General features: G+C 38.0%; 1 protein-coding gene across 1 annotated transcript; it reads right to left on the minus strand.

The window, feature by feature from the left end:
• Nucleotides 1-22,420: 22,420 nt before the first annotated feature.
• On the minus strand, nucleotides 22,421-120,945 carry SLC6A11 (solute carrier family 6 member 11). The gene is made up of 14 exons (XM_085302582.1): nucleotides 120,726-120,945; nucleotides 116,839-116,973; nucleotides 116,491-116,631; nucleotides 115,222-115,312; nucleotides 88,844-88,976; nucleotides 69,305-69,439; nucleotides 38,724-38,827; nucleotides 33,745-33,869; nucleotides 32,055-32,167; nucleotides 30,791-30,928; nucleotides 26,305-26,407; nucleotides 25,062-25,162; nucleotides 23,515-23,685; nucleotides 22,421-22,573 (listed from the first exon to the last, which is right to left on the minus strand). The coding sequence occupies exons 1-14, from the start codon at nucleotides 120,943-120,945 to the stop codon at nucleotides 22,421-22,423; spliced, it is 1,863 nt and encodes a 620-aa protein (XP_085158708.1).
• Between the last annotated feature and the right edge of the window lie 1,123 nt (nucleotides 120,946-122,068).

Below are 122,068 nucleotides of genomic sequence, written 5' to 3' on the forward strand. Positions count from 1 at the left end.
TCAAATTGCACCTTCTCAGTCCTCCACTCATCATTTCCAGCAATGACTTTCAAGTTACAATTGAAGATCCTTTCAGAATTATCATGAGTTTAACTAACTGGTTTAATTTTGTTCTTGCACAAAGATCATTTGTTTTCATTTTGCTTCCTGTAATTTAGACTTGTTCTCATGGGAAGAGGCACCACAGATGTTAATAGATCATTCACATCTTCTTTTCCAATTATGATGTCTGCTATAAGGTTTGTTTTCTACTTCCCCTTTTTCTGGTTTTCATGACAATTATTATGCCAAAAGCAAAATATACTTATTTTTCTTGGCATTTTTAGATGACACTTTTGAAACTGTCCTGAAATTCAGATAGACAGAATGTTTATATGCAGAGAGAGGAGATTTAAGCTTGTTGAACATGTTAACCACATTAAATTCTCTTTATATGGAGAAAAAAAATATAGTGAAATAAGCAGTGAAGGTAAAGAGTAGGGAAGAAATCCAAAGCATCTTCTCAACTATTTCTTGACTATTAACAATAGATTTAGTAGTACATCCTAGTTCTCGAAAAGGTTGTCTAACATGAACAGGCAAGTTTACTTTGCAGATAAGAATATACAGCGTTCAGATGTGGGTGCATTACAGAAGTACTTCAGTTCAAGGGAATGGCCATGATTACACAGAAGAGAATTCCTGGGTAGGCTGTCATTTGGTGAAGAGGAGATCTGGAAAAGTACAGAGCCAATCCCAGTGACTTACATCGTTTTATTTTTTTCCTGATTTCATTTCTATTCCTGTAAAATTATTGCAACTAAAACTTTAGTTACATAGACAGGAAAGTTCTTCTGCCTTATCATTAGATGCTCATTTCCGGGGGGAAAAGCACTAGATTTAGTAGCCAGCTAAGTATGTAGGAGACTATATAGTTGCCCCGTGAAGGCTACTGCTATTGTTCATATTTTGTGGTTTCAAGATTTGGTGTATAGGTTACAGATGGAGATGGATCAATATACAAGAAAGAAGTGCAGAATAAAAGGCAAATATTATGTAAATGGCTTGCTTTGTTAGTCTTTGGAAATGAGTCTTTGAATTTTTTGAAAAATGAATCTTTCCAACTACAAATCCAGTGGAAACACTGAGGTGAATGAGAGGAAATACAGGATTAGAAAAATATTTCTCCTAGTTTTTCTGATGTCACCTTGAATCTTGCTGTATAAATCCTTAAAGCTTATCTAGCATGTAGACGAATTGGATAGATGATAGTTCACCATCAGTAATGCTTTTAAGTCTTCTAAACACATTATTAACAGTTAATGATTTCTAATTGTCGTTTCTGCAGCAATTAAATTACTGGCTTCTTTTCAAGTACTAAATCAGGATTTTTGCTACTCTTTTCCATGCAACTGACACACATTTGRCACATTATGTAGCTTGAATATTGCAGCAGCAGTAACAGTCATTTATACAGGCAGAATGGCTCTTGATGGATTCTGTAGTGGAGTTGGGATGTATGGATGAAATGAAAGTATTTGTTGCTGGAAAATGATCAGCGTTAGCTTTCTCTAAGGCTCAGCAGGTCCCTTAATATAAAGTCAATTGTAATTTGACATCTCAATGATTTGAAGAAAAAAAAAATCAATACTATAAATAGCAAAGAAATCATATTATTGGAAAATGACTTTAAAGTGCTATAAATGTTCTTTCCTATAATATAATTAGCTTGTGAAATATAGCCACAATCATATTACCTTATACGCTAAAGCTGCAACAGACTAATCAACTGTTGGAATAGCTTTGCAAGGGAAGAAATAAATACATTATCATTTGGGACCTTTAATCTGGCCTAGCCATCTTTCTGAAATAAATGCATAATATAAGTTATTGGAGTCATTGCAAAAATCACTGTATGAAATACCTGGTTTATGCCAGGTACAGGTCACACTGGATGATTTTATCAGTCTTTTTATGGGAAGCTACTAGATTTGCTATAAGGTGGAAAGAAACCCCTCAAGTATTGTCAGTGAAGACCAGGCAGGTCATTGTYTATACAGTAGAACCGTCCTGGTGCTACCCCAGGGTAACAGACCAAAGGTTTCTGCAAGAAGCTGTATATTGAGCATCAGTGTGAAGGAGAAGGTGTTAAAAGACAGAACTGGTGGCAACATAGGTCAATGTGCTGGGTGGTACCAACTCAAACTCCTAATTACTTGAGGTTGTGAGACAAATGAGCTCACACTGAACAAGTATCCTTTCACCTGAGCAAAACATTATCCCACAAGAATTACTCCCATCTTGGGAAGGGGATTGGCTAAGCATTTTTTGATATAAGTTCATGTTCAACAGCTRCCTAGTGTACTAAGAGAAGAGACATCAAAACACACCAGCATGAGAGCTTAAAGGCATGTTCCTCAGGTGGAACAGCTGGTCTCAGGGAATGATTGCCTTCAACAGCTTAAAGTTTATAGATTGGTCTAAATCCTGGGCTTCAAATGCACCTTCAGGGCACCTTATCTGTCACAGCAAAGAAGCTCCTACTGGGCAACTTGAAGGAGAAATAAACTAAGAATCTAGGTTTTACCATGATGAGTGGTAAATTAACTATTCCCCCCCCCAGGTTCTCACAATAGACTTCAAAAAAGCAAGAAGGGTGGCTACAATCTGCACCCTTATCAAGAGGAGCAGCTATAGTTTGAAATGTTAACAATGTGGAAACACTTTACCAAAAGAAGTATTTATACTCTGAAGCAGCACACACTATACTATCCGTGCTTGCCAACCTCTCACTAATAAGAGCTGTGTGAACTTTTTATCCAAAAATATAAGTAAATGGGAACATGCAATAAAAATTATAMTAAAGTCTTGCTCTCTGAATTGATTTCAGGCATTCAGGAACAGATCTGCAGGGAACAGTGCACAGATTCTTCCTACAATGCTGATCCTGGGATACTCAAGCATCCGCAGAGACATGAGTGGATGTAGAGCAGATGTTAACCCCAAATGGGGATCAGCAGTATCAAACCTGAGGAAAGAGGTATTAAACTTTTATTTTATTAGAAAAGGAGAAGAGAGGTTTCAGTCCTAGTGCCATTAAAGGGAAAGAAAATGAATGCATGGTAGGAAATGACTGCATTTCTATCCAGACAATATATGTCTGTCTGTCTATTATTTTTAATATATGCCCATACATATACACACATATATATATTTTTAAAGTTATATATATGTGTGTGTATACACACACACACACACACACACACACACGTATGATCTCCTCTTGACCAAAAGATACTGCAGTTTACAGTCCCCAGCCTTTTCTAGAGCTCTGGTCCAAGCAGAGAAAGCCCCCAAGCCCAGTGCAAACCTGGAAGAGTTTTGTTCTGTTTGTATAGCATTATCCACAAAAGGTTCTTGGTCTATGGCTGTGACTGGACTCCTGACCTTATCACAATACAAAGTGTAACAATAATCACAACCAACATCTCGGTCCACATGAAATTTCTCACAAAAAATTGCAAACGTCTGCAGTGGTCTGAGGCCGGCATTTGTAGTTTAACCTGCATTCAGGAGAGCTCTCAGTTGCAAACATTTCACAATTCACTGCAGATATAAAATGATACTTAGCCCAGAAGCATGATCTCACCATTCTGCTTTAAGAATACTGCTAGATTAAGAAGGAAGATTTTCACAAAATCTCTTAAGTAGATTTTCATGAATCACAGGAATAAATTTATCCCAGAAATTTCCTGTGGAAAGCCTTTCTTGACTGCTCATCACCCGTATTTCCTTTTAGGAGATTCGTACATCAGGATTTATGAGAGTTATCCAAATGCATGCATGTATGAGGACAGACACCGCTAGCACAGTGAGCAAATCCATTGCTTAAAGAACAAAGTAGCATTATCCCCCTGGATAGAGACCATGGATCCTACCTGGGTACATCTGGACTCCCAACTTAGGGCAGGTTTATACTTATTGAAAATAACCTAGAGGGAGTTGAGGTGGCATGCAGAGGCTCAAGAATCAGGTAAGGTTACAAAACTTGTACAAGAAGCTATATAAAATCTTGGCTTGTGTCTTAAACACCCCAAACTTGCAACTGAGCTACCTCCTTTAAAAGCAGATGAGTGACAACCACTGCCCAGTTGCATCAAGCCCTTTAAGAAGGATCTAGAGTAAAGATGATCTAGAAAAAGCCAAGAAAGAAATCTTGTAAACTAACAAGTACTGATTTAAGGAGTATGTCAGGTTGGACCTTGGCATAGACCTGATTTACTGTTCTACAGAATGAAGGTTGGGATGTGCATTGGGGGGGGGGGGAAGGTTCCACTGTAACAGATGCAGCAAATCAGCCATCTGTCATGTGCGTGGACTTGACCTGAGGAGACCAAACCTCAGACAAGCTGTCTCTCACGTTTGTCCTGGGTCTTTAAGACTTCATGCAGAGCTATGTCCCACAGTGAGCATCCTCTGCCCCTTAAATTTCTGCATGGCGAGTGCGATGCAATAATCTAAAACAGTTGACCCATGCTCTAGAAGGATTGCTAGCAAGAGCTTTCATTACTGCTTTCAGCAGATAACTTGGTAACAGCATTATTTGTGACCGTTAGTTTGAGCTACCCGTGGTTTTTAACACTTGTGGTTAAATGCACTGAACCGTCAGCCAGTATAATCAAGCTTCAAGAGATAATCAAGAATAGTCAAGAAAGCGACCAAAGTATCTTGAAATAGACCACAACCACCTGCTACAAACTCTTTTCTGTTAGAGAAATTCTTCTACTGTTTTAATCAAACTATGGTGAGATGCAGTGAAAGGAGGAAAGAATCTTTCTAATACCTATAGCCAGCAAAGTGAGGCAAGGTATTTCTAATAGATTTATGGCTAAATGAGGCTAACATTATTTTCTGAATAAAACAGGACACCTCTGTGGTGTCTAGGTTTTCTAAGATTATAAAATACCGAGACAGACGAGGATCCACTGCAAAAAGATACACTTTGTATCTCCACTGCATCACCAGAACTTGTATTTATCACTACTGATGGTTTTTTTCTAGCAATTAAATGTTCAGAAGAGAGTACTATGACACCCTGAAAAAAGTGCCATTGACATTTGAACAAAAGGACAGTTCCATATTGCTTTTTGATGCACTTGTCAGTGTACTGACAACTCACTCTGCAAGCTTATTTACTCTAGATGATGCTCTAGATTTGCAAAAAGCAAATTCTCTTCAGGCAACTGCAGCCTTAAAGAAGCACTGTGGTGCTGTAAGAAAACAAGGAAACAGTCCAGTTTCTGAAAGTCCCCAAGGCATCAGCCTGTCACATGGAAAGGAGAAAAGGGGACTAGCTTGCATGAACTTTCCTTTTCTCTATATACAGTGTGACAAGAAGCTGTTGCACAGAGAASAGAGCAAGATCTTTATCTCTAAATCAGCATTCTCCTTGGGAGTGATGAAGAGAAGCTTGTCAAAGCATGCCTTAATAGACAGTGTATGGGAAGTGGTGGTGTTGGGTGTGGTAAGGCTTAGCAGCCCTCTTGAGCAAACAGCTGTAGAAATAGCAAAGGCTGTGCACTTCTCTGTTCAGAGGGAAGGAAGGTGAAGCCTGTTTCTGTCACAGGAGGAGTTTTGCCAACAGCCTTTTATTCTTTCCAAGTTAAATTTTTGTACTTCTCCCCACCTTGGGCTGAAAGTAATTTCACATAAAAGTTACAAGTCACAAAGCACGTTTCTGCTGTGGTTCGTAAGAAGGCTATGTGCACATCTTGACTGTTCTCAGAGAAATTCCTTTCTTGCCATGTTCACACCTAAACTCAAACCTCTGAATCTAACATATCCAGTTCTCCTAAATGGGCATAAATGGCGTTTTTGCAGGAACTACCACATGGAATCAGATACCTATTCTCAGTGGCATCTCATGGCCATGAACTGACAAGGTCTCAGTGATGAGAAATGATATTAAATATCTCAGCTGGAATATTTTCAGAATAGCATGCAAGTCCCAGTTTCAATGACAGTTTGTACCATGCAGTAGGGGAGAGATATGAGGTGGGAGTTTTGCCTAGCTGGAGAGGGAATCTATCTTTGTCTTGCGTTTTGTATTAATGAGGTTTTTAAAACCTAGAAATGCCTAAAGAGGACTATTTTTCTGCCCATATAAATGAATAATATAGAGTCGTATGGGGAAAATGGAGTGTGCTTTCTGACACTTATTAAAAGAGCTGAGCTATTTATGTGTCATCAGGGAAACATTCATTGATTTCACAGAGATGAGCTGGGTAATGGAATTCAGACCTTTTCAGTCGTAGCCACTAAGTCAACTGCAGGTCGTTAATGGCATCCCTCCCTCCCTGACAAAAATCCCTTCCAATTGCTCTTTGGCAGTACATGTGAAACAAGCTTACATTACTTAAGAATCACTAATACAAATCTTGCCATGCCTTCATTTTTTATCACTGCTTTAAAAAACAAAAACAAACTCCACCAGACTACAAGTTCCAGGATGATCTCTCTGAGATTTTTACTTAAGAAAAAAAAAAAAAAAAAAAAAAAAAGAAGAAGAAGAAAGAAAGAAAGAAAAAAAAGAAGCTCATGAAGAACAGCCACCCAAATAAAGCTATACCAGGCAAGCTGTACCAGGACATAACTTGCTACATGCTAAAACTATCTACAGTAGGGCTCACGTTAAAGGAGAAAAAGTTGTATGACTCAGTCAATTATGTGGGTAGAATTTTAGACAGTGCCTTGACATTCTGTTCTATAGTATGACGTGTGAAAATTATCCACCTTGCTATGTAGCTCATATTTCCTTAGTATCTGCTGGATTTTTTAAAATCTTTGTATTTGGTACCAGATATAGTTTAGGAGAAAGTAATCAGTAAGCCCGTTTAAATTTTAAGGAATGGCTGCAGCCTCTGTGAACATTTCAGGACTCCTTTCTCCCATACTGAGTAAGAGGGTGATAGAAGATGTCTCTCTTGTCTCTGCTGGGGTGAGGAGAGGTAGGGAGAACTAGCAGAATCTTTGTGAGAGTGAGCATGGGCAGCATTTTTTGCAAGTTAGCCACAATGAGAAGCCTGGCAGCATCACAACAAATGAGGACAGTAGAGATCAAGGTGTCACTGTGTCCCAAGGAAGGATCAACTGTACCTGGATCATTTCAAACAGATACATTTAAGTTGTTCTTACACTCTTTCAGTGATGGAAAGTCTCTGCTGGTATACTTCTGTGCTCCTCTGTCTCCTCTAAAGACAGGATGCTTGTCTATCTCTRTTAGTAGCAATCAGTCCCAATTTATAGTTCTTGCTGATTTGTGACTCAAGTTCTCCTTGCAGCAACTTAACTCCATTGCTTCTTGTTCTTTCCTCAGATGAGTCCCTCCTTCATAGCAATGTTTTGTATTTGAAGCCCATCACTGCAGCTTTCTTGCTCCCTGAGCTAAATTACCTTTTGGCAGATTACTTATCTGCAACTTTCTATTGCTCTTTCAAAACCATAAAGTTGAGGACAGGGTTAGATCTTCRTGACTTCTAGTGGGACTTGAACACTCAGCTTTCCTGGGCTCTGGTGAAGTTCTTGACCAAACAGGCACAGATGTATGGACTCATGACGAAAATAGACAGTATGATATTTGCTTTGCTTCTTTGCTCAAAATAACCCTGCATTTTTACAAAGCAAAGATCTGGAAAAATATCCTGAAAAAGTCAAAATGATGGCAGCAGTGCTGATTTGGCCTCTCATTTGTTTCCCAAAAGGAAATGAAGTTTAGTTGTCTTTTGCCAAATGTAACTCTGCAGTGGTCAATGGCTTCCTCATGGAACAGCCAATATTGCAACATGTTTTACTCTCCTTTTCCTAAGAGTCCAGAGTTTAATATGATTTTCACTATATTTTGTCATGGAAGTGTGGAGATTTGTACTACTGAAATACTACTCTGAGCTCAGTTAGAGTGACATCCAGTGGCACAAAGTTCTCTTGCCTGTGGCAGTATATGGCAGATAAATCTCAATATTTGTGCACTTTCAGCTTTAAAAAATACTGCCTTTCATGATCCTATAAGTAACTTAGTTAGGGATTAGAAAGAAATTCAGTAGCTGAAATCTTCAAACTGGGATGCCTGAAGTGGTATACTTAAATTGATTTTTAAGTACCTATATAAATGGCCTGTGGGTGATGAGAAGACCAGAACCCTGCAATTTATGATGGATTTTGTAGATGCGTAAGACTTCAGAAGAATATGGATCTAGCATCCCAGTCTGAAAGTCCTAGCATATTTGTTTCAAACTCTGCTTTGGGATAGTCATCTCACAAAATTTCTGAATGGATGCATTTGTGGAAAAAAACAGCTGGACCCGCTGCTGGAAGTTACAACATCTCTAAGCAGACCTCTACACCGATCAGGCACCTATTACTTCAGGCCCTCTAAATAATAATTGTTTTACATAGTACTTTTCCTTCTCTTGCTTTTGTAAGGGTCAGCGTATAGAATGGAGGCCTGTTTCCTATTATTTCACACAAATTAACGTATTACTAAATCAAAGGAGAAGGATTTTTCTGCAGTGTAATTTGCTCTGAATGACTGATGGATTGGTGGGAGTATGAACTGCAGCCATAAAAATATACAAGCTCATTAATGTTTATGTTGTATTACCCAGAATGGGCTAAAATAGTTTTTCCATAATCATAACACAGAAGAGATAAAAAGACATCAAACAACGCAGGCCATGCTGCATTCCTGTAGCGTACATCATCATCATTTGGCACAGTGYGGCGGATGGCTAGACCCCCAAAAGCTCAGCTTGCACAAATTGTGACATCCATTGCCCAGCCACAAGTCAGAAAGCCCAAACAGTTCGTCCCTCCTCGGTCCAGTTTCTTTTTTAGTTAGAGCCTGAACTATTGCCTGCTCTTCTGCTTGCTTATATTTCTAAGATATATAAGAGATATATATGGAATATAGGACAAACATTCCCAATTTCTCAGCTCATTTCACTCTCTTTAATACAGCAGGATAGCTCTGTCCAGCATACGTGTTGTTTGGGGAACAAATATTACTTTGATATGGGGAACATCCATCTGAGTCCAGATCCTCAACAGTGTAAACTGGTGGTCCACAGAACGGCATAAAAAGCCAGGAGAGGATCTGACTCAGTATATGAGATAGGCAGAAGTGATCCTGTGTTTTTACTTCATATGTTGTTAGTTACAAAGGTCAGAAAAACTGGTATTTTCTCTTGAGAAGATACAGAGAATACTACTTTCTTCCTAAACTTACGGGTTCCATTTTTCCTCTTARCTTGACCTGCAATTGCTTTGAAAATGCTGGTGCCAAACAGCTAGAGAAACCAAAATGTGTCCTAAACTTAGAGCAAGGGCCCAACTTTAAGGTCATGATACAAAATGAGATGAAACAAATCCAATTGCACCTTGGCAGCAGCTGGAGACTCAGTCTACCATACCAGAGGACTGATAGGTCTGCTGAGCTGTGCAGTGCTCCTGAGAGCAAGGTCACTGAGGAGCTGATTCTTAATGCAATTTCTTTTTTAGGGGGAGGAGAGGAACAGTGTGCATATGAGATGAGCCCTGGGCCAGATGAGTGTGCATCAGGCGGGCGGAAAGCTGCATGTGTTGAGCCTCAACTYTTCCAAGTAGGAAACCACTGGAGTGGAAAAACAGAGCTTTTATCAGCACTGGTGGGAGAAGACCCTGAAAAGCAACTGCAAAATAGGCCAAGGTATTCTGTCTTTGTTTCAAATTTAATTCATGTTTTAAGACTCTCAGCATAGGATCCATCAGTATAGGAGGAGTTTAAACACCCCATATGTGCAGTGACTTGAGTGAAACTAAGAAAATAGAAAGAAGGTAGGATACAGGACTCACTCCAGTTGTTCCATTGCATAATCGTCTCCTTTATGCCTGCATTTCCTTTAATTAAATTAAACCACAAGAATGGCAATACAAATCTGCTGAACATAGCCTCAGTTGTTATTATGGGGGCAGAGGTGTATCCTGGTTTGTTTGAATGCTTTTCTCCCCCTCCCACACTGTTCTTCGCAAAATGGAATGCAGACTGGACATTGGGGGTGGGTAAAACTAGCTTGCACTGAGATAAGGTCTCAAAGGCAGCAGAAGCTTTGCAGAAGTGATCTGCTAGAGTGCACTACTCTGTCCTTCCTCCTGGTGAACATAGCAGAGAGTGGAGAAGAGGAAAGGGAACCAAACAGCAAGAAGCTGCTTGATTTTAAAGCACTTGTATCTGCAAATGGTTGTATATCCAGCAGGTACTTCCACTTGTGGCTGCATATCAGGTATTCTCTAAGTATTTGTCCATTGTTTAAACATTTATGTAAATATTCATGATAAGCATGCACTCTTCAAGGCCTCTGCACGTGATTTTGAAGACAAGCCACTAACCAAGCAATAGGGTGTCCAAATCCAAGTGAAGTCTTAAACTTGGCTCCAGTCTAAAAAGCATATTTCAAGGCTAGTCTTTACGAAACAGAGTGCCTCAACATGCTGCTACCAAAATTTCCCTCTGAAATATCTATGCTGTCTCAGTGAAAGGAAGAAGCTTTAACAGATGCAAGCAATACCAGCCATATAGCTTTTCTTTTTTAACACTGAATACTTAAGTTTGGGAAATGGAGAAAGGTCACTTTCTGTAACGACCAATACCATATTCAGAGAATAGCATGGATTAGTATTACTGGGTTGTAGGCACTTAACCTCTATAGCCAGTAGAAAGATGCCCACACCTTCCTAAGGTTTCAGATTGCTCTTAGGAGGTACCTGCCTCTCCCCATTAACTGTGGCAATTCAGTTTTTGGTCTGATGTCAGCTTAAAAATTCCCCCCTCTTCTTCTCAGAACTTTTCCTGATTTTGGGAGCAGTAACTAATTTCTGCAGCATCTGTTTGTGGGCAGAAGATGCAGTAAAAATACTGCTCATTTCTTTTATAGTTGGTCAAATAAAGACACGGGCAGATTTACACATCTAATACAGGAAGCTACCATTTTAACCACGTATTAGTGGGTTTCACTTGGAAGCTCCTGAATGATATTCTAAGCCTTAGACGGGAGGTCAGACCATTGGTTCCTTCTGACCATAAAATTGATGCATTTAGAATAATTAAAAAAAAATTGCATGTTAACAGGTAGCAAACAGACTCCAGCTATGGATGAATGTCTTACCAAAAAGTCATAAATCCAACACAAACCAAGCTTTTGTGCCAGAGCATGACCCGATGGGCAGACCCTTACCCCAGCATTGACTTCTGTGGAAAACACTGTGGCTTTCAGCACATTTGCAGCTAGCACCATGCATTCAGCATCCAGACTTAAGGCCCACAAAACCCTTCTTATATGAATTAAAAGAGGCCCGAGTGTATCCTAAATAAAGAACTGTGCAATATCCAGCAATTTCAGGATAGTTATGGGGTTCTGTGTGAATTTTCTTACTGCGGCAGAAGAAGGCTGCTGTTTTGTGTCAGGGTCACCCAGGGAATCTGTAGCAGAAGTGTTCTCCCTATATATACAAAAATATAGACACATAATAGCCTTGYTTTTTAGTATATATTTTTGTCTCATAGGAGTACAAGAGACTGTACTTGTCTCTCTCCCTGTTTCTCTATATACGCTTGCATGAATAGAACCAACCCAGTCTGTCTACAAGTGGCAGCAGAACTTACGTTCAGCTTCCATCAGTCTGCACTAATGTTGTGTTGTGTAAGCAGAAAGAAAATGTATCTGGTAAAACAGACACAGGATAATGTCATACAGCTGGTGCTTTATACACTGTCCTTTGTCACCTGCTTTTCCTGTGCAAGTCAGTTTAATAGCATTAGAGATTTGAATTTACAACATAAACATAGCTTAACATACAATACAAAATGTGCTTTAGGAGATACAAAATTGCTGCAGCAATTTTTGTACTTTTCAAAAGCAAATGCTGCTCAGACTTAGACAAATCTAGTTTTGACATAGGCCCCAAAAATAACCATGTCAGACTCGGAATTTACATCTACATAAAGAAGGTTAATGAACCAGGCAAATTGTACTGCACAGGAAACAAATGCCAAATATTGCTCTTAGCTCTTTCTTGTGAGTCAGTGGCTGCTGTGGGATTGGGGGTACTAAAATAAATAGTGCCACATACTTAGTGCAGTTGAAACTCTCCAAAATGCCATAAAGCTGTCAGTCTGCATGTCAGAGTCAATGTGCAGGCTTGTCAAGAGAAAGGCAGGGTAAATTTGGAGCCATAAATAGTCACGATCTTTTACAGTTGTTTATTAGCAGTAATGGAAGGAAGGCCTCCTTATGATTGCAAATCAGGCTTTTTATTCAAAACTGCACTGTAATTACCTTTTCATGTGAAATTTGTAAGGAATACATGTTTATTTATGTCTGAAAAAGAAAAATCCTCATCAGAAGTGACAAAAGAATTCAGATTATTTGAAGATGCTCCAACCCGAGATTACATTTGGAAACATTATCAAGGAATTATTTTARGGAGGGGAAAAGTTGAAGAGCAGTTTCAGCTGATACTGACAGGAACTTAAGTTATGCAGCGCAGCTAATCTGAGGAACCGCAGAATCCCAAGGACAAAGCCCAGGCTCAGTTTTTAACCAGCTGTTTCAAAGAGGACTCGGATAAATTAAAGCTGAAGCATCTCGGGAGGCCACCAAAGGTCTAGTTGCCTAGCTGCTTTAATGAGGGACCTTACACTGACTTCTGTGGTCTTTCAGCTAAAGGCCCAAGAGTCGCTCCTAGCTGTAAATTTCCTAGGGCAGTCCCCAGTGCTGTACTGGGCTGTGCTGATCTTTTCTTTTCTTTTGGCCAGCTGCTTTACATGTCTGTTTACAAAGAATATGTGGAGATACTGAAGGCTCTGCTTTATATACTTACACAGGCACACACACACACACAGTTAAATACATGTACATACCCTGTCCCCATTTTCCTTTGACTGCTGCTTATCCAGTACATCCTGTATTTTTACATTTATATACAAAACTTTGTTAATAAGTATTAATGATTACCCTATATTAATCAAGTAGGAGTTTCTAGAGGTTTGTTTCAACTAGCAATTCTCTCTGAGTCCCAGACACTCAATGAAGCACCGAGGAACCAGTTCATTGGTGAGACCAGCTGACAGTGGAGACTTTCACCTGTGTTCTTGGGAGATTGTATCTTACAAGATGTCCTTCAGGAAGATTTGCCAGGAATCAGACAGCACAAATAATGTGAGTTAAAGAAAAAAAAAAGCATAAAATTGTATTGTTTCAACTACTAACCAGAAAGCTGTGGTCCTGCAATGCTGGGGAACTTCTGTAGAGAGAGATTATCAGTATGCACGAGGGCCCACATGGATACATGCAACCCTGAACCCAGAAAATGCTTTGAGGTAAAACCACATACACATAGGATGCAATGAATTCCTTCTGTTTTATATTCAGTACAAAGATGAGAATTTTTGAGCACTACAAATAGTTACGTCATCTCTACACATAATATTTTTGACTTTTTGGCAGCAAAGGTTTTGAGGAAGTAAAGAAATACTCTGCAGGAGCTAACACTGGTTAACATTGCCAGCTGACACCTGCATTTCAGGTATGAACAGACGTACAAGCTAGTAACCTTTGGCAGTATTCTTTGAAAAAGGTACCTTCAGTGAAGGCCAGTAAGGAAATACCAGATATCTCACTGCTTCTGCAATAACGACTGCAGCTTTTTGCAGTACCTGTCACATCACGAGCAGTTACAAATGCCTCCTCATTGATCTAGAACATGATACAACCACTGTGGTTTCACAAGGTAAATGGTGAGAGTTACACACCGAAAACAAAGATGAGGGTGAGCTTTATTTTTATCTAGACTATCTCTCAGATACAGGTAAGAGCAGAAACACTTGAGAGTAATCATATTGGTAATATTTCCTCACATGAAAAAAACAGTGCTGCTTTCCGCTGACTAATTTCTGCTTGATATTTGGTCTGTTGGGTGCAGAGCGTGAAACACCTGTATTTTCTTTTCTTGCCTTCTTTATTTAGAGAAGAAATTACTTTTTTTGATTTTTTTTTTTACTGCTCCAGAGAAATCCTGATGAAAGAATCTTTTTGGGAGAAAATCACAGCACCAGTTTAAGAGAAGACATAGCAGTACTGCCTCTCTTGGGCGCTGACAAAAATTCATTATTGTGCACATCCACCTTCTCTTTTCCACAGATACGGGTTGTGGGTTGTTTTTTTTTGTTTGGTTGGGTTTTTTTTTGTCCTTATGCCACACATTATTTTCCATTATTTTAAATGCACATATCATTGCTGTTGCGCTGAAAACAACTCTTTAACACAGCAGTGGCAGCTTCAGCCTGAACCTTTCGGGGATGCTTGATTTTAAAAAAAAAGGAGAGAGAGAGAGAGAGAGAATTTCTTACGCTCTTTAAAGAATGTAAGTGCAGTCTTGCATGCAATTTAGCATCTACGGAAAGATCTCTGGCTCCATGTCCACTAGTTTAGTTGCTGAGCTACGGAGTGACCTTGTGCTGGCATGTGCTGCCACCTAATGATAYAGCAACCATGTCTTTTGAGAGAAAGACTCAGAACTGTGCATCAAAACAAGGTGGAACTGGAGAAAGGACTTGCAAATCTATTCAGCTCAAACTGCATTTTGCTCAGGGCCAATATACCATGTGCAAAGAATGTGTAAAGAACTAGGAGGAGCTGGTGACAGAGTTGACCTCCGCTTGATTGCTGCAGATGATGGATAAGGAGATGTTTACTATATATGATTACRTAGTCATCAGGATTAGACCAACTCCAACCAAAAGATGTCCCCACTCTACCATGGAAGCGCTGTTAAAAGCTATCTGGAGCATCTTGCAGCCAAGGCTGCAGTTACTGATATATGAACTGCCTTGACACATCAAACCTTTCCAGCAGGACTTCTCTACATCTGCATCATTACATAGTGCAGTGAAGAGGCTGCAAGCAGCATAAGCTGCTTTCCCAATTTCCATTCTAATGAAACTTTCAGCTGAGAGAAGCACAATTTTATGCCCAGGATTTCCTTCATTACTTCCGTGCTAAGAGGTTATAAGTCCAGATCTATTTGCTTTCTTTCAGCCGGCTGCTTTTAAATGAGGAATTGGTAGCTGCTGCAAGAAAGCCACGTTCCAGTATGCAAAACACTAGCTTCACTGAGTTTAAGTATTGCCCAGAAAGTTTTGTTAGTTCATGAACACAGCACACTAGCTTCACGTTAATCAATCCTGAGGTGTAGTTTGGCAAGTCTGCTACCCTCAAAACTACACTTCCACTCTAGTTTTTATTCCATTCTACTTGCATATTATTTCCTGAAAAAGAATTAATAGTTTCCAGTACAGAACTGTCCATTACAGCATTTTTTTTTAAATACTCAAGCCACAAACTCTGCAAAACCACAAGAAAATTAAACTCCTTTTGCTAAAAAGAGAAAAGCTTGGCTTCACCAGACCTTGACTTTAAAGAATTTTAGGTCAGCTTACCAGAATGACTGAATAATTAAGAGTTTTTTAACTGGCAACAGGTGAGGTCCTTGTAATACACAGAGCTTGCTTACAATTTGAACTGCATGTGGGAAGGATGGATAATGCAAGAACTGGTGGAACTTGGGTTTGATGGAGGAAAAAATAAGGAGGAATGACCTGAATATCCTGTTAGTATAAGTCCCCCAACAGTTTTTTCCATCAGATCACTGGTATACAAAAACCTCCAACACAACAACCCCTAACCCTAACCATTCAGACCTACAGAAAAATATTACAAACTCCAGAAATTACAATGCTGGAAAACTAGTTCAAATGAAGCTCTCTTACCTACCCCACACCTCCTACGCATTGTGTCCTGGAGGAAGGAGTCTAGTGGTAGATGAGGCCACATTTTTGGCATCAGCTTCTGAGACAAAAGAGGTGTAGAGACCAACAGCCAGCTTTAGGAACATTTTCATGATACTCCTTTTCATCTGCTTCCCAAAATGTCTCCTCCTTCTTCTCCTATATCACYTTCCTTCCCCAAACATGACTTTCATCTGCTATTACTTATAGTTAATTAATTCAAGTAGCTGGTAGCCCCCAACACCACCACTTCCTCCTCCTGCTGCAGAGGCTGGGACCATACTCTCAATTGCATTGAAGTACAGATATACACAAGCAGAAGGAGAAAAGTGGTGGCCACACTAGAGTAGCAAGTCATAAAACTTGGGGAAGAGAAGGAGTCTGGGCTAAAAGGACCCAGGAAGTTTTCCAGAAAGCCCAAGGAAGAAGCTTGACAAACAAGTTTTCTGGATAAAGTCTGTAGAACTGTTAAAATTAAAAGCTGATTTAAATATCTTTTTTTAATGCAGTGTGCTTTCCTCACTGCAAACAACACAAAGAGATTGCCTGTCCTTTGTTTCCCTTGACAGCTTATTTTTCCTCTCGATTTCCATTTACTGACCTGATAATTCATTATTTGGCTTGCAGTATTTACCGGTCTTTTAACACAAACAAAACTGATTCTACAGGAAAATGAAAAAGACAAAAAAACCCCAAGAATTCCTGGGTGTGTTTTTGTTGAAGTTTATACACGTATTCCTCCAAATTAAAGTGGGGGCAAGGAACTGTAAGTAGAGTTTGATTAGAAAGAACCACTRTGCTTTGCCAAGCCTGCCTGAACAGGCACAAAGCGGGGCACTGCAGCAGCAGCCACCAGTCACCCAGCTGAGCAGGTTCCTGCTGACAAGACCAATTGCGCTGATTCACAGGTGGAAGGATGTAAATACAAAACTAGCCCTGACAACTCCTGCCACTTACAAATAAACCACATCATTCATTTTCCAAGTGGRCACAGCTTTTGATGGTACAAGCACTACAGGTTCTTGACTGTGTCCATTTTAACATGTTTTGTGTTGTCTTGACCAATTCTACCCTCGCTTACACCTGTGCGTGATTCAGAGGGTGCCAGGTTTGGCAACAGTGGGTGCTGATTAGAGCAGAGCTGAACTGCGTGGCAGTGGTGGAACCCAGCTGAGAACTGGCCCTGGACCATCTGCCTGAATAGCTCTAGCTTGCTGTTCTGAGCACAGTGTGTGCCTTGATGGCAGACAGTTTTTGGCCTTTTGGGAAGAAGAGCAGAATGATTCATCTGTGTATGGTATGAGAAATAAGTGGGTGTCTTTATTTGAATAAAAATAGAACAGCTGGAGCTCTCAGCATTTCTTACAAGACATTTTGCAGTAACATTAAGAAAAGCTGCTGTGCCAAAGTCCTGGGAATAGATTATGCTGTTGGCTGGCTGACTACATCAGTAGCAAGCTACAGTTCAGAGAACGTATATCTTGATATATTGTCACCAACCTTTTATAGCAAGGAAGTCCTGACTGTCTTTACACTTGCCTTCTTGATTAACTGAAATACCAGATCAGCAAGCACCTTTTGAAAAGCGGTGGGTCTCATCATCCTGCAGAAGGATCCTCTCCATCAGCTGTGACAGTAACAACTTGTGAGAAACAGGGGCCTGGTTCAGGTTTCTAGCATGTGTTGTAACAGCACTAGCAAGTATTATTGGCAAGAACATTTCTAGGATCATTCAAAGATTATTTTTCTTTCCCCTTTTGGCAATATATGTGTGACATTTGGGGTTCTGTTTTTTGGCAGTAACAATCACTCAAAGCCATGCTTTTTGCWGGCTAGACAAACACAGGTGATAATCAAGGCAACCAAGGAGGGCAGGTGTAGAAAACTAGCTTGAAAGCCCCAAAAGAGCTTGCTGCAGTCAGTGGCCACTCAGCAAGGAAGTGGATATGACTGGAGTTCAGGATAAGTTGATGGAGTGTAGGACAGGGCTGAGGATGGTTGCACTTCCTAGAGACCAAAAGTAAAAAAAAAAATAAATCTGATCTTTTTAAAATTAAAATATTTAAGAAAAGGAGGTCTCTAAGTCTTTCCTCAAATTCTTGCTTCAAATCAGCACCCAAATCTCAGCCAACTTTCTCTATTTGTCTTTTTATGTGTGAATTTTCACATTGTCCTCCAACCAAGCATGCAAGTGGAAGCTTCCGTAATCCACCAGGAGTGATCCAGTCAGAAATTGTTTTTAGAAGTCTTCACAAGATTTGCTGTTGCACTGCAGCTGACCATGAAGTACAGGTATGCCTCTGAATGGGGAATCGTCATCTTAAAACAAATTTCCCAGTGTGTTCAGATTTACTCAATATTTAGTTGCAAGATGGGGCTGAGAACCTAACTTCTTGCCACGCTGCCTGGCTGGATCCCAGGGCTGCCAGGGGCTGCAGTTCCAAGGACATCAACCCTCGGAAAAGGGTTGGAAGGCTCTGTCAAAATCCATAGCGCATTTTCCTTATTACGACTATGCTTCATTAATCAAGAGGAGAAACAGTCTTTAAAAAAAGAAAAGCTTCATTTCCTGTGTGTCAGGCTACGTATAATAGGGTGCCTCAGGGTAGAGTATCAGAATTTGTCATCGGTATGGCACATCATACTAAAACAAGCATTTTTCCCTGCACAAAGGCCAGTGACATAAGAAAGAAGAGTATAAAAGCACAGAATCATAGTACCGAGGMTGATCAAAGGGACGGAGCACTGGCCTGTGACTGAGGCGGTGGATACAAGGTTATTTTAATCCAGGATAAAGTATGCAGCAGCTGGAGATGTAATTCTGTCTTCCTGCAATGCCTCCCTTCAGCAAGAGCATTTGTATGGCCAGGTTGTAGACTGGGATTACTGGAAACCAACCACGTTTTTGTCGGGCTGGGTTTCAGCCAGACCAGTTCCTGAGCTGGCTGGCTGCAGAGCTCTACTAATGCTTGTGGCAACACAAACCAGGCCCAGAAGAGGGGAAGGAGGGGAGGGGCAGAAGAAGGTCTCCCCTTTCCCATGGCAACATGGATTTATGTTAGGAACCAGCAACCATTCTGCCCTAAGCTCAGGAGTCTTTACGTTGTTTCRGCCACAGATGTACTGGACGTCCTCAAACAAGTTGCTTAATCTCTTCTTGTTTCTCAATGCCCCATTTATAAAGTGAGGGACATGCATCTGCCCTAAGAGGGAAGCTGTGATGATTAGGTGAGGCCATGTAAAATACACTGACAAACTAAAATACACGGAACAAGTTTTGCCCATTTCCTTTAATTTTTAAAAATGAGTAAGCAGACAAAATCTTGTGCCCTTAAAAACTAAACAGAATCTTTCTTTGTGCAAAATGTTACATAAACCTTTGTGGTTGTTCATCTTTATTGTTTTACTTTTTAATAGTGCTGGAGATACTTCAGAAAAGGGCAATATTGTTTCTACAGTGTAAAAAAAAATCATGATATAATTGTTTTTCACATTTTATCCTTCACATTGTTTCAAAAAAAAAAAATACTATTAGGAAATTTGCCCTCCCACCACATCCCTCCCCCCCCCACACACACACACACAAATATTTTTAAAAAATCAGTAAAGTGTTAAAGGCATATATTAAATGCACACATTTACAAGCACAGCACATCAGTAATGCGTTACAATGCTTTAGACCATGCCAAAGTTATGTATGTGTATAAAGCTACTGGTGAAATGGTTCATAGCAGCAGAATAGGAAGCATGTTCCATACAAAGTACATCGTTCCTGTGGAGATACCTGGATGAGTACAGCAGTCCAAAGCACATTGACAAGCTAAAATGCACAACTCCTTTTTTTTTTTTTTTTTTTTTAATGCTACAGCAATGAGTGTCAGGATTGTCAGGGCAATCTTGACTTGTCTGGTATTTTCATTTTGTTTCTAATGGGTGGCTCGGGGAGGTATGGGTTGCACCTACTGGTACATTTTACTATGAACATTCACGAGGACATTCCTGAAGATAACTTCATTGTAATGAAGGCTAAGGTGAAGCGTAACCTAATAGTAGATCTACATTTGCGCACCCTTCATTGACTAGAAAACGTGTAGAGGGAGGAGGAGGAAAGAGACTCCATCCCAAGGTCCATACGAGATCTGTAGGCTTTGGGGCCGTGGTTCTGCAACTTTGCTGGGCCGAGAGAAAGACTGAAAAGGGGCACTGGATTGGAAATATTTATGACTCACGGGAAATTCCAAAAACGTTGATTTCTGAATTTTGGAGAGGGCCTTTTATCAATGTCAGTATGTAGATTGCAGCTGCTTCATTGTATTTTCTGTAGGTATGTTAACTCAATCTGCAGTCYCAATTCTGGCAATATTTCTTTTCCAAATGCATGGTGTTCCAGTGTGACTGTGATTTTCAGCAGTAACCTCCAGTTCTGGATGCCAAGCTGGAGACCTCTTTGGAGGGACCCAGCACTGACCAGAAAGTGACTCTGCCCTCTGTAAAGCCAGGCTTTATATTTACATTTTCAAAATGTCCTTTTCTAAGTACATAATGATCGAGACATTAAAAATCAAGCTGCACTTAAAACATTTGAAACAGAGGTGTGGTAGAGAAGTTTTCTCTCTCAGACTTCCACTCTACCACACCAAAAATAAAAGATCAGGTAAAATGAAATAATTAGATTGAAGAATCTGTCTTGAGACGAAGTGATTCTACCGAAGATGCTTTCATAGGAGGTAATTCTGATACCATAAAATCACAATGAAATGCTCGCTACATAAACAGTTCTGTGTGATACTAAGATACACTTTGTGACTTCTGGCGAGCTTTACTCCTCCGGCCGGAAGGCCAGCAGGGTATGTACCACTTGTGTTTCTCCTAACTCCAGATGCTGAGATCTAGGCTCAGGTGATGTGGAATTCATCCTTGCAGGTAGGGGAGGATGTTATGATACTGCTTCTGAGCTCTCTTATGCTGCTGTTTCTGTCTCATCAAACAATGTGTAATACAGTACATTGCTCCTCCACAGGTTTCTCACACAACTATTACATAAAAAACATACCATTACAGTTTGAGGAGGGGATGGGAAGTGGAGGACAAAAAAATACTGATTGCTCAGAACAGATAACACAGTACTTGCAGTATTTACAAAAGAAAAGACAACAAGTAATAGGCTAGAGATTTTGATCCTGGAACCAGCATTTGGATACCTCATAGTTCTGACCTTCCAACAGATTTAAATTCTGTTTGAAATCGGAGTCAGTTTATACAACTAATGGAATGAACAATGTTGATATCAAAAACCAATACTGCTCCCTTTGTAGAAACAGTAAAGTCATAACATCTGTCTCAATTCCTTCATCTGCACAATACATAGTTTACTTCCTGGAAACCTTGTAGAGCCTAAGGAGCTACTCCTCCGGGCTTCCACCAAATAAACTCCTGTTCTGACTTCAGTGCAAGTCTGTTTACCATTCAAGGTAGAAGAATTAGTGCCTCATCTGAGCATTTCTAGAAAGTACCTTGGGGATGAAAAAAGCCACATCATTAATGCTACATATTGTCATTACAAGATCCTTGATTGCTTTTGAAGGGAATAAAATAAGTAGATAGACTGGCAACAGGCAGAGGAAGAGACAGACAGGCGAGGGTATTTGCAGAGCTCTGTATCTGTTCTTCTCTTCCTCAAAACATCTCCACATCCATAAAGTAACCTCAGTCTCCTCCTGTTGTATAACCGTAGAMAAACAGATTTTACTTGAGGGGATAGGAAAAAAACAAAATGAAGCACTGGCCACCCAGAGATCAAAGAAAATGCTTCAGAGGTCTCTTGAAGCAGTATTAGAGACCATTAACTTAACAAGAACTGTAAAATTCATAGCTCTTAAAAAAATTCCCTATCCCATCTCCAGAAAAACAGTGACTCAGAAGTGGGCCCATTCCACCACATTTTTAGAGCTGCTGGAAGCAGATGGCAGGAAGGTGATAGTATCAGCTGAGGTGATACTTTCTGTCAGCTTCACAGAACTTGCCCTGAAAAAAGAGCTTTGCTAGATGTAAAAGTCTTGCAGCTGCCCTAGCCCAGGTGAAAGGCCGAATCACTCACAGCCTGATGCAAAAGCCAGTGATATTTAGCAGCAGCTACAAGTGATCCCCTCTCTCCCCTCCATGATTTCATCCAATATAAACAAAAGGACATTCTGGTCCCCTTTATATACATACATTAAAAGCTGAAATGGTCCAAAATGCTTACAGGTTAGAATGCATATATCTATATAACATCACACCTGCCAAAAATCTCAGTAGAAAAGTTTTACAACACATTATACAGGTCCCTCTAACTTCTAAAAAAACACTTACTGAAATCACCATATTACAAGAAGTCTTCACTAACATACCATACAATACTTTTTGTTTTACATAATCATTATTTGTATAGTTATTTAAAAAATCACTTTTAAACAAGTATACAATGTTCACTTCAAAATTAACTGGTTAATAAAATTTTGTGCAAAACAAGCCAGCCTCTATAATTAAGTGAATTTATTTATTTATACAAAAAAAAAAATAGTTCTTTCAGAAATGTGTCTCCTTTTCTGTAATGGCTGAAATGGTGCCATCTCCTTTCAGTTTGGCATCGCAGTCGTTTATTGCCGCAATGTAGRCTCCTCCTCCAAGTTTCCCTCTCATTTTCAGATCTGAGCTAGGTGTAATCAACTTCCTGAATTTCTAGAAAATTCGAGAAAGTGGAAATCATTATCTTTTTCTTGCTCACAGACAGACATTTCTTACACAGATTGACTGCAAAATTGTCTTCTCCTTCATTCCGTCTGTCCCATTTCCCTGTTATTTCCATCAATAAAACCGCAGGTCACACTGTTTGTTTCACATCACACCAGACCAAAGGCTAGAGAATGAAGAGGAAGACAAAGTCAAAGTGTATTTTTTATACTGATTTAGAGTAGCATCTACTTCCATGAAGTAACTCTGCACAATGCTCCAGTTAAGTCCTGGTATATGGGTTTCTCATCATACAGTCAAAGTATATGCACTGAAGAAAAGAAATACACTGGAGTCTGCCAAGGCGTGTTAAGCTACAATAAAGAATAAAATAAAAATATGTGTATGTTCAACTGAGAACTTTCTTTTCTCTAGAAATAACATCAGTATCAGTGTTGCCGCTTACAGCTCGGGGAGCAGTGATGTTGCAGAAAGTTGGCTGCCTGGGAAGCTCCCTACTGCCTAGAACAGAGAGTGAGATGTCTGCAGTGCTTCAGTCAACAAGGCAGTGTAAAACAAGGTTCTTCAAACAAGTGCTGTTTCCTTGTAGAGATGGATTAAGATTGAGGGGAACATTAAGGGAATACTGAATGTTGGGATTTGTAGAAAACTGTATTATGGACACTTCATTTTGCCTTTTTCCATCTACTTCTCTCTCAGATAACTGTAATCATGAAAATCGTATCCAGCTCATGGCAGAAAATCCACCAGTAACTGAAAGGCCTGCGCCCAGGTGTGATTCAAATACCACTGGAACAGGTATGTGGATCCTACCTTAGAAGAGGAGCTTTGCTTTTTTTTGATTAAACTGTGCTTAATCTCCTGTAGGTGGATTCATACTGCCTTCCCACTTCTTTTTTCAGTATCCTGAATCTGAAAATATATCTCACCTCTATAAAAGTGCCTTCTGCCTTCCACAGCTTAATGCAGATCCACAAGGGGATACAGATCATGGAAGAGAGAGCCATCATCCACCCTATGCCATAGCCCCAGTCAGGGTACGTATATATATTATTATATTTCAAAGGCTTGTATTTCACCAGGAAAAAGATGAAGATTCCCTGAAATAAACAGAGAAATGCATTAGCAGTATTTGAAACAACACTGTCTATGTAATAGGAGAATGATTAATTAGCATAGGCCAGTCTCCCTAAAGATGGAAAGTAGTGGTAAGCTTTGAAGTCAGAGAAAAAAAAACACAATATCCTCTTTTATGTCCAGCTGAAATAACATGTCACAGTACAGTTCCTGCCACAGAAATGAACCATCTTTCAAGTTTAAATCCTGTTTACCTCTCAATGACAACAGAACCTGCACTTTGATGGCAAACTGTACCTGGGTGGCAAGGATTAAGTTTTGTTATGGAGTCAGCTGTGATGAGGTGACACAAGCTGGGTACTCTCCAACCTGTCACTATGAGAAAGGAAAGACAAAATTTTCAAAGCTGCCTTAATCCACTGTCTGTATCTGCAGTTCTGCATGCCAAATCTTTCATCCTAACAAAAGCTAAAATATATCTGTCTAAATTTGACAAGTGTCTAATTAAGCAGTTTGTATCATTTAAATTTATGTAGTATAGAAAAGGTTACAGCTTACTACACTTACTCAAAAGTGATGAAAACACTGTACAACAACAAGTGATATTAATTTCATTTCAGTGTTGGGGAAAGTAGAAGTCACAAATTTTTCCCAAGTTTTCAAACACATCAGTGGCAGAGCTCAAGGGTGCCTGGATCTCCAGGTGCCCCAGTATCTCTGCTTTTGTACCTTGCTATCATTTACACATTGGACAACTGGAAGTTTTAGTATCTAATCCTTGAGGACTTGTGGGTAAAATTTATGGGCTACAATTTACTTGTGCACTTCTTGTAATTTTGTCTCTGTAACACAGCCACAACTGATTGCTGGAGCGTGCACTGCTCACTCTGTACTGCTACTAGTACTGCCAGCTTCTGGTAAGGCAAATTCAGATCTCTCCTTCTTGCATACGAGATGTGCCTTTGACCTCTTCCACTACTGCAGCTGGAAAAAACAATGTCCAGTCTCCTCTGAGAAACATCTAGTCACCCAAAGAGAGAGCAGAAAATAGGAGGCTAGACTGCAAGGAAATCAACAGAAGTCTGGAGGAACTTGAGTTATGCTGTGTAGATACTAGTGGTGCTGGCAATACAGTGAAGAAGAGCCTCCATTGTATTGGCAAATGTTCATTTAAGTCCCCAAATTTATTTTTTCCCATTACTGTATATACTAGGATTTCTCATAGTTCACAGAACACATACATTCCACAAAGTTTTAAAGATCCTACAAAGGTTTTGAATTAAAACATATGCTACAAATCAATAGGCTTTTTTCTCAACTGTTGTTGTGAACTTCTAAAAATCTGTGCAGAAAACCTTATGTATGTCTAAGACAAGTTACTCAGATATTCTATACTTACTGCACAAATACCTGGAGTTAAGACCATCCAGCACCATTTAATCAATGACAGTGGTTTGTACCCAATCATATCTTCAATGTTATCATAAAAGCGACTGCTACCTGTACCACAAAAAAAAAAAAAAAAAAAAAAAAAAAAAAAAAAAAAAAAAAAAAAAAAAAAAAAAAAAAAGCAGATGTAGAATGTGTGTGCAAGAGGTTATACAGGTTAGTATTTAAAATGGTAAGAGAAAAATGAAGCTCTGACAGAGCTGCAAACACTGAAGCTATCATCCCTTTCCCTCACACAACTGCTCATACCTGCAGCAGAGATTGCTGCTCTTGCAGCAAGGATGTCTTATTCATTTGTAAACTGGTTCTTGATTCACTGAAGTTTTAAACCTTGTGCATTAGGGATTGGCTTAGGTTCAGGATTGGTTTATCAGTAGAATGTGTGTGGGAACAGTTTCAGCCATCGGTTATTAATCTGAGCCCAGGTTAGACAAGTGCAGGACCACRGAACCCAGAGACGGGGAACATATTTCGTGTGTTTCCTAATACTGGGAGACTGAGGCCAGAGAACGTCATACTGGAAGTTGTGGCTATATCCATATCCACCCAATATGAATGAGAAGAGAGTAGGAACAGGTAAGCTGTCAAACAGAAATGCCTCCTGGTCAGTAACGGTCTGAGCAGGCCCAGGTAAAGAGCAAATGTGCTTCAAGCTCATGGGTGAATCCCTAGCTAGCTGGGGACACGTGCGTTTTACAAAGCAAAATTTTCATTCTTTTCGATGGAAACAGGTGCTTGTGTATGTACTGTGAACATACCCAGCAGTGCAGCGCTTTTCTTCTGACTGGTGGAACAGCAGAGCTGGGACCACTAGTATATCCTATTTTTTTTGTTAATGAGGTATTAATTCCAAATCTCCTGGATTTACTTGTGAGTATCAGGACTGGAAGGGAACCAGCCCTACACAGACACTTACAGGAGAAGGAAAACTTCTTGCCAATCCTGCATGCTGAGGCAGCTAGCTGTCTAACGACTACTCTGATGCAGAAGGGTGGGGGTCGGTCCTGGGAGGAGTTAAAAAAGAACCAATTCTATTGTTCTTGTTCAGTGGAGTGGGAAAATGGCCTTCCTGGCCTTTAGTAGGGTTTGCAAGGGAGGAAAGCACAGTGGGTCCATTCAACGAGGATGCAATTTGCTTTTGCACAAATAGAAAACTCACGTAAAAACTCGAAACTACATTTTCAGCAACTCACCATAAACCCAGCCTATGCAGACACATTCAAATATGGCAACAAAGAGAAGGCACATGCCACTAGCTGCATAAGAGTCAAATAACTGAAAGACGTACATCCCGCCCTGAAAGACAAGAACAGAAAAAAGAAGAAAAAAAAGTGTTTGAACTGGTGGCAGTATTTCACAGAAATACGGATTTAATAAAACAGTCGATCTACTAGTTCTCTGACAACCTTCCCACCAGAATCAGTTCCTTCTGGAACAAAGGATTCTCATTTTTCAGTGATTTCTTCCTGTGAAGGATCTTTTTTTCCATACTACCTAAGATTATCCTCTGTGCCAGTTGACTCCAGCTGAACCTGAAATGATGGGGCCCTACATTTGACTTGTTTGCAAAATGCTCTCCCATTTCTGTATGTTTTTCAACTTTGTTACCTCATCAGGCAAGTGCTTCTGATCCACACATGAATACGCAGAGTTTTTTTCATGTCTGTTCCATTAATATGTAAAAGTATTAGTTACACTATAGCACACTGTACTACTATCAATGATCCTGTGATTTTCTGCATCTAATGACCCCACAGGTCAAACCAGTATGATAAAAGGTAAATATGCTAAACCCATACATAATTTTACTTCCTCACTTACTTACTGTTTGATTACAACTCAATTATTAATTCAATTGCCACATCTACYGAAGACGTAATTCTTTTCTTCTTCTTCTGTAATTTTTCTCTTGCTTACAACAGTCTGAACTGTTCTGAAAACTGGCTCGCTTTTTCTAGCTCCTCTGCCTCTAGGCAAGATGAGAAGACAAACTATAACAATCTGATTAATAACATTTTGGAAAACCTTACTAATAGCATTATACTAATATTACACCAATCTCCATGCAAGATACTTGATCTCTTATCACATATGCATTTATTATTCAAATAAGGAGAAGATTCACAGAAGAAGATCATTTCAATAAATACAAACCCTAAGACTTCCCTCTTTGCAGGATGTTATGTAAAGGACACGGGGACTTGAGAAMCTCTCTCCAATTGAAATGTAGTACTATTTCAGTAATACATACAATCCATTACATCTGAGATAGTTTTCTGCAAATGGAAGAAAGCCTTAAACTGTAAAGAAAACTGATCCAAAAAGCCAGCCCCTAGGATTTCCTTTTTRTTTCTCTGCATTAACTGAGTGAAAATAAATTAAGATGGACTCTGGAAACTCAAAATCTTTTCTAAATCTTGTTCCACGTAAGAATGTTCTAAAGTAGTTGTATACAGAACTGCATCAGTGCCCAGGCAGCCATGGGCTATGCTGAGGGTTGGACTAGATGATCTCCAGAGGTCCCTTCCAACCTTACCATTCTATGATTCTATGTGACAGAACTTCTGCTGTAAAATTATGAAATGACAGTATGTTTGAATGAGAACGTTTTTCTAGAAGGAAGAAACATGTTTTATGAATAAAAAAAAAGCCTGACAAAATTCCAAGAATATATATTTAGAAAKTTAAGAGAGGATTAAGGCAGACCTGGGTATCTGGGCAGGTATTTACGCTTGGAAATCTAACTCACACGTAAGGCCTTGATATGTTACAGAAGTACCACAAAATGGGGCACTAATGTCATCTCGCAATGGGATCACAGCTCTTTAGATTGCCTAGCTGATGATGTGAATAAGCCACTTTGCTCATTAACAACTTATGATTCTGCAGCAAACCTAAGAAAGATGTTGTTTCCCTTGGATTTGGTTGCCATTCAAACAAACAGTTACAGCAAAAGAATTGTGGCATGGCAGCCTTCCCAGGCCAGAATGCAAATGGTAAAATCAAAGATTTTGAATTAAAAGAGATTCTTTTTGCTCCTAATGCAGACACTTCGTTGATTATTAGGTATATTACTTTTAGTTTGTGATGCTGCCTCTGCCAGTTGACTACTTCCCAGAGTCTTGCAAGCAATAATCTTTGCTACAAAGAATTCACTGTGAGATGCAGCAAATATCTGAGAGAAATGGCAGCTTAGAGATCAACCAATTAACATGATACAAGATAAGGAAAGTACTTTGCAAAATTCCTGCAAAAACACTCCTGTTGTCTGGGAGAATTTGCTTCCTTTTATTTTTTTCATGCTTATATTCCTTTCAGCTTGTACATCTGGATAATATATCTCTCACTGCACTGTTTAACACCTGCACTGGGGGAGGAATTATTCCAAAGTTTCCCCATTTTACATAGCAAAGTAATCTATCTTATTAAGAGTAAGAACGGCTGTAGCTAAATTCGTCTGTGTAAGGCTGCTATATTCCAATCCCAGCTTATAAAACACACACCTGGAAGAAATTCTTAATCAACTAGCATCAACAACTCTGTTCTGAAAGGGAATTGTGACACATAATACCTTCCATTAACTCACTGACTCAGTTCCAATTATTGTTCTTGGAAAAAATTCTAGAAATTCCTTCTCGATTTTCAGCCTGTAGTTATTCATGTCCAGCTTATATCCGCTGGATGGGGTATGACAGAGAAGGAGCCTTTCTTTTTGCAAAAATACCCCAAGTTACCTTGATGAAGTGCTTATAAAAAGCAATCATACGCCTTTGCTAGTATTTTCATCATTTTGCTAGTTTCTGGTAAAACAAGCTCTGTGCTCCTAAGATCATCCTCTTTGCACTTGTTTTGCATCTTAYTCCCGTCTGTCAGAATCACTTCTGACATTGCACAGGGATTCTCACTGGTCCAGTCATGGGACTATTCCCATCTTTCAACTGAAAATAACTTCTCCTGAAACATCACATTGTGTCTACATCACATTGGTAGTGCATAGTTTCACATYCAAATACTTCTCTTTCCTAATTGTTTTCACTGCCTGTCAGGAATGTTTACTATGCCCATATGGATGGCCTTATACCTTGTGCAGTTACAGTCTAGCCATCCTCAGCACTCCACTCACACAAKCCTCCCCTGCCAATATGCTTTCTTCTGTAACCCAGAAGCATCAGAATTAATGAAGCCTGAGTTAGACTTTTGTTTTATAGATCACTGTGAGCCCTTATACCTCATGCAGTCATTAGGCCACTTTTTTTTNTTTACTGACTTTTAACAAAACAAGTATGTTTAATGAACATATTTCATTCTACCAGTTAGGACACTTCTAGGACTTCTGTATCTGGCTGCCAACTTTCATGAAAAGTGTAAGAACTTTCCATCTTTATTTTTTTTTTTAATGCTAAATTGATTGAAAGCTGCCAACAGGTTCAAAAACTAAGATGAAAGAATGCACATACACAGATACAGCTGCATGTAGCTTGTGATTACATATGCCTTATTTCCATAGCAAGTCAATTACAAATACTAGTTGAAATTGCTATTGTGATTGCTTTCTGCATAACTTCACTAAGAATCTCATTCCAGCCACTGCTTCTTTTAGCACTGTAAGTTATCATCTTCTCTATGTCCAATTATTTATACTAATCCTCTTCTTTTGAATATAGCTAATAATTTTTTTCACTGAAATCTATAAAATTCTTAACTGAAGTCTATAAAACTTCTACAGAACTGCATTTGTTTTCTACTGAATGTCCGATCGCCTATCAAGGAAAGATGTCTGATTAGTCTGACAATAACTGTCATGGAGAAAAATCCATGTTTCATTTTATCCTGGCCTCCATTTTCCTCCTCGTTTTTAGTTAYTCTTTCCTTCAAAGGATATCCAAAGTCTTCTAATTAGCTGATTTATTCAAATTTGTTCAAAAAAACCCTGCATACTGAGGAAAGAATAACAGGCTTACAACTACCTGTTGCCTTTCTTTTTTAAGCAAAATTTGCTCATTTCCAGTAACAAAGCAATTAGAAAAGCACACAGTCTAAAGGCCCTGGATCTTAAGGAGGTGGTGGAAGTGACTCCAAATTAGTTGATGAAGCCCTGGCAGGCTGCTTCAATTGCAAACTCTGCCTGAGGTTGCTGCACAGCAGAGACACATAGTGGCCCTTCACAGTTAGTACAGCAAGGCTTCCTCAGATATACATTCCTTGGACATTTAATGCCACGGATTCTCAGAAATGCAACTCTTTCTTCACCTCTTCCCCTGATACAGGCAGGCTCTAATGGCCCAACAAGCAAAGTGAAAAAAAAAAAGTATGTGTTTGCTGATTTCATTTTACTTATGTTCTTTACTGATCCAAAACATAGTTGTTTTCAAACTGGTGTGCTCAGAGTGAGTGAATAGAAACCATGATCAGCATAGCTGGTTAGATGGTGCAAAGAAGATGGAATTTCCTTGGCTATGTAGCTTTGATTAAAATATCTCTTAAGCTCATCTGAAAATCCAAGGATGTATTTCGAATGTTACACAATAGGTGAGAACAGTTGTTCAAATACTTTGTACTGATATACCTGACAGTGAAGTTTGTCTATGCCAAACATACGTCTATGGCTTGAATTTGTCATGATTAGAATAGACACCCATTTCCTTTTTTTCTACAGTAATACAACAAAGAACATCTTACCTCAGTTAACATTATTAGGCCAATGAAGTATGACACAATAGAAAGGCCGAGAATCAACAGTTCTCTTCTATAGCCCCTTCGGAAAATCTTTGGGTACATATCTACAACAGCTGTCACAAGGCTTTCGACACACACAAACTAGAACAAATTATAAGAAAGTACAAATAAAATATGTGTCTCATTTGCTCTCTGGATTTGGATCTGCTACAAATTACTTCAAATACACTTCTGTGATCACATCACAGAGATAGACTGAATGATCCCTGAGGATACTTTTTAAGGAGAAGCTCAAATTTGGAGGAACATCATTTCGGAATTAAAAAAAGCTCAGAACTATACATTTCCAGCCTACCATCAAATTCAAATAGTTGGATCAGCTAATAATATCTCAGAATGCCTTGTAGCAGATAGCTAACATAACAGTTAATTCTTTCAAATGTGTCTTGAATGGGATTTAAATGATGAACAAACCTTTTCACAGAACTGCAGCAGAATTTCACTTTAAGCATCCTGCACTTCTGTCACTCAAAGGAATGATATGCAGTGTTCTGCACGGTAACAGTGTGTAATGAACTCTGGTTTCTTCGAGAAGCTGACTGAGTTCTCTGCATTTACAGAAGCTCAGCAAAGACAGTAGGCGTCCAGCCTTCGTACATGTAATGGGTAAGAGAAGGAATATTCTCACTAACTTTAAAGATCACTAGAAWACAGGAGACTTGAGCCTCTGAAGTTTTCCCCGGTAGACAATATAAGGACAGCTTCACTGAAACAGTCACAAGTAGAATTCAGGAACTGCTAATTTTCACACTTTTTTTTTCAATGTATTAGATTAAGTTGCCTTCCATGAAAACATGGATATTTCTACTTGAAATATGAAGATACTTACATACTTACAAAGGAACTTACATATATCTGATATTCAGTTTCAAAATTATTTGCAAATTGCTTTAAAAACAGGAAAAGGGGAAAAACTGGTGTTTTCTGAATTGTGAATTTTAACTACTCATATTTAAGTTCATATTGATTTCCATGTTAATAATGCAAGCTATATTCAAGCTGAATCAGTGTTTGCTGTACATGATAAAGGACTCTCCAATATCACATAGTTAAGATTTAAAAGAAAGAATTTGAATGAATGTTTTTAGGCAAGGAATTCAGTTAGAGTTCATTTTTTTCATCAGGTTAAATACCATTAACATCACGGATGTTCATATGTAAATGCTAGAGGATCTGACAAAATATTTAAATTGTGTTTGTTTCATACCTGACTATCTAACCCAAGGAATATGAGCATCATGAAGAACAGAGCTGCCCACAAAGGAGAAAGAGGCATCATGGTAACAGCTTTAGGGTAAGCAATGAATGCAAGTCCTGGTCCTGAAAAGGAAGAAAACAAAGGAAATAATTTATACTTGATTGTTCTTGTATTAAAGATGAGAAGARCTGAATACAAGATTGAAAAACCTTGACAAACTGCACATTTCTGTAATAGTCTAAATATTTGGGGATAAGGCTAAYCAGTACTGAGTCTTGCTTGGCACATCAACTCTGCCTACATCCTCTCTTAATGTTTGAAGGTCAAGACTTCTGGTAAGGTATCACGGTGCCTTATGGTCTCCTGTTTCTTTGTGTGGATGTACAGCAAGACTCATATACCTGAATAAAAAATAATGTGTGGGTTCTATGACTGCCTTGTTAACATATTCTCAAATTTTCTTCTTACTTTACCCCCGAAACAGTAATGTATCTATATTTTGTGCAAGAATCACAATCAGAATGCAGCTAATGGTAAGAGCTTCATAGCAAAAGCTGCATCTTGGAAGCCATACATGGTGCAAGCCAAAATGTTGGCTGGTTTGTTCAAAACCTGTGCTCTGCATTTTTCAGTTCTGCTTGCTGCTGGCACGTTTTTTATTAATTCATTGRTTGAGTATTTATAGAAATCTTTTTAATAGAACATTCATGCAACAGCATTGATAACTTTTCAAATCCACTAAAATACCATTTCTCTCAGCTCATGTTTTCCTGTCTTGGGTGCTTTAGGGGAAGAAAAGCCTTTTCCATGACAGTATCAGTGAAGCTCTACTTGCTTTGCAGGTTTCTTGTTAACCTTGACAAACTTCATGAGAGTCATTTCTCCTTCTCAACAGTTCAGCATTATACTGCTTTTCTTTCTGGGCAGCCCTCTTGTTCTTTCTGTGCTTCAAGATGTTATATCCACAAARGTATTAAAGAGTAGTTAACTTTCCTAAGGTGCCTAACTCCAAGTGATGGTAAGTTAGATGCTTAATTTCTTGTAGCCTTTGGCCTTTGTGCCATTCTGGCCTTTAAAAATGAGCTATTATACTTAACCCAACTGTATCAATGCATGTCCCTGGGAGAAAAACTTAATAGCATTAGGAGATGGCATTAGCAGTCTGACTGTTAACAATCTTTAGTTAGACAGTATAAATCRAACAAAATTTCAGTGGATTTTCAAAGATTTCTCCTGAAGAGCTGGTTTGTCATTACTTTAATAGCTAGTCTTTTTTTCAGAAGGAACGAATATTTGTTTGGATTTTGGTGTGTCTCATTTAAARGAAACTGAATGCTGTTTCCATGAGGATATAACCCACCATGGGCATAACTGAGCAATGTATCTCTGCTAAATAAGCTGCTGGATGCCCAGTTAAAAGTAAGATGGTATTACAATAGACACTCAACTTTTTGAGTTTTGCTACTTTCCACAAGCATATTGTTATTCACCCATAAATGCATGACTATAAAATTAGTTAAGAACTCTTCTTATAGTAGTTACTCTGATGAGTCAGGTAACATACATAAGAGGAATTTTCTAAAAGTGTTTGCARAATAGTCTGAATGAATGTCAACTTATCTATAAGAGGTGGCACAGACTACATATTCTGACAACCACCTCTTTTTGTTAACTCAGAAAATTTGTTTTTGGAACTTACCTGATTCCGCGACTTCTGCAATGGGCACTCCTTGTTCATAAGCCATAAATCCAAGAACTGAAAAGATAGCAAAACCAGCAACAAAGCTTGTGCCACTGTTCAAGCAGCAGAGCATGATGCAGTCTCTGAAAATATAAATAAAACCACAGTTGATGTCCTGAGAGTTTCTTTCACATGCTGAACCACAAAGCTAACAGAATCCCAATCTACAGGAACAGATATTAAGCTCTGAATAAGCTCGCAAATAATCTTAGAGAGATCAGTCAGTCGTCACTTGCAAGAAGACAGCTTCTTTCTTGTTTCTTGACTTGTCAAATTGGAAACCTGTTGCTCACTATTTTTCAATAGCATCTTTTAAAAACACAGTCAAACAGAGGCAATAAATATAAGAATGATTTTAAGAAGTATTTTACTATGGTAGTTGTAATAATGTACTCCAGAGCATGTAAACTCATTTATAAATTGCATAAAAACACTCATAAATTGCTGGAAAAAAATCTTATGGTCAGATTTTGGCTAACTCTATTTCAGTTACAATATAATGGCAATTTAATGCGTACAGAGTATGATCCTAGTTTGTTTTAGAAACAAACTTCTCATAGAAGCCACRGTAACAAAAAACATTGTCTCTTGAATTCTCCACGTAAATTTGTAAATTGTGAATTTGTAATCCAGCCTAATAGAAGTTATTTCTGAAAGAATGCTATTAACCACAGAATCACAGAATGGTTGAGGTTGGAAGGGAGCTCTGGAGATCATCTAGTCCAACCCYCCTGCTCAAGCAGGGTCACTTACAGCATGTTGCACAGGACTGTATCCAGGCAGATTTTGAGTATCTCCAGAGAAGGAGATTCCACAACCTCTCAGATCAACCTGTTCTAGTGCTCTTTCAATCCCTCAACTCCTCCTTGTTTCTCTCTCAAACAGACAGAAGTGTGTTACCTGTAGTTCAGTCTTTTTTCTGCTGTGAGAAAGGAAACTAAGAGGAGGGAGGACCTGGATTTATAGGTTGTGAAGCCAGTGAATTTGAAACACAAGTGCCCAGGAACCATTGAAAAGAGAATACAAAGTTTATCTAGTTTTCCTTTAATTTTTTATAAGCATCCTTGGTAGGAAGGCATCAGGGCCTGACTGAAGTCTAAAGTGATTTCAAATGAAGGGAAACCTTCAAATTTTTATGAAAACTTCACATTATTTCAAATGAATGTCTTGCCTCTCATCTGAATAATTCAAGGCATACACTCCTTATGCTCTCTGTGSCTGGCTGCCTGGATACAGCTGAAAATTCATTCTACTGTCCTTAAGGAGCTTTTCTGATTACCACAGAGTCCTTAGCATCCCTCCAGTCACTTCCTTGCTTCTATGGATCACCAACACCCAATTTCCATTCCTCTTTCACTCTCAGACTCGAAGCTTGATCTTGCACCACAGTAGTAACACTACAGCCAACTCGTAATTTGTATATACGGCACAAATGTAAGAATTGGCTCACCRAGGTGTAGCCTCCAGTACAAAGGAGTAGTGCTAGGGAGGCTGGAGTATCAAATGGTTTCGCCTGGAGGGAAACTGCTAAGTATTGAGTAGGGAGCTGGTTCTGCAGGTACAGAACATGTGAAGTAGGAACAAGAGCATTTTCTGTCTACTAAGAATGGCTGACATTAATTCTAACTTTAAGAAGGTCTGAATGGATTAGGATTGCTTAGCTTGCTAAAACGTTAAGAGGAAACATCAATACACCTCAATTTATTTAGAGAAAACATTTCATACTAATGTTACTGCCATTACTTTCATGTCTTCATAAAAGTCACTTGCGATATAAACTGTTGTAAATCCAGGGAGGACCTGGCCTCAAGTAATTTTCTCACTGTATTAGTGTATTACAATGAAAATGAGGAAAGACATTAAAAATTCATTTCCTATTCAAAGATATGAAGTGATTTGTTTGCAATTCATTTACAATGTTAATGAATTAGATCAGCTTGCTAATAAGAAAAACCTTTGTGCAGTTTAGTTTTCTACTCCCTTTTCACACTAAAATACATCACATTGTTATTTTCCACTGCAACTTCCCTTTAGATTTTTTTTTTTTTTTTTTTTTTTTTTTGGAAAACAGAATGCAGAAAGACCAGAAGTATTTGTTACATTTTGAAAATATCAGACATAGTGGGTATTTCAAGAGATTAATCCATAGCTTGTTTTTCATATTTTAACATGCAAGTTAGAATATGTTTAATTCTGCTTTCTACTATATGGCAAAGGCTGCTTAGTTACTTTGTATGTCTTCCACTGTTCACACTCATTTAACTCAACTGCTTTCTGCAGCATAAGGTTACAATTTCTGTCCAACTTATCTCCTCAAATTTCTTAAGAATCATACTTTGGGGCACAATAAAATCTGTCATAATCAGAAAATTTGTTCAAGTATTTTGTTAAAGGAATTGTGGTGCCTGGATTCAGTAGAAAGTATTCCTGCTCTGGGATCTTGTTCAAGACCTTGGAATGCGAGCTACTGATTTCTTTTTAGACAGTGACCAAACTATGCTGTTGGAGAAAAAGATGGAGAACTACATAAGCTTTCTGATCACACATCAAAACTCCTGCTTTTTGTAATAAGTTACAAAACTATAGTGGAAGATTACTGCAGTGCTTGAGGCTGTGAAAGAGGAGTTTCTAGATGGGATGCTACAGGAGAGAAATAAAAGTTTAAAAAGAGGGAAAAGAAGTAGCTTTGCTTAAAGCATCAGTTACACTGATCAGGGGAAAATTTCATTACACCCTGTTCTGTTGGGACATTCCTTACTACTCTGTTGGGGCATTTTTATTCTGAAGATAATGTAGATCAACATTGTGTGCAGGATCTACACTATATTTTATACAGAAAAAAGTTTGGAATTTTGGCTCTCATAACCAAACAACAGAGTAACTTGTATTGCCTCTGAGCTACTTTACATGTTGAGAGGGCAGAACACCCATAACTGCTGCTAGTTTTGCAGACACTAAGTTGGTGGACACATTCGCATTTCTGTTTTTGCCAGTCTCCTGGTTTGCACTGTCTCTGGAGGGTCCTACTATTTGGTGTTTCTCTGACAGAAGAGCAAACTGTTGCTAAAACATCAAAAGAGGAATACGTTTGCTAAAACTGTCTCCTGAACTCTCCATGTAAAACTGTAATTTTGAATTTAAAACCTTACACTTTGGGGTTTTTCAATTTTGCACTGTGTAGGGATTTGTTTCCTTTATAGAAAAATAAAATTTTAATTCTCTATCTGCAGATCATAAGGAGTCAGTATACTCAAACTGTCATTTACTGCCTGGTATTAAAGGCTGTTGAACACTACTTCCAGATTTGTTAGAATGTGACCTAAAATCCTTGGTGTGTTCAGCTGCAAAAAATTGTTGAGTATAAAACAGGCAGATACCTGTTTATCACATGAATGCAAATTCATTAATTATGAGATTTTTATTTTAACAGCTCCAGGTCAACCAACAGATGGGGAAAAAGTCAAGCTAACAGTAAGCTGAGCTAATGACATTTCATGGTTAAACAGTCATGTGGAGTTAAGTTTACATTGTCATTCTTTGCTGTATTTGTTTGCTGTGCTTCTGAGATTGATGATCCAGGAATTAACTATACAGTAGTGCACAGATGTTTCATTTTTATCATGGAGAAAATAGTGGAAATATCCAGATCAAAAATATGATATAGATACACCATTAGCTGACTGTGTTTGATGGGTATTTGAAAAGTGCCTGGCAAACCGTGGTTATTTGTTTCAGATGGATATGCATATCTAGCACTGGCTGAATAATATCTACTGAATAATTTGATTATGCCTTAATTTTCTAACACCATATTTTCTATTCCACACACTGCTTGCTTTCTCTCAAGCTTCCACTTAATTTACTTAATTCTACACATATCTAGAATATATATTTACTCATAGTAAGATTTGCCTTATCTAACCATATCTGCCCAAATAGTTGGGCATCTAGTCTAAACTACTTTTGCATAACCAGTAGAGAAAGAAGGATGCCCCTAGGCAGCAGTTCATTTAATCCTATAATGCTTTTCTGGAAGTTCCTGTTTAAGGTTTCCTTTTGAATGGCTGTAGTTAGATGAATAACGGGAGCCTCATTCTCATAACTTAAAAAAAATTATTTGTTTATTATTTATACAAGCCTATGTGTAAAATTCAGTAACATTTAAGGGTTTGGTTCAAGAAACTATTCCTAGGCAAGACTGGCTGTCACCATGTGGCTAATTTCATACATGTGTTTAAGTTAAATCAGCTAATTCTTCTTCAATTATACTATACATTTAGTAATATATGCAAGAGATTTAATGTAACACTAATAATTCAGCTTTTACTGATAACAGAAGAAAAAAGCAATGCTTATTTTCCTGCCAATGCCAGTAAAATGGGTTGTTGTGCAAGAGTCACCTCCTTCTAACATTAATTCAGAAAAGATTTCAACCTACTGAAGCCAAAGGCAAAATCCTTACTGATTTCTATAAAAACTAACAATGAAATGCTATCCTTTTCTAGCTTTAGCTAGGAGCCAGTAAACTATGGGAAAAAAGTRACATTCAAAACAGAAGTCGCTCAGGTAAGTTTTAATAACAATTTTTGTAAGTTTTTTTTTTAAAGCTGACATGTTACACAATAAAACATGGTGCACACATACAAATATATAGGCCAATATGTATATGTGTGTGTACTAAGTGAGCATCTGTGGCTCTGCAAGACTCAGAGATGACAAAAAGGGAAAAAGATTCCAAACCTTTGAAAATGATTCCTCTGAAACAATTAGAAAAAACATTATAGGTCTATATTCTGCACACACATGCGCATGTGCTGATGAGTATTCAAGTAAGTACCTCCACCAAAGGAAAAGGGAAGCCCTTCCAAATAAAGCTAAACAGGTGGACAGTTCCACCACTGAAACTAAACGTAAAAGTAAAGTGTGGACAATATTACCTGTAGCAGTTATTATTATAGTTGTTGTAACTTCCCAAAGCCGTCAAGCACCCCAAGCAGATCGCGTAAGAAAAAAATATCTGTGTACCAGCATCCACCCATACCTAAAGACAAAAAAAAAGAGGTTATAAAAGGCCAAGAAGGAACCATCTTTATAAATTCATTAAGGGCAAATTTGCAGAGGCAACAGGGCAACACCAAAAAAAAAAAAAAAAGGCTGAGATTATATTCTCCTCCCTTTCCCAGTGGTATAAACAAGGAACAACTCAGCTGGTCTTTACAAATTTAACTAATCTAAGAAGAAAGGGACACAGAGAAAAATCTTATCCCATATAAACTACTTAATGACTTTATTACCACTATAAGGCATAATAATTGCAAGCTAAATAGCAACTTCTGCATATATCTCAAAATCACTTGATAATTATTTACTCAAATTTAAAAGCTCAGGGTGAGAAAACACTCTGAAGACAAAAAATTTTGCCATTCAAAGATAATGTACAAATGAAGATGAGCCAGGAAGGAGAAGAGACAAATTAACCAGGGATTCCCCCCCCCCCCCGGCAGCACCTAATGGCCCCAACTAAGCAGCAGGACATGGTTGTTCTGGTCACTGTATGAAGAAAGAATAACAGTTCTTATCAAGTAAGTAGCATTATAATGTTACTGTGGCAATATTTATATTCCAAACTGATCCTAATACCACATTCTAAATCAGAAAGCGAAAAAACAAAAGCATGCACTGACACAACACGATTATTCTCTTCCCAGCAATCTGAAAACACGAACGTAACACACAACTTTTTTGGCTCTATAAAAAATACTCCAGCAAAACAGCTTGTTTCATTAAGCTCGTTTCACTAGTATCTTGGTGGGTTATTGCTGATAGCAGAAAGGAGTATGTTCTTTTAAAACCTGGTCTTGCTGTGAGACTGATGCAAACAGCCTACCTACACAGCTGGACTATTATTTCCAGTCCAATAAACTCTAACTCCTGGCTTCCTCAGATAAATGAGGTCTATGAGTTTTTTTTTTTAAAGCACAGCAACCAAAGTGCTTTTCAGAGAAGTAACAAACACTGCAGGGCTGATAACCAGAGGCAATAGCTGTAGCCATTAGCTACTGTAAATGTGGGACAGGTAAGAGATCAAATTTTACTCAAGTAATGACTTCATGACTATACTAATTGTAATCAATTACATATAAATACATGAAGAGGATATATTTGTTTTACATGTGCTCAAGTGAGGCTTCATCTATGGAGCTGCAGAGAGTGTTAGTGTTTAGGAATAATGTTAAGATCACATTTTATTTGCATCAGTGGTTTAAATGGTTTCACTGCTGTCATACTGAATAAGATACAGCTGATTACATCTCAAAGTTTCACTACTTGGTAGGGAAAAAACAGCACAGAGAAAGCCTTTTGACAGACAGGCTCTTTAACAAGATTGGAAGCTCCCAAAAAGCTGCAAACAGCATAGGTCAACTGAAAATGCACGGTCTTCTTAAGCCTGTAGAAAAGCCAGGAAACTGGATCAGCAGATGTAGAATCTGCTATTTCCTTCCGTTTCAGTTTTTGCACAATGTATTGTTGCAGAGCATTGTATGGCACTTAGATGAGCAATAGCCCTTCCTGTTGGCATATGCCAGCTCCACAGAAGTCTGATTATTCCTGGGACAGCAAGTCCTAGAGGAAATGGGGGCAAAGAGGAATTGTACTCTGAAGTGAGAAACTCCAGAGCTGCTTGAGAAGTGGAGCAGAGAGAACATCCCTCTGGAGGTCCTGTGTACCTTGTTCAGAACACAGATAAAAATCTGGTCTTAAGTGATACAATTTCCTTCAAAGAAAACAAGTCTCCTCTGAAGGCAGTGACATCTAACAGGGAATCGACATAAAAATAATGCTGAATACTTTCAGTGGAACATATTCTGTAAGCAAGTGTTCACACAGTCTATAAAAGTTGAACCAGACTGAAGAATCCTGTGTTTTTGTTGTACTATATTACATCAAACTAGAAATTCTACTAGAACTTATGGCTAGTGCTTAAAAAGGGAGGAGGAGGTAATTTTAAATACTGAATAGAATAACAGAATCAGAGTAAGTTCTTTCGGACTGTAGGGTCAGAGAACCAATGACATTTAACTTGTTATGATCATTCATTTTTCACTTTCAGGTTTGAAATATTTCTGAAATGGCAAAAACACTTGCACCTGATCAAGGAAGTGGCAAATAGTGAAATGAATTTAGAAATCACGGGTAGTCTTTTGATAGGTGGGTAAATATGAGGGATGGACTAACCCTGTCATGTTTTGTCACAAGCCTGGATATGTTAACCTTTTAAGGACAAGCGCTCGATATCACAGCTTACTTCTTCAAACTCTTGCCTCAACAGCTAGTGACCATTGGACACATTCGATATCACACTGCAGTGCTCATTAATAATGGRAGAGTTTGTTGAGGCAAATCAATTGTTAGGTAGTCTTAGTCCTACCCAGCTGTCGTCATTCATAAACAGGATCTCAGAGGAATTTCTCCCCCTAAAAATATACTTTTGGGGGCTCCTTGTASATACCACTCAAAAATTCAGGCTCCATCCATCTGGCTTACAACAACAAAAGCATTATAAATTATTTCTGAAGGTGCTGAATCACTGCACTGCAATATGTAGGTAACTGTGCAATGTCTGGCTTAAATTAAAAGTTTTAACATTTTCCAAGTACATGGAATGAATGTAGCAGGATTCCACAGAACGATGAAATTCTGAAGGACAGAGACAAAAAAAACACTGCCAATAAACTGAAAACCAAGGAATCTGGAGCCAGGAGTTGGTGAAAGGCCTGAACAAAAGCAGTAAGCTTTTTCTGGGCTTGATGTATTTCTGGCATGAGTAAATTTCAGAGGAAAAGATCAGCACCAGAGAACATCCTGTTCATACTTTGTATGCTTTATACCTTGAAAATCCTTGGTTAATGATATTTAAGTCAGTTCAGTAATATGCATTTATGCATTCATGCATTTGAGGGTGGAAAATGTTACACAGTCTTCCACTAACTMCCACTTTAATAGATGGAATTAACTGTTTCTTCTTATTTTTCTTCACCTCATATTTAAAATGTTTCCATACCAGAACAAGATGAAAATTCAAGCTCAAACTGTATTATCTCGATATCTAAAAAATCCAAATGCCAAAGAACAGAACCTTTATATCTACTGTGCTCACATTCTGCACCTGAGTTACAGCCATTTTCTGGACACATTAGGCTTAGCGCCATGTTAGCAACAGTATGGGCAAACCAGAAGAATGCAAAAGCCAGCTCAGAATACAGCAGCAAGGCTATTGCTGTGATTCCTATACAGAATTAATTCTTGTTGGCTGATGGATGAGAAGAAAGAACTGTTCAGTGAGTCCATGCAATGAAGGTCTATTTCCAGAAGGAGGAGGCAAAGCCAAGAAGCCTCAGCTGTATGGCACAGATCGCTTTCTCCAGGTAGAAATGAGACACGGCAGTGAGAAGTAGTAAGCCTCTTCACCTTCCATTCTCTGATTGGGAAGGGGAACAGAAGAGCTCTGTCTGTGCCCTGCTTCCCAGTCTGAGGCTCTCCCAAGCTTCATGTTATTCTACAGCTTTTCTGATTCACAGCTAGGCTCACAAGCAGTGGTCTCAGCTGTGCCCTGCTGGTAACTAACTCCTACAGGAACAAACAYGATTCCACAAAACAGAACGGACAAGAATATTTTACTGAAAATAGATTGCAAAGTTCAGCTCTCAGAAGCTAGGAATACCTGAAAATTAAGTCTGCCTGCATAACCTTAATTTGACCTTCTTGTGCGTAGGTCTAGGACACAGTCTTCATTTACATGATTATAACACTACCCTAGTCTCTGCCCGAAGAGATGAATCAAGCTAATGAAAAAGAGGATAATGTTGTCTGGAGGATCCCTTGCCTCTTTTGTTGGCATAACTCTAGTGCATGTAATGAAAGAACAAGGATGAAAAAAGGAAGAAGGATGTGCTGTAGTTAAGACAACAAAATACAGCTCTGGAGAATTAAGATTCGTTTTGTGTCTCTGCCATAAAGTTCCTATGTGACATTATGTCCTTAAATCATTTAAACCAACCTTTTCACAGCTGTTCGTTAACTGGATAGTCCTCATTTAACGAGTGTCCAAACCGAAGTACAAAATTACTGAGAATTCAGTGTTGCAACTAAGGTGAATGAAATCAACATCTCAAATAAGTAAAGAACCACAGAGTTTAAAAGGCCAAGTTCTACCAATTTCAAATTGAAAGTCACAAACTGAGTGGCAACTTCTCATTTTAATCTTACTTTTGTATCTCCTTACATCAGTAAGGTGTGGTCATGCCATACACTGAAAATAAAGTAATTAAAGTTTATGAAGCACATACACAGTACAGAAATAAATCATATATAAAGAAAGGCTGAGCCATTTCTTGTGATTATCAAGGTCTGAAAGATATGCATTATATTTATACAGACAAGCAATGAACAAGAAGGATAGAACAGAATATTCCATAACTCTCCTGAAAGGAGTTTAGTCAATGTTGTACTCAAATAAAGCGGAGACCCTAGGGAAAACCTGTTAAGTGATCATGTTATTTAATTCCATAATTCATGGACTAAGAATGAACATTGCTCATCTTAAGGTCTACCACTAGACTCCAGGCCTTTCTCTAGCTTTGTGCCTTCCCTTTACTTTTCATAGTCTCTGTATATACTTTCCGTAATTCTGTACTTATATCTAAGTACACCGTTTTGACAGCTGGTCATGCAATACCTCTGTATATAGAATCACTGCTGCCACTTCTCAGTACATACCACTGCTTTAAAAGAAACATGCAGTACATACTGTGACAGCATCACGTGTACATATTCATAAATATGCGCAATTTTTTTCATTCTTAACAGTGAGACTGAAAACCCACTTCAGCTGCAATACTCAAAGCATCTTTAATTGTAGAGTGTTTAACGATGATTCCAAAATAAGGTACTCTGAGAATACGGAAAATCTTATACACTGGTTAAATGCTGAACCCATTCTACAAAACATGGTGTCCAAATGCTGAAAGTCATTTATTTCCCATTATGTAAAAAAGAAAATGAACAATCATTATAGTTTTCTTTCAATTTAAATTATTTATTTCTTTTGATGAATCTCAGTAGTATTTGTATTTTAAAGAGCAATTTTCCTTTGGTTTCAAAAAAATTCTAAGTATACAGCCTTTTCTGTCAGTTTATAATAAAGAAAAGTTAAAGGCATGAAATAGTTGCAAATTTTTGTAACTGTAAGAATGCCTGAGTAAAACAGTTTATTTCAAAATAAATAGTAACACAGCAAAAKTGTAAGTCTCACACACCTTGAGAGGTTTAACGTCCATGTGCCAATGACTCATATCACATATAGAAAATGTGGAAATATATAGAGGTGTGGAAAMTGTGAAAAAAAATCACTTCAGCTATAGAACCTCTCTACCTCAAGGCTCAGCATTTTCAGACTGCCTTCTAAAGCACATGCCCTGAGAACCTATGGTCAGTGGTTTACACCTGAGCCACCTGGGAATCAGTGAAGCCATCTTCATATTTGGTGCGCTATAGAAGTTAAGAAAATTCCATGAGAAAATAGAGGCAGCAACAAGAAGACGAAACCAAGATCAGAAAAAAAAATACATGCAAGGTAGAAAAAGAGATCCCAAAATTATGGTCTCCGGCCCATAAATAGTCTGATGTAGCAAACAGCAGGGCTCCAGGACCACTGGGCTCTGCTTCTCAAAGTRCTGTTTTGATGTTAGGAAAATGGAGAACACATACGTTGTGCTTCCACAGAAAAGCACCACATAACTTGATGTTTCCTACGCAGTCATCTTGACGTTTTCTATGTATGAGGTTTTTTCCCAGTCTTACAACTCGTGTAACTTAAATAAATGGCAATGTTACTACTTAGATGAACTTTCCACAATACTAGGAAACTAAGGAGTCTGCAGCTAACGGAAGTGTGCCCACTCAATTTAGGCTAACATGCAACTATAGGAATCATTCCCAAAGCTTTCCTGAAATTGCCATTTATTACATTCCCCTGCTATCTTTTACAGTATGTAAAGTATGTACGCTAGGACACATACATATATGTATATATCCTCTTAGACAAAATTTAAAAATAGGCAGCAGTGAATGAGCATTTTACCACTGATTTTATTCAAATTAAAGCAGTTTTTATGTCTTTTTCRTTATGAAGTACCTTCATCTAAATTACAAACTATCACCTGGCATGGTGTAGCGTAATTGGCAATAGCGGGAGAGAGCACCAGGATGTGGAAGGAATACACTGCAAGGAATGCAACAACTCAAACACTTAGAGGGCATTAGAAGTGAATCAATCCATTCCTTGTATACATTCTCCCCTTCTTCTGACTATGAGTACACTGATAATATATCTTACTATAATATATCTTACTCCCATGAGTCTGGCAGATCAAATCTAGTAGGGAAGAATAAACTTCATTATTTTCCTATATAATCAATATGGTTATTGTAACTTCACAGGTCCTCATGGCTGACTATCTAAGAATAAAAAAGACTGATTTTCTGATTCTGGTATATGGTCATKTTTTAGTAATTCGCAAACCTTTTCAACAGAGTTAATTAAAAATACATATTTCTTTTAATTAGAAATTAAATAAAAAGATATTGCAGAGTATTAAACTACTTAAAACCAGGGATCACAATGGAAAGCATTTTGCTGGCCAGGAAAATAAGAATCTCCTGCTTGAAATGGAGATCTTGGAGCCACCAAGGAGCAAAACAGGCTGCTGCAACTCAATTTTAAAGCCACTTTACTGAGTAGAATATTACTTCATTTAAAGGCATTGGTTGAAGCCTCTGAGAATGTATATGACAACCTTCATGATAAACCATTTTGAATGCCACAATGCCACTGCCTCAACAAACAAGAGACATCGAATTACTTTTCATAGTAGTTCAATATATTTTTGATGTATTCCATTAAGTCTAGTCCTTTAAGAGCAAACTTGCAATATGCCTAAGTTTATCAAAACAAAATTTATTGAACCTAAGGCAGAAGTAACACAAAGACTACCAGACATAGCCCAAAGACTACTGAAAATAAGTCTGATTCCATGCTACATGGAAGTGGCAACTGTTCATTCAGGCACTCAGTAATGGAAAAGAAAGTTCAGCATGGTATTTTATAGGTGAAACACAAATCCCCAGGCTTACCCAGATGCCAGAAATGGTACTAAAACAGACCTCAGTCACATCCATGCAACCTCAGTCAACTCAAAAGAATTGTGGTTAGGGCAAAGCTGGGGTCTCCATGTTCAGAAAAATAAAGGAACTGCTGGATCCAAGCACCCTGGCACCAGTTGTGTTACTTAAAGTAAATAGGCTCTTTAGCCCCTGTCCCCAAATGCCCCCTTGGAGGGGAAAAAAAAAAGAGAGAAAGAAAGAAAAAGAACAAGTCTTGTTAGTCTTTTAACTTAATGGGAAATGTCATTAAATGGAAAACCAAAGCAAAATATGAACTGTGTATTGTGGCRAAACAGCAGCAAAAATGTTGAGTCTTGGATACAGGACTTAGTTTGTTTCTGAAGTTTACTACCCAGGGTTTTTTAAACAACAGAGCTTCTGAAAGCCCAGCCTTCATTAGAGCAGGAAAACACAACTTAAACGGCCAGGCAGAAAATGGCTGAATTAAGCTCTTTTTCCCCCCTCTTTTTAGTGGTAGTGATTCTCAAAAGATTGGAAGTAGGTTAGGAAAATAATTAAACAGCTATGTTTCTAGTGTCTACCTGACAACAGCTTTTGTAGAAGTGAATAATTACATGAAAATCACTTCCTTTCCACCTCTCTTTGGGATTTCTGTGGGTTGCTAGGCAGTCTCCCTCACACCTTCTGCTAATGTTACTTACAGACACGATGAATACAGTATATTCATTATGAGAATGGTGAGCTGAGGGGGAGAAGGACCTAAATACTTGAAGTTTTGTTTATTCATTACTGCCTTTGGAGACCAACACTATAGCTCAGATTACTTTACACATATTTAAATGCTAATTTGCCCAGGCATGACTGTTGGCCAAGTACCACCCTATTAAAATAGAACAGAATCTTTCTCAATAGAGAAGCCACACTAGTAGTATGTTTCTGTGTTGCCAACCAATGTTGAAAGTCAGGTGCTGGAGCGAGAGATACCGAGGTCCTTTATAGGACTTACAGGAAGACCTCTTTCCCTCCCTCCGACTGCCTTTGGTGACTGAAATAATGCTTGTTGTAAGACTGCTTTACTTTCCTGAACTCCTTAAACCAAGACTTAGGAGATGTCTTGATTGTCTTGGCATGATCCCAAATCTAGCACTACCAAAATTCTATCATATTTTTCTGTTTGTATAATCTTGAGTGCATGCATACAGATTGGGGTGTATGCTACTAAAAAACCTCCGAACATTATTTAAAATCACTCTCCTCTGGAAACTGCTAGCTGAGATAACTAGAGTCTTGAATGTTTGTTTTAGATAGAAAGGGTGTTTGTGGCTGTAGGAAGGGCAATGGACCAAATCTGGATCTACTAACATCAAGTGCAAGATTTTGTGGGTTTTCGAAAAGGGTCTCTAGGTCTAAACTCTGATTTCAGGCTTCTGAGCTTGCAATTCACTTTGATTATGGATTCGCCAGTTGATGTCCTCCATGTCACCTCACTCAGTGGGATACAGGAGAAAGGAGGCTTTGGATTCTCTTCCTAGAATCAGCACACCTTGAGGATAAAATTCAAATACACAAGCTAGCATCCCAGTAAAAAGAAATCCCAGCCTGGCAATAGCTGAAATGCTAAACAGAATGCAAATGTTTTACCTCAAGTCATTCACTAATTGTCTCCTTAACTTGGATAATTACTGAGGACAGTTAGCAGCACAGACCATATCCCCCTACATCAGTACACAATTCTTCCAAATTTAACACCATTACAAAACCAAGTAACAATCCCTAACTGTAAATCTGTTGTCTCATTATATTACAGTACAATAAACTAATTTCTCAAAGTTTAGATTTTTTAAAATGTTACCCATGCCCCAAAAGGTACAAGGCTCAAATGTGTGCAACGCTGGGATGCTTGTTTGTCTACTTCCATTTTCAATCTTTGTATTATCTGCTTTTAATTAGCATCTCAGGCATCAAGGTGGGTCTAAATTCCAGGACATTCAGTACATATGTGACTTGAGTTTTTGGCAGGGGTAGACTTGAAAGCTTGCCTGTTCTGCAAGCATTGTCAGCAAAAAGACACCTTGCAGAGCTGGAGGCTCAGAAGACCACCTGGGCCGTTACAGAGAAGTGGCAAAGCATGTGAGAGAATGCACCGAGGTCTGGATGGGCACGGTGTCTTGGTGCCCTCAGCTTCACTCAGAAACAGCAGTGCCTAAGGGCAGTTTTGCCTGTGATGTATGACTGTGCATTTTGGCTAAAAAAGTGCCCTTTTGCATTCCTTTTTTTTTTTTTTAGAGATTTAAACAGTCACCAAGTTACATCATAATAAACTATGAAAGGCATATTAAATAGTGTTGTTAAAGCAGAACACCTTGGAGCTGCTTTCTCCAGTCAGTGTTTCAATGAATGAATGCTAGCTGATATTACTTGTTAAAGAAATTACTGTGATTCAGTAGTATYAACCTATCCTCTGCCTTGTTTGATTTCTTCTGTGCCAATAAACAAAATCACAGGAATAACTTTCATACAACTTTGCCCATATTTAATTAACATTTCAGCTTTGTCCAATGCAAAAATCCTATCCAAGAATTCCTCTGAAGCWTCTTTATGATAAGATTTCCCTGTTTTCATTTACAGCCAATAGTCTTAACAGCTGCCTAGAACACATGTAAGGAGTTATAATACAGAATTTTCTCTCCAAATGTGTAACAACTTTTCAGTATTTTGGGGACATAATGTAGAAAATCTACAGGAACCTTCGTAAGATATTATTTGGATAAAAGCATTTATATCCTTTTGATGAACAAGATTTCCGGGAAAAAAAAAGCCACTAGGTAGCTGTAACAATATTTGTGTGTCTGTATGAAATGAAACCTGTTTTTTCATAGATTAGTAGCTTAAATTCAAGAATCTGGCAAACTGAAAAACTTTAAAGAAAAAGGTGTTGATCAGATTTAATGATATTTTTGCCTCTTAACACCCRAGCACTATCTTTTCACTGAGATTCATCACTTACAACTGCATACCAAATGTTTATAGAGTTCAGATCAGCAGGAATGGTCKGAAGCATTCTTCTGTGACAAAGCTGAGTTAAGTACTTATCTATATTCATTTACGACCAAGTATTCAACTGATCTATTTGACAGGCAGTTGACCTTAGTGAGACATTCTTCCCTGTCAGGCCTAAGTAACTTTAAAAAAATAGAGCATTTTCTTTCATTTAGGCCTTTGTTACAGATTTTTATTTTTTTGCTCATTTTTTTTTATTTTGGAAGTATATTAGCTGGGCTGGCAAAGGTTAAAGGGACCAAGGGAAGGGTCATATGCAGTTGAAAACCATTATATATTTATACCCAAAGTACACTCTGAGCARCCACTTTGTTTTGCTTTCTTTCTTCCACCAACCATTTTCAAAATGGACAAGTTGCACAGATAGCAACAATGCCCAGGGCCTCCCTCCWCTCCAGCCTTCTCTGCAGAAGCTCTTCAGGAAAACTCCCTTTGTCAAATGRTATCTCAGTGCCTTCAGGATAACCAGAGGGCCACCTTTCTATTGAAAGCTATAGTTTATTGAAAACTGTTCAGCAATCTGGAATTGTAAAGTCATAGACTGCAAGAGAGCCCATATATTCCAGCTGTGCTGCAGCTATACACTTCTTTTGTAGCAAACCATAGAAACATAGAAATTTTGCCTTCTCATATAGTTGTACTATCTGTACAGTTATAATGCTGCAGCCATCTGACAGTAGAAGTTGTTATTTTTTTTTTCATTCTGTGCATGATACAAAAAAGCACAGAAATAGCAACAGACTTTCTCTTTTCACATACCGAGTTACTTTCAGTGTCCTGAAGGCACCAGACTTTACCAGGTATTTTTGGGCAAGTTCAAATCAGTTATTAATACAGGTATGATGCCAAAGTTGGTTAGATTAGGGGCCTAATGGGGTATTAATTTTAAAATAAGGATGTATTGTCCTGAGCTTTGTTACAGCTAATGGAGACTGACCAACCTCCCCAGAAAGTGATTCAATCTGTACTTTGGATAAATTACCCTCTAGAGAAACCTATTTTCCCCCTATTGCTTATATTTGGGTCTTAAGGCACTGCATTAAGGTTCCTCAGTAGGGTACCTAAAATCAAATGACATGAATACTCTCCTCATCAGAACTCCCTACTTATTTTCAACAGGACCTGCGCATAATAGTGCTGAAGATCCTAAGCCACTTAGACCCTCGAAGAGTCTGCTCTAATTGTGTATTTCACCTGTAATATCTTTTAATATCCATTTTGCAATGTGAAAATTTCCTTTTTAAGGAAACCTTACAGTTAGTGCTAAAAAAGACAAATGATCTGAAATTCAGAGGAAAAGAAAAGCACTTTACCTCAGTAGCGCATGCTTTCAAAATTTACAGCTTATTTTAAACAGGTAAAACTTCTGCAATGTTAGGACACAAAATCTAATAGAAAATTTCCCATTGACTTTCATGGGCCAAGATTTTGCCCTGCTGATTTTTATAGAATTAGTATTTGTAAAAAAGGAAATGCAACTAAATGCTTATCTGTTTTTTCTTTGTTTGGGGCTTTTTTTTTAATTGCAGAAATACTTGTCAAGACAAAATTCAAAATATGTGAAGTTAATGTATATTCTATTATTTTAACGTAGCATTTGGCAAACAGTGATTGAAGACATTAAGCAAAGTAAAATGAAAAGAAGTTAGTCACTCCTCAGAATATAAAGAATTTGAAATTGGGCTAGGTTGGAAAAATCAAATTTAGCATGGCATTGATTCTCATCCAAATAGAAAAATACCTCTCAGGAACATCTTCAGAAATTTCAAGCAATAAATGGAAGTCTGCACCAGAAGAGCTTATCTATGTTCAGTGTCACTGTTCACTTCAGAAATGCCTTTCACAATCCAAAAATTTTTCCTGTCTGCAAATATCTTGCAKGAGGCACACTAACAGTGGTGTTTGGACATTAGGACAATTCTAGTGAATATTAAAATCTGTGCTGTGATAAGTAAGTGTACACAGAGATAGAGATTCTACCCTTGTATGCATTAGTGCAAAGAGAAGTTCCATGTTTACATCATTGAAATGCTTGATCAAGTCTGATCTGAGAGACATAGTATTTAATGCATACCCCAGATCTTTATTCTTTCTTTGCATATACACATAAAGATCCCACTAGCTCCTCAGGAAAGAAAGGCTGTCTTTGACTGGAAAGTCTGTGTCAGTGGACACACGAAAGTGTTTTGGCTGTATGTGCCAATACTGTTTCTTTTCTTTTTTCTTTCTTTCTTCCTTTTTTTTTTTTACAAGATTTACTAGAGTCTAATAACCCTACATCCTTACTTAGGGTAGGATGCGCAGAGATTGTCAAGCACTGATGTGCAAACACAGCAAAAGAGTAGACAGACTGGAAACAGCTCTGTTTAAAAATGTGCTCTTTGTTTTTTATTTTTTCTTGACTGTTTGTTCTTGCTTTTGCTACAGTAGGGTAACTCTGTGAAAATAGGAAGTAACAGCACCAGCCTTACAGGCTGATTGGGGCCATCAATGCACTAAAGGCTTGATTCACACTTTCTCAGATTACATCAAATGAGATTACTGCCTTCCTTCTCCTGTGTGGGGGAAGATGACAGTGGGTCTCAGAAATCTTTTTTATGTTTGTAGCTTCTACTCACAGGACTTCTTTTTTCAGTTACTGCAGTCAGTAAGTGATTGTAAGGAACRATCTGCCTCTATTGACTCTGCATGGAAAGCAGAGAGGGTGGCAGTCATAAGAGCTTAGCTTTGTAACCCACAGCATTGCCTTTCTCCAGCCACTGCCAAAAGCATAAAAGCCCAAAGGCAAGGCAAGCAAAAGCCTACAGTGTTGATTTGCCCAGAGATAAAGAACATATTTCCCCTTTTAGACTACACTGGCATACTGCCGAGGGTGGGCACCTCACCACTGGCTTCTGGCCCAGCTGCTGGAATTGTGCCACTGGCAGCTGCATTTCAAAAATTAAGAAACTTCTCAAGTTTCCAAAGCATTACCAGTGTAAAATTCATCTTGCTCTTCTTCCAGAGCCAGTTTCTTTTCTATATTTGGCATTGAAATGTAACAGAAAGTACTGGAAAAGCTTAGAAAATGCAAAAATGATAAAACCAACCAAGACAGACCATAAAACCTAGAATATTTGGAAGAAGAAACCAGCATATGGACGAAAGTGATCCAAGTCGTAAGTCTACTTTGATCTTCAAAAGCATTTTGGAAAAAATCTGTCACCAAAAACTCTTTAGGAAACTAAGCATCTATGATATACGAAAGAAAGTGCATGCTGGATAAATAATTTGATTAAAAGATAGGAAACTCAGGACAAGAAATAAACACACACTTTTTACAATGGAAGGAGGCCAGCCACAGAATACTACAGTGACCTCTGTTGTTCAGTGAGGAAGAGAGGTGACACTAAGTTACTCAAACTAGTAAGAATGATGGCCAACTGTTATGATGGCTCTTGTGAAAGGCAGTGACTGCAAAATTAAATGGCAGAAAAATTCAATGTCAAAACCTTAAAGTATTATACATGAGAAAAAGCAATTCTGATTTGACCTACAAAATGGGCTTTTAGCTGAGAATTATGATTTGGAAACAGCATCTTGATGTCTTGTTAGATAGTTCCAAAAGTGCTAAGCAATGGTCAAAAAAACAAAGTGAATTACAGGCATTACTCAGGAAGGAAGAGAAAAGAAAACAGAGAACAGCCTTATGCCATCCACAGTTTGCCTACACATCGAATACTTTATATAGTTCTCATTGTAGTCACATAACAAATACACAATAGCATTGGAAAGGCTTAAGAGAAAGGCAACACAGATAACCAAAAACAACTTTGTGTTTTAGGGGAGGAATAACTCCATGTACTAGCACAAGCTGGGGGACAACCAGGTTTGAAGCAGCTTTGCGGATAACAACCTAGTGGACAACTGTTTGATCATGAGCCAGCACCACACTCTTGTGGCAAAGAAGGCCAACAGAATCCTCGGCTGCACTGGAAGAGCATTGCCAGCAGCCGAGGCAGGTGATCCTTCCTCTCTGCTCAGCACTGGTGAGACCATACCTGGAATGCCGTGTCCAGTGCTGGGCTCCCTAGTACAAGAGAGACACAGAGATACTGGAGTGAGTCCAGTGAAAGGCCATGAACATAGCTAAATGACTGGGGCCTCTGATATGCAAGGAAAGGCTGAAAGGAAATAAAGAAGACAGAGCCAGACTCTTGTCAGTGGTGCCCAGTGACAGGACAAGAAGCAATGGGCACAAACTGAAATAGATGTAAATGCCGTTTACACATAGGAAGAAAGGTTGTCCAGAGAAGTTGTGGAGTCTCCATCCTTGCAGACAGTCAAAACCCAACTGGATATGGTCCTGGTCAATCTGCTCTAGGTGACCCTGCTTGAACTACTTGGGAGAGGGGGGAGAGGGACTGGACCAGAGGTCCCTTCCAACTCCAACTGTTCTGTGATATCCAAAAAAAAAAAAAATGTACTAGTCAGTTGTACATTATTTTTTGTTCAAATAAACATGTTCTGACTATCTGGCATATACTTTATCTTATTTTACAATAGGGACACAAGGAGACTGCACCTGCAGGAAGGAAATCCCAGGACAGAAAAGCTTAATAGAAATTCTCCAGCAGAACCATGCTGGAACTGGAAGTTGCATGTTGCACGTTTAACAGCCCACAATTTATCTATCTATAATGAATGTATTTAATCCCTATTGACTAAACTTGTATTTTAGGCCTCTACAACATCTCCGAGCACTGAGTTYCAGCATTTAATTATTGTCTGAAATAGCACATTCTTTTGTATACTTTTTTAAAACCCACTATATCTCCATTTTGACAGATTTTTGCCAAATCCAAGGCGGGGTTCCAGTAGGACCTTCTGAGTTAATGGCTGACTGCCACACAACTAGGGCATAGTGCCTGGGCTACAGAACTAGGAGGGCCAGGCTCCAGTTTTAGATCTGACAGCATGCAATGCTATTTTTGTGCTTTCGCACAGAAGTAATAGTGACTATTTGCTGTATGCTGCCATGCAGAACTACCATTGTTATCTAATGAACAGACGARTCTTCTAAGGAACACCACAAATGTGACCTAGTCCCCGAAAATCCAAAACTGTGGTCCAGATTCCAGTGAATTATTTATTGAGCATTTCTACTATGATTTAATTTTTAATTTATTTATTGCCTAAAGACCAAAAGGAAAAGTGAAGAATGTTGAAAAAAATAATTGAAAACAGATCAGGAGTGTCTCTAGAAAACCCCCCAGCTAAAATAGTTTTAAAAAGAACTAATTAAGGTAGCTTATTACCTCTCAACTCTGTTACATAAACAAATAAATGGCTAATTAAAAACAGCATTAATTTCACACTGCCCACATAATAAACCAATCATTGCCCTTCACAAGTATAATAAAACTTGAATGTGAAGCAGAGCAAATAATGACACAATTAAGTGATAATTATATTTTTAAATAGTAATCTCAAAATAAAGAATACTAAAATCTTGTTCAATTTCAGATATGTAACTGACACTGACAATATAGGTCAATTATCCAAAATGCAAACAAGAAAGTACACTAATTTCATTACAACTTAATCATACTTTAGTCACCTACCCTTTGACAAAGCAATGAATCTGGATAATCACATTCTAACTCAGCAAAAATTGCCCCAGAGAACTAAAGAAAACTGTACAGTTAATCTAGAGCATAAGTCACTTCAGTAAAACATCTTAAATCTTCTTTTCATTTGAGAACTGTCATTTTCTGTTTAATATGATGTAATTAAGGCAATAAGATGGAAAGGATTCAAATTAACATCTAGGCAGTCTAACAGAAACACTTTATCACTATGACTACATATGTATAAAGGATAAATACTTGGCTATAAATACTAACACAAGTATAACTACATTCAGTCAGTGCAAAGGTAGCCCAGTATTTTCTTTCAATTGTTGCCAAAAACAGATGCCCAGGGAAATATTACAGCAAGCATGTAACAAATTGATGTATCCCAATTTTATTCTTGTTAGTTAAGCTTCATSAAAATATTTTAAAGCATTACATTGTCAAATGAGTTGAGTATAACACACTGTAATTGCTCTCCCAAGGTTGCCATTTCTTTCAACTGTCTGTACAGAAAGCCTAGGAATCCTGCCATGTGCTCTTACCCTGTTATATATATTTTCTGGCAACTGCTACTGCTAGTGCTTGCTCAGCCTTCTGGTTGAGGATCAACAGTAACCAGTAAGTCTTAACTGCTATTACTCTGTCCCATGGGTTCTTCTCAGAGGAACTTTCAGAGCCAAAGCATCTCACCCTTGCCCTTGCTAAACAGCTTTGGAGGGTGGTGCCCCTCCTTTTTGTCATTTGCACAGTCATACCAGATACAAGTATTTGTTTGCCATACAGATGTAGAAGACAAGTAATAGGAACAAGATCTGCATGAGCGCCAAAGGAAGCACATAAAAATGAAGGATCAATAAAGGTCTTTAAGGAACACGGATATACCTTCACGGTACAGAGCTTACCTAAGTGAGTTAAAATACCCCATATTAGTTCTGCTTCCAGTACTGAATTTGGTGAAAAGGTTGCATATTACTAATCTTTCTCGGTCAAAATAGAGTGACAACTCTAGGAAGCAAAAGTAAGAAACCTTCAGAACATCCACTCTGTGGCAGTACCACTCAGTACTGAGTAGGGAGCTTTACAGGTGCCTCCTCAGTGAGCGTGTATTCCACAAAACCCTGCCTGCTTCTTCACTGCAGTCTTGAAGACTCCATATTCACAGTCAACGGAACCCCTATGTCTTTGTCCCTTAGCCTCTTTTGCCTTGCATTTCATCAGTGATTGAGTGACTAAGAAGTCACTAACTTATACTTTTCATAGAATAATTAATTTAAGCTTCAAATTAATCCCTCCCCACACTTCTAAATTATACTCAAATTACAAGCCTCCAATCATAAATGTAATTCCTAGCCAGAGATGGGAAGTCACATGGCATCYGCAAGTAGACAGGAAGCACTGCTACCAAAGGTGTGTGAAGGAGGCTGGTCTGGCACCTCGGTAGCAGAGATAGAGCAGCCACTGTTCTGTGGCAGAACCAAGTCTGCTCCTGCAGACGAATGAGTACAGCCTTAGCTCTGCCACACTGGCAGGGCACCACTGCGAGGATGCAGAGATGTTAACTCGGTATATACGATCTGACTAAGCATCTCAAAGTTTTATCACTGATGAATGGTAGCTGGAATCAACTTGGAAAWATATTCCCTAACCACAGTTATATGCCAAGAATCTGCTCTAGCAAGCGTAGAGCAACAACTTACCCAATCTATCCCAGATCTTGAGTGATATTAAAAAAGATATAAGAATCAGTTCCCGAGATAATTTTCACAAAAAAATGCAAGGAGGGAGGAGGAAAGTAAAGTAATGAAGCAAATTASTTCTAGAGTTGCAGGCAGAAGCTTGCCATTTCTTCCCTGTGATAGATTTGCCTCTCCATTTCCCACTTACTGCCAACACACTTAGTCCTGCATGTTTGGACCATGTATTCTGGTAATACGCACCCAGTTCTTACTTCTGCTTGCAGCTGTCAGAGACTATATAGTAAAAGTTAAAATTGTTAAAAATTGTACGAAAGTTAAAATCCTGTTTGTAGAATAAAAAATGGACAACTCTTGGGCCAAAAGAGAATGCAGCATTGATATTTTACTTCTTAGAATTGCATTTGACAGACTGTCTTTAACAACCGACTTATTCAGCRACTATGTGCATATCATTTTAATCTCTATGTGACCTAAACTATCTGCAGGCAGCTAGAGTTGTACAAACACAAAAACAAAACTATTAGTGTTATACCAGTACTGAAAATCCTAACCTGGTCAGTCTCAAAATACTCAGGAAAGTAAATACAGCTCCTATGTTACTTGGCCTCCAMCTCATTCACTCAAGATTAAGCATTTGCTTAAGCACTGACTGTAAGACTACAGTTACTCCAAACTCTCTACCTAGTTAGTGGGATAAGGAACTTTCRAAGTTTGATTCAGGTGACAGGTGACTGAATTTCACTTCTGGTATGCCTTCGCTCTGAGGAAAGAGGCAACTATCTGCAAAGTAGGAASCTTACTTAGACATGCCAGTTACATGCCCAGTGTTAGCTAGGTAACTCTGGACTACCTTATTTACTTTGCTGTGAAGACCAAGATATAGGACAAATCATTTTAGTTTGTAATCCCTAATCATACTCTACAATWCCTGCCTTCCTCTATAGCATAGCAACTCGCTGAAGGCCAGTGCCCCACTATACCTTGTTCRGGCAAAGCCAATGCTTTACCTGCTACAATCATTTAGACTTTAACTTCCAGGCCTGGAATCAAGTGCCCCTTCTCACTGTACCATTTCATGAACATCCCTCAGAGTCACCATGCTGTTKTAATATTTTACACAGAGGGATTTACAATTTTTTAAAAGCATGCATTGTTACAGTGACAAAAATTGCACTGTGCAAATTTTAGTAAACAAGTCATTTTGTGTTCACTAAAAGGCTGCTGTGAGCATAGTTCCTTTTAAAGAGAGCCGGGCAATTAAAAATCTTTCATCTGTGCCACAGAGCTGGCAGAAACTTAAGGCAATCTCATGTTCAAGATAAAAAAAGAAAAAACACTAGAATAAAAAAAATGTAATTTAGGATTTTTATTTTGGCCTGGACTTCTTAATGCTAAGGTAGCTCTCAAAAGTACTGACACTGTTTGAGCAAATGTYCAATTTAGCAGAAAATCTAATTTAATTTACATAATTTGTGAATTTGTTAAACTTTAAAAACATTTGATCAAAACCTGAAAGTTTRAGAAGTCAAATATTATTTTCCAAAATTTTAACTGGACATTAGATTTTTAATTCCTAAAACAGATTTCTTCTCAAAACACTGTAATAATAACAATAATAAAATGAAAAAGCACCACTTTAAAATAAAAATACTTAAAACAGTCTGCGCAAAATGTTTTGTGATTTATTCTCGGCAGAAAGYTAATATATCACTATGAGAACACAGAACTTAACTGCAAACAAAATCACGAGGAACCAGTTTATGCCTCCCATTCTCTAGAAGTTCAGCTGTGTCTTCTTGATGTTTTCTTAGCAACACTAGAAGGTTTAAATGGATTGAAAATAAATACATAAAAGATCAGTGAACTTGTACCTCGAACTGCATCAACATCTGGTGATTCCCTGCCAAGTTTGTAACGAATTTACAGAGTACTTTTTATTCCCTCCATCTCTGTGACAGTCAAATGTTTTCTTGATCTTATTTACAGTCCTAAATTGTAGCAGTAGTGTTTAGCTAGCGCTAGAATGACAGAACACATATTATTGCCTCTGTTCTTTGAWGGCATAAAAGTATTATCGCAACCAGGATGCTAGTGCAAATGGGCACAGAATGCACAGTTTATCTAAGCCTGAGAGTTTAAAGTAATTGTCTGTAAACATCCATACGGGAGAGTATGGTAACATATGGAAATCTAAGACTGTGAACACAGTTCAGAAAATTTGTTTAAAAATACTAATGATCTTTGCAGGAATTCCTGTATTATAAAATTTACTGAACACCAACACAAGAAYAAATATATGTCTAAAAGACTTTTTCAAAGAAAAGAATACGTACTAAAGCAGATTTCCTCTGATGTCAAAAAGACACACTGACTATCCCATCCTGTCATTTATGTTCTGGGGCAACTTTGATTATATAACTTTAGTATGTTGAAACATATAAAATAAGATTTTATAAAATATAGGGAAGAAGAAACTATGCAATGCTAAGTAAAATAGCTGACAAGCAATCCAGTTTCAATGGTCTAAACAAAAGAATATACTAATAAAAAGTCAAACTGCTTTATCTGTGAGGAAGGAATAGTCAACTTTTCAGCACCAACATTCAGAGTAGAGAACATCAGAAAGTCACAATTTTCAGTACACTTCTCATCTTTCCAGTTTGCTTTCCAGGATCTGGATGCTTGCTACGAGCTGCCTGGAAGCTGGTGTTACTCATGATGATGGAGAGGCAGTTTGTTTTCCCACATACACCGGGGCAGTATGCCAGCAACTATCATCAATCACTTCCCACCTTCTCCTCCCAGTTTCTCTCTCCTTTCTCTCTTTCCCACACTGCCTTGCAAATAATTCACACATATATGCACAAGTGTCACAGAGAAACTATATGCTCGTACACTTAAAAAAAAAATAGTAGAGAGAAGGAATTGCAGTAGTAAGATACATCTAGTTGCAAGATGTGTATATAATCATGACCATGCAGAGTACACAGCTTACTGCAGTCCCAACCATCTCATACTGCTCTAGAGAAAGGCACTTTTTCCTGCTTCTGCCTTCTTTCTCTTTCTGTATTTCCATTAATTCAGAGAATAGTAACTGTGGAGGAGAACTTCAAGTACCAATCTTCTCTAGGCAATTTCTTGGGGGAAAAAAACACATGTGCAAACCAATTCCACTTTCAGTAAGGCCTTAGCTACAGATCTTTCCAGGATCATAGTCAACCTCTACAGCACAGAGTCTCTGCAATGCTAATTTGTGGGGTGTACACAATAAGCTTTATCCATCACTCCTTCTCTGCTCTGCAGATGTTTGCCCAACCTTCTCTCTAAATTCTGCTCTCTAAATTCATTCTGCTAAAATGTTTTGAGAATTCAACTATTATTCCAGTTCAAGGATCAAAATAAAGAAAATCTCAGAAATGTTTTGGGGAAGAGAAAGCATTTCTTCTGCGTCTTTAAAGAGTTATGTTTAGGAGCACTGCATTTTGTAAAAGATACGTAACAGATTTTTTGCTTGCTGTAAGCCATTCCACTAGTGCCATAATCTTCCCTTTTTCTTTTTTCCTACCACTGCTCTGGTGTCTCTTAGGCTTTATTCCAATCTTGTTATCTATTTTTACATTAGATAAATATTTCTAGTGCCTGCTTTTATATGGGATCATGAACCCACTTGTAATTGTCTTAGCAATAGTATAGAATCTTTATTTGCTTTCCTTACTAACTATCCTGTCCATGTACAAAGTCTTATTCCCTTATTAAGATCTGCATCTCATTTAGTACTTTTTATATTTTTGTACAACTTTTACATTCATCCGAAATAAACTGCATTTTATCAGTAGTTTTTCTCTTGCTAGAAGGAGACTTCTAGAGCAGCTGATAGGCTGGACTCATTATTAGCAATTCTTTAAATGCTCCTGAGAAAGTTTATTAATTTGAGCACAAAACGTCTCTTCCAGTTTATCTGGTGCTTCTTTTCAGGTACCATTACCGTAAACCCTGATAATCTCTCCCTGTTATGTCAATTCGCTGAGCTAAAGTGTGGATCCTGTCTCCCTCCAGTGGCGTATTCCTCTGGCCACGATGTCTAATATTTAAGTGCAAAAAGACTTTTACTGTAATTCAAATGACAGTCTCTCAACTGCCAAGTTGCTAAGGGATTGCAGGGCAGTTGGAGGAGATTTCATGTGGCCTAAAAAGCCCTGAAGACATTAAGAAATGACCCCATAAAGAATGTTTTTCTTTTAACGAATCTCTTCTAACTGCCAAAATATGCTGCTATTAGCTCAGCTTGCTGTTGCTTGTGCAGCAACAGCAAGAATCAAGGAAGACTGAAACTGTCTGCTCAAGGCTCGAAATAGCTCTCCAAACTATGACCAGTCTCCTGCAACTATGTTTGCGACAAAAAAAAGTCATAGTCTGCAATATTATGCTGTTGTAAACCAGATTTGTACATTGAGACATAAAGCTAYGTCCCTTTTGTTCATACAGAGCAATGGTTTAGTATCGATGTACTCCATTCAGACTCTGCCRTCTGCACAGTATGCCTAAACATGCCTAGGATCCCCGCACAGTGCAATGACTTATGTGGTGAACGTGCTCTTACCTGTTCTGTACATTACAGAGGGTAATGTACATARCAAGAGGAGACCCTAGGTGTATCTTCTCCCCATGAGACGTACATGCCAAATCCCTGTACTGCAGATTCACTGGCAAGGAGCAGTAATAAATTCCACTGAACAAGTSGAATGAAGCATTCTCCCAGGCTTGCCGTTAGTCCTTCTTTTGGGCTATTGGGAACAGTCTCGCTCCCAAGTGATTTATGTATGTTTTAAACTCCTCTGTACTTTTGGTAGGAATACTTTCCACTACAGTACTTTGTAGCTGTTGCTATTCTTTCAAATCACACGAGTAATTTGTAACACAAAGTCATAAAATGTAATAGTATGAAACAGTTCCTTACAGCACAGATCAAACTGCACTGTAGGGCAAACTGTTTATAAACATCATGCCAAGCTATAACCTGTGTTTATCAATTTAAAATCTCAGTTATCTGTACTCATGGTGCAACAAATAGCAGAATTTGATTCAGAAGAATCAATCTTCCACAAGTTTAAATTTAAAAAGTTGGTGTGTATTAATATTTAATAGCAATGTAAGAACCTCATAATCTGTAGCAATACATTTTTCCTTTCATAGAAGGAATGATTTGATATTTAGTTTCCCTATCATATGAAAAAAGATTATTTGTTCAAAAATACATGTGTAAAGTGGGAGATGGAGGTATGTATTTAAGAAATTCAGACAAGGATTTTCAGTGCCTACTGCCTTTGTATGAATTGCTGGCATTTCACTCCTCTTTTTCTTCTTAACACAGCTCACAGCTGTGTACATTGCAATTGCCTGGTTCAAAAAAGGGAAATCCCTGATGAAGCGAACAATACAGAGAATGTGAAGAAACTGGCAGGAAAAAAGAGAGAGTAAGTTCTGTAGTTAGTAGAATTGCACAGGCGTGATAGCAACTGGATATCCTCCTTCTACTACTATTTTTCTCCAGTTAATTCTTTGAAAAAATGAAYGTATGAAGTCCTGTAACAGTGAAAAATGCATTTAACTGCTTAAGATGTTTACTGGCCTTAGTGGTGTTAAAAGGCTRCTAAAATTTAAGATGGATAACCTGTCTCTGAACTCTTTTTCCAAGTACAATGCTTAAAAAGTAGGCTTACTTCAAAGAAGTGTTCAGTAAGGGATAGTAAGTCTCATTATACTGAGAATTTCTCACTCATCACATTTCAAACAAATAAATGCATCAAAACCTTTGCAATCAGCTATCATTTCACTGCCAACATACAGAAATTTCTAGCCTTCAATTCTAAGGATCAGAATGCTTAGATAGGTTGATACAATAACACTTCTAAAATCCACTGYTCATGAGTCCATATAGCTCCCTTGATTTTCTGAGCATGAAACTAAGTAAAAATTGGGCACCACAATTTCTTCTACAACTTTTTTTCAAACAAAACAGAGACTTAAGACGTATTCAACAGCTACGTTTTCTTTCAGAGCTAGAAAGGAGCGTTCTTCTTCTGCCTTTTAAAACAGCTCTCRCAGTCAGCCTCAAGATGGCGATAAAATTGTTACAGTTGCTTTCTTCCAAGGATGCATATACTAAAGAATCAATCTTTCTTTTYTTCCTTTTCTTTCTTTTTTCCTCCCCACTGCTAGAGAGTTCATGGTAGAATCAGAATGACATTACTGCTGAGGCCATCACAGCTGCATTTTTAAATATTTGCTGCGTTTTTAAATATTGGAAATTAAATGTTACAGGAAGATTCGTTCTCAAATTTTCACTTTGTATAGACTATGATTTAGCAAAATATCTCTACCTCTATGCACTATCCCCAACTCTCTCACACACATGCATGTATGCACATTATCATTACAGCCTAACTGGGAAGTATTGTTAACGCTGCCTTATTTTTTTAAAAAATACAGTTTTAYATATGTGCTCAAAAATACTAATAAAATGTTAAAGAAAGTTGTAAGAACACTAATAAGATGTTAAGGAAGGTACAAGAATAACAAGCATAATAAACTCATGATAGCTGGAAAATTAAGGGGTTTCTAACAAATAACTAAAAATTTCAGGTAAAAATGGTATTTTAATATGTATGTATTCTACATGCATTTCTACCAAAAAGTATGTTTTCTCTAARCTATATATTGAATGTACTAAAATGTTCCTTTTCTCTACAAACACAGAGCACAGAAAGAAAGAAAAGTTTGAAGTAGACAGCAATGCAAGAAAAGGAGTCATCTTTGTGCTGTCAGACTTATTGAGTCTTAACGGGTTTTTTAAAGTTAAGTTTGTGCTCATTGCTGTGCATTCATGTTTTAGTCCACTAGCATTTTTTAGGACATTTTGGATTCATATGAACATGGATTTAAAAATGTAAGCATAACAGGGTCAGATATTTGCTCTGATAAGAGTTACAGATACTCTCTTAAAAACTCCTTCTTGGCTGCTGTATGCATTTATCCTAAAATGAGAGAGCGAACATACAAAGTCCATTGGATCAGATGAGATGCATCTGAGGATGCTGAGGGAGTGACCAGCATCACTATAAGGCCATTTTCTCCCATTTTTGGAAGGTCATAGCAACTGAAGGAATGAATTAGGAAATTAGGAATTTCCTAATGACTGGAAAAGCACAAACATTACACTCATCTTCAAGAAGGGCAAAAAAGGAGGATTCAGCATACTACAAGCCCGTCAATCCACCTTTAGTGCCATGGAAATTTACAGATCAAGTCCTCCTGGAAGCCATTTTCAAGCATACAAAGGACGAAAAGATATCTGGAAAATGCCAGCAYGGATTTACCAAGGGCAATTATGCTTGACCAAGCTGACTGTTGTCTGAGATGAAACAATCATTCACCTCCTCTTTAGCRAGGTCTTTGTCACAGTCTCTAGGAAGAACTTATAATCCAATAGGTGAGCTACGGAATGGAAGGATAATGACAATCATAAAGTGGCTGGAAAATTGGCTGGACTGCTAGCTCAAAGGGTCATGATACAAAGTCTAACTGGTTGGCTGTTATTAGTTACATCCCTCAGGAATCAATGCACAAACCAATACTGTTTCTTTTATTAATGCCCATGGTGACGGGATGCAGGGCATACTCACATTTGTGGATGATAATAAAATGGGAAGAGTGGTCTATATGCTGGAAGGTAGCACTGCTGTTCAGCCTAACAGGAAGCTCAACAAAAACAAATGTCAAGTCCTGCACCTGGAACAGCATCACCTCATGCTACAGTAAAGGCTAGGCACAAATTGGCTTGAAAGCAGAAAAGGACCCGGGGCTCCCCGGGGACAACAAACTGGAAATGATTCAGCAGTGTGCTCTTGAATCAAAAAACACAATTCCATCCTGGCCTGTATTAGCAAAAGTGTATCCAGCAAGTTTAGGAAGTGATTCTTCCCCTCAATTCAGCACTTGTGAGACCTTATCTGGACTGATGCAGTAACTTCCAAGTACAGGAGCAAGTCTAGGAAAGGGCCAACAAAATAATTACAGAGTTGGCAGTTATGACAGACGAGGAAAACTGGATTTGTTCAGCCTTAAAAAGAGAAGACTTAAAGACTTGATTGTTATCTTCAGGTACTACATGGAAGAGAAAGAAGAAATAGCCAGACTCTTCTGAGAATCAGAACAGGATCACAGTTACACGATAGGAGGCAACAGAAATAAGCTGCAACATGGGAAATTCTATTAGATTTAAGGGAAAAAAAAATCATCAAGACTGTTGTCAAATACTGGAACAGATTGCCTCTAAAGGATAAGCCTCCGTCTTTGGAGGCATTCAGAACAACTGAACACTGCCCTGAGCAACCTGATCCAGTTGGCCTTGCTTTGAGCAGGAGGCTGCATTAGCTGGAGGTCTCTTTCAGCCTAAATTTTTCTATGATTCTACTCTATGGTAAGAATTTATTTCTCACTATTGATGTGTGTAATAACACAGTGTAGCTCTTCAGTGCATATGACCATTATGTGAAAAAAATATGGTATCTATAAACCTATTCATAGGTCTATGATCATGGTGAACGCTTTCGTTATTTTTGTTGCTACTTTTTTTTTTAAAACTGTGAATGCATTTTTATTGTAGCCATATATTTTAAAAACTATTCATTTTATTCTTTCTAAAATAAGTTACTATCCTCTCCCTTTCCTTCTAATTCTGCTTCTGATCTGGATTTCTCAGGCAACTTGGTCTCCTGTTGTAACAACGTTCAGCATGACTGGAACCATGCCACAACTGGAATATTAGATATCCTCTCTATAAACATTCACCTTTGTCTTCTGTTGGTTTTCCATCTGTACTTTGCCTTTCAGGTTTTCTTATTCTCAAGAAGATAAAGACCCACCCTCGCAGACGGCCATGCAAGAATACCAGCAGAAAACACCTGGAAGACATACATAGTCTTCACCTAGACATGACTGTCTAATAGTTGAATTCACATAACTGAAATCCTGGTAGCGAATGGTAGAAATGATACTTTCATCAGAAATTTTATTGCAACATTCACAGTTTTCCRCTGCTAAAATACCAGAGAAATTCAAAACCAATTCTAACTGTGATGTCTCAGATTTTTCTGTGCTTTATAATTAATTTGCCCTGACATTCATTTATCTCCCCATGAGTAACGTTTACATGAGATCATATCAGAGATAAAATACAATCTGCATGTCTTCTACACAGAAATGCATTCTAGCATGCAACTTGGTTTTGAAAACCAGGTTAATTACATTTGTTCCAGATTTTGGTAAGCACCAGCTAGAGAAGGCATTGCCACTCTGGATATGTCAACATCCTCATCCCTATAGATGCCATAATTTTTTTTATTGAAACAGTAATAGTATTTTTTGTTTAAAAAAGGAGTAGCTCAGTCAGTTATTAGCATACAAGTTCACAATAAGCAAGAAAGCTTTATTTTTATTTTAGGAAGGCAATGCCAGAGCAGGTTTTGAATTTATACGTTTGTGTTCAGAATCATTGACCACAGTGTACATCATTGATCCAACAGATTGTTATGTACGCAGGTCTGTAAGTCAGAGATTTAAGTCCTTCAGTACACACATTTGGAAAATTCCATTTTAGAGAGCCAAGCCTCTTCTGTGATATCAGCATTGCTTTCCAAAAAGGAGCTGTGAATGCCACATGCAAACACAACTACACACTAAGTGACTTAAATTTGTTGATGGACAGCCAGAACAATAATCTGAGTCGGACTTGCACACAAAAAGCGTAAGAATCCTGTTAACTTTGTAGAATACTTTTTTTTTTTTTTTTTGGGGGGGGGGGGAGTTATAGCTCAGGAAAGAGCTGTATTTGTGCTACATATGGCAACTTTATCTTCCAGATTGGAGTAGACACACATATATCAGGACAATTTGAGCATGAAAGGTACAGAAACCTTACWGCTGCTGATACAGAAAACATTTCTGAAGTTTAAATATAGTACTCCACTACTATAATGAGAAGTGATTGGTATGAGCTGTACAGATGCACAGTACAAAAGATGGCATTTTCAGACCCAGAGGATCCAGTTTGCTGAAAAGATAGAATATAAAAATGAAATAGAGAACACAGCACTTGAAAGCTAAGAGGAACTGAAAAGATAGATGAATAGCTGCTTAGAAAGCTATAACAGACCATGGAATGCAAATTACACAAAGACAAAAGCTTCAAGAACTTCAAACTAAACTGAGCCTCGAAGAGAAACTTAATTTATTTAATTCGCAGTAAACATAATTGGCATGGTGGTTCAAATACTGCTCTCCTAATACAGACACACAGTAGTCTCCTTGGAGCATTACTTAAACAGACCTCCAGCTGAAGAGTGAAAACAACTTCYGCCAGTATACATGCATTATGCTTTGATATTATGGAGCAAATCCAAATAAACAAAAGACAAGACGAAAACTGGAAGCACAAGTAACAAGGTTAGTTCAGATGTCCTCTACTTGCTTCTTTGCAAAGGCCTCTAGAAAGAACTCAGAAGATGCTTATGGAATGTATTTAATGATGTAATCTTTTTAAATTTTTTTGAACATTATTAAATTCTACATTTCCATAAAACTGAAAATGTCAGCATCTCTATTCTGTTAGCAATAGAAGATGCAATAGAGCTGAAACAATTCCATTTTACCTTGCTTTTTGTAAAGTGAGTTGTGTCAAGTTCTAGTTTTAAGATTGAGACGTGAAACTTTTGTTACTTGAGAAATGACTGCAGTCCACTGCATAACGCAGAAGTATTTCTTCAAAAATTCTGCCCCAATTGATCTGGGGCAATAAAATATTTCAACAAAATAGCATTTTTCAGTGGAAAAATGCATCTCCAAAACCATCTCACCACCCATACTGCAGTTAAATAGTTCCTATTTAGTTTCCCATACTATTTCAGCTTTTTTCCTACAGAAACGAGCTTGAAAATATTGAAGGATGACATACAGAAAATAGATCAGCTAAAGCCATACTGAAATAGAATGATATGTTTACTTGTTAAAGTGCAACATTCAGCCTTCCCCAAAAGACATCCTAATATCAAATGAACTATGTGTGTGCGACAGATGCATGCACACATGGCTTTTAAGTGCTCTGTACTTTAAAGACTACTTTGAATAATACCATGTGGCTTTGGAAATTGTCATGGCAACAATGTATTTCTTTACAAAYGGAAACAGTAGAGTAAATAAGCATATAAAAACCCCTTGTAACCTGACAATGTTGCTTAAACTTGCATGCCCTCCCTCAATAACAAACAGAAATAAGGGTGGCAGTGGCATGTAAAAAATCCACATACAGGCCCAAATCCTTTTAAAAGGCCTCTCACACATCACTGGACAAATGAAGGAGGCAACATTTAAGCAGGAAGCCCACCTACTGTTCACATAGGTCAGGAGAAATTGCAAGTGGAGAAATTCTATGTTATGAGGAATTGGCATAATGCAATACGAGAAAAGAGCACTCAGTGGGCTCTTTTATTAAGGTTGTGGATAACTGTCAGAAACATGAAGCAAAATAAAACACTAGTCAAAGCTGGAGAACATAAACAATGTCATCCATGTTTCTGGGAACATATATGGTGGTCAAATTTCTTCTCTCTGCTACAATGAGTTAAGACATGCATGGTTCCCTTGAAATTTGGCTAGTTACTTGGCTTACTACAGTCTGAATCTATTATACTCTGCAAAGAAAAAGAAAGAAAAAGAAAAGAAGAAAAATTGGTTGGGAGACTGTCAGTGAATCCTACTAGTTTCCCCTGCTACCTTGCTAATTTCTTAAGTGACCTGAGGATGCCTCTAAGCAAGCTTAATCCTAGCAGTTAGAAAGTCATACTTATCTCTGAAGTTGTAACTCCACTTCCACAGGTCTTTCTACCACCCATCACCAGAGTCAGGCTAACAGCAGCAAGTGGAAAGAGGCTGACATTGAACACTGGATATGTCATCAAGTTTGAAGATAGCAATATGATCCAATTTTCATCTAAAATTTCCTACATTTTAAATGAGATTTTTCCTTTTAGTTTTTTTTTGTAGTTACTTTTTTCCTGTTCTGAAGGAAACTTTTTGTTTCAGAAGCTTCAGGGAAGTGACCTGAAGGGTCTCTGTACTATTGTCTTAGGCAAAAAAAGTATTTCTGCTGACACATTTTACAATTCAGTAGGTGTATTAAGAATTAATTTACACAGGCATTCCCAAACTTCTTATCTCCATCTTATGATCCATTTAATCATCGCAGACTTAAAAGTAATGCCATGTAGTGTGTTTTACGCTGCCAAATCAGGTAAGTAAAATGCTGTATGTAAACTTACAGAGTTCATGTCATTTTCCCTCTTTGATATCAGACAAATGATGTATCATAACTGTTTTATTGCACTCGTCTGTCACTCAAAAATCAACTTAAACCAGTATTTACATATTCAGCTCTACTTCTGAAGTAACTGAAAAGACACAGTTCCTAATTTTACTACTTCATTGCTGCTTTCATGTTTAGAAATTTTTGCTTCAAGGATAACAAATATCTGAATGACTAATTTCTCTTCTACTCTTGACTGAGACTTAGATTTGGAATGTGCTCAGAATGGAACAATTTGAAAATGGCTGAAACCAGTGATGGCGCACTTGTTCCTCAATGGCAGCAGAGCAGATACAACTCAACACTTCTGAAAACTCTGGTTTATAACCCAGGACACTTCTCTTCTAAAAGATGCTCCAGCAACTGTAAGCAGTGATGGTTTTAAAACACTAGCCACAATTCCAAATGCCTAACAATGAACAAATATCCAGCAATTGTATGTATTCAAATTTTAAAAGGGGGGGGGAGGGAGAGAGAGAGAACTGTGGAACTGTGCAATTTCTCCCAATCAGGGATAAAAATAAACATATGGAGTACGAGCCTACCTGTGGGTCAGACAGTCGAGAAATGTCAGGGTACAAGTAGAATTTTATCCCCTCAGAAGCACCTGGTAATGTTACTCCACGAATTAGAAGAATCATCAGCATGATATAGGGAAACGTGGCTGTTACRTATACAACCTAGCAAGAAGAAACAAACATCAGAAAATGATTTTCTTCCAACTRCAACAAAGAAGCTCACTTCCACATTCATTTTTCTATTGGTTAGTAACATAAAAACCTTCCCTGGAGCTTTAAAGAGGATCTAACTGCTTTCCACGTCCCTTTGCCTATACTTAAATTTTGTCCTCCAAGTGTATTGCCTTCTAAACCATTTAGGTATTACAGGACAGGCCAACACTATTATGGAGAGACTGGGAAGTTCTCTTCAGGTATTATTTACCCTCTTAGGTTACAGCAAATACTATAGTAATTACTACACTAAAAATATATGGTGGAATTGACTCATAATAGCAAGTAATTCATTGTATTATATAACTTCATATGTATTCTACAACAACATATGCGCAAAAAATGATAATGATCACATTCACTTAGAAATTATAGCACTGTCATCTCTTAAGACTGCCTGCATGCCCATGTTTGAAGAATAAACATTTCATCAAGCCTAACAACTAAATGCAACATATAACCCCTTGCAACTTAGTGTATTACTAGCAATTAGGTGCAGAGCACCTTCAAACAAGATTTCTGAATGCTCAAAACTAGCAGTTTCTGTTTCCATATATAGAGTCAGATTTTTCAGAAATCAATAACTTTTGTGAATGGGGAACAGTTATTCTTTTCTGCAAGAGATCTCATTTTTCATGGAAAAAAGTAAGCAGAATTGCTTCTGATACACAAACACATACCACACAGCAGTATCTAGCTATTCAAAGTTTGAGATAGATAAAATGACAGATTCCATTTCACTGTATCTCCTTTAAATAGCATAATAACTTCAACCTGTTTCTCCATTATCCTCTGTAACCAATTTCACCTGTGCAGAGTAGCTACAAAAGATTCTAAAATGAGAGGGTACTATTACATATCTGCCTTGCAAAAGTCAAAATGACTTAACAAGCAGCAAAACTGGGGAAAATCCTTATACCACTTGTATAAGCATCAAAAATAAATATTTTGATACGAAAATTTCATTGACTGGTCCATTCTTATATAAAAGACAAGAGATGTATCAGAGCATGTACAATGACAGACATGATTCTCAAGCACATTTTCATGACATGTAAGAMCTGAACTTTGATTTTTCAGACAGTGCTGGATTTTTTACTCCAAATATAATCCTTCTTACGGGTGTCTCATCTGGCACATACAGAAAATGGAGGCACTAAAACCATACAGCAGATATTCAAATGTGTCCAACTGCCCCAAACACATTAAGAAACCTCACTGTTACTGACTTTAATGGGAGGTAAGCATCATATACATTATTCTGGGTGCCTTATCTCTTGAAAGAATAAGTCGTAATTTTCCCAGGAAATGAAAATGACCACAATATTCCTACGGGCCTCAGAAGCCTGAATTGGTTAATTCATAGGTCAATAAAAATGCGAAATGGAAACCTTGATCCCTGTGCTTATATTTATTATTACTCACTACTAATGGCAATGCACACTGTAGCCTGATGTTCAAGTAGACTATGTCCAGTCTGACCACTCCCCACATGAAGGCTCCATATAAAAATGGACTGTCATTTTAATAAGAAGAGGAAATGCCTGGAATGGACATGGTCCTGCTCTGAGTCTTATGCCCCATGTTATGTGGAGATGGAGAGGTGCCAGTGACTGGTTTTCACATTTCTACATTTAATACTTTGCAAGCTATTTTTCCCCACTTCTTTTAAATCAACAGTTGTTTTTGATGAAGACAATTAGTAGTCCTATACATTTCATGACACACAAGGTATTGCATTTGAGCATCTGAACGTTGTTGCATCATGCTTCCTTAACTACATTGGTTTTCAGTCTGCCACCCTTTGTATCCTGCCACTGCCCTGAATCATTTTAAATGAGCATATAAGTTATTATTTTGTAGAAGCAGATATTACTCCCAAGTTCTTTTGGGTGCATTTCCTCATTCAGCTCCATCAAGGAAGAAGAAATGCTGAAACCACCTACCTCTACCCACAAGAGATCAGGTAAAAGTGCTCTTGCATAACAATCTGTACTGCCACAGCAGTCATCCAGACTTGTAGAGTTACAAGTCCTCTTAATTTTGTATCTTCTTTCTCAGGATGTCTTCTGCAGCCCATCCACACCTTATCGCAAGCATTAGAACCACAAACCCTAGCATTTTTATCATGAGGAAACTACTATGGTTAGTATTTGTGCCACAGCTTTGCAGGAAGACGACTCTCCCTCTCTGGCTGCCAGGTACAAAGCAAAAGTAAATAGGAAGAGAAATTGGCTCAGTATTTCTGGCAACAACTACTAATACTGTTATCTAGAACAACAAAAAAGGGAAGCATGTGTGGGAAAGATATGCTGTTCCTGTGAGCCAATTAACATTGCTGTTAATGATTTGCCACTGATAGCATTTATAAAGCCAACAAGGCTGCTAGAATTACAAGCATCTCATGTGCAGCAGGTGCCAACATATACTGCGTTCAGAGCAAGGAGAGAAGGCCACCACTTTTAGATGTTCAAGTCTCCCAGTATGCTAAGCAACTTAATTCCATCGCGCCCCGTACATCAATTGTCATGCTCATTTCATCATGTTTCTCAAGAGCTCATGAGGTGAGGAAGGATGAGATGCTTTAGAAATCAAATGCCATTATTATTATTATCACATGTGTAGGCATTAAAAGTTTCCTGAATTGTTTTCTTATCTTTCAATGCATCAAAGACCCCTGAATATAAATGCAAACACAACTGCTTCTAATTACACTGTATCCTGTTTTAATTGACATTAATTGCTTGGTATGTTAATTTGCATTCCAATGCTCAAAATGCTTTTTTTAAACTCTTGTCAGAGCAAAGCTAGTGTTTAAGCAGTTGGAAGCAAAATAAAAATTTCTGCTATTATGCAACTTTCTCCTATTGTAATGTAAGAGAGAGACAAATTTACAAAGTTATTTATATGGGYAAGAGTGCAGAAGGGCACCTACTGGGACATCGATAGATCTTACACAGACTTAGGTGCTTCGCTGGAGGTACATTATGCCCAATGCTCCTGAGGACAGATCTTCAAAAGCTTGTTGGTGCTCTTAAGTGCCATATACTTCAGTACTGCAATTCTAAGTACCAAAACTGTAAGAGACTTAGATGTTATGTCACTCAAGGTCAGCGGTAAAGATATCTAGGTATCAAACTATGCAATGATTTTCTAAATAAAGAACCCTGAAGGTCTTGAGAATTAAACTAGCTGCACTGCAAGTTTGCATTTTTACATACCTGAATATCTTTAGAAGCCTGAATCTGGTACTTAGGCACAAATTTGGCCCCTGGGACAGCTGAACCTTTTGGCCTAAATGAAAAACTGCTCTTCTGAACACAGTGCCAAATCATACTGCAGAGGTTGCAGATCGTACAGCAGAGGTTGAAGTTAATGTGGCTTGGCTTGTGAGAGAATGTAGAAAAAATACATCACACATCTGTTAAGAATGAGAAAGCAGCCCTCCATGCAATGAATTGAGCCACACAGCTACATAAATCTAAAAGACTAAAAATAAATTTCTGAGGCTACAGCTACTACAGAACATGCCAGCTTGATGTTTACAGAGTACATCACAACAGCATCTTAGCAGGATTAGTCATGAATAGGACATAGTGAACTTCAATCCTTTGCTCTGCGCTTTCAGAGACCATAAGAAAATTAGCACTGAATGGACAGAACTATTTTCCTAGGCTGGTAAGATTTGACACTCATCTGCCAACATAGGGGAGTAACATTGCATCTATGTGATACCAAAGAAGTTAAACCTTTAAATGGTGGCAACTACGTAGACTGGGCCGTTGCAATAGGCTACTCCAGGGAATAGACAACATCCAATATTAAAAGCTTTTAACTGATCCTCACACAAACAAGGGAATTTAATGGTTTTATTTAACATCCAGCCACTGACCAGATCTCATCTTGTAACAGATCTCAGATCTTAAACAATATGAAAATTATTCTATTCTTTTCTGCATGTTGTGAAGCTTGGGTTTATTTACAGCATAATGAAAAGTTCATATATTTTTATATGGAGTAAATATGTTTTACTAAACTTAATGCCTGAGAAACTTACTGGCTTGCCAACTCCCCTCCCCTGAAGTCCCCTTTTGCTCCACTAGGCTATATCACAGGCAGCAGCAATGCAAAAAATTGCCACCAATTTTCCTCAACTCGGTATTTGAAGAGGTGCAAGACCAGACTCCATACCCTGTACATCCTTAACTTTCATTTAGAGTTTTTAGCTTTGCGGCTGTTCACTTAGCCTACTTACTTTGTGAATGTTGAGACCTCCGATAATGACTAAACCCACTAACCTCCTTTGTCAGGAGAAAACTGCTGAGGAGTCTTCAGATCTCAGTGACATACAAGGCTTGCCTACACAGGGCAGGGGAGGGCAAAACTATGCCTACCTTGCAGTATACTCATGTGGCTAAAAAGCTTGGGAATAAAAATTTTACTGCATGATAGATGTGACAAGAAATAGTAATTTTTATCCTGCTTTTCAATGTTGATGCAGAAGAGCATATTAACATAACTACAGAAATATAATTATCCTACTAGTGTCCAACAGCTCTGGTATCTCTGTAGACGTGCTCAAGTCATTACCAATACGGGAGTGATTTCCACTAAGAAGTTTTGCATGCCACACTTAGTCCAGCCTTCCTGCTCCTCTAGTAACTTTTCAGTTTCACAAATTCAGACTTCTTAGTGTTGCAGATGGTAATACTATGAAAGATACTGTTTTTCAACTACCATGGTCTTCGGTGAAATTTCTCATATAGGTAGTGTTTGAAAATGTCTTTTGCTAATGTGCTGCTATTGCGTCCATGGATACACAAATCATAGCTCAAAATAGGCATTTTCAATATCAGTTGAAATTATAAGTGAAGGAACAACAGGTGATTCATCAGTTTTTTAAAATGGTGTGCCAAAAGGGAAAAATATATTTATTTTCCACATCTGCCTATACTTTAAAATTAAATTTCAATTCAGAAACAAGAAACTAAACCAAAAACCCAGTGACATACCCAAGCTGATGTGCATTGTAGATGACTTCATGGGGGGGAGGGAGGAGGAAAAATAGTCAGCAAAATGGTTGATTTCTCTATTTTTTCTTACATATCTTGCAGATTTATTCAGCATCATCTGCTGTTTGCCTGGTTTGTTTATACACAGAGAGAAATTTGCTCCCGAAAAGTCTGGTGAAATATCCTTAACCAGATTGCTTACAAAATGTAGAATTTCTCCTAAGCTACTGATGAACCATGTGCGAGTGCAAAGTTTCATTTGGAGCAGACAGAAGTACAAAATCCGACAGGAAAGAAAATTTGATGAGATCTGAGAGATGAGAAGTAAGTATCAAAGTGAAAAATTCAGTAGGAAGATGAGCTAGAAAACAGGAGCGAGGAGAGGACACTTTACAAAGTTATGTAAGAACCTTGTTAAATGTGCAGTGATCACAGGAAACAGATGATTCTACATGTGACACAGTAACAACAGAAAGGGAAAAAAAATTTCTAATACCACAACACACTTGTGTTACTAGCTGGCACACAACAAAATCTCTATCTACTAGAGTTGTGCAAATCTTTACTTTTTCTCTATGAGATGATTAGATTAAAAAAAAAATCCCTGAAATGGCTTGAAACAGTTTCATTTACAATGAAATAAAAATTCAGGTCCAAAATTCATTTTGAGGCAATACAGCAAGTTTCATTTCCTTTTGTTTTGTCATGCTTTTTACGAAAAGGGAGGGGGAAAGAGAGACCAATCTTAAATGAAAAATGGTTTTAACAAACCATTTCTAAGCTTCATTTCAAATTTTTTTAAAAAAATTAAAAGCTGAAAAAAGTTTTTTACTGTTTTTTTCCCCCAAGAATTATTCCTTAAATTCAGAAAGATATCTTGCTATGTCAGCAGAAGGAAGCTTCATTGATTCTGTAAAGGTTGCCTATTYCAGACAACTGGAAAACAGACTAAGCAGCGCTTCCTGGAAAACAATYTTCCCGTTGTGTAGACATAGTCAGTGAAGTCCAATCACATGTAACAGAATTTGCAAAAAAGAAAACATATATAAAGTGTAAATGGAATTCATTTTATCATGTGATTTAGATCAATGATGAAAACACCTGCATTTAAGCACGAAATGCCAGTAACTGTGCAGATAACCAAGTTCTTTCTTGAATTGACCATATGCATACATAGCTTAATGATGACTTGATTACTTACAAAAAATGCGCCAGTAGCTCCTAAAGAAGTAGGACTTGTTATACCAGGTGGTTTGGACCCTGAAAGAATGGCTCTAAATCACAATAATTCCATGTATTTTCCTACATCTAGCCCCATGTGAATAGGCCTTGGCCAAGTTCATTCAGTGCATCAAGGGAAGACACTCACTTTACCTGGATTAATGTTCATAGGAAACTATTGCATAGTTACTCTAAATTTAGACAGTCTAGAAGTTAACACAGGTCTGTAGTAGAGTTTGGAGAACCTACTCAGGGGCTTACAGAGTGATTCCCTGTTGAATCCATACAGTGCTGACCTTGCTAACCTGAATAGGGACATAGCCTGAATTAAGAACCTGTGAGACTTAGTGCTGACTCCACATACTATTTTGCCAATGTTTCCGGATTTTTCTCGTCAGAAGTGCCAGTGCAGAAGAAAGGCAGACTTATGTCCCAGCTGATTACCTAACTTGGAGAAATCTCAGGAACTCAACATAATGTCCTTCATCATTCCATTACTGCTGGCCTCCAATTTCCAAAATCATATCGTCCGAACTCAGTATTTAGCAAAGGCCTGAGTATCCTCAAAGGACGTTTGCTGATAAAGAGTGTAACAATTTCAAACATCAAGGTGCCTAAGAGTGTTATCCATTTGTYAGAAAACTGTGCTGCTACACTGTTATTATACTGTAAATGCACTGTCAATGTCAACATCCTAACAATTAAAAACTCTCTGCCAAATCGGTTCTGTGGTGAAAGAGGAGGTCTGTGGTATATTTCTAATTTTCAAGAACAGAAAGTTGCAGAAAAGCTTCAGCAAAAATGAGCACTGAAATCTGGCAAGCAGATACAAATCCGCCATGTAAATTCAAAAGAAATAACCCAAAGGAAAGACAAGGTATTAACGTCACTAGTACTTATACACTTTTTTTTTCTTTTTCTTCTTCTTTTTTTTTTTCTATTGAGGCGGCTGCTTATTTAAATTCATTATTTTATCTCCATCATAAACAGGACAGTGTGGAAGTAGAAAAATGAATGAAATACTGTTCCCTGATGTCCTAGAACTGTGAATATCTAGAAGAAGTATGCTTTTGCCAACAATATAGTGTACAAACAGGAAGACCTGTTCTAACAGTTGTGAGCAGGGAGAGGAGTACTGATAGAGAAGATGCAAACTTCAGCATCTTGGCTAAGCTCATTATTTCAAGCAAAAGTGTTTATGTAGAGCTGCCATCAAGTAGGTCATTATCAGAGCCACAAATACTCAAAATCAAAGACTGCTATTTAATCAAGTAAAAGTCAACTTTAAAAATCAATCAGGAAGAATTTTAAATCTAAATTAGGACTAATTAATCAGCTAAGGTTTTTTTTTTTTTTTTTTTTTTTTTTTTTTTTTTTTTTTGAAAAGGTCTTTAAAAAGTTCAAGCTTTTTATAAATGACAGCTTTATCTTTCAAAACCTTCCAGGATTTTCAGACTTCTAAATGCCAGCTTGTTTCCCACTATACACAATAAGCCAGATACTGGTATTAGTTACACATATGTATAAAACCTTATAGGCTGAGTTTCAGACTACTCCTGATAAAGCACAATTCCATTTCTATGAAGAATTTACAGTGGCCCAAACTTATCCTTTATAGATTTCCAATTTTGTTACTGCATTTATGTAGGCAGAAATGAGAAATTTGTAAGGTACTAAATGAATTTGATTTCTCAGGTTCTCTAGACATGCCTGCTAAGCTCTTACCGAATGCTCCAGAGAGTAGGTTCTGACATATTCTGAAACTGTTTAATCTGTAAAGTAGATAAAGATGTGAAGGCCAGAATACGGCAGGAAATCATTTTCTTGTCCAGCAACAATTTTTTAAGATTTCAGTCTGCACCGGAATGAACCCCAAATCTCTGACCAGATCATTCCAAGGACTTAAATCTCTGTCACTTCTGCTCTGATCCAGAAGACAGCAGAGATTGGTTTGCTCTCTGACTCTGTGGTGCAGAACATGAAGCTAGGTTTTCCAGGTGCATGTCATCCTCATGTAATTATCAGCTGCTCTGGAGAATGTTTCAATGAAGCAGTATTTTCCAGAGAACTAGACTTTGACCAAAACACTCATCATCCTCAGCTCAGATTGGCTKCTTCTCCTGCTTCATTTTCTTTGTCTTAAAAAACACTAAGGAAAAATGAAAGACTGCATCTATGCCTGGGAAATGGTTATAATTTCTTAGCTGGAGCTTCTCACATACCAGGCAGCCACAAAAGGTAAAAGATGTTAGTTAGCACAAATGAATATAGCACCTATCTCCACAAAGGCCTTGGCAGGGTAGGAGGTAAGAAGAGAATGAGGCACTATAGCCAACATCTGAGACATCATCAAATGAATTCATGACTACATTAAAAATTTAAGTAACTACAAATATTAAAACTTTGAAACATCAGTAAGAGGAATGAGGAATTTCCCTTGAATTCTGCACCAAAAATAATCACACATGAGCTTCCTCTGCTGATCAATCTTCCAAGCACTCAGRCAGATATACTAGTGGCCACCTCCAAATGACCTATCAGCCAGTACTGCACATGGTTCTCTGAAAATACCACATCATTATTTACTCTTGGGCAGCGAACACTGGTGAAACTTTGTAAACAAGCATGTAAAAAAGAYATCCCTCTAGCAGTCTCATACCTTTTCTTTCTTTGATAATTTTTGTAATCATGAAGCACTCTTGTGTATTGGGACATTCAGGGATTTTACAGGATAATACACAGCTTGTCATTTATTATCAAGTAAAGGTGCATGTTTGTCTACCCACACAGTATCAAAAAATTGGTCTTTTCTATTCCACTTAGGATACAGGTCCTTATCACCATGGTGACAGCTCWGAAATGTATTTACTGTGTATCATTTGCTATACTATGTGTGCACTAAGTATAGTAGTTATAATAGTTATAAAATGAATAGTTTTACCACTTAAACTAGTAARTATCCTTGTCCTCCAGTTCCCTAATTCTTTCCCTTTGAATTCACTATGGGTATTACATCTATTGTAATACAGCTGGTTAAATTTCTATTTTACCTAAAGACTAATTGCACTGTATATTCCCTTCACTACAGTCTCTAAATCTAGCTCTTAAATCCCATCTCAAGGCTGACTTGTAGAACGTCTGACAAAGCATGCTGCCATTGTGTTTTGGAGCTGAGGTTTACAGTGTGAGAAAAATAGTTGACACGGTATGTAGGACACCAATCACGCAATAAAGCTGTTGGGCTGGAAGACCTGAGTGTGTGTTTCTGCCATAGGTTTCTTTTTCTATCTCAGGCAAATGCTTTGTTCTCCCTTTTCTCCTTTTAAACCTCCCCCTTCAACATAGAGCCCTGATCATCCATTATGTGGATGTAAAGGCAAGTTCTTTGGGAATAGAAGCATCTCACTTCATTCATCTAGGACTTGGCAAAAAAAGGATTCAACCTCAGTTAGGGGCTCCAGGCACAAGTGGAAAACAAACTGAATCACAACAATATTTATTGACCCGAAGTGCTGTTATCTCAGATAACAACACACACACTTTCTAACTAGAGGAAGTAATTCCAATAAATTTTTTTCAGTACARTTGATTCTTTGTGTCAGACTTCTAAAGCAATGTCCTTTGCCTTCTACATATGACACAATCAAGCTTAAAGATGTTTTCCTCTTTTTTTCTTTAACACAAATTCTTCAACTGCTGAAATGCAGCAGAAATGAAGGGCAGATACAATGTAGCCAACTCGTTTCTCTGGGATGTGTTTTAGTAACCAACATAGCACCAGCAGAGGCCTGAAGCTGCCTTTGTTGCCCATGTAGCAATTTATTTCATTAAGCTTTCCCACTCTTAAGACTGAGTTTGGATTCAGTCCATGTTAGTCAACTCCAGGGAGGTATGCAGAATTAAAGTTTGTAAATCTCACAAGAGCAGTGTTGTAAACAAAACAAAACTACTAAAAAGACATCTGTACCTTGTAGATTAAACTAAAAATGTGGCCTAAACCTAAAGTGACTGCTCTCCCTCTGCGGAAACTTGCTACAGTATCTTTGAACAAAGTGCCATGGAGATGGATACCCACAAACTGCTTTGTAGATTGCTAAGAACAGGCCAGTCATTTGAAGCTATATAAATTAGCACTAGCCAAGGACAAACTACCTGTGTGAGAATAAAGGAATTGTATCTGTTCTACTTCAATGAAGAAATATGAAACTAAGAGAATCAGTGCCAGAAACAGATTAAAAACTCCAGTATATCTGCATTTGCACTGAAAGCCAGATTTTCCTGCTGAAAAAAGGTGCAAGTAATATTTCAAACATGTAAACTAAGCCAACAAAAACAGTATCCTCAGGGGGTTCTAAACACACAGAAAGAGGCTAGGACATAGAGAAACATAAATATCTTCATAACAACACAGCTTCATAAAACTTCAACATTTATCAAGAACAGGTATAAGCAGTGCCTCATGCACCTCAAAGAATAATGCTGTAGCCCTGACATTCCCACCACCACCAATCCGACTACACAGACCATCTTACATTTTGGCTCCTGTTTGACAATCTTGTGCAAGGTATTGTTTGGTAATTTTTTTGTGAAGGATAGCAGAAGCTAGGAGACCCCAAGGTCTGTAAGAAGAGGAATGAAATACAAGGAGGTCAGGAGAAGATCAAATGACAAACTATTGTATTTCTGAAGTCTTTTTTATTGGGTCAGTGCATTTGTTTTGGAATAATGGACTGTAAGTGCTTGGTAACATCATAGAAGGAACAAGCTCATATATGTTACATTTACCTCAGACAATAAATAGGTCTCTCCTAGAGCAATACCTTAATCTCAGAATTTATTCTACGCCTTTTGGCTTCACAATTAGTTTTTCCAGCAAATATTGCTGAATTATCAAAGCTGGCCTTTCCCCAACCCTACATTTTCATACTTCAGCTTGATATATCAGGTGACTTCTGTGTCCAAAAATTCTCACATATGCATGCACACTGAGTTGTCCTTCAGTGCACTGAAACATACTTTGGACTTGCTTGGGCTGTGGATCAGGGCTCAGATCCAATTGAAGTAAGGATTCATGCAAAAGTCAATCTCTGTGGCTAAGGTGCAGTTAGAAGGAATGGAATCATGAGAAGGCAATTTGATTTAAGTTTACTATTTAATACTCTTGAGTGCCAAACAGTATTTTGGGAAAACTACTCTCAAGAGAGGCACAAAAATCTCCTTTAGTAACAAATCCAAGGTGTCCTTAAATGCTCAGAGCAGAGGAGAGTGAAAAAAAAAATCTCAGTAGCTGTTTTAAAACTTCACACAGACGCAGTGGATAGCAGGAACTCTGCATGCATCTCATGAATGTTCTACTTTCCCCCTTTGAATACAGAGATCAGTCTTGGACAGAGTGCTAAAGCCTTTTCGTGAAGGCTTATTCTTTGCTATTACTTGAGGCTAAAACAAAAGACACTTCAGGAGATACAATCATTGCTGCCTAGTTCCTTTTCCTGGGCTCCTACAATGAGGCCTTTTTTTTTTTTTTTTTTTCTTCCACACATCTTTCTCTTTTATTTTCTACTTCTGCCCCTTTACTCCTTTTTTTTCTGCCTCATTGAATCCATTAAAGTCTTTATACAGCCTGCTATTGAAAAATAAATTTTCTGTGAGACTACTGACTGAGTCTTAACTGCTGGCAAGCAGAGTTTAACTCCTGATGGGAGGGCAGAAAAATGATGGGTAAAAGGTATGAAAAGGTCATCTCTGAATTTTTGGCCTTAGGGCACACCAGGTATCTCACAGAGGCTGGCAAGTAATCAGTTAAAGGAATAGGAACATACTAGACTCTAGCCACATTTTCCCCCTTTTTCATACATGAGCTTTGATACACACAGTTGTCTCTCTACTTGTATCTTCTAGCACATCAGTGTACACTTTTCAATTATTTTCCTTGTTTCAGGTGCACATATCACTCCTTTCCGCACAACTGTAAATCGGAAGGCAGCCTGACATCAACAGAGATGCAATGCTGCAAAGCAGATGTGCAATTAGGTCTCCATTCATTAATACATAGTTTTCCACAGTCAAAAATATGAACTCTATCCAAGCCTGCCAATATTGTAATCAACTATTTGAAAGATACTACAATTAAGCACAAAATGAATGCAGTAGTTTGCCACAAAACCAGTACAGATAGACGAATATGCAAGTCAAAAGACTTACACTTCTGGGGTGATACRCTAGCCACAATGCAAGAAAAGCCAGAAGAGCTCTTTACAGCCCACAGGAGGGTGAAGCAGGGACCTGTTTGAGGACAGAAGAGGAAGAACTCATGGTCCTTCCTAGCATAAGGAAAGAGCTCTGCATGTGAACAGGCCAGCTTACACAGGTGATCACTGGCAGAGAGGGGCAGCTGGCCGTTCTCCCCATCCTGATCCCAAGCCTTCCTTGTAATAAGATGCTCTGTGAGGACAGTCGCCTGGCATGGAGATTCAGTGACTGTGCCTTGGCAGCTGATTTGCAAAATCTAAGATTTGGAATGAAGGGGAAAGTCTTCAAATGTTAAAGTTCTGAATAGCTTCTGCATGAAATTGAAAAAAAATCTCAACTTTCTGACAACAATATGTCATTTACAAATATAAAGAGTCAGCAAAAAGAAAGTAAAAAAATCACTTTTTAGTACTATGTCCTCTATTGTTTCCAACCTGGATAATAAAGTTATTTGAAGAGACGAAACATCCATAGATCATGCTACACTCCCCAGTAGCATAAATGCATTAGGAGGGAGGAAAAAAGAGAAGTAAAGAAGAAACTTCTTTAAAGAAGAAACTTGAGTTCAGTAGTGGGAGATGACATTACACTCAGCCAGTCAGAGCCTGACAGCTTACATTTTGCATTTTAAACTGCTTAACAAATTCTCAGATTCTCCTTGACAAGAAGAGAAAATACAGCCAATATTTAAGTGGAATTGCAGCTCTGTTTTTTTACAGCAATGCATAGTGTGGGGTTTGCTGTCTTGGAATAAGCTCTCAAGAGTTCAGACATCTATTCTGTATTGAGCTGTTCAGGCCCATCATAACTGCAGCCTAGGATAAAAGCTTTCCAGAAGTGCTACATGGCAAACAAACAGGGCTCTCCAACTTTAGTTAAACCTTACTAATTTCAGCACAATACTAACTTAGCACAATTTAGCATGATTTGTTTCAGCACAATTTTTTGGCYGTGTTTTTTCTCCCTTTATAAATGGTATGATCCTTTCTTGCCCATCACATCCATAGACTACCAACAACACCAAAACCTGCTAAGCCATTTTTCTATTATTGTTAATTGGTCTACATCAAGATGTCCCATGCAAACTGACCATACATTACTGTTTTCTCCAACCTCTGACTTTTTAACATATAGCATTAATATGGACTTACACAGAGTTTCTTGACAAATCACTCTTACATGGCCCTTCACTGTGTCCAACTGACCAGATCAAACTAATCAGTGGAACTAAGTAGTAAGGGACAGCTCAACATTGGGAAAGAAAACAACCAGGCAGTTACAAATGAATTTCACAAAAATCAAGCTTAAGACCATCATATTTACCAAGGCTATGAAAAGCATCATAAACCTTTATAAGAATCCTAACTAAGCTGTACATGTAAAGCATAAATAAAGCACTCAGACTAGGAGAAATTGGGGAGTCTGTATGGGATTCAACCAGGTTTGCCAAGTATATCATTTAGAGTAAGGCAGCTTCAGTCAGAACCATTAAGTTCAAAAGAACTATGGAGTACATTACACATTAGAGATATTATGCACATACATAGCAAACAGAAAAAAAAACTCGTCAGCTTAATAACAAATTATGCCATCATCTATACACATTCAACCCCGAATCTCGGTAGGTAGAACAGTACTGCTGCTCCTTTAGGACAAGAAAGTTGTCTGCTTTGCTTTGTTTTTTACAGCTTTTCAAATAATTTAATGAATAATAAAGGTGACAAAGAATTCAGGTCTCACATCTTTATGCTAACGTGCTAGTTACYTCACTAATAAGGTTTTGAAGGTCATTCTTAATCACTTACAATGATTACAATGAATTGCAAATGATTTTCTTAAACAAACTGCATCCTTTTTAGTGCTATCCAGTGATAAATTAGGGGAAAACTCGTAAATATTTCATGAGGAAATATTGCATAATCATCATTCTATTCTTTCATAGCTTGACTTTCATGACTCTTTAATCAAGTACCTTAGACAACTCATGTTGAAAGAGTAGTTCATATACATGAAATAGCCATAAGTTGCAAGCATATTAGTAGATTTCAGCAGCGCATTCTGGGCTATAGGTAATGGAGTATCAACAGACTGAAAGGAGGCAGGAAGTGATAAGCAGAACTGGGACTTTGTTCTGGGTTTACTTCTCTAGAATGTTTTGTAGACACTTGATACTTTTAAGCGTTGATGCTTTCTGCATGTCCTTGGGACAGTATAACACTCCTGATTTTATTTTTCAGCATCAGCCTCTGTTTTCATTAGCCTGTCCCTCTAATGTAGTTTTAAAGTATATCAAGTAGAGAGAAGGCATAAAGTGAGATGAGGAAGATGATGAACTTCAGGGAACTCAATACAAAGAGCAGGATAGGATCCAAAGATCAGGGAGACAGTGAACAATATTCAGTGACTACTGAAATTATCTCTGTGATACTTGTATTAGTTCTTAGAAAAAATTTAAGAATAGACTCTTGCAAGATTTATTCTTCTTTCAGATGATCCTGAAACTCCATGAGAAATGTCTGGACAATAGACTTCCCAAGGTCCCTTCCAACCAGAATAATCTTGTGATTCTGTAATTCTATATACTTTGCGCAGTTATAAATTAATAATATCTGCTCCAGATAGAGATGTGGTGATGCATTCAAAAAGTAAACAAAATGCTTCAACAGAAAAGTAGTGGACTGATGATTCTGACACAGATGTGTAATGCCTTTGAGTAAGTCTAACAATCTCATTTCAAAAGAAACTGTGTAGAACTCGCTATGAGCGAGGACTTGCTGTTAGCTCAGAGGAGTGATCATTATCCAAAAAAACTCCCATCAAATCAAAATTGGCAAAATTAGGATTATGTGCTTCAGCAATGTTTATAGAAAAAACAGAGATCTTCTGATGTCTCTTTTATCAAAACGTAAAGCAAGCAGTTTCTTACTCAAATTAAGGGATGGAAAGCCAAAATCTAAAAAAAGGAGCTGTTTTTCCCTATTTCATTCAAGATTTCATGAATGTTGCACAAAAAAAATCAAAAAATTAACAAGACTTATCAACTATGTATGTATATCCATTATAGAAATATCTAGAATTTCTATAATCAATAATCATAATCATTCTGCAAAGATAAGATACTAAACTAAGCCCTAACATTCAGACAGTAGGATGATACCTACTRTGTTTGCAAATTAACCTTCATCAGCCTTCTACAGAGTTCTTGGAAACATCTTTGAAAACATTTGATGCTAGCTGCTGAAAATACTTCTGAACAAGATGGCTGTCAAGCGACATCAAGCTTAGCAAGATGCAATATATACATAACACATCACATTGTCGTACTTTTCTCCTTTCGTTTTTGATCAAGTTTCTTATTCAAAGAGCCTGCCTTTCGTGCATCTGCTATATAGTAAATATGAAAGTCAGTATACAAATTACTTCAAGTACGTCTACAAGTCAATCTTTAATAGAACAGAATCTCAGACAGGACACAGATATGTTTCCCCTGAAAGCTGTGAGAGTTGCCTGAAACTATCTGGATATAACACCTTCAAAATGGGATAATAAAATGGTGAGAAAATGACAACTGAAAAATAGTGCCGGGAAAAGGTTGAAACATCTGTCACAAATGCTTCTTGTGGGTTTAAGCTTTATGTTAGCTTTAATAAATATGTAAAAATATTAAATATTCATAATTTGAGTAGACGAGTTTTATGTTAGTGCTAGCCAGAAAATGRTGGTTTTATTTTATGAAAGCTGTTAAGGCTTGGATTTTTCTTTTCACTATGCATTAAAATGAAGAGTAAAAAGAAAGGAGTAAACCTCTTGAATATTTCACCAGTTAGGTGAACATGGTAAGTTTCTCTCTCCCTTTCTCTCCACTTCTCCACTTCCTCTCTTTCTCTTTCCTCTTCTCTCTCTCTTACGGCCCACAGACATATCCATTCAAAAATGTTTCTGAAAGTGATAAAAATCCAAGCAGTTTTCCACTTTCGTTAAATGCTTTAAGCAGTTTTCCACTTTGATTAAATGTCTTACAACATTGAAATTACTCGATCCAACTAAAGCGTCAAGTAAACTCAATGCGCTGGTTTAAAAACATTTTTAATATTACCATGATAAAAATCTAGCAGCACCTTAAATATTTCCTGGAAATGAGCACATAATAAACTGAACCTAGTGTGAAAGACAATGACTGGATGAGTTCAAAAATGAACTGCAAAATACTATTTTATCAGAAACAGAAACTGCGGTCAAGAGGACTGCTTTGCCATCTCTATTTCCAAGTATTTCTTTTGTTTGTAGCATCTACAACACTTAACTACTACGTATGTGCTTAGCTGGTCTGGGGAGGCAGTGAGATGACAAAGATTTCCAGGGCCCTTGCCTGTAGTAAGAGATGTGCAAGAATATTAAAATTCTTAAGTCAATCTGGAAAATAACATTTATTTACTTCCAGAGAAGAATATATTCCTGGAAGCCAACTGCAATGGTGCATACTCATCTAATAAAAGCTTCCTTTACCAATCAGAGGAGCAGAACTGGAATAAGAAAGAACAAACATTGCCTATGAAAGATCCGTACTGCATGTTCCTTGATAAGAAATGGATCCTCTGCCTAGACAGACTGTTGGAAGATGGCAGTGTGTCCTGAGGAACACTGGAATCTACCTATCTGCTTGGATAGCCTACCGCAGGATTTTGGAAGCAGAACTGCTGCTCATGACAAACCATTCTAAATGGTGTAAATATATGATGACCTACCTACTACAAGACTCCCCCCACCCTTTTTTATCGGCTTGAGACCTATAAAGCACTATACTGGGGACTAATTTCTTTTTTTTTTCCCTTCCATTTCTGTTCCAAGCGTATCTGTTATTTCTGCATATTCGGAAAGTTTACCACCTTTTTTCAACTAGACAAGAAAAAGACAAGTCTCTTTATCAGGCTGTTTCAGTTAACCTCATCAAGAAGGCAGTTATCAAAATTACATTGATATAAAATAAAATTATTCCACATACTAGTGGAATATCTGCAGAATAGTCTCTCAAATAGGTCAGTTTCACTTTAATCACTTCCAAAATGCGGTAAGTATTTCTGGAGAAATGGTGCAAGCTGAAGAAACCCGGTGTGTTATGTATATAAAGACCACGAGAAATTTAAACGTAAACCACAGAAATACAGAAATACAAAATATACCTTTCCTGTGATCACTTGAGCATCTCCCTGGCAACAAATGATCTGTACTAAGGCTACTTTGTTTGGTTTTGCACAACTGTRCATGTGTGCATTCATGTGTACACACACACTTATTTTACAAAAGAATGTATCTCCATCTGCAGACATTCTTTTTGACAGAGAGGAAAAGTTATTTTTGCTCAGTTTCAGTTCTTTACCGCCAGTGGTAGCTCCTCAGACAACTCTAAAACCACTTCTGTACCTCCCTGGTGTGTACACTTCAAAGACATATAGGTATTGTCATTCCTTTATCTCACTTTTGCTTCCTTACATTTTTGGCTTCTCGTCTTTTTCTCTTCTCTCTAAACTATTCTTATTTTGTTTGCATCTCTAGACTGTTTTTCTCAGCATCTTTCATGCAGTGAGTTGACAAAAAGCAGGGCTGCATAAATCTGTATGCACAAATGCTCAGATGAAAAATGCAGTTCCAGATTGACTGACACAGTTGGCAAATAGAGACTGAATTCACCAAATAGTTTCAGCCAGAATTTTGAGAGAAAGAAGGATGCGTAGCTGACAAAGCCAAAACATTTTGACATTTTCTAWATTAAAAAAAAAAACTTTTCATTTCAATCACATTTCATTTATAAATGTAGCCTATTATAAAAAGAAGCAAAAAAGGCAGCTGCACTTCCAAACTAAGGAAGTAATAAACATCTGAAAATTAAATGCAAAAATGTTTCAATCCACTAACATATTTCATGAATTCTTTAGTTCCAGTAAGAGAAAATAGYGCTTTTTTGGGGGGAGGCTTCTCCAGAATGGTGTCTATTTTCATCACTCTTTGTTTAGCCCACAAATCTTAYGTTCTACTCAGAATTATGTCTTGTACTCCTCTAGGGGCAACCTCTCAAGCACCACATGAATTCCTTAACATAGTCTCTCTCTGTTGGGATATTCAGTATGCAATGGCATTCACTCTACAAGGGATTACTGGATTTTTTTTCTTAATTTGTCCATCTTCGTCTCTTTCAGGTTTTTCACTATTCCTGCTTTTGATGTTCTTCCTTGAATTGTAGACAATTTAATGACAATAATTTCCTTATAGTTCTGAATTTTATACTTTTATTTCTGAATTCTTACTTATATTTCTGAATTTTCTCAGCATATTATCTGTGTAATTTGCTTGTGTCACTGAGATTTTCAAATCCTTTCAATTTAGAATTATATTTAAATTTTAGATACCTTGTGCACAGAAACCACAGAATCAGTAAGGTTGGAAGGGACCTCTGGAGATCATCTAGTCCAACCTCCCAAAGATTTCCTAGTGGTGGTTACACTAGGGCTTGAACTCAGGACCTTCAGTGTGTAAAGCAGATGGGATAACCACTACACTATCCCTCAACCCCAAACTGACTCAGTGTTGATTTCAAGGCTCAGAATTTCGTAATTTATAGTATGTTAAATTAGCCTCATATAACACCACTGGACAAAAAACAGATTACCAAAAGCAAAAAAACAAAAAAAAAAACAAAAAAAAATTGATTCATAATTACATTATCTTATATACTCCAAAGTATAGTTATTTACAGCAATATGAGGCACATTTAAAATTCTACCATTCAGATTTGAGTAAGTGTAAATGACAACACTCAGGACTTTGGGCACAAGAGTCATACTTAAGCAAATACACAGAATTTTAACCTCACCTTTCCTGTTGACTTTGTTCCTTTCCAAATGCAAAAATAGCATATAGTCCAAGCGGCGAGAAGGCATAATGCAAGTTCCCAGCGAAGATTCCCAATATGTTCAATTCCATCAGATATAGCTAGAACCCTGCGTCTGCCAAAACAAGAAGAAAAAAAAAAAAGCAAAGTGAAATATAAAACACAAAAACATATAAATATGAAACATGGGGATAAAAATAAATCAGCTTCAACCAGGGAGAAACTCTAGTTACTGATTATGAAGAATGCACGATATTAAGAAAGAAGAGTCATAAGGAATCAATGGAATAGTCTCACGGGTTTTACATCCAGTTAAAACTGAAGAAATATTGAATTTTCCAGGACAGTGACATAATCAAAAGGATTTTAAAATATTCAGTATAGCAAAGAAAAAAAAAAAAAAAAAAAAACTGAAAGAAGCAAAACAACCTCTAAATACTTTGGTTTGTCTCAATAACAGAGAAATCATATAAGCTCAAAATAAAACACTGTAGTAACAAGTGATTAAGTTTTAAACTGTATTTTTACCTTTTAACATTTAACATCCCTCCTAACTCATAGTCTATGCCCAGAGAATTTACTAACTTGGTAAGCAAGACAGATAAAGAGTACAACTAAACATTTTTTTTTTCACTTTTGTTAACAGGAATTGGAGAACAGAGAAATTAAGTGACTTGCCAGTATTCACAAAGGAAGTCTGCAAAACTAGGCTTCAACTCTACCCTCCTGAAACATGGGGCAGCATCTTAATCATGAGAACAATTTCTTTACTTAAGAATGATTCTCTTACCTGGGGTTGCAAAGTCCTTTCATCCCCTTTAATTTTAACATTAAATAAACACTCAGATTACAAAGTAAATTTTTTACTAGTCTGTAAGGAAACCATAGTACTCCAGGCTGCATTGTATAAGGGGGTTAAAAGCAAAACCAAGAATTTCTTCCTGTAAACTCATTGATTTCATTAATTCCCTCGTGACTTTTCAATTAGTCTTAAACCTAAAAGAAACTCTATGGAGAGTTAAAGGAGTTTTCTTCAAGAATCTGAATTTCTGAGAGCAACAAAAGCATGACTTAATTTATATAAGAAAACAGAGATTGATRTGGATTTAAAATCCAGAGATATAAAGATTTAGAAACATCTTGTGATCTTTAACCTACTTAGAGCAAGCAAACAGTCATTTGCTAATCTTACACATAGAACACTATTCTCAGTCATTCAGACCTGCCTTAATCAAATCTCTACAGTGCTGGTCACAAGGCATTCTGTGTACATATTTCCACAAATATATTTGCACATGTGTGTGTGTACAAATATACATTCACATATACMTTTCCCACATTCAAACTTACATATATTATCCTAAGTTTTCCCTGAAATCCATATTAAATACTACTTGAATAGCCTCAGAGACCCAAGGCTTACACTACCTCGCTTCTCAGAGACACTGAGAAGATGAATTAATTGAAGTTTATGAGTATTGTGATATAGTTAAAAGCCCTACAAACAAAGTATCACTTCTTATCTTCATCTGGATAATTTTGATAACAGGTAATTTTGGATACAGAAAGACAAATCATATATGATTACCATATATGTGTAACTTACCATATAGTTTTAAATTGTATAAATTACTATATATGTATAACTATACTTGTACAGACTGTGTAATTAATTACACTGTATTTAGGTTACCAAGTTCAGTATTAACTCAGAAAGTGTTCAATCTACATTTATCCATATGACCTTAATTCTTCCTTTTGTGTTTGACCCAGTCATTGAGGCAATCGCATCAAGGAATAAAAACTGTAGGATTGTGTAACTCAGAACCATGCCTAAATAGAATATAGTMAGCTCCTTTCTCTAGATGGTTGGAGAGGCAGCTGGGGATCTTAGCTTGCACTCTGTGCCACCCAATAGCTACACAGGTTACGGAAAGGAGGTAGCTCACAAACATCCAGTGAACAGAGTCAATTTATTCTGCAAATATTGACTATCCATCTACTTTTGTAGTATTTCTTCACAAGCGGCAGAATTAGGGTTGTGTCAGCAGTCAGTAACATACATTCAGTATCTTTTAGCTGTTACTGCAGTGTCTTCTATGCTGTTTTTAAAAATGCTTGCATCGGACTGCATCCTCTTCCTTATGAGGTCTTCAATAGCAGACTTCCCATGTGTAAGTAGTCACAAGGAAGATTACTGCTTTCAATGACTGCAGAGACAAAATGTCTCAGTGCTATCTTCAGGTGATGGAGCTGATCTAGTTCTTTCAATTTTCCACATCAGTAGATGGAGGATGAAGGGGAGTTCTTTCACCTGCCTCTAATGATGAAAAATAGGAGGCTGAAGATGTGAGCTGCAGCTCAAAATATACAGAATTTGGAAGAGGAGACAGGCTACTTGGGAGAATTACAGGAATGCAGTCAGAGTATGTAGAGATGCAGCAAGGAAGGCTAAAGCCCAGCTGGAACCGAGTCTGGCAAGGGATGTCAAGGCCAATAGGAAGGGCTGCTTCAAATACATCAGCAGCAAGAGGACGACTAGGGAAAATGTGGGCCTGCTACTGAATGGGGTGGGGACCCTGGTGACAAGGGATGCAGAGAAGGCAGAGTTACTGAAKGCCKYCTTTGCTTCAGTCTTCACTGCTAAGGGCAGCCCCCAGGAATCCCAGAGCCTGGACRTGAGGGAGAAAGTCTGGAGAAGGGAAGACTTTCCTTTGGTTGAGGAGGATAGGATTAGAGACTTTCTGGGCAGGCTAGACATCCACAAATCCATGGGCCCGGACGGGATGCACCCACGGGTACTGAGGGAGCTGGCGGATGTTGTTGCCAGACCGCTCTCCATCATCTTTGAAAGGTCCTGGAGAGCTGGAGAGGTGCCTGAGGACTGGAAGAAAGCCAATGTCACTCTAGTCTTCAAAAAGGGCAAGGAGGAGGACCCAGGCAATTATAGGCCGGTCAGCCTCACCTCCTTCCCTGGAAAGGGGATGGAACAGCTCATTCTGGATGTCATCTCCAGACATATGGAGGAAAAAAAGGTGATCAGGAGTAGCCAGCATGGATTCACCAAGGGGAAATCCTGCTTAACCAATCTGCTAGCCTTCTCTGCTGGAATGACTGGCTGGGTAGATGAGGGGACAGCAGTGGACATTGCGTACCTTGATTTCAGCAAGGCTTTTGACACTCTCCCACAACATCCTCCTAGATAAGCTCAGGAAGTGTGGGTTAGAGGAGTGGACAGTGTGGTAGAGTGAGAACTGGCTGAAAGGCAGAGCTCAGAGGGTCGTCATCAGTGGCGTGGAGTCTAGCTGGAGGCCTGTGGCTAGTGGAGTCCCCCAGGGCTCAGTACTGGGTACCATCCTGTTCAACTTTTTCATCAATGACCTGGATGAGGGGACAGAGTGCCTCCTCAGCAAGTTTGCTGATGACACCAAGCTGGGAGGAGTGGCTGACACACCTGAGGGCTGTGCTGCCATCCAGAGAGACCTGCACAGGCTGGAGAGCTGGGCAGAGAGGAACCTCCTGAGGTTCAACAAGGGCAAGGGCAGTGTCCCGCACCTAGGGAAGAATAACCCTAGGCACCAGTACAAGCTGGGGGCTGACCTGCTGGAGAGCAGCTCTGCAAAGAAGGACCTGGGAGTGCTGGTGGATGACAAGCTGACCATGAGCCAGCAATGTGCCCTTGTGGCCAGGAAGGCCAGTGGTCTCCTGGGGTGCCTTAGGAAGACTGTTACCAGGAGGTTGAAGGAGGTGATCCTGCTCCTCTACTCAGCCCTGGGGAGGCCTCATCTTGGCTACTGTGTCCAGTTCTGTAGCATGGAGCTACTGGAGAGAGTCCAGCATAGGGCTACGAGGATGATCAGAGGGCTGGAGCACCTGCCCTATGAGGAACAGCTGTGAGAGCCGGGCCTCTTTAGCCTGGGGAAGAGAAGACTGAGGGGGGGGGGGAGGGGGGAGGGGAATCTTATCAGTGTGTATAAGTACCTGAAGGGAGGGTGTCAAGGGGATGGGGACAAACTCTTTTCAGTTGTCCCATGTGACAGGACAAGAGTCARTGGGCAGAAATTGAACCACAGGAAGTTCTGCCTGACCATGAGGGAGAATTTCTTCACTGTGAGTGACACAGCACCGGCACAGGTTGCCCAGAGAGGTTGTGGAGTCTCCTTCTCTGGAGATCTTCAAGGCCCGCCCGGATGCAACCCTGTCTAACATGATCTAGGTGACCCTGCTGAGCAGGGAGGCTGGACTAGATGATCTCCAGAGGTCCCTTCCAACCTTACTGCTTCTATGATTCTATAATATTGTTGAGAATGGGAAGATCCAACTATCACCAAGTCCTTAAGCTGGCCATACAGCTACTGCAGAACTTCTGGATTTCATGTGTTCCAAGTGGTACAGCTGCTGTTCCTGTGGCAGCTCTGGAAGCCCTCGGGGCCCAGTTATTTAGAATATCTGTGTTAAAATGTTCTTGTGCAGCTGAAGCGGGACTAAATTTAACAGAAAAAAACCCACATCTCTAGCCTGAGGTTTGTCTCCTTACTTTCTAATGAATATAAATGGAGATGTAAGACCTCTTCACTAAAAAAAGAGARAAAAAAAAAAGAAAAATGTTACAAGAACTTTTTGTAATGAAAAGTGTTAGACTACCTAAATGTAAAAGTTATTGCTACCTCTTTACCTTTTCCTCCTTGCTCACTAACAAGCTTTATTTTGCAAAGCTTCTAATATCATCTARTTAGACAGAAAAGTGATCTGGTGTGGAACGGCATCAGCTAGCAAAGAGCTGCAAAGAATCTAAAGAACTGTCATGAAAATGCTGCAAAAAATGGAAAGAGGTAGCTTTTGATGAAAGATACGYGTTAATCAAGAGGATGAAACTTGTTATCTACAGTCTAGAGCTGAAAATAACATCACTAAACCACAATTACAGAGAAAGGCTGATGAAATGGACACTTAAAATTCAAGTTTTTCTATGCAATTTGATAGACAGCATCATGCTGAATTTGACTTAGGATGAAAAGGGTGGACCCCTTCTACAAACTGTCATTCAAAAGGGAAAAAAGCCTTCCAAATCTGAGCTCGCCTGGAATATTAGTGTTACTTTCAAGAGAGCAAAGGACAAAACTGGTGTAATATGATTAAAAAGGGTCTAGACAACAAAAGGCCAATGACTGTGTACAGAGAGCAGGCTATGGATAACCAAGTCAAAAACATGCTAGGAATGAATAGTCCATCACAGTGGCCTGGTGACACAGCAAGGAGTAGATAGTTTCAAAGTCATCTATTTTGACTGCAGCTACTACAAGGATTTTCAACCATTTAATTCACTTAATAGATGGACCAAAAAGCTTCAAATTATAAATGACTCACTTTCTTCCCTCATTTGGGGACCACTGCTTCCTTGCAGAGCCTCCCAGATCAACCATCTTAACCAGTAAGATTTCTGCTTTGCCAGGAAAAACAGCTTTGACAAATCCAGCTGCTAATATCAAAAAGATTTTTTCCAGAGCAAACTCTAATCTTTGCAACCTCATGACAAGAAAGTAGCGTGTTATCAGCCCGTTGGGATGTCGTTAGCCTGTCGTTAGAAYGATATTCACCTACGCAGTTCATATCGGCAACATGGAAACCATATAGTTTGTTGTGACATGCATATATCAAATCTTTCAGCAAGGAAGCACAATAACCTCCTATTTCCAGTTTATAACTGTAATTCATGGAAAAGCAAACCTGGACATAACATCATCAATCTCTTACCAAAAAAACAAAGATCCATAAGTAACTTGAGAAAAAGTGGTGGGTGGCTACCTTTCTCCCTAGAAAGGGACCTTTCTTCCTTTCTCTTTATTTAGGAGCGGGCAGGGGAGGAGGAAAGTACTAGTGAACTGACTTAGAGATGTAGTTTGGAGAGAGTTTGGCTCAAGTTCTGTTTGAATTTGACAAGTAGATTCAGCCAGAGAAACTCTGAAGACAAGCAAAGGAAGCCTAAGGAATTAAATTATTGTTTTGCTTAGAAATAATCAATTTTTTATTTTCAAATGCCATACTATGTTTTAAAACAAGTATTAATTTTTTAAGATGAAGAAGCAAACAATAGAACAAAGGCTGTAAAATCAAAAAATGAAACAAAATGTTTGAGTTTGGACCATAAGGGCCATGTCAGTCGGAAACACTTTATTATTTACCTTTCTTCTCAGTGAAAAATAATAAGGAACATATTTCCTTAGGGTTTCAGTCAAACCATTTTTTTACTGGCTTCTTGGGACAGCAACAGAACTGAGAACAACATAAACCAGTGATCAGCTACCTGGATCACAAAGCAATCAATCCAGAATGGCCAGACCCCTCTCCCATCTGTTGCTTTGACTCTCCAGGGCATTTCGCATGTTCCTGTTGTAATATCCATCATGTTTATCATTTTGTCCTCGCTCTCAAAACCAAACATATCACTGAATACATTGCAACCTATTAGCTCTTTTTCTCCCTCTCCTTCTAGTCATTTAACCCTGTTTTTCTATTAACATCATTCTTCATTTTTCACATGTATAAGTCTAGTGCAGTAGGACCTAGATCCTTGCTCAGATTCAGGAGATAGCATAAAATGAATTTCATCAGGTACACCCACCTCCCCACATCCACATCTATTATGTTGCCCCAAGTATTCTACAGGCATTCTTTACTCCTTTAGAACTAAATAGTAAAGGATAAGCCCATAGAATAGTTTTCTAACCCACTAACAGAATCMAAAAAAATCCACTGATTTAGGTTCATTCAATATATTCCTTTAAACTTCAGCTCTTTGCATCAGGAAAGGAGCACCTGTGTAAGTGCTCCTAACTGTGCTTGCTGCATCTATTGCTCCTATCTTTACTCTGCTTTTCATTCTTCCTGTTTCAAATTCTTAAATAGGAACTGTGCTTCCCTTAGAGCCTATCATGTGCTGGACACTGCCATAATACATAAATTAGTAACCACAATGATCCTGCACTTCYGCATCTCTGAGCCACACACTGTTAATTCCAAACACAAGAAAACATTCAAATGACATTTATATACATSTGTGCCTGTATCTGAACAGCATTTCTTTTCCAAAACAGGAAGGTATGAACAAGAGCAAGATGGCAGTGCTATGGAGGTATATGTAAACTAATTCAGGTACTATACACAGTAGAGCCATTCTAACATGGCTCTCTGCCTGGGCTAATTTGTATTGATTCTTAGCACAAGTCATTTCTTATTTTAAATACATGTACTGTGGATACACTTCTGCTGCTCTGGTGCATGCACAGCTCTTTTCAGAGGCACCTCTGCGCTACAGTCTATCATATCATGTCGCTACAACACAACTAAACCTCCTATGTGACAAACCTCTGTCAACAGGGAAAGGCTTCTGGAGACTGGTAAGTGTATTTGAGAGAGGGTGGCAACTTCCTCACTGGACTATGTGTATACACCTGCCTGGCTGAACTGCATCACACCAGTCACTAACGCTCATGAATGCCACCTGCCCAACCTCACTGTAAATCTCCATACTCATCTCCCGACAACAGTTCTGCACAGAGCAACAAGCTCTTCTCAGCTTTCAGTCATGAATGTGCCAACTGAGTTATCCATCTTTATCCGGCTGTTTTGTAGGGTTGTGATAGAAATGTGTATTATGGGAAAGAGACACAGAAATCTTTCAGGTATAATTCCACAGCGCTGACACCACACTGCAAAACAATGGGCCTGATGGAAATGTGTGTCAACTATATGGCACAGTCAATGCTCRAATAGATCTGCATTAAACTCACACCTAAGTCCATATCCAGTTCTCAAAGCAGCCCATTCCAGTAGTCAGTGACGTCTATCATTATCAACAGATAAATGCTATTACTATCTACCCCACAGACAAGAGTGTTATCAAAAGGCAACTTCATTTTATGGATACAATTCTCAGTGAAGACCTGAGATGAAGATTTTTAAAAGTAACGAGTTTCTGGATGCTGTCTGCAGGGTGATGTTTTTCTAACCTATTCTATGCCCAACACAATTAGCTTGGCTGCTCCCATTTAAAAAAGACACTTGRTGCTAATCAGCTTGCAGGAAGTGAGTATCTTTATCTTTTGAAGTGCTGTAAGATCTTTGTTTTTTCTTTGTTCAAGCTGAACAAAGGTTTTATGTTCTTAGAAAGCCAGCAGCGACAAGTCCAGAACTTATAATTAATCTATAACATACACTGTATGCAAAGAATGTACGTGCGAAAAGTGTTGCTCGGAGGCTAGCAGTGATTTCCTCAACAGTCAAGACACTGCTCTCCCTAACTGTGGGGCCTGCTGAGATCCTGACTGAAACAGTAGTAGCAAAGCAAGGTTTTGAAAGGAGGTAGCATTCCAAACTTGAAATTGTTCTAGTAAAGACTCAGTTCAGTCTGGCTGCAGACACTCTTTTATCTGCCCTTGTTCTTTTATTATTTAATTTGAATTAATCAAAAAAGRCAGCATTTAAAAATGTATGATTCTTCCTGCATCTAAGAGACAAGTTTGGTATATTTATGGGATTATAGAGTTGATCACAGCTTCCTGCTCCTCAGCAGTCCAGCTTTTATCTGAACTAAAGCTGCCATGACCTTACATAACCATCACACAGCCAAGCAGGAAAATACATATTGCAGATTTCACTACATCTTCCTCTACTTCTCCTACCACTGCAAGTCTTCTACATCACCTTTAACACTCTCATCTTTTTATGCAGAGAAGGGTACAGAAAAAGCAAGAACAGTAAAATCAACATTGAAAGTGATGCTCTGTTGGTTGGAGTGACAAGCATTTGAAACAGCTTCTAGACTAAGACTTTCTGGAATATTAAAATCTAGAAGGTTCTTTGYACCGATGTTTCACTTGGAATAGCAGATACTAAAGCAGAGCCTAAGAAGGGAGAATATTATGCCCATTATGTAATTTATGGAGACTGTGGTGGGAACAGGTTATGAACACTTCATGGTCATTGCAAGTTAAATTATTCCTGAACAAGGACCTCAGCATCAGCCAAAAGATCCATTAGCATAAACTATGTGGTATTGTACAACGAGACAATGAGACAAGTCGCAATCTCACCAAGTTTTTAAATTCTAATTATCAGGTCATATTAAAGTCAAAATGCAAAATAATGCTTTTCTGATGAGGAGATGCACTAGTTATCTAACTACACAAACTGACAACCTCAGGGAAGCCACTGTAGATAACTGACAAAACTAACACGTAACTGAACGTCATGCTTGGTAGCTCTCGTACAATTCTAGGTTTGCATTTTGATACAGTTGCAGTGTTGGAACTTGAATTTCTCTGTGCTAGAAATTTCCATTGTCAAATCTGAAACGCCCCATGAGGGACCAGGATGTCAGGATAGTCCTAGAATCAAAGCTTACAGTTTAACTTGAATCAAAACCTAAGTGTGAATAAAACAGATGAACACAGAGTGAGGAAGAAAGTACCGAGACATAACCGATTTCAACATACTTAAAAGTACTTGAGAGTAAACTGGATCAAACAAGATCCATGGCAAGAAACTACATAGTAGGCTATGACTTTTTGGTCTCTGCATTCCAGGAACATACTATTGCTAGTGGTTACTGCTGTTCTCCCACCTTTTCAACTAACGTTACTGCACTTACGTATTCCGGCAAAACTTGGAAAGATAAAATCCTTTGGGGGAAGTATTTCAAAAAGCGTTATATACTTACTGAAAATACTGTTAATTTGTTTGTGAATGTGTTAAAACACTTTCAACTTAGCAGTTCAGGACATCTGAAGGGAAGAAGGGGCCCTTCATCCTTTGAATTGATGTGGGAGAATGTATTATGAGGTAATTGCTACTTCTGACTACTCACAGCTGAAAAGTAACCTTTTGATCCAAACTTCGTAACTGACATTGACAGCTTCACCTTCCACAAGTGCACTCTTTTGGGACACAGCACTACATTTCCCATGGGCTGGGAGAACATTGCATTTTTCTAGGAAAGGGTGTCTTTATTAAAGCATTCCAATGTGCAGAGCTGTAGCAGACTCCTGAGCAGAAACAGGATTAACTGCTGCCAACGCAGCATTGTTGAAAGGAAAGTACTATGGTACTTGTGAATTATTTCATGATTTGGAACCTGATAAACAGATTCAATCTACTTGAGGAAGGTCTCTTCGTATCCCCTTTCTGGGGATATTTGGAGCAGTTTCCAAGACATTTTTCTTTTACAAAAGATCAGAGAAGATGAAATCAGAGAAGATGACCTCTTGAGGTTAGTCCTCTTGTCTCTTCATCCAGGATGGCATTTGCTATTTATTGTGGCCCACATTCTGTGGGGAGCAAAGGGAAAACAAACTTAAGCCACTAAGCAGGAGTGGTGCTGCTGTCCAGGGGCCTTTCTTTCCTGTTCTGGTATGCTCCTTTCATACCTGTAGATTTTTCATACCTACTCTGTATTTACCTTTTGAACCTTGCTACTTAGCTCCTTGTACAAAAGCACACAGATCTGAGTATTTATGCTCCACAGTTTTCCCATCATTTCAGTAGAGAAGTATTAATCTCTCTCAGGTAGAGAGATTACCTGAGAGTAATTCCTTTAACATAGGAATTCACATGTTAAAGTGAGTTTAAGTTTTCCATCAAAAGATGTGTTTTCTGAACTCCTACCTTTCTTTCTGTCTCTCATTGCAGTTTATGCATTTCAGCATTCTCTAATTTCTATACATTGAACAAATCATCTTGGGTACAGCCTACCCAAATGCACTCTAGTATTATGCACAAATAAACAAGCTTCCTTTCCATTACAAGTTTCTAGGAAGAGAATTCTAAATGCTGTAATGAACTGCCTAGAGGGATTACGGAATCTTCTTCCTTACAGATCCTTTAAGAACAGGCTAGAAAAACATGACACAGATAYAGTTTCTTTGATGTTGGCATAAGATGACAGACAGCAAAATCTCCTAAGGTTCTTTCCAATCCTTCCAGACCTCAGTGTCTTTGAACAGACCTCTGCGGCTTTCTAAACTTAAAGAGGCCAGACATTGCTCTGATACCCCATCCGACTCAGCTATAAAACAGAGGAATAACTGCAGCTGATGCAGACATACAGAAACTTGAGCAGATACTAACTCAGTTCTGAAACTGGTAGGCTTCAGATTCCAAGTACCAGTATCCTCTGTGGGTGCCTGAACAACAAGGCATCCAAGGTTCTGGATGAAGACAATCACACTATGGACTGTTACATTGTCAGATGCTTAGTCAGATAGTTGGCAGTCATAAAATCAGCCTGGTGTGAGAGAGACCCTAATGGCTGCAGTAGTTCCAGACACACTGGAAGGCTGAGATGTTTGCCAGAGGCACACAGACGAGTAAAGCTATATTCTTTTTACCACAGAGATCAGAGGCAGCTGCTCATCTACCAAAGAGTATCCTTGTTTACTGAGGAAGTGTGGCCAGCTATATAAATGTATGTTAGAAACAACTATTTTGAATTATTTCCCCACCTGCACTATTTATTCTCCATTGTCTGAATCACTGTAATTTTCCTACTGTTGGATATATAGAATCTTAAGAATTGAATGCTGAGGTACACTTGACCCTACAAGTAGGCAGTAGTGCTGTGAGCTCTTGCTCAAGCTAATGCTTCCTTATCCTCCTTCAGGTCACTGCTCTCATAACTGGTAGCAGCGTTAGTGGATCACCCATGTACTGAAATTGCTCTTTGGTTCTATCAAACCACTATGCAATGCTGAACAGTATAAGCTTTTCTGCACTGTAGTATCTTTCAGACAGTTACATTTCCTTGCAGTTTTCTAATTTGTGCTAATTTTTGTCCCGTTTGGAAAAGAGGCTGATCCACGCGTTCGGACAGTGCAACTTGAAGGAAAAGAGTAGTTTAGGAGTAGTAAAAACCTTTGAAAGAGTACTGGGATGAAAGCGATCAAGCAGAAGCACAGAATGCTTACTTCAAACAATAATATATAAAAGTACAGTCAGTGAATGATATTCCAGAGAAGGCTCCACTGCTTGAGTCAGTAGTCTCCCATTTACTGACTAGACAGGCTAAAACTCTCAGAAAGTAATGAATAAAGGCAAACAGAAGGCAAGTTCAGCAATATTACATGCTCCCTACCTTTCTTAGAATATGGAACGGTTTTCTCTAACAGTATTAGAGTATACAAAACTCTCAAGACCTGAGACTCTATTCTCCACTGCCTTACACACCCACATGATGAACTCTTTACAAAATCTATGCTGAATGCTAAATATGATGTAATAACCAAAAGGCTAGCAGTTTAATTTGTAAATTCTGTAGTACCTTGTACTAAAATAAATGATTATAAAAGACTACAGAGAATCTGCCCCACAAAACACAGAGAAACATTAAACACACTGAAGTTGCCCAGATCACTGCATACACTCCAACCTATGTATTTGGCACAATTAATATTCTATACTATTATATTTTTGAAAGTTCTTTAGACTGAGAAGTACATCATTCTGTCATGCTTATATAACACAAAATATGTCACACAATAAGTAACTGTACTATGTGAAAGAAACATTTGAGATTAGCACTCAGCACAAATAACGATGGCAGCCCTTGAATGACTTGTTCACATTCAACTAAAACTCAGTGGGTGAAAAAATTGCATTTTATCCAGTTCTCCTTCCATTAAGTTTCTGAATCACCCTTTACTAATGGTCTTTTATTAACTGTGAGCATGTCTTTCAATAGATGTAAGTGATGGTAAATTTGCATCTTTTGACAGTATCAGAATGGCAAGAAAAGGACACACACGTAAACGAAACAATGAGCTCTAGTACTCAGAATTGACTCACTAGAACAAAACACAGTGAATTTTAAGTTTCCTAGGATGTTTGGTAAATCTATCGGTAATAACTGACTACCTACCAGGATAAGGTAAAATAAAAAAAAAAAGTATGCGTACATCCTTTAATAAAACAAACCTTAAAAGGATCTTCTTGTTATTTCCCTAGTCAATTTATTAGTATACTTACTACTCACTCTGTGTCTCGAGCTTTCTCTTCCTTTTGCTGTCATTTTTCATAATCTCTTGACGTAAGAAAACATACTGAATTGTACAATGTTCTCTTAGGCAACAGATACAGGAACATTTTATGCATCGGTGACATAAAGGCTGTGAAGTGATTCTCAGTCTTAAAACAATAATAAATCATCCTGTTCTATTCTGTACAGGCAATATATTAAAAGGTGGCTGACAAAAATATAAAGGAGATTTTCTGAGGTTCACTGAATGAATAATAATCTACAGAATGAAAAAGAATTCTCATTAGAAGGGAATCTAACTCAGGGAAGACTTTGATAAATAAAGTTGTTGGAGTCTTCTCCCTAGTACAGGAAATGAATATATATTTTAACAGGGAAAACCCTTATAAATGTAAGCCCTAGACTACAATATATACGTGCATTGCCTAAATGAACTCGTACGACCCAGACAGCATTTTACATTAATTCTGCTCTTATTTKCATCCGTATTATACAATCTGGAACCCCTCCAGGAGTGAAGAAGCATTTAGAAGGCATGTTGGTTAACTAGTTGAAACATGAACACTCCTGTGGCTTACTAGCCTGCAGAGCTTTGGGTACACAGTGGTACCTTGGTACACAGTGATGGCATGGGAAAACATGCAGTGGTAATATTAATACCATACAACAGACATATATCTCATTATTTATAGAAGAAGAATGACCAAAATTAAAGGATTATTTTAAAGTTCTTTTTCTTCTAGATCCTAACATTTGGAAAACTAAAAATGGGAAAAATGGGTCAATTGTGTCAGTTTTCCAAGCAGTGGTATACCTTTAGTTCCCAGAAGTGTATGTTCCTTGAAAAAAAGAGAAAGAATAGAAGTGCCAAACTCTCACTGGAAATAAGAATGAGAGTTGGCAGCTCAGACACTTTCACTTTTCTGAAAGTTATACTTTCAAGACTGACAAAGGTTCCAAAATCTGTGTACTATACAAACTTCTCTGGCAGCAGACACCCTTTAAGGTGTTTAAAGTTCCATATGAACTCATGAATAGGAAATGTAACACATCCACATGTTTATGAAACTGCTCAATATAACCCTTGCCTCATATTTCTGAGTACTGACTCAAACCGCCAATGCTCAGTGACTGGAAAGATGTATTTCAGCTTTTAATAAGAATCCATAATGAAATTCCTCTCCAACCACTGGAACTCTCTTCTGGAAAGCCACATGATTTTATACTTAAAGAAAAAAAAAAGTAGCAGACAGACTATTCTCACAGGTCATGTCAGTGTGAATCACCTGGCTAGAGCATCATGCACAGTTATCAAATACTCACCTCTTACAGAATATTTTCTGTGAACCTACAAATACCAGAATGAATTATTCCTATTTTTACTACTCAGCCTAGTTCTTTCCTCATGAAGTCCTGACAAGACAGAGTAATGGATGTGGTTCTTTTTATTATCTATTACCTACTTCTGCAGTTTTATCAAATTTAAAGGTTAGATTAAATTCACCCCAACAGACTTTCTCTAAGACTGTGCTTGCTAATAATGCAAATGTTTCTTGTGTCAGCCCTTGTCTTACTAAAGTTAGCACTTAAGTTACTCGGGTGCCATGCTGAACCAGTTAGCTGCTAGTAAATACATACAGAGAAAGAGTTATTTTTATAGCTATACAGACATATATAAATATGTGAAGTGATAGATGCACACTGAAGATTTATCATTCCACTCCATTGTTTTTATTCAACCTCTTTCCCTGAAGTCACAGAAACTTTTTCTTAGCCAAGCCTGAGAGTTCCATCCCGTCAGATAATTTCTTTGTACCATTTCACCCATTCTCTACAGTTTCTTCGTACTCTCTCAACATATCAAAAGACTCCTTCAGTCTTTTTGAAGTTTTCCTCTTCCCAACTACTTCTCTTTGAAGAAGTCATTCAGTGATTAAAGCTCCTTTTTCTTCAATTATCATCTGGGTAATATAAATCAGTTCAGCACTCGGACTGATGCAACTTGTAACTGAAAAACTGTTTTGTAAAATAGTCCTTCAAGGTGAGCCCTTGGCTACAGATTTGTATAACTAATGAGTGATGGTAACCTCTTACATGTTCCACATAGAACATTTATATATGCCAATATAAAACCATACCCTGACTGGCCAAAAATATGACACATTTCTTATACTTGCTGGCCCTCCTACTAAATCCTGATTACAAAGAAACCTGGGAAGTAAAACTGCAAAGGAGCTGGGGCACAAGGCAGAAAAGAATAGCTAACAGGCCAAAAGAGAAAAAAGAAAACTGCAAATGTGATAATGCTAGCTGAGTGAATCTGATCTTAACTCTCAAGCTATTTTAGGAGGTCTCGAGTCCTATTTTCCTGTAAACAACTACTGAGTCTTCAAAAAATACCATCCTCTTACAGCACTTAAAGCACGATTCTTAATCAGATAAATTAAGATAAATTCTGCTGCCTCAAGCTTCGATTTGCAAATTAAGAACAACAGTCAGCAGAGTTGAAATCATAAAAGATAGCTCTGGAAGGAACTTCAGGAGAGTATCAGCCCTCTTTCCCCACTGCAGGACAAGTACATCTACATCATTGCTTCAAGGCCTAGTGATTGATATTACACAAACTTTATAGAAGATCTATGGCAACGTTTAATGAGTCTGACTCATTTATCAAGGCTAAATTTCCATGCTGCCACACAAAAATACAACTTCTTGTCTCAACCAGTGGAAAACACTTCCTTCCTTTGGTAGCCATYCGTCCTCAGCCTTCTGTTTTCCCCACTCTGCAATCCCAATTCTTGTATGTGGTTTCCTTCCATATTTTGGATCTCTCCTGTTGCTGAAGCTCATAGTACTTTTACAGATAAGTATGTTTTACTTGCCCCCCTTGAAACCTAAGTCTATACAGTCTCCATATACAAGCATAAAGACTGGGACACAGTGAAACAGACCTTATTCTGAACTTCCTTTATTATGCTCATCTCTGCAAAAGAGGAGTGAGAATGATTATGATGGAAAACAATAATGCATAGTTCTCATGGGTGAAAGTTATTTCCCCTTTGGTTTTGGGAGCTTGTATAAGTTACCCCTGTGATCAATCAATAACCCCAACAATCGGAGAAGGCTCAGAGGGTGAGGAGCTCCATGAAGTTCAGGAATAGTGTAGGATGTAGCTCATTAATCACAGCTGCTGCAGACAGAATTGAATTTATCTTAACACAGAGGGGACCAGAGGGTGACCGCTGTGTAAGACAAGCAGCTCTATCTGTTGAGTGGACCAACTGGTTTATCAAAAGAATGTGAGTATCTCCCTGAGTTAGCCAGACCAGCACGGGGGAAGTGTATACATGACTCAGCCCAACGTAAGAGTTTAAAACCTGAACAACTACCAAAAAAATTTCAAAGAGAGCAACAGGCTTGAGCTGGCTTCAACCCACGTACTCCCTTACAGCAAACAGCGATGTCCAGCATTGTGATAGTGAACATACTATATAAACCAGTAACGGAGATCACACTGGTACTGTGATTGAAATGTATACTGCAATTGCCATATTTTGCTAAGTGTATACACTTGCACTGTGATTTCAGCATATCGCTGTATCACCCTGCTAAATCAAAAACTCCATGTAACATCAAATACCTTCAAAATAAACTACTGTATTAAACATTATACTTTCTATGTGCAGAATATCTAAAAGAACCTGGTCAGAGAGTACTGGACAACTCCCTTCAAAAACCTGCTGATACAAAAATTCAAGAATGTATCCAGAAATAGTATTGAGAGAGAGAGAGAGAGAGAGAGAGAGAGAGAGAGAGAGAGAGAGTTTAAGATTGAAGGAGTGTGAGAAGCTTTTTTAGAACAGGAATGCCATCCTATACACACAAAATTTCTCTGCAGCCAGATAGCTGAGTCAGAGTGCAGTGCACACACCCATCAGAACCACACAGCACTACAGATAGCTTTACTGTTTCTCATATCTGATGCTCAAACTAACTGAGTATTGCACTTTCTGCAGGGAGTATCACTGCACTGTGCAGATTCATCCTAAGGTCCTAAAGAGGGTTAAAGGAGGACAAGAAAAGGACTAGAATTTGCTTCTGCTTCAATTAATGAAATCAATAATCATAACTTTATAACTATGACTATGATACAGGAACATTACCACTCTGTTTTTAATTAAAACTGTGTTTACTTTCAGTTCACTGTAGAAAAAAAGACTACATTTAAATATTTAAGAGAGTTTCTTATTTTTAAAGTTAAATTTTTTATTTTCTCCTGCGCTGGGAGGGATATGCAGTGTTGTCCCTGCCTAGAAAAACAGCAGATCTGACTACAGAGCAGAGCAAAGAACAGAGTAGTTCCAAGAATGATGCTTTTCCCGGAGGCAGAAGACAGCATTCTGCCCTACAACCAGTTCTCTGAGATCACACCAGGAAGGCTCATTATGACAATCATCTGTTAGATTCAAAGCCAAATCTAAGTSAATCAGCTCTCAAAACAGTAGAAGACCTTCCAAAAAGAAAGTGTTTATTTGATGTGTTTTCTGCATCCCTCTTTTGAGCTTTTAAACTGGCTAAAAAGCTAAGCAACTACCCTTTCAGTTAATCCCTTGAATCTACAAAGAGACCAGGTTATATAGCTGATAAATGCTCTTAAGCACAAACAAAAACAAAACTCAACTATATTCTTTTCTTTAAGGCAGCTAGTGTACTGGAATAACTGGCTTCAAGCAGAAATTTACCACAGATAGCATGTTGCATTTGATAGTACCAGAGGATTTAGAAGTTTGCTTAGATAGAAATATAGGAGACCATACGTAACAAAGGCACACGACGACAGACACTACCAATTTGTAAGTGCTTGGGATGCTTAAGCCTGTATTTCTATAGAATAGTTCCACTTTTAATCTATTGAAGTTTAAAATAGATCTCATGTATAGGTTTAAAGAAGGTACTGTGGCCTTGATTTGTGACCAGAAAAATTAAGAGGAGCTGTGTCACCAAATTCAGAGGATGCAAGATCAGGCATTACTTCTGAATTACTTTTAAGACTGAATACTATTTGGATAAAACTATCAAAGTCCTTCCTCTTTTCTCCTGCAGAACAGGGAGCCCCTAGCCATTGACTAAGTGTTGATTCCAATAAAGCAAAGACTTCCACATCCTTTGTCTGTCTTTTTTATTGAAATTGTAACTTGAAAAAGGGGATGATCTCACTTATGTATTTGCACAAAAACAGGCATGACAGAAAGGATGCCTCCCTATAGAGGTCTTCTCTAAGTAACAAAAATTATCTATATGAAATTAATTTAAATCCTAACAAAGTTAGGATAAACATTCCTGTTTATTTTAGCATGTTCCACTATTAACTGACAAAAGGCAAGTTTGTCATGGCATAACTAAGGTTGTGCTGTTTTAGAACTTTCAAAATATTTTTAATTCTCTCTGTGCAAACTGTGCTCTCCCCAATATTCCTTTGCCTCCCTCATCAAAATGTGCATTTTAAAGATAATTGTGTATATGTTACACCCCTACAAAGACACACACACACCCCCACATTAATAGCAATAATGAAATTATCCTTAATGTCATATTTCATATTTTTCTAARAATCAATAAGTGTTTTGCATTCTTTAGCAAAACAGTGTATCTGATCCAGCAGCTTTACAAGCACATTATTCTGCTCCCTATGCCTTCCCACATAATTACTAAAATTTTAACAGCTGTGTAGTTAAAGGGTATTTCAAATAGTTCACAGACGATCTTTCCTACAAAAATGCAGTTTCTATTTTTTCCAACATTGCAGGCAAAACTTCATCATACCAGTCATTTTTTTCAGATCAACTCAACACCACAAWTTCCTAACACACATTCTAAGTAGTATACAGTAAAATAAATGTTTTATGAACTATATCTGGATTCCAACAATATTAGATAAAGTATAAATGTTATCATTCTAAAGTAGGAAAAGACAAATTTTTTTCACAGGATACTCACAATCAGACAAACAAGAATTTTTTGTTAACTAAAGTACTCACATCTACTGAAGATCTGTTTATAACACTTAAAAATTACCTTTCCAAGCATAAAGATGCAACTCCTACCACTGTACTTTTACCAGAAGGCTAAGAATTTCCATTATAACAGCCTGTTTTCAGATATCTATTCAGAATTCCACTGATCGATCAAAAGGTTTATAGTTGGTTTCGAAAGTATTAATGGAAATTTCTGGCTGCACCAACATTTTACTGCARTTATCTGACAGCCTTATATTGAAGGAAAGGAAAAACACATATATCCAATGTTCAGTGTAKACCTCTTCAGGAGCCAGACGAAATCTTCCCAGATCTCCCAGTCAATATGCTCTAGCACTGCATGGAATGCACTATATGGAAATTGGGAACATCAGAAGGAACAAAACATCTGGGGGACTGGGAGTTAGCGAGACTGGAAGATAAGCTAGGGTGAGACAATTTGGACAAGGCGGCTGGTCCTTCTCAAATTAGCAGACAGGTAGAGGGAGATGAAGAAGCAGAGAGAGGCAGGAAGAACAGTTTGTGATTACCTGGGCAAGGAATCTAGGGAAAAAGGTAGAAACACTATGGGAGCTAAAACTGGAGTCCAGTTGGCATCCACTCTGAGAATGGATGCAAGTCTGCAGCACCTGCAACAGGCTGGACAAAATGACTGGGACTTGAAGCTGGAACAAGAAATATACCTAATTAAAGACAATTCAGAGGACAATCTGAACTGTCCAGGCAAACAGACTAGGATGAATTGTAATACAAAAAAGAGACAGCACTTGGAAATGTATTTGAGAAGGGCAGGATTAGATCTAATCCTGGGGAGGGATACTAAACTGGTAAGATAACTTACCTATGTCTAAAGTTAGCGGTCTACATACTGAGTCACTGAAGCAAAGGAGTTAAAACACTACTGCTTTTTTGAATCATTCCCTTAAATTTTCATGCAAGTACACAAAATGAAATGTTTTGGTTCAATTCAAATGGAAATTACTTGTATCAACCAAATTTTATAGTAAATGTCTTAATTTAAGTGAGAAATTTTTTTTAATCGTAATCTTTGGACAAAATTGACTTATGCTGAGTTTCTTTCTGAATTGAAATGAAACTACTTCCACAACTCTAGAGAATCTCCTGCTAAGTAATATGAAAAATCAGGTCTTGGGCCTCTCACATTAGGCCCTTTTAATCTCTGTGTAACTCAGATTCCCTTCTATAAGAAGGGAATAATTTGAATTTACAGAGTTTTTGTGATGATAAAGGAATGTGGAAATAATCAAGAAACTTTCGATTACAAAGCCATTGACACCATGAGCACCCAGAAAGACTCGGTAAAATTAATAACTCCGTCAGCAGAGTAGCAGTTTAGTAATACTGAGAATTTAAAAGATAAGACAAAGAAGAAAAAAGAACAATAAAATACTGAATAGCTGGACAGTGTTTCCTCCCTATCTATCCTCTAGCAAAAAGGAAGTAATTCTGTTGAAAAATATTGCCAAGTTATTTAACTGAAGATGATCTTATTCCTAAAAAGCTGCATTGACATTGAACTGAACACTGAACAACTTTACTTCTTGTATTTCCTAACAATTAATTACTTGGTTTTGCAACTCTTAACATCAATTTTTCTGCCTAATAAAACATTACATAAAATGTACAAGATAAAATTTAAAATCATGGAAAGTTCATTTCCCTAGTTCAGCATCTCACTAAAATATCATCTTTCTAGTAATATTAAGAAACTGGCTTAGCATTTCGAGACCTATCTCATTTACTTCTTTCAACTGAAACCAGGCAATGGCTGTGGTTTCAAGGGAAAACCAGATGAACAGCTCATATGAATTCAAACAAAAAGGTGTTTTCACACAGCCTCTTGTGAACTGAGCAGAAGCAAGCAAGTCTGGCACAGATAAATGTTCTCCTGCAAGGCATGAACAAAGGGCCTAGGTCTGAGAGGTGCTGAAAGTCTCTGGGTACTGAGCACTGCAGAATCAGGCCTAGATTCCTAATGACTTTTCATACGACAGTAGGAATTAACTACAATATGACTCCTGCAGTCATTTGCACCCTGAATTATCAGGAAAAACTCTTTTTATTTTGCAAGGAAAAGGTTTGTGCCTTTTCCTTTCTGCTGCAAACAGCTCCTTYCCCCCCACACACACAAAGAAAAAAGTTTTTTCTCACTAGACTTTACTTGGAAATGCTGAGGATGTATTAATCCCTCCAGAGAATGACAGGCTAACAACTAGACTTTCTTTAGCAGAGGACTAACTTGTTGCTATAAAGCCAATAAAAGAAAGTACTGAGGTGGAATCAGCTTCAATACCATGTATCTTCTCTCTATTCAGCTCCCTTCCCACGCACTACGAAGTTTCAAGTCCCAGACCACTGTGACACATCGGAGCAATAGCAATCATACCAGCGTGTTCTTTTGGTTGTTCCCTATAGCTGCCTGACAATTCCTTCACCTAGGAAGGTATATGGAATAATGGAACAGAAAATGTTCTCTTCTCTATTCTGCCTCCCTGGATAGCAAAATAGCCTGATCAACAATCACAGCAGTCTTTCATGGGTGTTCTTTAACATATCTAAAATGATCAACATTTCTATTATTACTGCAGCTATTAGTATTCATTGTTTGAAGTTCGGATGCCAAAAATTACAAGTGCCATATCTTAGAAATACTAAGATTTTTCTCAGAAAATCCTTTACCATGCTATCTGATTAAGATGAGAGAAACAGTAAGTAAAGTGGACATAAACATAGTAAAGTGGACATTTCCTGAATGCCAATATGAAACGAAAAATGACGTTTTAGACTCTTGCCTGTCCTTCTGTGGAACTCTGCATCAGAGAATTTGAAGGACAAAAGCTGTGAATTTCTATTGATTCAGCCGCTTACCTTAGAAAACTATATTCAGATGGTATGTGAAACTTATCAAGGCCATGGTTTACAAGGTCTTTTTAAGGATGGGTAAGAAATCTTATGTTTCTGATTTTTACCAGAGTTGTCAATATTGTTACCTGCAGTCAACTAAAAGTCTGCTAACTCAAATGCACCCTTAAACATTTATTAACAGGGACGAGTATTTCTAAACTAAGCAGGAGAACAAGTAAAAAGGGTCTGAACTCCCAGACTCTGCCTGCTGCACCTTCAGCAGGATCGGACTATTTGTCCTGTACAGCCACAGATAAGTTGCTATTTAGTTACAGGCCCACAAACAAAATATTTTGAATTTTGCAGTCCTTGCATGTATAATGGCATTCTTCTGAATGTACCAAGAGACATAGAGCATCTATGACCTACTGTCATACTGATCTCTACATTGAGTGGGGGGGGGGGGAGGAAATACATCCAAGACAATAAATAGGCCATCAACCTCTGTGTATGATTCAACCATCAYAGTTGGTAGGAAATGTCTAAGTATCAGAGGAAGTGAGCCTACGCTTGCCTCCGTAGTAAGGGAATAGCATCCTCTGTATATACCTGAGAAAGAGTAATTCTATTAGTCTGCATGTCAGAACAGTTTCACAGTATTGCAAAGCATCCTTTTAGTCATCACTGTGCTTGAATGGGTTGCTGTTTGACTCCAGCAAAAGCTTTAGAAATAGCCAAGGACACAGAAGAAATAAAAGCTGGAAATATTTAAGCAGGGAGGGCAGTGACTTTGTAACTGGAAGGACATCCAAATCCTCGTTCTCTCTGAGGATGGCAGATAAAGTCACTTCCAGTTACAGATGATGGCAGATAAAGTCACTTCCAGTTACAGATTAAAAGGGCTCAGCCTTCTAGCCTGGATGATCGAAAGACTTAGTAGTACTAGTGAAATGGAAAACAAACAAAAACAATCCGAAACAAACAAAGCAAGCCTTCTTTTCAAAGCTGGAAGCAAAGACAACATTATGGGCCTAGTACATTCATTTACACACACAAACACACACGAAAACAAATTCAACTTTTGCCCCTGCTGCTAACACCTGCTAGCATTTAAATCTGCCAAAGCAGTACGCTGTCAGATAGATAATAACTTGTATATTATAAACTCTTCAACTCAGACAAGTGGGCTTGAAAGAAACACACAGTACTAAAGAAAAATGCATTTCTGTAAATAATGAGTCCTCTCCAATTCCCAAAGGTTTGGAGTGTCTTTTTTTCTTGGCTTAAGATATTATAAATACCCTAGAAGACTAYAGTAAGGTGATCTAGTTATCAAAGGAAAGATTTAACATCAGCCTGACAGTTAACAATTGTAATAAAAAAAAAAACTATTCAGTTTTACAGCAGTTGAGATCTCTCCTAGTATGCAAATAGCATCACTTTTCACAATAATTACCATTATMATTCACAGATTATCTCAAGAGCAGATGGTAACTGACTAGAGAACTTCCCCCCCCCCCCCAATCTTTTCTACAATAAATTCACGTTTTTGTGGTCATGACTTAGGGGAGTTCCAATCACAGTTTAGACAATTGCAGAGAACAAGATGTAAGCAAAGTTTTGAATGCTGTGGCTGTTCAGAAGAAAACTGCTGCCTCTCCCTTCCTTTCAGACATGAAGCCAATTAATTCTAAGGGATTTGGTTATTATGCAAATAAATTCAGTCCTGTGACTGGTTATCGTAGCACTAAAGATTACCACACGCTAGCTGTCTGAGTTCTGCAAATAACAACCAGCTTCTCCGCTGTGCGAGCTGCATCAACTTACTCTATCTGTTGCAAAAAGAATTTTTCAATAAAATTCTAGTTCCTGACACCAGAATTTGTAAAGCAGTAGAACAACACTGTGTGAACAGGATTTCTGGTTAATTACACTTCTGGTAACACTTTTCTACAAGTCATAAGATAACTTACTGTACAAAATAACTAGTCTAGTAACAGATTTCCTGCTTACTRACTACTTTTTCCATGATTTGCACTGCACGTTATAAAAACAGACCTGTACTGTGCAGTTATGTGTTTGATGTATATAACATGTAACTTCATTATAATCTTCTGTTCAASTAATCATTTTAATAGAAAACTAATCCTAATATTTTAACATGCATTTTCCTAAGTTTGCTGTTCTTTTTTCAGACTAATTTATGTCATGTCTCTTCTAAATTTTGAAACCGTGCAACAATGCACCTACTTAAATTTAACAAAGCAAACATCTTCCTCAGTAGGACAACACTGCATTAATTCCCAAAGAGTAGAAAGCTATGTAACATCAGTTTTACTTGGACAAGGAAAGTAGGTAACAGCTCATTTTAAGCTATTTTGGCTAGTAAACTATTAGTATTATCAACAGTTTGTCCACAAAACAGCTAAAAAGGAAAAAGTTCCAGATAAATAGCATAAGATCACTGGCTGTGTGGCTCCTTAGCAGATGCTGTAATATCCAGAAAGTATGGAGATTATTTCAGATCTGTTGATCTGAATTCATAATGCAAGTATATTACGTCTGGAAAAAAAAAGAGACACTTAGAAATCTCTTTTAAAATAGTATTTTGTTCACTTTCTTATTTGTGTTTATGACTTTTAAAGTTTTTGAGTATTTTCAACTTTGTGCACAAAAGTCTGTAATACAAGTTAGAGAAAAAGCTGAATCTGATTATCACTTCTAGGTTCAGAATTCATTCTTAACTCTTAGCCAAAATGGTTAGCTATACTCTCAGCTATAGTACCTTATTTAGCTTCATTTTTAGAGAGTGCTGAGAAGAGAAAGGCTTAAAATGCATTTGCGTCATGACAGCACTAGCATGAAGATTTAGACAATTCAAAGATGAGAAACTAGCAGGGAGAACTCCCCCCCACCTCCCAAAAAGAAACACATGGATACAAAACACAGCTTACGAACTTAGTTTGTAACCTCTCTGTAATTTAACTGAACCTTGCCTGCTTCGCTGCATTAACTCGAGAAGTTACCATCAATTGCCGAGTTTTGATTACTGAACAATCAAATAAACAGTCAGAAAATAATGCTAGTATCGGAGAGGGTAGTTTGTTCATTTACTGCAACTATACAAAAATCTTAATTTTAATTAACCCAAAGAACCACAATATATTTTTGTTAAAATGATGAAGCCATAGCAGTAAGAGACATCATCTAAGTAAGTATTTTTATTGGTTTATACTGGTTCACTGGTATATTTTATTGGTTTATACTGGTTTATTCTGAAACGCTAGCTGGGGAATGGGCAGAGTAGATAAATTTTGATGCAAGTTGTCAGGTTTTGGGATTACTGAAATTTTAATAGCAAATAAGAATTATAATTTGAGTGTGTGATGCAATTTCACACATTGTAATGAAAAATAAAAGCAAAAACTGTACAATAGCACTGTTTACTGAAGTAGCAACTACCACCTGTGAAGGTTAAGGTAACTGATGCAGCATGACTTAAGAAATACAGAGGCAATAGCACATGCTAACATTCAAGAAAATTATGTCAATCTAGAGTTCTTCCTTGGAGAATGGTCTTAATACATGGTCCTTCACAGTGTAGTTACTCATTTCTGAACATAGAGCCTCAAAATAAAGCTCTGCCAGTAGATAAATAATACTAAAATAGGCTTTCAAGAGTATTAGTAAGCCTGAATCTTGTAATACCATTTTGAAATGTGAAGTGGCTTAGTATTAAAAGTAATATTCCATTTCCATGACTGTCCTAACATACTCTTATGTCTTGCAAGGAACATATATGAAGCTGCACACGAACAAAGTAAATGTTTACAGTAAGAAAAAGATCTGTCATCACAAAAGCAGCCTATATTTTGTCAAGACATAATTCTCTTTCACTACTTGAGCTAGAAATGAGAAGTAAGGAGACCCATTGCTAATGTTCTAATTACTATTACAGCTGAATAACTAATACTTACAAGTATTATTCAAAAATAATAATAATTCTATTCAAAAATAATGAAATACAGAGGCTAAAATATCGTTCGGCCCAAACAAACGTGCAGATACAATTCTTACAAGAGAAAAACATTCTGAAGAAACAAGAAATATTTAAAATCATTCTTTCCTTCACCTCTGCCTCTTCATTAGTATGAGTTTGACACCCTTCCCTCCAGCAGCAGGAGCCAAGCTCCCAAGCAAGTTGCGTACTTTGTTCTATGCTCTTTCAGAATTTGGAATTCCTTTCCTTGCATCCTCCAAAAACGATGAGAGTTAAACTCTCATCCTGACCCTCCTGGCTGTATGAGAAAATTTCCAGCTGAACTCACATCACTAAATGCTATAGTGCTGCAAGGTATCTAATTGTCTACAAATGATCAAAATATTGGAAGGTAATCAATACTCTGGTCAAAGGTAAGTTTAGGTGCACTTACTCCCAGAATTCCATGACTGGAGAAGTGGCATTTTGTAAAGAGACTTGACTGCAGTTGCTCATATTAAGTTTTTGAAATTCCACACAGTTTTCTATAAAAAAAACAACAAAGAAAAGTTTGCTATATGACATGTAAGTACATTTCTTCTTGTAGTACTTATATCTTGTAAAGCCACCAATTCTGTAACACATTTGCTCTCCGTCATTAAAGGGATTTCTAAGTATCCTGCAGTACTACACTCAAAAATTCTATAACATAGTGTATTTTGATCACCAGACCACAGACCCATTCCAAAAAGATATTCGCGCAGTATGCTACACTCTCCTACAACTTTCACGGGCACAGTTAGAATGACTTTGAGAAACTGAGCCAATTAAAACATACTGCTTCTCCAACTGACGATTCAATGCCCAACAACAACAATTAGCTCATGAAACACTGCCAGCAACAAGTTTCCACTTTGCCTTAATACAGCAAGTAAAAAGCCACTCTTCAGCTTATTATTATCTCTAATATAGAGAAAGAAGATCACAGCAGCTCAGCATGGTTGAGTTGACACTTACTATTTGAACAACGATAAACATTGACTATGCTTCTTTCCAGGGATGCCAAAAATGATACTGAAGCCTTCCACATCTAGCGGGCCCAAGGCTAGTTCCTTAACATAACCCAAACTGCAACAAACTTCAAACAGAGTTTTAGGTGTACTCAAGGAACATAACGGCCAGTTAATAGAAACCGTAAAAGACAGTATAACTGGTACATGACTTGAAATCAGAGACAGGGAGAAAGGCAAAAACATCAGGAATACGGAAATGCAGGGCATTAGTATGTATTCCTCCCGATAGGCCTTTGTAATCTTCAAGAGCAATAGAATAAGTACAGTACTATGGATAAAATTATTGAAGAGAAGACAGATGCAGAGCCCTATACTGTGAAGCCTTATGAATACATACCACATCTTTCATGTAAGGGGCTATTTTCCATGCTGTAAGGACTATGTGGCTAAATTTTCAGTAGTAGCCTGATGTACATTAGTAAAAATACAATCTATTATCCCTCAATATCTGGCATTAAAAAGATCTGAAGTTCCTATTTTAATATTTTCCTCTCCATTTAAACTCCTACTGATTTCACTCAGAGTGAAAAAGCAAGATTGTAACCTATCATTTCAATCTATATATGATGCCATCTTACCTCCTCCATTCTTGCAGCAAAGATATGGGAATCAATTACTTAGTACAGTAATAATCTCTACTGAGGTCATACCTGTATTCCATTCATGCCCACAGGTAGCCCAAGGAAGTTCTGTAGTAAAGCAGTTAAACAGATAGAAGATAGCCCATGCTAAAATGATGATGTAATATACATTTAAATGTGCCTCTATAACTTGGGTAGCATATCCAATGCCTGGAGGGGAAAAAAGAAAAAAGAAAAAAAAAAAAAAAAAAAAAAGAGAGGGAGAGAGAGACACACAGAAACCTTTTACTTTTCAGGTCATTTTAAAAAGCAAATGCCCACTACTTTATATCTTAATTTCAATACTGATATGATAGCTTTTACTTTAGTTTTGATTTAATGCCTTCTTTTGCAGTAGAACAGAGAATTCTTTGTTACCTTCAAATAGAGGGCAAACTTTCCTCCAGCATGTAATACCACCTTCACTAGTAAACTGTCCCAAGGCCGTTTCCAGGAAAAATACTGGTATTCCACAGCAAATAAAGAAAACCACATACGGGATGAGGAAAGCACCTACAAGCAAACATTGAGGGGGTATTGGTTATAAGGAATAAAGTTCCTCAATTGCTTAGTGAAAATTCATTTTCTTAATAAAGAAGGATCAACTGTCAGCCAACCAACAGACGATGTGTTAAAAGTGCAAAAAAATACTTATTCCTGTCTCTAAATGTTGGAAGTTAGCTTTTATGCCAGTATCAGGGACTAAAAAGATCCTCACAATAAATTAAATTCTCCCAAACACAGGGAAGACTACATTCTTGTACAGCCACACAATTCTGCTCTGATTATCACCAAGTCAGCCTATTGAATCTTTTATCTTCTCAGGAAAGCAGGAATGAAAAAGTGTTATGGAAACAGAATCCAACAAGGAGTGTTTATGTTATTTGGATAAGCCTTACAGTAAGGATCATGAAAAATTGAATGATGAAATAAACTACTGAACTACTTACAAGAACAGGGCTTGACCTTATCTGCTGGAGATAGTACAGTGAAAAAGTAGGAAAATAAAGCATCCAATATTTTTATTAGATGCTGACAGTTAATTACAATATAGATGAGTAGTACAATTTGGTGCTAAAGAGCTAGATTGTACCAAATATTTTTCTCTTATCAAATTATATATATAGAAGAAGAATTGCGTTATTTCATTATTATGTTATTACATATGGTACCTACAGAACATGGCTACGAAATATGCAGAAGCAAAGAAATGACAGAACACACATATATTAGGCAGAAGGTCACTTGCTAGCAGAGGTGCAAAATTGCTAGTAATGCAGCTTTTACTTATTCTGTTGAGAACTGAACCTAAGTAACAAGGAATGAGATACAGCCTTTCCACTACAAAGAGAAACAGTGAATATGTAAGGCCAAAAGAAGAGCTTTCCTCGTCATTCCCTGGGTACTCAACTTCCCTGATGAGTAAAAGGGCGAGATATAAAAGCATGTAACTCTACAGGTTTCAACTGAAACAAGGAAAGAAGGAAATAAATACTAAGAAAAAAGCATAAAATAACTGATTCCACTTTTTACTTATACCAGTAAATATAGTTCCATCAGTTTAACCAAGCAGACTAGCACAGAAAGTTGTAGACAGAACATAGTTGTATGAAAACAACAAAGCATTAATTTTCTAATTAGATTATGACAGTAAAGGTTAGTACAACATATATAATATAATGTATCCAGGTCTCAATCTACTTGTTCCTGAACGTATAATCCCAGAATTCATGAATTTCATTTAATGCTGCTACTAAATGATATAATTACCCTGCTATTCATTCAATTTCAAATCAATACAAGATGTGCTAAAATCACAGGTTTTGACAGATACAGTTTTTCTGGAAGACATATTATACAATACTGTCCATTGCTGCATACAGCAGTGGTGCTCTAAAGAGAAATCTGTTCTTTAAAGTGTTAATGATAGCAGTATATCCCCTTCAACAAGAAGTCCTGAAAATTACTTTGAACACTACTGAACAGCACATGAACAGCTGCCTCTGTAATACTACATCTCTATCAGAATCTTAGCTATGAGCAAAACATTTCCAAATGTTTGAGGAAAATTTCTACAACTATGAGGTAAACATGGCTCCTATCCATGATCATCCAAAAAAAMCAGAAACTGCAACAGTTGTTATGCTTTAATCACTTTGACATGGAAAGGAAACACAACTAAGTGTATCTGTTTTGAAAAGTTCTACATAGCATCCTCGGGACTTGCAGTTTCTTCAGTCCCTGCACATCACAAGAGATCTCTTCATTGAGTAATTTCTTTCCTCAACAAGGCTATCTGCCTAGAGTTGAATCTCAGCTGCATCTTGAGTAATAAATATGTATTTCACAGAGAAGGGAATCCATACATCTAAAACACGTTTTTGCCGTATGATTCACTGTGCAAATGGCTTAAACAAAATCTTAACAAGTTGTGATGTGAGAACTGCTGGCCAATAGAAAATCTAGCTCGGCCCACTCATATGCACAATCCTAGTCCGTAAGAATCTGTTCAACTAGAAGCATTGGCTTTGACTGGCTTTCCACCACTGAGATACAATATCATGAAAATGAGAAGAGATCAAGCTTGCAGGCAGATGAGATACTTACAAATACCTAATTCAAAATGTTTAAAGGAATTAGATTTTTATAAACAGATCACCAAATGCCTGTAAGAACAAAATAAAATGAAAGAAGCTTATGTCTACATTATATATTGTGACCTTATGTATCAGTATGTATCATTAGAGCTCAGACCTTGGAAGTTCCATTGGACTGTTCTGGGATTGCTTCTGTACCTGAGCAAATTATTTCTTAACTATCTCACATATCTCAACATTGTACTTCACTAACAACACACTAGATTGCTTCATCAGACATGAACAGTGAAAACTAACAAGCCCACCTCTGGTAAAATTCCAGCAGGGCATTCCAGAGAGTAATAGAAATGGAGCAGATGGTAGAAGGTCATAGACCAAGACCCCACTGAAGCTGAAGTCAATGGCAAATTTTCTATGGTGCCAGGATATATGAATTAAAACATATGTTAATCCTACTCTAAAAGAACGCATTGATGATTAAACATGATATTTAATTAAATGTATTTTCAACAAGTCACCCAGACATGACTGCTTCATGCTATACTTAATGATAGTATTACCTCTTAGAAAGCTAGCTCATACACAAAACTACATGTGGGCATACAAAGACTACTGTATAAGCAAGAAAATCTTCATTACACATTGACAAATTACTTCTCATATTTTCCTTTCCCAAACAAGGAAAAATTGTTCTATGTATCGTACTCAGCATATTAACATTTACATACTAAASTATTATCTGGCAGCATCATTCCAGGAAAGGCTGAATTCTTGTCATCTTGGTTTTGCCAGGTACTAAGGAAAGGAGATGCAAACCAGAAACACAGCTACTGTGCGTTAGTCTTTAGAAACAGCAGAAAAAATAGGCCAAAACCATCCCTGGGTTCAGAAAACCACGCCTAGTTTTAGAAGAAAAAGGGAAATAAATTTGGCACTACAGTGTTGGTAAACTAACCTGTTAAAAACCAGATCGTTGTGTATCAACCACTGAACACATATATTTACACTGAAACAGGCCTTAAGTGGAAGAGTGTTGAATCCAGTTCACAGCATTTTTAAACTAGGGTTTACTTTTTTTTTTTTTTTTAAAATCTCGAACTCTTCTTTGAGTAACAGTGAGCTTGACATCTTCCCCTACCCCAGTGAAGTGATTTGGGGAGTAAACACTAAGGAAGGTACAACTGAACTAAAGTAACATTCATGTGAAAATTAAAACAGTAATCTTCATAGTATTATCAAAAATACTATTCATTCTATCCAAAGCATGCTGTTCCAGAAAATAAATTGCTACTATCTTTTCCATGCCAGAAAAAACTTAAATATGCATGAGTCTGTATTCACATGCAGAAGCAAGCATACTGTAGCCTATTTCAGCAGAACACTGGTTTCTTCTACACAAAAAATTTTACAGTAAAAAAACCTATAAATTCACAAATGCACAAAACTTGTGAAACAAAACCACGCAACATCTGGGGAAGAGAAGGGAAGGGGAACATCACATTTTTTCTTTCTTCTCAGATGCTTAACATTTCCCCATCTACACATACACTGAAATCCTGAACACTTACCTTTTGTTACTAGTGCAAGAAATCATTGCAAAACATTTTTAATTGTTTATTTTCCAAGTGTTTATGGTGAACTYTATGTCTATGTACTATGTCATCTTACCTCCTCCGTTCTTGTAGCAAAGATATGGGAATCTCCATACGTTTCCCAGTCCAATAATCTCCCCTGCCACAGAAAGCACAAATTCAACCTTATTGTTCCAGTGACCTCTTTCGTGAACCTTCTTATCATTGCTGTGGACAAGGTTGGTACTGGAGGCTTCTGGGTCCAAAACATCTTCTGGCTTGCCATTAATCATGGGAATAGTCTTTTCAGCTGTCATGACTACCCAGCCTGAAGGAGAACAAAAAAAAAGCATAGAGGTATTTTGAGTCACTTTCTAGTTATAACCTTCAACCACTAGGAAGTCCCTCAGGGTATCCTTGGCTTCAAAATACTTATTAGCCACACATAGTTGCAGGTGAAAGTGAAGGAGGCAATTTTGTAAGACTAGACAAGTTCTAAAAAAGGAGAAAAAAGAAGAAAAAGGGGAGAAAATAAGAAACTTTTGCATGAGGGGAGAAGGAGGATTCTGAGTTGGGAGACAGAACTTGCTAGTAGGACATTGTCTTAAGACAAGATAGCGGAAACCTTTCAAAAATCCCTCCCCCAGCAAGGATCCCAACTTGACTAACCTCACTGAGGACAGAGATCTCCTGCACCTTCCATGCACACAAACAAGAACAGCGGAAGAAAAGGATGTGGAGAAGGTGGCTTGAATGGCCCCTGGCCTGCCTGAAAGAGTAAAGGAGCTCCCAGACTACTCACCTAGGGCTCTGCCTGCACGGCTAGTAGAGAGGCAGAGTCTTTAGCTCCGTGCTCAGCTCCAAGTGGACTGCCGCAGGCTGCTGCTCTCCGCTCCGTTGCACGGGACCCCAGGGAGGGACAAACACAGGCACCCGGTGGCAGAGGCGGCCAGGGAGAGGCAAGCGCGAGGATAACGAGGAGCCAAGAAACCTCGTCCTGATCTGCAGCTGCCGCCTTTGCCCAGCTGGCTGGCAGGGATAGGATGTTCCCCCTCCCCACTCTCTAGAGCCGGAATCTGCAAATGCTCAGCGTTCCTGGGAGCAATGGTATAACACCCGCCTTCCCCCTCCGCCCATCTCAGGCTGTCCCACCAGCTCCCCCCTCCTCCTCTTCCTCCTCCTCCTCTACCCAGCATCACTGCCTGAGCATCCCTAGCGGCTCGCTCCCCCCACTCTGTGCACAGCAACCAGGGCAAAGCACCAGACAGGATCCAGCCCTGCTTCTAGCACCCCTTGGCTCGTCCTGTGCGAGAGGGAGGTGACCTGTGTGCGGCTTGAGGAGGGCCGGCTGCCTGGACCCGGTAGAGAGCAGAGTGGCGGAGGAGTGGCAGCAGCAGATTGCTGCGCACCTGCCGGCCAATCTGCTGCAGTGCCAGTGCT

The sequence above is a fragment of the Rhea americana genome, unplaced genomic scaffold, assembly GCF_003343005.1.
Source record: "Rhea americana isolate MKP2758 unplaced genomic scaffold, rheAme1 scaffold_19, whole genome shotgun sequence".
Classification (NCBI taxonomy): Eukaryota; Metazoa; Chordata; class Aves; order Rheiformes; family Rheidae; genus Rhea; species Rhea americana.